This window comes from Eulemur rufifrons, chromosome 20 (genome assembly GCF_041146395.1).
Source record: "Eulemur rufifrons isolate Redbay chromosome 20, OSU_ERuf_1, whole genome shotgun sequence".
Lineage (NCBI taxonomy): Eukaryota > Metazoa > Chordata > Mammalia > Primates > Lemuridae > Eulemur > Eulemur rufifrons.
In genome coordinates, this window is record NC_091002.1 from 3,426,433 (window position 1) to 3,566,902 (window position 140,470).

Sequence of the window (140,470 nt, forward strand, 5' to 3'; positions counted from 1 at the left end):
TAATCAGATCTTTGTATGGTTTATTTATTATTGTTTGCTATTTTAATGTTATTGTGGACATTTATTATTTTCTCTTACCAGAAAAGCATCTCCCCCTTAAGGGGAAGCTTCCCCTTCCCCACTTTAACCATGGGGGTGCCACCAATCTAAGTACTCCCCCGTAGAGTAGACATGAGAACCACAGGAATGAGGTCCTCGTCCCTCCGTGGCCGGGAGGTGTGGCAGCAGGCAGTGTGCTGAGCCCCTCTCCAGGACCCGTCCTCACCCACAGTTTGCACCTGTGCTTAGAAGAAACGTTTCCCTGGGACAGCCCACATCCAGTGACTGGTCTGTGCAGGGGAATAAAAGCCAGGCTTATTTGCAGCTGGGACAGTTCAGAAGCGCCACCTGAGAGCTCTCCTCAGGGTCAGCTGAGACTTGTGACTGTCTTAAGAGTTCCACCGCCCCCACCCACCCCTGCCTCCTTCACTACCCACCCCTAGGTAAGCCCAGAGCCTCCCCACTAAACTCCCCACGGTCAAACACCCATCTCCCAGTCTGTTTCCCCAGGAGCCCACATCCATGACAACTGGCCCCAGGGTGCTTTGGAAGAACCAACTCTGAAGTGGGTTTTGGAGTTGGACCATCCACTGGTGGACTGGCCTCAAGGTCCCTCCCAGGTGGGAGGAAGAATACAGGTAGTCCTGGAACACGGTAGCAGTACGATTGCTGAATTTTCACTAGCAAGGAACTGGGATGCCGTGCTAGTGGAAGGGAGTTTGCTGGCAGAAGCACTGTGTGTTTCTGGCTTTTGAGACAGAGGCAGAAATAGTGACTTCAGAAGTTTATGGCTCTTGCTTGGAGCTGTCAGTGCTTCGGAGGAAGACAGGGAAAAGCTGAGAGTGATCATCACCAGTGGAAGGCCAGGCGTGGAAGCCAGAATAACGATTCCTTATATTCTTGGCAGCACATAAACGTTCATCTTCCGCAGCTAGAGGCAGAAAAAAGTGAGAAGCGGCCCAGGACTTAGTTATCAGGAGCACAGCTGCAAGGAAGGCTGCGTCCCCAACCCAGGCAGGTCTACAAGGGCAAGCTTGGGGCCCTGAGAAAAGAGAGGTGGGATGTCTGGGTGGAGACACAATCACCAAATTGTGGTTCTCCAGGTTTCCCTGAACCCACGGGGCCTGCGGATGTGCCCTGTTCCTCTTTTAAAGGACAGCACTCCCTTCTTGCCTGAAGATGACACCATGGCCTTCAACTTGGAGACCATACAGGCTGCCCTCAGAATCCACTCCACAAACCATGCTGACTACCAGATTAATCACTGGGGTGAGGTCACAACAATGCCCAGCTGGGGACATGCTGGGTCAGCAAGGGAGGACCAGGACCGTACCCCGAAGGAGCTGTGGGCCCAGTCAGCACAGAGCAGAGGAGGCAGGAGCTCTTCCAACCACATCCAGCGTGGGAGGAATATAAGGTTGGAGCAGGAATGGTTTACTGAAATGGGAGCCCTCTTCAGCTGTGGACTGAATTACATCCCCCTGAAATTCATATATTGAAGCCTTAGTCCCCAGTGTGACCATATTTGGAGATAAGGCCTGTAAGGAAGTAATTAGAGTTAAATGAGACTGGGCGTGATGGTTCATGCCTATAATTCCAGCACTTTGGGAGGCTGAGGCAGGAGGACCATTTGAGGCCAAGAGTTCGAGGCTGCAGTGAGCTGTGATTGCTCCACTGCACTCTAGACTGGGCAACACAGCAAGACCCTGTCTCTAAAAATAATAATAATTAATTTTTTAAAAAAGGTTAAATGAGGTCATCCTAATCTGATAGGACTGAGGTCCTCATAAAAAGAGGAAGAGACACCAGAGATTGATATCTCTCTCTCTCTGTGCATGCACAGAGGAAAAGCCACGTGACATGTGAGAACACAGGGAGAAGACAGCCAACTACAAACCAAGGAGAGAGGCCTCACCAGAAACCAACCCTGCTGCTACCTTGATCTTGAACTTCCAGCCTCCAGAACTGTGAGAAAGTAATTGTCTGTTGTTGAAACCACTCAGTCTATGGTTTCTTATTATGGCAGCCCAAGCTAAGACATCAGTCATGCAGGATTTAACACCAGGAGACGGTGCTAACACTCTGCCAAGACAGCTCTTAAAGCCTGGAGAAACTGCTGACGCACGCTAAGCAAAGAAAAGATGTCAGAAACCATAGCACATGGCAGAAGGGATCAAAAGGTTCAGAGATGCCTGGTGCAGTGGCTCACACCTGTAATCCCAGCACTTTGGGAGGCTGAGGCAGGAGAATTGCTTGAGGCCAGGAGTTCAAGACCAGCCTGAGCGAGAGCAAGACCCAGTTTCTATAAATCTTAGCTGGGTGTGATAGCGCGTGCCTGTAGTCCCAGCTACTTGGGAGGCTGAGGGAGGAGGATCCCTTGAGCTCAGGCGTTTGAGGTTGCAGTGAGCTATGATGATGCCACTGCACTCTAGCCTGGGCAACAGAGCAAGACCTCATCTCAAAAAAAAAAAAAAAAAAAAATTCAGAGAAGTGGCCATGGGCTAGAGTGGCCAGAAAACCCACTGTGTGACAATGTTCCACAAGGGAGCCCAGAGGACATTCCATTGAACAAGCACCAACATCACCAAGTAGCGCAGAGATGGAGCTGCCATCCACAGGCAGGGCAGGTGGTAGGAGGCGCCATCACAGAGCTGGACTTCCTGGCCATGCTGGGAATCAGAGGGGTCAGAAATGAGGCTGGGAGCCTGCACACAGCCATCAGAAGCAAGGTCAGTGCAGTCATGATAATGAGCTCCAAGACCAGAAGGGCAGCAAGCTCCATGGTGAGGCATGGAGAGACATATTTTATCCCTAGGGGCGAAATAGACAGCTGACATGGGTGATACTCAGAAGAAACCAAGGATGGATAGGTTAGGAGGCTGAGGCAGCCACCCCAAAGGAAAGTCCCAGTCCCTTGCCCAGTCTCCAAATCCAAAACCCATCACTTGAAGGAGAGACCATGCTCTGGGAAGAAGGCCTCTGCCACGCCATGGCAAGGGCATGTGGCAATTCCCCCAGTGCTTCCCCAGCGTGACTAATGATCATTTACTCAGGTCACCAGACACTGGGGAAAGAATACTCAAGTATTTTGAGGAGTGTGGCTAAAAACAACAATAAACATTTATATCCCAAGTGCTCAGTGTCCGTAGGGGAAGAATTCCCAAGAGGCTTAGCTGTGCACTTGTGGCTCATGGTCCCTCATGAGGGTGCAGTCAAGACAGCTGCCCAGACGACTGGGGCTGGGCTGAGGGATGTGTTTCCAAGGCGCTCACTCCTGTGGTTGGCAAGGCAGTGCCGGCTGTTGGCTGGAGGCCTCAGTTCGTCTCTGTGTGGGCCCCTCCACAGACTGCTTGAGCATCCTTGTGACATAGCTGCTGGCTTCCTCCAGAGGCAGAGCCCCAAGAGACGGTGAAACACCAAATCCGGCCAAGGGACCCACTTCACGTCAAAGGAGGTGCAGTGGCAGGCACAGGACCATGGCGTCTATTGGTCCTAGTCTGTGCCATGCCACCCAGAGGTTGCTGGCCTGAGGAGGAATGGGACGGCTGTTGAAGTCTCAGCTACAGCACCAGCTTGGAGGTGCCAGCTGTGAGGCTGCAGCACCCCTCCAGGGTGCATATATACCCCAAGTCAATGACCAGGATATGGTGTCCCCAGTGGGTAAAATGCACAGGTCTAGGAGCCAAGGGAGAGAAGAAGGAATAGCCTAATTTACTACCACTTCCAGTGACTGACTTGGGGAATTTGTGCTTCCTGTCCACACAACTGCAGACTCTGCAGGTTCAGAGGTTCCGGTTTCCAAAGGGGAAATGTGTCCACCAAGCAACACCAGTCACGTTGGGCTGCTCATGTCCAGATGCCAGCAGGCAAGGAGAAGCGTCTCCAATCTAGCAGGGGTAATTGGCTGGACCATCGGAGGAGGTAGGGCTGCTGTCAGCCAATGGAAGCAGAGAAGACTCTGTTTGCCACCCACATGGGAGTCTCTCAGTACCCTTTGGCCCGATTAGGACAGTAAATAGTCAAGTGAGCAGCCATAGCTCAAGAACAACATGGTAACCAGGGGCTCAGCCCCACTGAGGATCTGAGGGTTCCCCACCAGGTGAGCTGTCTGGTCCATCACAGGTACTAGCTGCAAGTGAAAGGGACTTGATGGGGCAATAGCGCTGGGGCTTATGAGTATCAGCTTCATCGCTGAGACCAGCTCCAGCAAGAAGAGCTCGTGCAAAGGGCCTGGGGAAGGTACAAAGTGAAATATACACGGCCAGGATCTAGTGGGCTGGAGGGGAAATGCTGAGGTCCCACGTGTGGCGTAGTCAGAGGGGGACTGGAGCTGAAACAGCCAGGGCTGCATCTCTCTTCACGGGCACTCACGCTTCTCCATGTGGTCTGTCCCACGTGGGCTGCTTGGGCCTCCTCACAGTGTGGCAGGCTCAGGGCAGCTGAGCTGCTGACCTGGGGACTCAGAGATCCATGGATGAGTGCTCGGTGATGGCAAAAGCTGCCTTGCCTTCTCTGACTCAGCCTCAGCAGTCATGGAAGTCACACAGTGCCGCTTTCACTGCATTCTCTTGCGACAAGTGAGTCACAAGCCCACCCAGTTTTAATCGGAGGAGATACAGACCCCATCTCTCAATGGGAGGAATGCCAAGATCACATCCTAGGAGGAGCTTGTGGGGTGGGCAGTGTGAAGGCCATCTTTGGCAAATACGATACGTCTGCAGTCCCTAAGCCCCGGTCTGCGGACCGGCACCGGGCAGCGCCACGCCAGGAGCCAGGCCGCACAGCAGGAGGCCAGTGGGCAGTGAGCAAGCGAAGCCCCACCTGCACCCACAGCCGCTCCCCATTGCTCACATCACTGCCCGAGCCCCGTCCCCCCAGATCAGCGGGGGCATCAGACCCTCATAGGAGCATGAGCCACTGTAAGCTACACACGCGGGGCACAGGCTGCGCGTGCCTTGTGAGAATCTAACGCCTGATGACCTGAGGTGGGGCCGGGGCTGCGACATGGCCCCCGCCCCGTGGGTGGAAATCTGTCTTCCACAAAACCCATCCCTGGTGTAAAAAAGGTTGGAGGCCGCTGCAATGTGACACTGCTGTCAGATAACTCAGTGGCCTAACACAGTAACAGCTTATTCTCATGTGGAGAAGACATTAACCAATCTGTGAAGTTCCTCGTGGTTCCCTGTGGTCCTTCGGGGCCTCCATCAGGGGCTCTGGCCTCCGTGAGGTCCCCAGCCTGCCCTCCACGGGGCGAGGAAGAGAGAGGAGCGCAGCGTGGGGGGTTGTTCTGGCCAACCTGGAAGTGGGCACAGCCCTGCCACATCCCACGGGCTGACACTCCCGGATGCAGCAGGGGCTGTGACCCTAGAAGGCAGCGAGGACACAGGTGTCGGTGAGCGCTATCCACAACTGACCCGGGGGGCTGGCCGGAGGGGCAGGTAGACAGAAAGAGAACATGTTGTCAGGTTCCGTGCGCTGAGTGAGCGGGCGAGGTGGCCGGCAAGGTAACCAGCTCGCTCAGCTCAGAGCCACAGCTCCAGCCCCCGGGAAAATGCCAGTCAGGGGCCCAGCCATTTGGTTCTCGGGCAGTAAACCCCAAACCACGGACCCTGCTCTCTGGGGGAGGGGAGGTGGACGGGGTCCGCCCCAGGCCACACTCACACCGCACCCGGATGCACCAATGTGACCGCCGCCCCACCATGGGCAGCCGGAGACGAGACTGCTCGTCTCCACTTTCCGGGCATTCTCTCAGCCAATTCCCGGCTCCCCGCATCCTCCCCATTTGGCGTAGCTCAGAGTGAACTATCTTGCCCCATGTCACCGGCCGGTGACCCAGAAAGCTTCGGTCAGCCTTGTCTCTTCCACCAACTGTGCGCCCTCTGGCAAACACTGTCTCCGAAAGTCCGTTCCTCCTCCCCCGCACGGCCGGGCCCAGGTAAGGGAGGGCCCCCAGGAGCAGCCCCGGAGGCGGAGCCCCCCAGGCAGAGCGCCGTGCACTCCCTCCCGCTGGCGGGTCCCGGCTCTGGACCCACGGGGACAGACAGGAAACCGAAGCTGGGGGGTGGAGCGCCGCCCGGCGCAGCCAGAACCCGCCCCCCGCGCCCGCGCGCGCCGAGACCGCGGCCAATGGGCGCGTCCGGGCCCCGCCCCCACCCTGGGACCCGGAAGTCGCCCCGGCGCTGCGGAGCTGTTGCCTGCCTAGAGGGCCGACCCCGCTGTCGCCTGCCCAGAGCGCCGTCCCCGCCGGCCGCAGGGATGGGGCTGCTGCGCTGGCTGCCGCTGCTCCTGCGTCTGCTTGTGCTGCGACCGCCCGGGGCCCGGCCCGAGGGCCCCATTCGAGCCTTCGTGGTGCCCCATAGCCACATGGACGTGGGCTGGGTCTACACGGTGCAGGTGGGTGGCCGGCGACCCTCCACGCGCGCCCTCTGAAGCTGCAGCTTCCTTCTCCCTGCGGATCCGAGTGTGGCTTTGCCTCCCGGGTCGGATGCCAGCACAGAGGAGGGAGGTTCAGCCTGGATTGAAGACCGGACTCTGTTGAGGACTGGTTGAGTCTCTGACTTTGGGCTGCTCACTTCCTAACTCTGAACCTCAGTTTCCCCTTCTGTAGCAGTGCACTGATTGGATGGGCCCCTGCATTCCAGGCTGGAGAGAAGTGGGGACTCCAGTGTGGGGGCTGACATTGCCAGGGTAAGCCTGGAGCAGGAGGCGTGGACTGGCTTCAAAGCAGGGGGCCATCAGGTGCCAGATGGGAAGCAGGCTGGGGCTGGTCCCCTGCAGGGCAGGATGTGGGAGGCCAGTTCAGGATCCTTCATAACCCCGAGGACAGGATTTGGGGTTGGTCTTGTGGTCACCTTGTGGTTCTGCTCAGGACCTTGGGCAAGGGGCTTCATTCCCTGAGCCTCAGTTTCCCCATCTGTAAAGTGAGGACAGTAATCCCTACCATATATCCCGGGTGCCTGGCACTCCAGGAGTGGTAGATGTCAGATTCCTACCACAGACTGGGGCTGCTGGAGTCCTGAGAACTGGTTTGATCTGGGGTGGTGTGGCTGCCCAACCGGGCTCTTTTCCCCGCTGCCCAAGAGGAAGCCAATACATGAGACAGCAGGGTTTACAGCAGAGAAAGTTTATTCTGCATGGTGCTAAGTGGGGAGACAGGAGAAATTTCTCAAATTCGCCTCTCTGAGAATTTAGGAGACAAGAGTTTTTAAAGACAGTTTGTTGTAGGCAGTTGAGTCTGCTACTTGGCTGGGTTCGGTGTGGAACCATAGGGCTGTAGAAATTGTCTTCTTTGCTGACCAGGTTCTTGGGCCAGGGTCTCAGGACCAATTCAGTCAGTTCCTTGGTATGGGCGGCTGGTCTGGGTGGGTCAGCCGTTCCACTGGAGTGCGGGGCCTGGAAGATATCTCGGAAACTACCCCTGGGTTTCGAAAGGGAGATGTTATCTATGGAGAAAGCTAAGAATCTTTATGACCACCAGCTATGTGGCTCCAGAGTGGCGATTACAGAGAAGCAAACAGGGGGACAGTGGCCAATTATGATCATTATTTTTAGCTGGGCCTGGGCCTTATTTTTAGCCAGGCCCTTACCACCGTTCTTGCCTTGCACCCTGTTATTGATTTGTGTAAAGGGTGGGTTCAGTGGTGGACTGGGCCTCAGGGCAGCCCTGGAGCTCCCCAGATGGCCAGAAAGTGGGCTCCAAGGCTGCATTCTGAGCCCTCTTCTGCCCCTTGAATGTGAGGGGAGGGAGGACTCAAATTATTGTCATCTCTGTAAATGCTCAGTTGCCATCAGGCATGTGCCCCACACTGGCCAAGGCACACAGTGGGCAGTTGATTCCTACAACTCAGAAGGACACAGCATTGCCCCCACCTGGCCTCACCCCTCCCCAGCCATGCTGGTCTCCCTGCTTTTCCACCAACACCTCCAAGACCACTCCTGCCACAGGGCCTTTGCACTGGCTGTGCCCTGCCCCAAATGCTTTCCTCCTAGATATCTGCAGGGCTCAGTTACTTCAAAGTCACTTTCTTGGCGAGGCCTTCCCAGCAACCCTATCTAACCCACATTGCCTCCCCTCCCTTTAGGGTTTTATCCGTAGCACTTGTCATCATCTAAGAGTCCCTATATTTTACTTGTTGGCTTGTTGATCATGTTCCCCACTAGAACGTAAGCTCCACAGGGCAGGGGCTTCATCCATGTTGTTCACTGACCTGTCCTCGCCATGCCTGATGAGTAGGTGTCCCTGGATGTTTGTTGAATGAATGGTAAGAGTGCAAAAGGAAAATGAGGGAAAAGCCTCAGTTTCCTCTGGTTTCCAGAGCAGAAACAGCCTCTTTGAGCTCTTCTTTGAAATGAGGAAGGAAATACCTAAACAAATGAGCAAAAACCCCTCCGTGAGTATGGATGTAATGACCTTACAAAGGACATTACTGAATGAGTAGTGACATTTTAAAGAAGAGAAAGAGGCAGGAAGAGGGTTTGATGTCGGGTGTTAGGTCCAGTCCTGGGGTGCCTCTGGCAGGCTGTGGGAGGGTGTGGGGGAACCATCCGAGGATGAAGACAATAAGGGCATGGCGAAGTATGCCAGCCACAACCAGTCTCTAGAAGAGGAAACTGAGGCGCAGAAAGGGTCAGTGCCTTGCCCAAGGTCACTGAGGAATAACCCCCACACCTCCCGACTCCCTGCCCGGTGCTCCTAACCACATACTTAATGAGCACTGTCCGGGCACTGCTGTGTGCTGGGCCCTGAGTCTCCAGTGGAAGCCGCTGCACTCCGGCCCGCAGAGCTCTTGGCCTGGGGAAGGCAGGCGGCCGGACTCCGGAGACGGCCCAGGGAGCTCCTCCTCTCAGCGTCTGCTGCCCCATTCATTTCAGCCCAAGCAGGCCCCTTTGGGGTCCCTGGGACACACCCCCTCTCACCCTTGGGGCTTTCCTGTGCTGCCCCCACTTTGCCCCGTCAGGGTCCGGCCTGCTCACCCCTTCTGGGAAGCTGTCCCTAAGCCCTGGCCTGGCACATCCCTCTGCCCACACAGGGTGTCATTGTCTGAAAGCACAATCTCATCCAAGCAGGGAGAGCCCATGCTGTCCCCGTAGTTCCAGCCCTCACCGTATGTCTGGTGCAGAGCGGGCACCCATAGCCACTTTGTAGGTGAGCGGTGGGATGCTGAGGGAAGGGCCCTCCACCCTGTGCAGGTGTGCTCAGCGAGTGGCAGGGGCCGCGGGGACATCTGGGCTCCCTAGAGTCTTCTCCTTGGGACCAAGCCCTCTCAGAGCCCGCACTGGGGCTGGTATGATGGTGTCCCCTCCCCAGGAAAGCATGCGGGCCTATGCAGCCAATGTCTACACCTCCGTGGTGGAAGAGCTTTCCCGCGGTCAGCAGCGCCGGTTCATCGCAGTAGAGCAGGAGTTTTTCCGCCTGTGGTGGAACGGCGTCGCCTCAGACCAGCAGAAACACCAGGTAATGTAGTCACCAGGTGACACAGCTGGCCAGGGTGGCCCAGTGAAGATCCTGGCAGGAAACTCAACTGGGTGGTCTGGCCAGGGCCATGCCAGCATACCCCATGAGGCCGAAACCCCACTGGGCTGTTCACAGGACTAGTTTACATCAGGGTTTGTGATCAACCCAGTTCCCTGGACACAAGGATTTTTGTCTTTGTTCACTGCTGAATCCCCAGTTCCCAGGCAGTGCCCAGTGTGTAATAGGTGCTCATTTAACATTGTTGAGTGAATGACCTACAAATACAGTACCTTTAGAAAGTAAACCAAAAGTACAGTCTATACAGAGCTATTTGTGTACACATACTGAAATTTACAGTCAGGGTGCAATAGTGCTGACTGACTTTAAGTGGTTTAGAAAAAATATAGTACATGCATAGAGAAAAGGAAAATGTTAAGGTAGATAGGTCAAAAATGTTAATGATGCGTGAATCCACAGAAAGGATATATAGGAGCTCTTTGTGCTATTTCCTGCAACTTATTTATAAGTTTGAAATTATTTCAAAAGCAAATACATATACACACACACACACACACACACACACACACAGACATACAGACATATATATATATTTCAAATATCAGCCGTGGGCCACATGCTTTCTAGGTGGTGGGGACACAGTGTGGACCAGAACAGACAGTGTCCTGCCTCTGCGGAGTAAACAGGGTGAGGCGTTTCGGTGGAGGGCACGTGAGGCACAGTAGGCATGACTTGCAACCTGGCTCTCTTCTCTCTGCCCACCCGCGCCAAGGTCCGCCAGCTCCTGGACGAAGGACGTCTGGAGTTTGTCCTCGGAGGTCAAGTCATGCATGATGAGGCTGTGACCCACTTTGATGACCAGATCCTACAGCTCACAGGTTTGGCCACCCTGCCCTGCACTCAGGGTCCCTCAGGACCTCCAGTGGGACCGGGACTGGGTGTCTGAGCCCTCAAGGTCTGAGCTCTGGCTACCCACCCCCCCAGCAGATCTGGTAGTCCATTTTGTGTTGCTGTAAAAAATAGAAACAAAAAATTAGCTGGACATGATGGCAAGCTCCTGTAGTCCCAGCTACTCGAGAGGCTGAGGCAGGAGGATTGCTTGAGCCCAGGAGTCTGAGGTTGCTGTGAGCTAGGCTGACGCCACAACACTCTAGCCCAGGCAACAAAGTGAGAAACCACACTCTCTCTCAAAAAAAAAATAGAGAGAGACCATTTTGTGCGGCTGTAAAGGAATGCCTGAGACTGGGGAATTTATAAAGAAAAGAGCTATTTTGGCTCACAGTTCTGCAGGCTGTACAAGAAGCATGACACCAGCATTTGCTGCTTGTGAGGGTGTTGGGGAGCTCCAGTCAAGGCAGAAGGTCAAGGGGAGCAGGTGTCACAGGGCGAGGGAGGCAGTGAGGGAGGGAGGAGGTGGTGCGAGGCTGGTTTAAACAACCAGCTCTCCCTGAACTCACAGAGCAAGAACCCACCCAGTATTGCGGGAGGGCACCAAGCTGTTCATGCGGGGACATGCCCCTGTGACCCAACACCTTCCACCAGGCCCCACCTCCAGCCCTGGGGATGGAATTCCACCCTGAGATTTAGGGGGGACGAGTATCCAGACTATCAGCAGGGACTGTGGCCGGTGAAAACAGACGCGCTGGCACCATCTGCACGCCTGGCCGAGGGAGGTGAACACAGGGGTCGAGAGCATCGACTCTGGAGTCACATGGCCTGGCCATGGCCTGGCTGTGCCAGTTCCCACCCCTGTGTCCCTGGGCAAGGAAGGTAACCTCAGTTTCCTCATCAATAAAATGGGTCTGATGGTAACGCCTACTGCAGGGGGTTGCTGTGAGGATTCAATTGGAATAATTTGAATAATCCCTTTAGTAGGGTGTGTGGTTCTCTAGTAAATGCTCAGTAAACGTGGCCGGGCGCGGTGGCTCACGCCTGTAATCCTAGCACTCTGGGAGGCCGAGGTGGGCGGATCGTTTGAGCTCAGGAGTTCGAGACTAGCCTGAGCAAGAGGGAGACTCCGTCTCTACTAAAAATAGAAAGAAATTATATGGACAGCTAAAAATATATATAGAAAAAATTAGCCAGGCATGGTGGCGCATGCCTGTAGTCCCAGCTACTCGGGAGGCTGAGACAGGAGGATCGCTTGAGCTCAGGAGTTTGAGGTTGCTGTGAGCTAGGCTGACGCCACGGCACTCACTCTAGCCTGGGCAACAGAGTGAGACTCTGTCTCAAAAAAAAAAAAAAAAAAATGCTCAGTAAACTTTAGCTGCCCTCACCACTGCCACCACCGCCACCAACACCACAATGACCATCACCATTGTCACCACCATCATCACCGTTACCACCTCCACCACCACCGTCTCCCTCACCGCCGTCCCCACCATCCTCACCACCCCCACTCCCAGTGGCAGTGGGCACTCTGCTTGCTGTTTACCAAATGCTTTTCATGGGCAACACCCCACCCCATCCTAATGGCAGGCTGATGCGGAGGCACTGTGATTCTCAGTCCCATTTTGCAGATGTAGAAACTGAGACCCAAAGAAATGAAGTGACTCTCTCAAGGACAAATAACCAGAACTTGAGTCCAGGCCTGGTGACTGAAGCTCCAAGTCCCACGGTCACTTTGCGACAGCGTGGGCCCCAGTTTCCCTATTTGCAAGCCATCGAGGCGGGTGTGATGCTGTCTAAGGGTGTTTCTAGCACTCTCTCCTCTCCTCGTCTGTGGTCTGGAGTCTCCCCTGTCTCAGCTGCCCGCTGCTCTGTGCTCGCGCTGTCCCTGCTCAGTCCCTGCACTGTGCCCTGCCACGGAGGAGGCAGCGTTACAGACACACCCCTTTCTTCTCTGGCCCTCACATCCCTGTCTTCTGTGCACGGCCCCCACTGTGCCCCCTCCCTGCGTCCCCACACCGCAGGAGGGGTCCTGTTGCCGCAGGTGACAGGTGAGGGAAGCAAAGCTCAGAGAGGAGCTACTTTGCCCGCAGCCACCGTGCTGGGGTTCCCCGACTGCAAAGCCTGCGCTCCTCATCGCATTTCAAGCCTGAGCGCGGCGTTCCCACAGGCCTCGCAGCCCGGCCTCCCTCGCGGGCCTGCCGCCCTGCGCCCACAACGACAGCCCCTGTGCCCTTCCTCACGCCTATGCTTTCGTTCGTGGTGTTCCCTCGTGTTCTCTGCCCGCATCTTCAACCCACAGCTGAGTGCCCCCTCCAGGAAATGTCCTTTGGGGTCCCCACAGTTCCTTATGGCCTCCCCACCTCGCCCCTGGCAGGGACCCCTGTCCAACCCCTATTGGGATCCCCAGGGCTCGGCACAGGGCCTGGTCAGACAAGTGCTCGGTGGGCAAGGCAGGGCAGGGGGAGGGCGCTGAACTGTCCTGCTTCGGGGGTGCCCACAGCTGGGGCACCCTCGTCTCTGCTCTCAGCCCGCTGTGCCCTGCCCTGAACGCCCAAGTGCTGCCCCTGCAAGGCTGACCTGCGGCAGCTGGAAGCCCCAGGAAGTTGAGGTTCATTGCTTTGGGGCAGGAGGAGCCCCTGGAGACACTGGAGTGAGCGGATTCTGTGAGGCTCCATTTCCAAAACCGCCCCAATGCATGGGGCCCTCAGGGGACAGACCTTGGGTTCCTTGCACGATGACCGTCTTGCTTTAGGTACAAGACGTGAACTGATTTTCCTCAGCCCCCAGGGCAATCCTGTGGATGGATGACCTTCCAAATGCCCACTTGCAGAGGAGAAATTTGAGGTTCAAATGCTGTCAAAATGTGCCTGAGTCATGCCACCAGCTACGTGCTGGGTCCCAGATGTGCCCTGAGCCTGGCCTGGTCGGCAAGTTCCTTGTTAGCTAAGCCCCTTTCCCTTCTGTTGCCTCCTGGTTGCTCAGGACAGCCTGGTAGCAAGTGGTCCCGTTAACTGCCTGACTTTGTAGGTGAGGAAACTGAGGCACAGAGGTGTGCAAGGATGTGTGTGCAGTAAGTAGCACAGCTGGAGCTCAAACCAGGTCTACCTGGCCCCTGCTCTCTCTCCCATCCAAGTGCCAACCAGGCCCGACCCTGCTTAGCTTCCGAGATCAGACGAGATCGGGGCTCTCTCTCTCACTTGTAGTCCCTCGGGCAGGGGAAGAGGGTACATGTCAGACTCTCTGGCTGGCCTTTTCAAACCACACATCCCAGGTGTCCCCAGGGATTCTGGCTGTGAACAGTGCCCCGGGGCTGGGGTTTCTCAGGTGAGGGTGCTAGACCCCCTGCTGTGTCTGGGTCCCTTTGTCCTCTGTCTTGCCTCTGTGGAGTCCTGCGGCAAGGCAGGCCCTGGGCAGCAAAGGAAGAGGCCTGCAGTCGGGCATGGCCTCCGTGCTCAGCCCAAGGCAGCTTCCCAGGCAAGGTCTTTGGGTCGGGGCCACTAGGCCTCTGACCTTGTCCTGGGGTGGCAGGGTTCTGGGGCACCTCCTCTAGCAAGACCCTGCTGGCTGTCCCGGAGGCCCGGGGAGCACCAAGCCTGTGAGGGAGCTCACTGCTCTTGTCTTTCCCTCCTCCAGCTCCCATTCCTGGCAGTCACGCCAACAGCCACCTTAATTTTAGACATGACATTTCCAGTGAGGGGAAAAGCATTTGTTCCCAGCAGCTCAGTGACTGGGAAAAGCTGGGTGTGGGCAGCAGCCCAGGGGCGGCAGATTCCCCACTGGGATTCTCAGCAGAGGCCTGGAAGAGTGGCCGGTACCAGAGGGAAAGACCCCCTCACCCCCTTCCTGAGGGGGAGAGAGCCCAGCTTGGGCCTCGGAAGCACTGGGGCCCTATTGGCCCGAGCGGAGGAAGGGAAGTGTCCAGGTGGAGCGAAGGGGACACCTGGGCCTGTCCTGGGTGGCCACTGCTGTCCTGGTTATTCAAACCCAAGCTCTGGGCCATCCCCCCGGCCCCCTGTCCTCCCACTCTGCCAGTGATCCCTCTCGCCTGTGTCGTCAGACTCTCTTCAACCCTCCTCCGCGTCTCCGACCCCTCCCCAGCAGTGTTTAAAGCACACTTAACGTTATCCAAGCAGGAGGAAAGCAGGTCTCTCCAGCCTGGGCTGCAGCCGCACTTATTTCCCGGCTTCCTCTGCTTCCCTCAGCCCCTGCAGCCCGGCCTCTGCCCTGCACACACTGGCGAGCTACGTCTTGGCCTGGTCACTGCACTGGTTGGGATGCTGGCTCAGCGGCTTTAACAGAGACCACGTGACAGTGGCTCCCACAAGAGGGAAGGTTTTTTCTCTCTTGTGGAAATCTGCAGCCACTCTGGCGACTGGGTGGCTCCGCTCCACACGGTGATCCAGGGATCCAAGTTGCTTCTGTCTCGATGCTCTGCCATCCCCCACAGTGCTGCCTGTCTTCGTTGCTGGCAGGGTAGGGGGAGAGGGGGTGGGAGAGAGAGGCAGGCGGCCTCCTTGTGAAGGGTGGCGCAGAACCTGCCCACATCACTTCTGCTCACATTCCCACTGGCCAGAACCTGAGTCACATGGTCCCCTCTAACTGCTGGGAGGCTGGGGAATGTAGTCCAATATTTCGCTCACAGCCCATTGGCCAAAGTAGAGTCATGTCCCCTGTACTAGCTGCACAGGAAGCTGGGGGGATATAGTGTCTGGCTGGGAGGCCATGTGCCCTGCTAAAACCAAGAGGGAGGGTGTGGTTCTGTTACTATAATAAAAGAAAGGAGGGGATATCTACTGGGGGCCAATTAGCAGTTTCATTCGTTAGTCACCTGTAACTCTCAGGAGAGCTTTTTGCAGGAGGGCCAGAGCACCTGAGTAAAGTGACTTGAGTCTTGAGGACATTTACTGCTTACTTAACAAGCTGGGGATAGTTTGGGGACTGCTTTGGCAGCACCTTGATATCTGTGATTCTCATGGCCTTACCCTCATGGTCGTAATGTGGCTGCCATAGCTCCAGGCATCGTATTGCCATACAGCCACATTCAAGGCAGGAGAAAAGGGGAAATGGGCTTTCTTCCTACTTCTCTCTTTAATTAAGGTGGGAAATCTTCCTCTGAAACTGGCAGGCTTAACCCACACTTGTTATTGGCTATATCCATGGTCCATTCTGTTAGCAGATAAACTTAGGCACACTAAAATTTCAAAGAGTTTATTTGAGCAAACAGCGATTAATGAATCGGGAAGCACTAGAGCTCCACCAAGGGGCACGTGGGGGAAACTTTCACCAGGTACTGAGGAAGCAAGATGAAGAAAGCGTTTGGTTGGTTACAGTGAAAAGGCGCTAGTTAGCGGTTGGCTGACGGTTTCTGATTGGTTGAGCTTATGTGTTGTTTTCCTGTTTGCTGAGCTGGATCTCAGTTTGCTGTCTCAGCCCAGGGGTCGCCCCCTGATTAGTTAACACTGCCTCTAGCTGCCAGGCAGACCAAGACAGCGAACATCTGGCAGAAGGGAGTGAGCCTGCCAGGTCTGGCTTAGGTGGGCTGTGATTCATCCCTCGGGGCCGGGCATGACGCCCGCCAGACAGAGGGAGAATTCTGCGAGCGAGGAGAGGTCTGTGTGCCACGCTGGGTTGGCAGCCGTGGGCCTGCCCCCCGCGGCTGCCCCATCTGGTGAGGGGCGGTGCCCTCAGAGCTCACCTGCCCCTCAGCGTGGCGCTGTCAGCCACTCCCTCCTGCACCTGTCACAGTGCTGATCACGGCTGAACGTGCAGACATGCAGGCTCCAAAGCGTTGCCCCAATTCCTGGGCTCTGGGCTTGGAGGAATCACAAGCGTTGGCCTGTGTGACAGAGAGATGACAGACACCCAGCCAGTGCGCATGAAGATTTATCGTAAGGAGAGTTTAAGGGCACAGAGCGAAAGTACGTTTCCTACGGGGAAACGGGCCTGTCTCTCCGAGTGGAGGAGACGCTGTCTACTTCTAGGTTTCTCTTGTTATGTGCTTTGTGTTTAGGTAAAGTTAGTTATAATTATTGACAACTACAGCTCAGTGCTGTGGGGACTGAACTCTTTCCAGGTATGGACCTGACTTAAAGGTCGTGTTTCAGTTGGTCTTTCTAATACGTGTGTGGCCGGGCGAGTGCCGGGACCTGGCTGTTTGTGGTGTTTTGTTCTCTGACTGCTGGTCAGTGTGGCGTGGCCTAATTACCCCGTTTTCTAAGACTGAGATAACTCTTCCCTCTTTATATTTTTCTGCAACCGTTTCCTCCTTATTGTTCTTCTATAAATGTTTTCTCCTTTCTGTTTTTCTGGTTTCCATTGCCTCTCACTTGTTTTTCTGTCCCTAACACACCCTGGCCCCGGCACGCCCCTGTCCTCCGCCAGCCTCTGGCTGCTCCTGCTCCACCTCCTCTGCCTGCAGGGCCAGTGTTCCTGAGGACTCGGGGGCCACTCCCAGCCAGGCTCCCTGGGGGACCGTCAGTTACCTCCCCTGTGCGTCTGACCCCAGATCTTCCTCGGCCCCACCCGCGCCTCCCAGCAGCTCCCCCCTCCCTGTCTTGCACTTGCTTTGTGGTCTGATGGCTGCCCTGTCCCAGAATGCCGGTGTCGTCCTGGCCTCAGCCGGGGTCTGCAGGATGGGGGAGTTCATCAACGAAGGCAGTTTGCCTCTAGACCAGTTACTAGAGCTCCCTGAGTCTTGTTTTCCGACCTTAAAATGCAGATTATAACGCCTGTCTCTTAGGATGTTAAGAAGGTAATATTTGGGGGAAGGGCTTGGGGAATGTCAATCGAGGACCTGTGTAAGTCTGGGATGTCATTCCATTGCAGCACCGAGCCCAAGGTCTGGCTCACTGTGGTGCCGCTTAACTGATGACTGGCCGGGCGGTTTTGGCATAGAGCCCTTCGTGTTGGTGTCTACTGCCACGGAACAGGTTGCCCCGAACTCAGTGGCTTCCAACAACGAACGGTTCCCATCTGCAGTCCCTGTGGGTGAGCTCAGGAAGGGCTCAGCTGGGTGGTTCTGGCACAGAGTCTCTTGGGAAGTTGCCACCAGGGTGTCGGTGGGGCCACGTCACCTCAAGGCTAGACCGGGGCCAGCGGCTCTGCTTCCCCGCTCGTCACTGGCCGTGAGAGGAGGGCTCGGGTCCTCGCTGCGGTCCTCGCTGCGTGGCGGGTTGGGCAGCTTCCCGAGGGCGCGGCCCAGGGACAAAGCTGCGGTGCCCTTTGTCGCCTCGTCCCAGAGGTGCACACGGGCGCCGTGCCCTGCTGTGTTTGTCAGAAGTGAGGCCTGAGTCTAGCCGCCCTCCGGGCCCTAAGCCCCGCCTCTTGGAGAAGCAGCAGTAGTTTCTCGATGCATTTCTGAGCCACCACACCCTCAGATTTGAAGTTCACACTTAGCCTTTTAATGTCGTGATGCCTGAGAGCTCTATTGCGGCGTCAGGATCAGCGTCTTTTCCAAGTTCACACCAAGTCCGCACCTGTACACAGGCTGTGGCGCGGATGGCCTCGGGGCGCTATGCTCAGTGAAATAAGCCAGACACAAAGGACACGTGGTTGCACTTACGTGAGGTCCCTAGAGGAGTGGAATCCATAGAGACAGAGAGGAGAAAGGTGGGCGCAGGGGCTGGGGGAGGGAGGGGAGTTGGTGTTTCACAGGGACAGAGCTTCAGTTTGGGAAGGCGAGAAGGTTCTGGAGATGGATGGTGGTGATGGCTGTGCAACACTGTGAATGTAGTAACGCTACTGTATCAGTATGTGATCTGTATACTTAGAGATCATTAAGATGGTAAATTGTGTATTATATGTACTTTTCCACAATTAAACATTAAAAATTGAAACCTTCGCCTCTGCCAACCCATGTGGCCCTGCTTGGCCCAGTAGCTGGCAGTGTGGCCTGCCAGATGGGGGCAGCCTGGTGAGCATGAGCGGGGAGGCATGGGTCCCCTGCCAGGCACCAGCGGGGCGATGCTGTCTTTGCAGAAGGACACGGGTTTCTCTACGAGACATTTGGGATCCGGCCACAGTTCTCCTGGCACGTCGACCCGTTTGGTGCATCTGCCACGACCCCCACCCTCTTTGCGCTGGCGGGCTTCAATGCCCACCTCGTCTCCCGGATCGACTACAACCTGAAGGAGGCCAGGCAGGCGGCCCAGGTGAGTCGGGCTCCGCCCCTCCTTGCTGCAGCACGTCTCAGGGGGCCGCGGCTGTGTGCCGGGCGTTCTCGAGTCCTGGGCAGCTCCCTGGCCCACTGGGCTGCACCCCAGCCTTTGTTTTTGCTGCTTCCTCCCTGAGGAGTGCCCTGTCCCCTGCGCCTAGCTTCCCGCAGACCTGCAGGCCCAGCGTGGACGCCTCCAGCTTCGAGGCCCTTCCCCCTTCTGCCAGGCCTGTGGCCGGGCTACTAGAGCTCAGCCGCACTGGGCGGGCGGTGGCGGACCGACCCGGAACTGTTCAGCCGGGAGAGTGGTTAGCAGAGACATAATGACTCTTCAGGTGTGTGGCAGCTATTTCGAGATCTGCCTGGCGCCAGGTGGTACCCATCCCTCGTTTCACTTGCTGCCGTGTTCATCTGCTGGGGCTGCCGTGGCAACGCACCCCACACTGGGCGGCTTAAACAACAGAAATTTATCATTATCTCACTGTTCTTGGGGCTGGACGTCCAGAATCAAGACGTTGGCAGGGCCACGTCCCCTCTGAAAGTGTGAGGGAGGGATCTGCCCCAGGCCTCTCTCGCGGCCCGAGATGTCTGTCTTCTCCCTGAGTCTTCACACGGTCTGCCCTCTGCGTGTCGCCTGCAGTTTCCCTTTTCACAAGGACCCCGGTCCTGCTGCATCAGGGCCCGCCTTAATGACCTCATTTCCACTTGATTAACCTGTACCTTTACCTCTGTAAAGGCCGTGCTTCCAAATAAGGTCACATTCTGGGGTGCTAGGGGTTAGGAGTTCAACATAGCTTTTGTGGGGGCCACGATTCAACCCATAAGAGGTGGGTGGAGTCATAATTATCCCCATTTTACAGGTGAGGAAACTAAGGCCCAAAAACATAACAACTCTGTCCCGGATCATTCTGGGAAGAAGGTTCTGGAGAGTAGCTGTAGACCTGGCCAGAGGGAGTTGCACAAAGTGTATTTAGGCCCGAGGAGGGCAAGAGTGGTGTCATTTGCATTGTCAGTAGGAGCTCAGCAGCCTGCGCTGAACACTGAGCACACTTGCTTTGCCAGCCCCATCTCGCCTGCAGATGGCCCCATGAGCTGGGCAAGGCTGTCCCCATTTTCACGCAGAAACCAAATCACAGAGGCCTTAGGCACTTGTGTATGGTCCCAGAGCCAGTGAACTGGGATTCTATCCCCGCTTTGTATCCCTGAGCACTTTCCAAACATCAGAATAATTTTTTAAAAATAGACTGCACGCTTGGTGGGAGGTGATGAGTTCCCTGTGCCTGGGGGTATTCAAGCAGAGTTAGAATGAGCTTCTCTTAGAGGCCCTGACGGAGAGAAGCCTGCACTGAGAAATGGGTAGGGTGGATCAGCAGCTCCTTCTGGAAGGCAGATGCCACCGCATGTGACTTTGGGCACATGAGAAGAAGCAGCAGAGGGAGACCCTATCCTTGAACCACTGAGAAGAGGCAAGGTGGGGCTGGGGGCGGCAGAGCCGGGGTGGCCACACTGCCCCTCGGCCCTCACTCTGCTCCCTCTGGGTTTGCAGGAGCTGCAGTTCGTGTGGCAGGGGTCCCCGTCCCTGTCTGCACAGCAGCAGATCTTCACACACATCATGGACCAGTACAGCTACTGCACCCCATCCCACATCCCCTTCTCCAACAGGTGCGTCCTCCGCCGCCTGCCGCCCGCTCCGCCCTGCACGCCCCCGGGGCTCTGAGCACAGCAGGGCTTGCCCAGCCCGTGCCGCTCTTATGCAGTGTTTTGACAATAGCTCGCTGAGAATTTCCAGTAGAGTTTCACATTTTTAAGCCTCCCTGACAGAGTGGGTGGGGTTATTAACCCGATTTTATAGACGGGGAATCTGAGGCTCAGAGAGGGTACGTGATCAGCCTATGAATAAGGGAGGCAGGATTTAACCCCAGTTCCAGGTAACAGCAAAGTGCTCCTTGTCGTGGGTCCCTGTCCCAAGGCAGGAGGATTTAGAGGATGAGGCCTTTATGTCAGCATTCCCAGGAACCTCCCACCCTGGCCCTGGCAGGTCCCTTTCTGCTCTGGCCTCTGCTGCCCCCGTCTGCAAGGCAAGGAAAGTGAGCCCGCTGATTCCCGGAGCCTTGCAGCCACACGTCCGCCCCATCGGCCATGGCGTCCCCATCCCCGGGGCACTGTCAAGCTTCCCTGTGACACCCTCCAACTCTTCTAGTTTGATTTTCCCTCAACAGCGGTGGCCACCTGGCTCCCCGCCTCCACCCCCCGCCTGCCACTGGGCTTGGAGAGGGTGCCGGGTCTGGGGTGCCCTGGATGCAGGCGGGAGGCTGCCAACACAAATGCTGCCCCACTGGCCCCTGCTGTGGCCTGGCTTTGTTGGGGGGCTGGCACAAGGGTTTGTCCCCACCCTCCCTGTCCTCTCTGGGTCCTTGTCCTTATCAAGGATCACAATGAAGAAGGCAGGAGGAGTAGGGGGAGGGGTTACGGGATGAATCTGCTCGTCATTGTCTCGTGGGATCACCTCCTGTCCCCACCACCTCCTGTTTACCCCGACGGTGAGGGAGGGTCCTGGCCCTGAACAGTGCGAGGTAGGTGCACACACCACCTGACACGGGACAGGTGAGACCGCAGCAGTCTGCGCCTCCCATACACGCACAGCCCGAGGAGGATGGTGCCCTGTGCTGCACGCGCCCGTGGGGGCTGCCCGGGGTCAGGGTGGGCAGGCAGGGCGGGCCCGCAGTGACGAGAGGGCGGTGCCTTCTGGCTCCTGTGGAAGGATGTGACCGGCCTGTTGGAATGATGTCACCCGGCCGGCAGGGAGGCGAAGGCCGCCAGGCTGAGGGCCAGGTGGGGTGCTGGTCCGGCTGCGGGGGGAACACGCGGGCAAGGAGCCTCCCAGGGAGGGTTGGTGAAGACACGGTGGGGACTGGCAGAGCCCCCAGGCCAGGGTGAGAATCGAGCCCGAGTGCACGTTCCTAGCTGCTTTTCAGAGCACCTCAGAACCCTCCCTCACAGTAGCCCCATGAGGGAGACACTCTGAGTGCCCCACCTTCCAGACGGAGAAACTGAGGCACAGTAACCCACCCCCATCCCACGGCTGGCAAATGTGGCAGAGCCAGAGTTTGGTTCAGATCTCTGGCTTCAAAGCCTCCGTGTCATGGCAACAGCCACCAGCAGTCTCTCTGCAGCCGGAGAGCTCTGGGTTCAAATCCCGGCTCTGCCCTTTGTGCTGTGGGGCCTTGGGTGAGGTGCTCGGCCCCTCCTGGGGTAGGAAAGGAAGCAGCAGGGGCAGCTGGGGAGAACCTCAGAGGGCTTCGTTGACAGTCGCGGCCTCTGTGCGCCGGGCACTGTCCAGCGTCTGTCCGTGAACTGTTTTCATCCCATCCTCATAACAACCAGCCACACGTCTTCCCAACGAGGGGACCGAGGCCAGCGTGTCAGCAGTGGCAGAGCTGGGCGGCTGCCCAGGACCACAGGCTCCAGGTGACGTTCCCATGGGTGTCACCGAGGCTGCAGAGTGTGAGCGTGACAGCATTTCACTGGGGCTCTCTCGGCCCTCAGCTCACCCCTGGGATCAGCGCCATGCCAGGCCACGCGGGACCCACGGCAAAGGGAGAATCCATTCCTGTTGATCCTGTCTTTGCTTAAAACTCTGACATTTTGTTCATCGTGGGTTTTTTGCATTAACTCTGACTTTTTAAAGTATTGCACTAAAATATCATATATCTTGACTACTGAGATTTTGGGCACCTCCTTAAATTCTGTGCCCTAGGCCGGGGCCCCACTTGCCTCACCCTGTCCCCAGCCTGCCTGGGGTCCTGAGACCGTGGGTCTGATGGACACAGAGGTGGCCTGCATGAATGAGCAAATGAATCTCATCTGGTCCACTGCGGGGTCGTCGCGGGAGAGGAGAGTTCAGGCTCGAGTGAGATGATGTACGGAGGCCCTGGGCCAGTGAGTGCTGGTGCCGGGCCTAAGCCTGCCTGTCCGCAAAGCTCCGATCTCCCAGTAACCTTCTGCCCGCCCTCAGGTCAGGGTTCTACTGGAATGGTGTGGCCGTCTTCCCAGAGCCACCTGCGGATGGGGTGTACCCCAACATGAGTGAGCCCGTCACCCCAGCCAACATCGACCTCTATGCCGAGGCCCTGGTGGCGAACGTGAAGCAGCGGGCAGCCTGGTTCCGGACACCGCACGTGCTCTGGCCCTGGGTAAGGCGGGTCCCGGGCCCGGTGCCCTCAGCACAGCCCAGGGCCGCTGTGCAGTCCGCCCCTGCACCAGGGACCACCCGAGCCAGGCCAGGCGAGGCGGCCGTCCTCAGCCCGGCAGCTCTGTCCTCCCTTCCTGCAGGGCCCCGGGCCTGGCCCACTCAGCCTCTCCCGACGCGGGACGCACACGGCCCCTCCCGCCCAAGGGAGCGTCGGCCCATGCCTGCTTCTGCAGCTCCGGCCGGCCCCCCTCTTTCCCATCACGGCCTTTGGGGCCGAGGCCCGGTCAAGGCCTGGCCAGAGCCTGGCCCACAGCTCAGTCACCGCGTACTTTAGCACCTCCGAGCTCCAGTTCCTCAGCTGTGCGGCAGGGCGATGACAGTACCTGCCTCACAGGTTTGGTGAGAAGTGAGGGACAGTGTTCCCAGAGGCCAGTGCCTGACGTGTCATCGTCATGGCTATACTTTAGCGATTACCCGTTGCGTGCCGGGCACTGTTTATGGGATATATTTGTCTCACCAATCTAATTTGCACCTCGGGGCCTAGGAGACAGGCACTGCTGGTATCTCGTTTTGCAGCTGAGGGAACTGGGGCCCAGAGAGGTTAAGGAATTTTCCCGAGACCACACAGCTACTAAGCAGAGTGGCTTGGAAGGGGTGCAAGTTGTGTCCGACCCTGTCAGGAGGGCCTCACAGCTGTCTTCTTAACCCGTGACTGCCTTCTTTGAAGGTGAGTCATGGCTGTTAGCATTGTTATTAATTATTATGGTTTGGATAAGTAGCAACACGATGGGCTTTAAGAGGTGCCCAGGGCTTCAGCTATAGGAGCCAGTCTGGGGCCCTCGTTGGCCACCCTGGAGAGTGGGAGGGCGGCTGGGGGAGCCCAGGGCTCTGCTCCGGGGAGTACAGGCATTGCTCCGTGTCCGGCCCACAGGGGTGTGACAAGCAGTTCTTCAACGCTTCGGTGCAGTTTGCCAACATGGACCCGCTGCTGGACCACATCAACAGCCGCGCGGCCAAGCTCGGCGTCTCTGTGCAGTATGCCACGCTGGGCGACTACTTCCGCGCCCTGCACGCTCTCAATGCCACCTGGTGTATCCGAGACCACCACGACTTCCTGCCCTATTCCACAGGTACAAGCCTCGGATCTGGGGGTGCCAGGGAGGGTGCAGACCTTCTGCCCACCTCAGTGTCAGCTCCGCACTGCTCGCTGAGCCCAAGAGAGTGCCAGGCTTGCCCCACCTAGACGTCCTGGCTGCCACAGCACAGCCTCTCCCCAGTGCCCACGCGCTCAGTGTCTTCGCGTGTGCAGAGCCCCCTCTGGGAATACCCTCCCCCCACCTTCTCTTCCTGCACAGTCACACATACTCCTCCTCCAGGAAGCCCTCCAGACAACCACAACGCTAAGGCTGGGCCGGGTGCCTCCCTGTGTCCTGACGGCCCCAGGCTCCCTCTTACTGCACAGTCATTACCGAAGAGCCCTGTGTCCTTGGGCCAGGGCTGGGCTGGCTGCACTGCCTGAGGGTTAAAAGGGCCAGCCGTGGAGTGAGCCTCTGCGCCCTGGCCCTGTGTAGGTAACCAAACTGCCCTGCCTCAGAATGGGGACAGTGCGGGTGCTTCATCCATGGGGCTGTGTGCAAATTGGATGAGCCAGGAGAAGCTCTCAGCTGCTGCCCAGCGCAGAGCCCTGCAGACAAGGGGGCGTCTTAATCCTTTTTGTGTTGCCACAGCAGAGCCCCACAGGCCGGGCCATTTCTAAAGAAAAGAAGTTTATTTGGCTCACAGCCATGGAGGCTGGGAAGTCCAAAGTCGAAGGCCCACGTCGTGCAAAAGAACAAGCAAACAAGAGGGGGCCGAACGTGCTCTTGTAACACGCCGCTGGCAGAGCAGCCCACTCCGTGATGACAACACTAGTCCATTTGCGAGGTTACGGCCCTCATGACCTAGGCACCTCGTAACTACCCCACCCCTTAGTACCGTCACAATGGCAATTAAATTTGAACATGGGTCTTGGAGGGGACATTCAAACCACAGCTCCCCTTCCAAAGAGACAGCGCAGACGGACTCCAGCCGTAGGGCTCCTTCCAGCCCGACACGGCCCAGACTTGCCGGCGACCTGGGTTAGTCCTGCCCCTCTGGGGTCTCTGCGTCTGTGTGGTGACGAGTGGGGCTGCGTAGCTCTCAAGACCCTACCCAGTAGAGGTGTGGGGTGGACACCCGTGTGGGCGTGGTTGTGGTTGGGGTGGGCGTGGCTACACCCAGTGGGGGCGTGGCTACACCTAGTGAAGTTGAGGTGGGCGCGGTGTGGTTGCAGGGCAGGCTGTGGGGTCCCCCTGCCTGGCCACGGAGCTTGGCCGTACAGCCATGGAGGACCCTGTCGCTCTGACCCCACAGCCTGTGGCCTTTCCCCAGGGCCACAGGACCACCCCTCCTGGTCTGGCCCAGGTCCTACTGGGAAAGAACAGGGAATCAAGGTAAATCGAGGCACAGCCCAGACCTGGGAGGAGCGGGAAGGCAGAAACAGTAGGAAACCGTGAACCACCTTCTGAGCCACGGGAAGCCGCTCTCTGAGGGGCCCTGGTCCCATCCTCATCCTCTGTGTCTTGGGTCAGGACAGCGGCTACCTGGAGCTTCTCACCTCCTGCCTCTGTGGCCCTGGCTGCTCTGCTCTGCCAGAGCTGGGCTTAGTGGACTCCATGGAGGACATGTCAAGCTCACCGTCTGCCCTTGTCTCCCAGAACCGTTCCAGGCCTGGACGGGCTTCTACACATCCCGCAGTGCGCTCAAAGGGCTGGCACGGCGAGCCAGTGCCTTGTTGTATGCCGGGGAGTCCATGTTCACACGCTACATGTGGCCAGCCCCTCGAGGGCCTCTGGACCCAGCCTGGGCCCTGCAGCAGCTCCAGCAGCTCCGCTGGGCGGTCTCCGAGGTAACGCCACACTTCTCAGCCGCAGCAGCAGGCTTGGCTCCTCCCCAGCGGTGCACTTCCCCACCCTTGTCCTAGCAAATCCTCCCAGCCCTGGGACACCAGAAGCCCCACTTTACAGAGGGGAAAACTGAGGTCCTCTTTGGTCACAAGGCCAATGCATGGTGAAGCTGGGCCAAGGCCAAGGTCTGGTGGCCTTTAGCTGGTGGCCTTATTAGGCTCTGGAGCAGATTTTACCAAGAGGGATGAAGGACAAAGTGAAATGGCAGTCACTCTGGCAGGGCTGCCGGGATTCACAGCTCAGCTCAGCTGTGTGACCTCAGGCACATGATCTTCCCTCTCTGAACTCTGATTCCCTCCCCAGACAATGACAATGACACCCCCACAATTAAATGTGGTAATAACCTGCTTGGCATGGCAGCCACCACAAAGCAAGTTAAGTCTCCATCTCCACTCGACCCCACTGTACATAAGGGGAAACTGAGACCCGAGAAGTCCTATAACTTGTCGTCAGTCACCCATGCAAAACAGGGCCTCGCCGGCTGTGACATCTTTAGAGTCATCTGAAGGGAATTGCTGACAGAACACGTCACTGTGGTACAGGAGAAATGGGTGACTTTAAATTCCATCAGAGCAGGACGGGCCAAGTGGCTTCACCTGTGGAGCCTCAGTTTCCCCGTCTGTGGAGAGGAGACAGTTCCACCTCTGCCTCAGGGCAGAGTGTCAATGTCTTGAGTGGAGTGGAGCGTGCCCAGAACCTGCCCAGAATATACCTGCAATGTGCCAGCGGCACCTGTGGGAAGATTCGGTCCCAGAGCTGCAGGTGGGCCTTCCCAGGAGTCTGTTTTCTGCCTGAGAGGAGGACAAGGGCAGGGTTTCCACAAGGTCGAGAAAAGCTGGGCCAGTTCATCAGCCTCTCTTAGCTTCAGCAGCTGAGGGAGGGACCCCCGCCTTCTCCCCTGGCACCAGGTGACAGGGACCGAGAGCCAGCGCGTAGCAGGTACGGGCGCCTCCCAGCTGCCTCGTGGGGTCGGGTCCTGATCCTGTTCCTCCTTGCCTCTGGGGATGCCGCAGGTCCAGCACCACGATGCCATCACTGGGACCGAGTCCCCCAAGGTGAGAGACATGTATGAGGAGCACCTGGCCTCGGGGATGCTGGCCGTGCGCAAGCTCATGGCCTCCATCGTCCTGGACGGGCCCCAGCCAGGGGCAGGGCGCGCAGCCCCGGCGACTGACCCGGGTAAGCCAGGCTGCTGTGGGGAGGCTGTGGGTTCTTTCTGAAACAGGGTCAGAGGTGGGGACCTTGACAACCTGAGCTTCAGGGGGATGGCAAGAGCTCAGGCAAGTGGCTTCGGTCCTCTGAGCCTCGGTCCCCTCAGCCGTGAAATGAAGATGGGTCTCCTGTGCACAAGGCCCCCAGGTCCCCAACTTCTGGCTGTCCCCACTCTGGCCTGCCTGCTGCCCTAACAGTGTCTGGGCTGTGCCTTCCACCTGGCCTGCCGTCCCCTCCCCCTCTGTCTGTGTGTAATCCCGTCCGACCTGCAGACTCTGGAAGGCCCCCTGGGTGGGGACCTGTCCTCGGGGACACCAGTCTGGTGAGAGAGACAGTTGCAGAAAATGCTGCAACTTACTGCCGAGCGGGGACAGTTGAAGAGCTGTCATTCCCGTGAGATGCTCATGTTATTTTGACAAGACAGTCACCCAGCCGGTGTCTTCCAGTGAGCACACAAGGGCGGCCCTCCCCGCCCCCAGCAGGGAGCAGGTAGAGAAGGCGAGGAAAGGCGTTCCAGCGAGGGAACAGCCTGCGCAGAGGCAGGGAGGCTGGAAGTGTGTGCTGTGTTGAGGGATACGGGAGTTGTCAGACATGGCCAGGTCCACATTGCTGGGGCCTCGAATGCCGGGCTAGGAATTGCACTTGGCCCTACAGGTTCCAGAGAATTCTCTGGTGGCTCATGGTACCAAGCTCTCAAAGCTTTGGAGGCAGGCCTTAGAAGCTGGGTCACCTTGGGCAGGTGACTCTACTTTCCTGGACCTCAGCTTCCTCATCAGTGAAGTGGGCTGATGGGGGAGATGTGTGAGGAACTGCTGGAACCTTGACTTTTCAGAGGGAGCTCTGGAAGGCCGGGTCTTACTGCCTCAGTTTCCCTTGTACCGAGGGGTGCCCAGGGGTGTCGAGTGAGCCCAGTGGCAGCGAGCAAAGCCTGCTCTCCGTGTGCAGGTGCAGGGCCCGCAGGACACTTTGTCACAGTCTACAACCCGCTGGCCTGGACGGTTACCACCATCATCACCCTGACCGTTGGCTTCCCTGGAGTCAGCGTCACGGACGAGTTGGGCCACCCCGTGCCTGCACAGGTAGGGACGCCAGGCCGGCTAGAGGGGCACTTGCTATTTGCTGACACCTGCTCTGGGCGGGGCCCTGTACGCACGTGGTCTCTCCTGGCCCTGGGAGGGAGGCCTTGCCACCTCCGTTCTACAGGTGAGGAAACCAAGGCTCAGAGAGGCAAAGTGTTTTTTTTTCCCCACCGCCAACCAATTCTCCACTTCTCTGGCACCAACTGGGTGTCCCAAAGTCCAATTCAATCCTGCACTAAACTACCTGGATTGAGCACAAACCCCGCAAGTTAGGGGCTCAGTCCCGTAAGACCCCACACTTCAGATGCCGGCCACAAGTGGGGTTCCCAGGCTATCGCACTCCTGTCCAGGTGACCACAAATTCAAGGGTTCCCACAATCCCCCCAAATTGGATAATTCACCAGAATGACTCACAGAACTCAGGGAAACACTGTACTTACAGTGACAGTTTTCTTGTAAAGGGGACAACTCAGGAACAGCCACATGGAAGCGTCCCAACCCTCTAATCCCTGCTGGATCCCTCTCGGGCCCAGCCCCACCCTGAAGCTACCTAGTGCCCCACCAGGAGTCACCTCATCGTAAACTCAGGTGGGCTTGACAGGGGCTCCCTGTGCGTAGGAGACGCCCCTCTCACTCAGGGAGGTCCTGTGGTCTCAGGGGCTCTGTGCCAGGCACCGGAGACAAAGACCAAATATGTGTTTTCTTATGGTCCCCCACAAAATCCCTGAGGTCCCACAGCTGGGAGGGAGCAAACTCCCACCTTCCCAGCCACCACTGATCTGTCAAGGCCATAGTTAGAATCAAAGTGTGACAACACCTTGCCAGGGAGACCTCTCCGAGAGACATGTGTCCACTGAGGGCCAGTCAGGTCTGCCCGGGGGACTGACACTGGGCTTGGGGCATCCAGTGTGGCCAGCAGCAGAGGGGCATCTCTGTCATCGTCCTTGCCATCACCTTGAGGGCGTGGAGGCCTGCTGAGACTAAGGGACTGGTCTGAAGTCCCCAGCAAGTGAGAGGCTGCCCTGACCGTGAGCCTGACGCTTCCCTGCCACACACAGGCGGGCACCTTGCCCGTGCACTGACGTGCTGACACATGGGCGCTAAGGTCCTCACCCGTCTTCTCTGTTTGGGCTGCTATAACAAAGCACCAGGCCAGTGGCTGAAACAACAGACATGTATTTCTCCCAATTCTGGAGGCTAGAAGTCCAAGATCACGGTGCCAGCATGGTCAGGTTCCAGTGAGGGCCTCTTGCGGGTTGCCGTCATCCCGTTGTGCCCTTACGTGGTGGAAAGAGGGTGAGAGAGCTCTCTGGAGTCCCGTTTATAAGGGCACTAATCCCATTCTTGAGGGCTCCACCCTCATGACCTAATCACCTTCCCAAGCCCCACCTCCTAAGCGATGACACTTGGGATTAGGATTTCGGCATTTTGAGGGGGGACACAGACATGGAGTCCACTGCATTGCTCAAGCCAAGTGGGAGTTAGGAAGGTGGCGTTACGCCCCGTTCCCTGCTCCTGGGGCCTCCTACTGCCCTCACATCCCTGCAAAGCTCTCCTGCATGGGAAGCTTTCCTTGCGCCCCTTCCTCTGCGAGTGTTTATGGTCTAACACAAATCTCTTTCGCATGCGGCAAGGCATTCAAGCGTCTTAAAGGGGTGCTTTAATGGAGGTGCTGATGTCAGGGGGTGGTGCCCAGGCTGGCCGTGTCTGCACCACCCAGACATCCCTGGAGCCAGCACCGGCTCCAGAAGGCACCCTACATGTCACCCAGCCGACCCTTCCTTGGGGTGGTGGAGGATGGGCTGACATTACTCAGTCATTCAGCAAACACTCCCAGATGCCCAGTCTGGCCCAGCCCTGGGCTGGGTGCTGGGTCCCTGGACATGAGAGGCCCAGGCCTCATCCTAGGACACAGGTGTGGACAGCTGTGGTGTGTACTAATGACTTGGGAGCCAGGGTGGGGCCCCTTCGGAGACTAAGAATGAGGAGGAGCTTGTCTGCGAGGGCTGGGAGTGGGCTTGGGCAGACCCAGCACGGAGCCCCCTTCCCACCTAGACGCCATGCGCCTGCCCTGGGGCTCCCACTGTGTGTCCGGCCCTGTGCTAGGCACTGGGGACAGAATCCCTGCCATCAGGGGCTTGTACTCAGTGGGGAGACAGGCCGTAAACAAAGTGGAACAGCACAGACTGTGGTAGACGATGTGATCGGGATACGGGGCACCAATAGAGCAAGCTGCGGGGGCGGGGACACATTCTAACAGGTGGGCCAGTGGCATCGATGCAGGGCCGGGCAGGCGAGGAGCAAGTGTCTGCTGTATCTCGGGGATGGCCTAGGTTGGGGCGCGTGTGCAGCAGTCATGGGCTTGCTACTGGGGCCCCCAAAAGGCCTCCCACAGGGCATGGAAGCTGCACGCTGTAGCTGGAGGGCGTGGTGGGGCTCACTGGGCGGGCCCAGTGACCCCTCCCGACCTCCCCTCCCCAAATCAGATACCGCAGAGCTGGGCAGAAGCCGGGAGGGTTAACCTGAGAAAGTCCTTCCACGTGGGAACTAGAGGACCAGGGGATTGCTCCTCCTAAGAGAAGACCCTCCAGGTGGCGGGGACCGTGTGCCCACGGGCTCGCAGGCAGGAAGGCAGGAGTGTGGGGAAGGAGGCAGTGGTGATGCTGGAGCCTGAGGAGCTGAAGCAGTGGTGGCGGGAGGGGAGGCTGGGTCCCCACAGGCCCGTGTCACCCGTTGGAGCAGATGAGACTCTTGAAAAGCTCGCTCTGGTTGCTGCGATGGATGGATCGGTGCAGACGGGAGTGGACACAGGGACACCAGTGAGGACGCTGGGCAGCCGTCCAGGGAGGGTCCCCCACAAGAGGCCACAGGGAGGGGAGAGTGAGAGGCTCTGAGAGTCCTTGAGATGACCATGGTGGCCTCGGTGGGGGTGGGGTGGCTGCAGGGGAGCAGGTGTGGGTGGGAGGGTAGCTGGTGAGGTCAGCTGTGGACATCCAGGTGGAGGCATCGAGCAGGGCACTGTATTTGTGGGTCCCAGGTTCCCGGAGAGGTCAGAGGACTTGGGATTGGGAATTGGGAGGCATTACTTTTGTCTGGGGAGGGATGACTAAAGGAGCTGGGGGTATTCAGCCTGAATGAGAGAAGCCTTGGGCCCCCAGAGCCAGCCATCTTCAGGTGGCCAAAGGGTTCTCCCAGGATTGATGTGTCTTGTGGGGGTCCCAGAGGGCAAAGCCACAGCTGGGGAAAGGATGCAGGGAGCAGAACTCGGCTGCCTCAGGGAGTAGTGAGCGCCCCGTCCTAGGAGGTGTGCGAGCCAGGGCACTGAGGGGACTCAGGGGTCATCCAGCCCTGAAACCCACCCTTGGCTCCCATCCTGCTTCCCTTGCAGATCCAGAACTCGACGGAGACCCCATCGGCATACGTCCTGCATATCCTGGCCGCGATCCCGGGCCTCAGTTACCGGCACTATGGCATCAGGCCCACACCAGGGGCCCAGGAGGGCACCCGGGAGCCGGCCGCCACCATGGCCAGCACCCTGCGATTTGGCCGGAGGCTGAGGAGACATGCCAGCCATGGGGCCAGGCGCCTAGTGCCCGTGGTGAACGACTGCTACACTGTGCTGCTCGACCAGGACACCAACCTGATGCACAGCATCTGGGAGAGGTGAGGCGCAGCCTGGCACACGGGCCCCGGGGGTCTCAGTTGCTTACCTGCCCTGGGGAAGGACCAGAGGGTGGCGAAGCCACCGTGACCTTCCTGCCATCGTGATCTTTGATTCTTGGAGTGTGAGCGTAGCCCGTGCGGGAAAGGCTGCCTTATGCTTTTCCACTCCGGGGCTACTGATCCCTGGAAAAGGGGGCAATGAGGGACTCACCCTGGGAAGAAATATATTCCGTATTGTCTACTTTTTTAATTTAAACAAACATAAAATCTCTATGTGGTGACTAGTCATACTATCTTTAGAATAGGAAGGGACCCTCGAAATCATCTAGGCCCACCCTCCCACCTGTCCGTCCGGCAAGTCATCCGTTCATCCACGTATTCATTCGGCAGCTATTTGTGCAGAGAGGGCAGCTGACCTCCCAGGAAGGTCCTCCCAGCTGGTGTGGGGCCAACCCTGCCCCTCCTCAGGCCACCTCCAGGGCAGTTTTCATCGAGCCCAGCTGCCTGTGCCAGCGCGCCCACTGTGAGGTCCAACCCGAGAGGAGAGGCGAGAGGCGCATGTGGCAGACTTGGAGAGGACGGGAGCAGAACAAGAGGAGGGAGGGAAGGGGAGGCAGGGGGCGTTCACGTGGAGGGGAGTGTTCCCAGTGCTCAGCCCAAGGTCATGGTCAGCAGCTCTCTGCCACGGAGCCCCAGGGCTTCCCTCCTAATGGGACCCCGGTTGGGTCTGTCCTCACCATCCCACCAATGGCTCCTGGGGAAAGTGGGGAAGGGGGCGGCTGCCAAGGGGGGAGTCGGGCAGGGGAGCAGCAGGGAGGGCTGAGGCCCCGCATGGCTGGTGTGCACGGACACCAGCCCCAGGGCAGTTCACGTTGGGGGGAGTTCATTCTTCCTTATATAACAGCTTTATTGAGACACAATTCACATACCACACAGTACACCCATTTAAAGTGTGCAGTTGAGTGGTTTTTAGTGCAGTGACAGAGCTATATGACCATCACCACAATCAATTTCAGAACATTTTCATTACTCTCAAAAGGAACTTCATTTTCCCCTCCCCCACAGCCCCTGGCAGTCTTCATCTATTTCCGTCTCCGTGGATTTGCCTGTTCCTGGACATTTCGTATAAACAAAATCACACGCTATGTGGTCCTCTGGGGACTCACTTCTTTCACTGAGCACAAATCTGCCTGGTAGCCGGTGTCAGGACTTCGTGCCTGTTCGTGGCTGGGCGGCACTCCATTGCGTGGCTGTGCCCCTCTTTGTTCATACATTCTTTAGCCGGTGGATGCTGGGGAGCTGCCATCAGTGATGCTGGTGTGAACACCTGTGGGCGAGTTTTATGTAAACACACGTTTTCATGTCTCTTGGGTATACAGTGGGGCGTGGACTTCAACTAGATCGCAAGTTAACTCTGTTTAACCGTTTGAGGAACCGGCTGCACCGTTTCATGTCCCCACCAGCAGGTTACTCGGGTTCCGATGTCTTCACATCCTCACCCACAACGTGTCGATATCTTTTCTGTGACAGCCATTCTTGTGGGTGTGAAGTGGTGTGTCTCACGGTGGCTTTGGTTTGCGTTTCTCTGCTAACTAGTGACGTTGAGCGTCTCTTCATGCAGTCCCTGGCCACCTGAGCATCTTTGGTGGAATGTGTATTCAGATCCTTTGCCCGTTTTTAAACTGGGTTGTCTTTTTATTATTGCATCATAAGAGTTCTTTATGCATATTCCAGATACAAGCCCCTTATCACGTACACTATATGCAGGTCCTTCTTCCCGTTCTGTGGCTTTCTTTCCACTCTCTTCGTGGCCCTGGTGAAGCTGTGTAACAGGAAGCTCGGGACAGGGAGTCTGAGGCCGGAGGTGAAGGCCTTTCCTGCCAGACTAGTGAAAGTGATCCTTTTCTCTATGAGTAGGGCACTTCCTTCCCTGCCCCAGCCCCAATCCCACGGAAATTCCCCAAGTGGGTGCAGAGCCTGTCCACTTCTTCATCTTCTGCCGTGGCAAGGCCAGGCCCAGATACCAATACATCACTTGTGGCCAGGCGCTGTGGCTCAGGCCTGTAATCCCAGCACTTTGGGAGGTGGGAGGATCGCATGAAGCCAGGAGTCTGAGACCAGCCTGGGCAACATGGTGAGACCCCATCTCCACAAAAAATTTTAAAATTAGCTGGCGTGGTGGTGCACACCTGCGGTCCCAGCTACTGGAAAGGCTGAGGCCAGAAGATCACTTGAGCCCAGGAGTTGCAGGCTACCGTGAACTATGATCAAGCCACTGTACTCCAGCCTGGGCAACAGAGTGAGACTCTGCCCCCAAAATAAATAATTCATCACTGTGCACTTGGTTGGGCCCAAAATTGCATATTTAAAATTAAAATGCTCATCTGTCTACAAGGCTCTGACCGTTCCCACTCTTTCCCCCATCCTCTGTCGTAACTCAAACGTCCTCATATAAGGGCATGGGCAGAGTTTGGAGTAGGGGCTGAATCTGAGTGTTGATGCGCACACTTCTAGGTATCTGATCCTGGGCCGGTGACATCACCTCTCCCAGCCTGGTGTGCCTCAGCCTTGGGCTGGGTTAATAGTCCCCACCGGTGGGGATCAGAGATTTTTTTTTTCTGAGACAAGATCTTGTTCTGTCACTCAGGGTAGAGGGCAGTGGCATCATCATAGCTCACTGCAGCCTCGAACTCCTGGGCTCAGGCCATCCTCCCACCTCAGCCTCCTGAGAAGCTGGGACTACAGGCGCTTGCCACCACACCCAGCTAATTTTTAAGTTTTTTTGTAGAGACGCTGTGTTGCTCAGGCTGGGGGGTCAGAGAATTTAACTGGGTGCACAGGGTCAGGAAATTCTGGTGTCCTGCTGGGCAGCTCGGGTCAGCGTGACAAAAACTCATTCTTGGGCAGGTCTTCCTGGCAGACCGGGCTGGCCTCCAGGGTGAGCAGGTGTCACCTGTGCTGGCGGCAGGAGGTGCCTGGTGCAGCGGCTGTCCCCGCCCCCCTCTTGTGTGTGATCGCTCTGGGGCGGGATGGACTCTAAGCCACACTGGCTCTGGGTGGGGTCTCAAGCTTGTCCGTGAGCCTGGTTGTGCAGACTCGTGATGCTGCTCAGGCTCTGCAGAGGCTGCTAGCCCGGTTCCAGATCACAAGACGCTGTCTATGACGACAGTGACGTGTGCTCTTTCCTGCCTCTGCAGACAGAGTAACCGAACGGTGCGCATGACCCAGGAGTTCCTGGAGTACCACGTCAATGGCGATCTGAAACAGGGCCCCATTTCCAATAACTACATGTTCACACCCAAGGACGCCGCGGCGCCCGCCTGGGAGGCCGTGGAAATGGAGATCGTGGCGGGAAAGCTGGTGACCGAGATCCGGCAGTACTTCTACAGGTGCCTCGTCTGGGGTGGCCCTGGCAGCCAGGCACAGCCGGCGTGCGTGGGCAGGAGAATGCGGGAGTGAAGGTCCCTCTTCGCTCCTGGGCCGTGCTTGGCACGCGCTCGTTGTGCAGGGGAGGTGCCAGGAGAGGACCAGTTGCCCGGGGTCTGTGTGCTGGCTGCGTTTGCCTGTGCCTGCGTTTGCCTGTGCCTGCGTTTGCCTGTGCCTGCAGAGGTTGCTAGCCAGCTGCCAGGAGCCGGTCAGAGCAGGGGCAGAGACCCAGGGTCTCGCCCGCACGAGAGAGTCCTTGTGCTTCCACCAGCAGAGCAGCCGTGAGCCATCCGGCCTGGCAGGGCAGCTGGCTCTGTGCTGTCGGGGAACCAGGCCACCCGCATTGTACCCCTCAGTGTCCCGGGTGGGGCCTCTGTCCACGTGGCCCAGGAAGGCTTCCTGCCTGCCCACCCTGCATTCAGGAAGGAAGGACAGAGGGAAGGAAGCATCTAGAAGGCTCCTAGAGCTTTACTTACCAGTACCCTTTTCTCCTCCAGGAATGTGACCACCCGGGATTACACGTACGCAATCTACTCCCGGCTCACCCACGTGCCACAGGGCCATGATGGGGAGCTGCTCTGCCATCGGATAGAGCAGCAGTACCACGTGGGCCCCTTGGAGCTGAACCGAGAGGCTGTCCTGAGGACCAGCACTGATCTGAACAGCCGGCAGGTCCTCTACTCAGACAACAACGGCTACCAGATGCAGCGGAGGCCGTACCTGGCCTACTCGAACAACAGCATTGCTCGGGTATGCCCTGCGATGACCATGGCGCACCCCTGACGGGCTCTGCCCAGCCCTTTGAGCACCAGCTTGCAGCAGTAGAGGCCTCTGGAGAGAATTCTTTTAAAGCCCCCTTGCCCACGTGTCTGCCCTTTCAGGGGTCGAGAGCTCGGGCTCCGGGTCAGACTGGTGTCTGAATTCTGGTGCTGCCACATACGAGAGACCTTGGTTTGTACCTCGGTTTCCTCATCTGTAAGATGACTGCTTCATCAAAGGGTCAGACTGAGGGGTCATGAGATGATGGAGGTCAAGAGCTTAGCTGGGGCCTAGCCGCGTGGCAGCTGGGTTACACGGCAGGGGAGCAGTGAAGCCGGGATGTGAGTCCCGTGCTGGTCCCCACCCCATGCTGCAGCTGTGCCTGTGGGAGGGCTAGCTGGGGGGGGGGTGGGCAGAGGGTGACCCTGACCAAGTGGCCGGCCTACTTCACCCTTCGCTCCAACCACCGGCCTGGTGACGCTTGTGTCTGCAGAATTACTACCCCATGGTCCAGTCGGCCTTCGTGGAGGACGGCAGCAGCAGGCTCGTGCTGCTGTCGGAGCGGGCGCACGGCATCTCCAGCCAGGACAACGGGCAGGTGGAGGTAGGAGGAGGCGCAGTCTGTCCTGCCGCGGCCCCCTGTGGCCACCCGCACGCATGCTCCGGTGTGACGGGCCTCTCAGGAGCACTTTCCTGCAGGTCATGCTCCATCGGCGGCTGTGGAACAACTTCGACTGGGACCTGGGCTACAACCTCACGCTGAACGACACCTCAGTTGTCCACCCGGTACTCTGGCTTCTGCTGGGGCCCTGGTCGGTCACCACCGCTCTGCGCCAGAGGAGTGGGCTGGCGCTGCAGCACAGGCCCGTGGTGCTGTTCGGAGAGCTGGCCGGTAAAGGGACACCCTTTCAGAATACACGTCACCCCTGCCCCAGAGCAAGCCAGCCTGGCCCCAGTGGGTCTTGGGAGGGGCTCGTGCCCTCAGGAATCTGGGCAGCTTTGGGGCAGGAAGGGACCTCAGAGATCTCTGGTCCAAGCCCCTCATTTAACAGAAGGGCAAACTGAGGGAAAACAGTGGCTCCCTCGAGGTTATACAGCTAGTCCAAGCACAGAGCTGAGACTTACACCCACTTCTCCTCACTCCTCTTCCCTGCGTCTTCTCTTCTCCATTTGCTTCCCTGATATATCGTTTACTTTCTTAATATGACATTATTCACTATGTTACTTCAGGTCTGAAGGCTCAGCATTTGAAAACCTGGTTTTGTCTGAATCAGGTATGCTGTCTTCAGGTGAAGGCGCTTCTAGTCCATAGTCTAATCTGCAGGGTGAATGCTTTGCCTCCACTGAGGTTTCTATAGATGAACAACCATGTAGTCCTATATCTTTATTAAAATAGTGGACCATGAGAAACATTAAACAGTGATTACATTTAAAGGTATTTTGGAGCAACCTTTAAAGAATTAAAGATCCAGGTAAAATTTGGTGCCATTCTCACTAATCCATGAACTCTTCTTTTTCTACCCACTTGCAGAGGTTTTGATGAGAATGTGTTTTTAAGGTTCTCCCTGCTTTGGTCCTAGAGCCAGAACCCTCCCGGGCCGTTAGCAAGCGGCAGGCTGTCACTCACTCCTGCAACAGACATTTGCTGAGCGCCTGCAATGGCCACAGCTGCAGCGCAGGAGCGGCAGCCCGTCCTACAGGAGCTCTCATGGGCTGTCGGATGGGGAGGACGCAGTCACACAGAGCCAGGATTCAGGGTAGAGAGGGAGCCGTGCCATGGCAACGGCCTGGTGCTTTGTGGGTCTGGAGGAGTGTGAGACCACACGCCAGGAGGAGAGCAGCGATCAGGTCCCGGGTGTCAGTGAAGGTTCTTTGTGCGGAAGTAGCAGGAACAGGAGGGACTGCTAGTTGGGCAGAGCCTGGGGAAGCTCTGGAGTCTAAGGAGGAGCTGGACAAGAGGCCTGGGTGGGAGGCAGGCAGCTCCACGTATCTTGGGGACAGACATTCACGGCCATGTCTCCCAGGACTACCACTGAGCTACCTGCTGGGCACCTCAGTTCCCCGCCTCAGATTCCCGGGAGGGGCCATCTGATTGGCCTGGCAGGGTCGGGATCTGCTCCTGGATCGGTCAGTGGTTTCTTCCTGGCAGCTGGGCGCCTTTCCTGCAGAGCTAGATGTCAGCATGTCTGAGCAAGCGCCACGGCCGTTGTCAGCGCCGTCCCACCCGCCCTCACTCTGGTCTCTGTTGGTTGCAAGTGAGAGAAACCAGCTCGAACTCGCTGCACCCCAAGGAGAGTGTACCGTGAGGCCCACATCACCGAGCAGAGGGCAAGGGTGTAATTTGGCCTCAAGGACAGGAACCCTCTTGAGACTGTCCCTCTCCACCTCTCACCTGTGCTGCTCTCTGCTGCCATCCTTCTCCCCCTACCTGGCATGTGGCTGTGCGCAGCTCTGGGGCTGCTCTCAAAGAACAGTTCTGTCTCCCCCGCCCAAAAGGAACTGATACTCGGACTTTCAGTCTTGAGTACAGAAGTCCCAGGGAAGGATTCTGATTTGTCACACTGGGATCAGGTGGCCTGTGCCTGGATGCATCGGTGTGACCTGAGACATTGTGAGAATATGGTAGCTCCCCCTGAAAGTCCAGAGTTGGAAGGAGAGGGCACCGAGGTGCCTTCTGAGCAAAGAGACTGGTAGATGACAACACAAGGGGGAGCTGGCCCCCCAGACCTCAGGTGGAGATAGGGTTCTGCATCATGGACTTGCCGTGACCTTGAACAAGCGCTGCCCCTCCCTGGGCCTTATGCTCCCGCTCTCTAGTTTGAAGTGGCCAGAGGAGCTTCAGGGTCCTTCCGGCCTCAAACTCCACGATCTCAGCAGTGGGACACGCAGGAGGAAAGGCTTCCAGGTGAAGCACCACATGAGCAGAGGCGAGGAGGTGGCAGCCTGGGGCACTGGCACCAGCAGGTGCTTCAGGCTGACGCGGTGTAGGCTGCACTCGGGGGTGGGTGGGGGCGACTGGAAGGGGCAGGAGCACATAATGTGGAAGCTCTGTGTGCCAGGAGGAGGAGTGGAGCCCCCAAACCCTGTGCTCACTCTGTCCATCTGCCTTGCAGGGACTGCCCCGAACCGCCCAGGATCCCAGAAGCAAGAGGCCGTGACACTGCCCCCGAATCTTCACCTGCAGATCCTGAGCATCCCGGGCTGGAACTATAGCTCGAACCACACCGAGCACGTGCAGAATCTTCAGAAAGGTGAGGCAGGTGTGCGAGGGGCCCAGATTCACTCCTCCCTCAGCCAGGTCCCCGGGCCACCACCAAAGGGGGCTCACCTCAGAGTTGTCATGGCTCTGCAAGGTCACCCGGACCCCATCTGGCAAATGGGGACAGCGAGGCCCACAGAGAGTTGGTGAGTGACCAGAGTTGTTCTGCAAGCTAGGGACAAGGTGGGCCTGGACCCCAGCCCAGGACCAGCCCACTCCAGTCTCTGAATGGATCCACCCCACCCCCAACTCCAGACTGCTGTCCACATCCTGCCCAACCCTCAGGGTTGCACTCCCATCCTGCCTCCTCCAGGGAGACCTCCTGGAGCCCCCAACCCCCGAGTTCCTGCTTGTCCTCTGAGCTCAGGCAGCCTGACGGCTGGGAGCTCCCAGTCATTCACTCCACCAGTGTTTCCTGTTCTGGGCGCTGGGGAGTGAGCGGTGGCCAAGGTGGGCAAGGTCCCTGAGCTCTGTGAGCTCTCGGTAGAGGCGGAAACATCCAAGTCACCAGACTGCAGTGACCGTGATAAAATGAAGCCCCGAAGGGCATCAGAGAGGGGAGGAGGTGACACCTTCCAGGAGCTGACTTGTCCTGGGGCCACAGCCGCAGCTGTGCCTTACTGCCCCTTTATACTGTGAGCAGCTTGAAACAGGGTCTGACTGTGCCTCGGCCATCCTCCTGTCCCCAGGGCCTGGCACACATGAAAGACGGCTTAGTAAGAGTCTGCAGAGTTAAGAACAAGGAGGAGAAGGAAGACACATTAACCCCCAAGTCCTCAGCCAGTGCAGAAGCAAGACAGGATCAGCCCGAAAGGCCAAGCAACACCCTTATCCTGACAAAGATCATCTTGGAGGCTGCGGCCTAGTCCTGCAGCCAGGGTGGCTTCCTAGAGCTGAACCCCAGCGTTACCACCTCCCCCATCCCAGAGACACAGGGCGGGGCAGGCCCCCCCCTCACCCCCTCCCCCACCCCCGCCCCTGGCAGGCACAGAAGAGAGGGGCTGGGCCAAGCAGGCCTCCCAGATGCCCGGTTAGGAGAGTCAGGAGCCCACTTCCCTGCACACTCGCAACTGCCTTGGGAAGCTGGTCCCTTATCACCCTGCCGTACAGGCCAGGAGATGGGGCCTTCCCTGCCTCTGGAACTCGAACCCTTGACCGTGCACTAGGAGCAGGTAGAAGCCACTTTACAAACCTCTTAGCTTTTGTGGTCTTGGGCAGCCATTCCTGTGTGCCAGTCTGAAAGCCAGCAACCTCACGGCCCTGTGATGAACTCTTCAAAAATACTGGTGCCTCAGTTCTACCCCCCAGACAGTCTGATTCAGTTGCTTCGGGGCATAGCTGGGGTTTGGGAAACACTGATGTCAACCAGGCCTTGACCTTTCCGGGACCTTGAACTCCATACTTTCCTCTGAGCTTTGGTCTTCTCATCTGTGAAATGGGAGCACAGCAATGAGCCTTTCTGTGCGGGAAGGTGAGACGGACACGAGGTCATGTACACCACGTGGTGAACGAGACCACTGTGTCCGTCGGGGGTTATGCTGCAGTGACAAAGAGCCCCAAGCCTCCCTGTCCTAACAGTGTGAATTCGGTTTCCCCTACGCTAGTGTCCCGTGGGGGTCGTCAGGAAGGCTTTTTATCACCGTGGCTGCCAGGCGCCCCCAACGGAGGCTTTATTGCAACACGTGCTTCCTCAGTCACCAGAGTGGGAAAAAGCTTCTGTCGGGAAGTGACATATCACTTTGCATTGGCCACACGTGACTTCAAAGGGGGCAGGGAAGGAGAGACCTGGAGTATTTCAGGACAGGTTCAATCATGCCTGAGACTTACGGCGTGACTGATGGCGTCATGGTAGGGGGCCTTAAAGTCCGCTAGACCTGAGTGGGAATCCTCCCTCTGCAGTGCCCCAGCTGTGTGGCCTTGGGCAGGTGACTGCCTGTCTCTGAGCCTTGGTTTCCTTGTCTGTCACAAGGAGGTAGAGGAGTCAAGTGGTAAGTCACCAGGTATAGAGTGGGGACATTAGGGTTGGTTAATGCCACCTTCCTTCTGCCCCCAAAGGCCATCGCGGGGAGGCCCAGGCCGACCTCCACCGTGTCCTGCTGCGGCTCCACCACCTATATGAGGCCGGCGAGGACCCGGTCCTGTCTCAGCCGATGACAGTGGATCTGGAGGTAAACTGCCCACCCCCGTGCCAGCGCTGCCCCCAGACCCCCAGATCAGGTCTCCCTGGCAGGGCCCTACCTGAGAAATGGCCTCGGCAAAGAGACCCGTCAGGGCGTGTTCGCAAACGGATGCCCGGTGGGCCCTGGTGGGCTCAGGGGGACATACCTCCCACCGCCCACCCTGCCTCTTCATGTCTCCTGCGTGTGTCGAGTATTACGACAAGCCTGTGTTTATTTATTATTTATTCTTATTGTAAAACTTTTTAAACAACACAGATATCATCTGTGTAATAACAAAACAAACGCCTTTGAGGGTGACTTAGAGTCAGACAATCCAGCGTCCGCCTCCAGTCGCCTCCACCGGGCGTCTCGAGTGCCTCATGCCTCTGAGCCTCAGTTTCCTCACCTGTACAATGGGGGGAGATGAGAGTTCTTTGCCCCAAGGGCTGCTGAGAGGCCCTGTGCAAGGGTGCCTGGGGGCTCATCAAGTGTCAGTGCCCCACGTTGTCCTCAGAGCCCCCCCAGTCTCTCCCCAGCAGATCCCGCCTTGAGACGCCTCATTTCTTCCTCAATTCGCGTTCTTTCTGGGGGCTAGGAGCTCCTTATTTCATTTCCTGCTCACACACAGTGTCCGTAAGTCTCTGCATTTCTGCCTTGGGCCTTCTTCAACATGTGTCCTCAGAGGATCGAGAGAGGCCCTATGACCGCCCGCCGCACCCCCTTCCCCTCCTCCACAGCCTCCGCCATGGAGGGGCCGCCTCTCTCCCCACCAGTCCCCGGCCTGCCGTGGCCGCGCCGGCGTGCCAACAGGAGCAGAGAAGACAGTGTCGAATCTGCACGTTGGTCATCGGTGCTGCCTGTTTTACAGGAAGAAGCACTGAGGCCCCGAGAGGAGGGGATGGTCAGGGTGGACGTCACGGGTTTCTTCTCCACGTGGGCGGTGGTGGGGTGGTGGGGTGGTGGGGCGGAGACGCACGGCAGCCCGGAGTGTGTCTGGCTGCAAGTCGTAGAACACCTAACAGAAGTGCTTGTGTTGGCCGGGCGCGGTGGCTCACGCCTGTAATCCTAGCACTCTGGGAGGCCGAGGTGGGCGGATCATTTGAGCTCAGGAGTTCGAGACCAGCCTGAGCAAGAGCGAGACCCCACCTCTACTAAAAATAGAAAGAAATTATATGGACAGCTAAAAATATATATAGAAAAAATTAGCCGGGCATGGTGGTGCATGCCTGTAGTCCCAGCTACTCGGGAGGCTGAGGCAGGAGGATTGCTTGAGCCCAGGAGTTTGAGGTTGCTGTGAGCTAGGCTGACGCCACGGCACTCACTCTAGCCTGGGCAACAGAGTGAGACTCTGTCTCAAAAAAAAAAAAAAAAAAAAAAAAAGAAGTGCTTGTGTTTTCTCACCTGACGAGAGTGTCCGGTCATGGACCGGTGACCATCCTCCCACCCAGCTGTCATCAGCACGCTGGCTCTTTGTCCCATGTCCTTGTTTGTGGTCACTAGATGGCACAGGCCTCCCACATGAGCAAATGTAAAGGCAGAAGGGGGCCGGGCCGTAGCAGCAGAAGGGCCTTGCCCTGGAGCGGCTCTTTCCTCGTTTCAGCGCACAGAAGGTTCTCGAAGAGCCATCCCCACCCTCCCACTCTGCAGACTTTTCCAGGACTGTATGGGCCTCTGCCTCCCCTAGCTGCAAGGGAGGCTGGGACAAAGCTTACTGAGAAAGGGGGGATGGGATGACTCTGACTGGCTCCATCCTGGGCAGGGCACGGCACCACCTGTGCTTCCTGGGGGAGGGACGCAGCGTGGGCCAGCAGCTCAAAGGCCTCCTGGGCCGGCTGGCAAAGCACACGCTTCCCCAGCCTCAGTTTGCTCATCTGTAAAATTGGCAGCCAGTCCTGCCGTTGCTGCTGTGCTGTGAGAAGTAGGTGAAGGAGGTGTTGAGGCACCGGGGCAGGGTCTGGAGCCCTGAGGACACACAGTCCATGGCGTGGCTGCTGTTGTGGGTCTCTGCTTAGATCTGGGGCTTCGCTGGTGCAGCTTCCCACCTCTGCTCCATTCCTGCAGGCAGTACTGCGCGGGCTGGGGCCCGTGGTGGCAGTGGAGGAGCGCTCGCTTACAGGGACCTGGGACGTGAGCACACTGCGCCGCTGGAGCTGGGGGACGGAGACTGGCCACTGCAGAGGTTTGGGAGCCCCTGCTTTAGCCCCCGGCCCAGGATCCCAGCCAGGCCTAGGAGCTAGACAGACCTGGTTCAAATCCAGCCATCTGCCCCTTACACCTGTATGACCTTGAGTGGCTGCCTTCCCTCTCTGAATCTGCAGCCCTCCCAAATCTGCCAGTGGGCTAAGAAAGGCTTTGGCTCAGTCTCCACTTGCCAGAGCTCCACACAGCCTTGTGCACACATGCACACATAGACCACATGCCCTGCCAATGCCCTGGGTGAGAGCCCCATGCTCTTGAGGGGGCCCCGGGGGCCTCTGCCCGACTTGGCCCTGCTGACGTCAGCTGTTCCAAGCCTCACACTGCACACACCACTGTTAGCTCCTGCGCACCACAGGCAGCCTCGTGCCTCCCAGTCCTTGCCTGTGCTGTCACCTCTGCTGGAACGCCCTTGTCCTGTTCATTCTGGCCAGCTCCTGCCCACGCTTCCCTGGAGGCTTCCCCTGAGTCCCTGGCCAGGCCAAGTGCCTCCTCTGCTGCCTTGCCCAAGTGTTTCCTCTGTCCTGTGTGCCTCCTTTTTGCCCACTCCACATGGCGTAGTGCCCGGTACATGGTGGATGCTTGGTCTGTGATGGATGGATGGGCGGATGGAAGGAAGGAAGGAGGGAGGGAGGGAAGGAGGAAAGAAAGAAGGAAAGAAGGGGAAAGGAAGGAAGGATGGATGATGGATGGTTGCAAAGGGCTGGAGGGAAAGAAAGGAAGATGGAGGGGTGAGGGATGAGTGAACAGGCTTCCCTCCCAAGAGTGGAGCCCAACCCTAGGGCATGACCTCAGTGGAGCCCAGTGAGGCAAAGGGCAGGGTTCACCAGGTGCCTCAGTAAGAAAGCTCTTCGGTCTTGAGTCCAAAACCCTATGAGAAAATGAGGCCAGTGGGGCTGGGCCTAGGGGGTAGGGCAGAAACGCAAAAGGCCCACTTGCAGCAGGAGTCCTAGCAGGTGGGGGCAGCCAAGGGCCATGGTCACGGTGGGAGCCACAGCAGACTGTAGACAGGCAAGGTGTTGTGAGAGGGAGGCTGGGAGGAAGCTCCAAGGTGCAGTGCTGGACAGACCACCTCTGCCCCCAGGCTGCTCCACCTTTCCCTCGAGGTCGCCAGAAGGCCCCACCATCACCATCCACCCAAAGGAAATCCGGACGTTCTTCGTTCACTTCCGACAGCAGTGAGCCCTCAGCAGAGGCTGCTGGCCCCAAGGCTGCCCCAGGGACTCTGCGGAACAGAACAGACCCAGGACATGGAAGAGCAGTGCGGAGGGACCCAGGATGGGGAGTAAACTGCTAATCCAGCAGGCTAATGGCAGGAAATGATCACGTTTGGGGCTTTCTTTCTTATTTTTTTAAATAAAATGTACATTTTAAGATCCAGGTTCTTCCCCTCCTGCATTCGAGCCAGCCCTTTCCTCTTCTCTCACATAAATGATACTTTTCTCTCACATAAATGATTTGGTTTTGATTCATTTGGGTAAATACCAAGGAGTGTGATTGCTGTATCATACTGTAAGAGTATGATATAGTTTTGTAAGAAACCACCAAATGATCTTATGAATGGCTGTATAATTTTGCAATCCCCTTAGCAAGGAATGCGAGTTCCTGTTGATCCGCAGTCTCACCAGCGCTTGGTGTTTGCAGTGTTCGGGATTGTGAATATTCCAATAGGTGTTTAGTGGTGTCTCGTTGTTTGAGCCATGTATTTTTATCCATACCAAAAAAAATGATGAGCTAGCTGCCTCTGATATGTCAAGAAAGCCCAAAAGTTGCACTTTTACAAGAGCAAATGATGTAAAGAACCTGCGAAAGGTCTTCAAAAAAGATATGCTTTTGTTTCTCTTAATCTTTAACTCTGCCATATTCAAATCTGTGAGATGTGTCCCTTTGACTGGAAAACAGAAGCCAATCTTTGGCACTTAGGCAAGCTGGATTCCTGAAATGTTCAATGCTATTCTGGGACTGGTCAGTAGGCTAGGAAATTAACTTTTCCTTAAATTGTGTGTTGAGTGAATGTTAAAGCAAATTTACTAATGCATCCCAAGGGCCGCCCAGGGCGTTAGGGACACAGAGCTGAAAGCAACCGCCCTTAGTAGACAGGTGTAAGGCTGACGATTGACAATGCCTTTTCCACAAACTGGACTTTGGGTCTGCTGGGGCCTCAGGGTGAATCCGCCAGGCTTTGACCCTTGGGGAGATCGGTTGGTGAAAAGACACCCAGACACTTCTGACTGTCATCCAAGCAAGAGCGAACATTACACTTCAGGGCGGCGAGAGAGGGGTCGGGTGGCCCCACGTGAGAGGAAAGGGCTGAAAGTCACCCCAGGGATGTCACAGCCTTTGCTACACCGTTACTTAGGACCCTCCTGTCCTGGGGTAGGAGGACCTTGTTAACAATGTCAACTCCCGGACACGAGAAGCCCTCCGTGTGGGGGACACCCAGAAGAGATCACCCCGCAAAACCAGGGTAGAACAGAGGCGACGCACCCAGTGCAGGGAAAGCGAGAATGAGAGAGAACGTGCGCGCTCGTGCTCGTGAGTGCTGCGCGAGCGCGCCGCATCGCCCTTTACTGTCGTGCGCGCACCCGCGCCTCGCAGCCCGACCGTAAAGACGCTCGGCTGTGTCGTAAAAGGAGCCGCAACGCGCAGACCGCTGGTTGACGGCCGAGACTCCATTTTGTTCGCCGCCTCTGAGCTCGTAAGTCGTTTCTTTCCGTGGCTTCTGTGAGGAGAAAAGTTTAAAAAGGGTAAAAGTTTCAAAGAATATTCTGGAGTGGTGTTGCTAAACGTAGCGAGTGTCCATTTTGTCTCTCCAGCAGACGTAGCGCCCGCGCTTCCGAAGCAGCAGGAGAGGATGCGGCCCCTGGACATCGTCGAGCTGGCGGAGCCCGAGGAAGTGGAGGTGCTGGAGCCCGAGGAAGACTTCGAGCAGTTTCTGCTGCCCGTCATCAACGAGATGCGCGAGGACATCGCGTCGCTCACCCGCGAGCACGGGCGGGCGTACATGCGGAATCGGAGCAAGCTGTGGGAGATGGACAATATGCTCATCCAGATAAAGACGCAGGTGGAGGCCTCGGAGGAGAGCGCCCTGAATCACCTTCAGAACCCCGGCGATGCGGCCGAGGGCAGGCTGGCCAAGAGGTGCGAGAAGGCCGAGGAGAAGGCGAAGGAGATCGCGAAGATGGCAGAGATGCTGGTGGAGCTGGTGCGGCGGATAGAGAGGAGCGAGTCGTCCTGAGGCGGCGTCGCGGTAAGGGGCTCCCGCGAGCTGCGGGCGGGCTCGGCGGCTGCCGTGAACGCGACCGTTGAGAAAAAACGATTCCGTGGAAACTCACATGGGGCCGAAGGGGGGGAGCGTGCGAGCACGCCGAGTTTTTAGCTGGGGAGGTATCGGTGGGTGCCGTGTAAGTGGGTTTTTACGTTGGTGATTTGGAAAAAGGAGGTGGTGTTGGTTTTTGCTTGATAGCGTGTTTGGCTGTAGGCGAAGGGGACGATCTGTAGAACAGCCACAGGACAGCAAACCAAAGGTCGCTGAGGGAACAGAAACGGGCAGCCCCTGCCGTCCAGCAGGGAGGGACAAGCAGAGGGTTTCCAGAGGGCAGGCCAGGGGACCGTTCTGGATTTTGCTGGAAGACCGGATGAGTCCGGCGGCATCCTGCGTGCTTGAGCTGATGAGGTTCTGGGTGGTTCTCTCGGCGTTAACCTCTGGATGATGAAATTCTCCCGCTTGTGCTCTAGGTTCACAGCCAACGGATTTTGGTCGACTGATGGAGATTGGCTGACACCCTGGAGAAGCTGAAACCAGAGAGCCTTTTGTTTTCTCTTTTTTCCTCTGTCTGTACTCTGTCCTCACTCACACTACGTTTCTGCTATGGTCTGTGGTTGATGACCTCAATATGAGTTTTGACTGTTAAACGTTTTTGTTTGGAGAAGTAACTTTTGTTTGGAATAATGCTCTCACATACAGGAATTAGAGCCTAGATTGTAAGCTCTTGTAGCAGTCACACTTGTTCCCGGGCTTTGGTTGTTATTTCTAAATTTTGAGGTGCTTTGCTCTTTCTTGTGTGACCTGGTAGCTCCCTGGAACTTTGGGTCTGTGTGCGACACGTGAGACTCAAGAGTTGGAGTTCTCCGGCTCTGGAGGTGCTGAAGGGGCTGCATTGACTCTGGAAGACAACTCCATGCAGCAGCTGCTGAAGAAAGGACCAGACTTCACCTGGAAATGTGGATGGGGCTGATCTGGCGAGGCCCAGTGAATCCGGAGACGGGGTGGAGGATAGTATTGGCTGTATTTGGGGACTTTAATTTCTGTGTGAGACCAAAGGAGGAGAGACGTATTTTGTTCAAAATTTAAATTTTATGTGGTACACTATCTGATGTAATCTGTCTGGTGAGTTTATTTGGACAACTAACTCATCTTTATCTGACATGGAAGCTAGAATAGAGGACGAGATCTTGATATTCTGTACAAGTTGATGTAATACCCTGATGCATTTCAAGGGATTCTGGGCATAAAATGGAAGAGATGTTTGCAAAAGCCCTTGAGGGGATGGGGCGGAAAGCATGGAATCGTCTGCATTGGACCCTAAACTGGACTGGGAAGAGGCATCTTCAAGGTTCATACATTGTCCAGCTATAAGTTCATTTGAGTAGCAGACCTGACAAGTATTTGAGGTCAAAACCCTACCATGTTTAAAAAAAAAACAAACTTACCATGTTAATAAAGGTATTCATTTGCTTGAAAAGACAAAAGATCTAAAAAGTTATTAAGAAATGTTATTACTTTAAGATTGAAATCTGCTTTCCACTAGATTGTTCTCATTACCAAATGGGGGGTGAACAACTTATGGTTTCTCAGGCTCTCAGTAAGCCTCTAATCAAAGGGGAGCTTTATTTCTGTATGCTGTCATGGGAACCAGGTGAGGGAGAACGTATTTGGTTCTTAGTGTAGGAAGGAATTGCATGTAATCCTGTGATCCAGGCCCCTGCCCTCCAAGAGCCAGAGTACCCTCAGTCTTTCAAGTTAGAATGTTATATTCTAGTCCTTGCACTGGGAATATAGTGATAAAATAAAATTATAGTGGGGTGAGGAACCACCCCCCTTCCAGGAATGAAGCACTTAACTCCCCCTAGCTGCTAGAAGTGTGGCCGACTGAGGACTCGGTTGGCCCTCTTTGGGAAGTGCCTCTGCAAAAGAGAGCTGCTTTAGCCAAAGTTATGCCCCCTTTCTTGACTGGCCCATTTCCAGTGACTCATGGACTGGAGGTCTAGGGTCCCTATCCCTCTTACTATAATTTGGGACACCTTCAAAGGGCATCTGGGCTTCAGCGCTCCCTACGGGATCTGAAGCTCTTGTTAGGACTGCATCACTGCCCTGCTGCTTCTGCCTGATCTTGCTTGCCTTCCCTTCTACAAGCGTTAATCGCTAAAAAAAAAAAAAAAGTACGTGCGTATCTAGTTTTAATCTTAGAATCGGCATCCTGGGGAATCTAGTTGGTAGACAGAAATCTAAAACAGAAAATCATGTGTCAGCTGGGCACGGTGGCTCATGCCTATTAATCCTAGCACTTTGGGGGGCTGAGGCAGGAGGATTGCTTGGGGTCAGGAATTCAAGACCACCCTGAACAAGAGTGAGACCCCCTTTCTACAAAAAACAGGAAAGTTAGCTGGGTGTAGTGGCTTGCACCTGTAGTCCCAGTTATTTGGGAGGCTGAGGCAGGAGGATTACTCGAGCCCAGGAGTTTGAGATTGCAGTGAGCTATGATGATTCCACTGCACTCTAGTCTGGGTGGCAGAGCAAGACCCTGTCCAAAAAAAAAAAAAAATTAACATGTCACAAGCTCATAGAATGGATACCATGTCTTAGAAGAGCACTGAGGGGAAGATGGTCTAGGAAAGTTTCCAGAACAAGAAAGTGGTGAACTTGTCCTTGAAAGATGAGTATAGCTTCCAAAGTCAAGAAGAGAATGAGAGGCATGATAGGCACAGGAAACAGTGTAGAAAATGCTAGAGGGTCAGAGTTTTCTGTGTGAGTTTCACACAGAGTGGGGAGAAATGGGTAGAATGGAATTAAGAGCCAGAAAACAGCAACCACCAAAAAAGATATATTTGGTACGTTTGCCAAAACTAAGAAATTTAACATTGGTACAGTATTACTAACTAGACTACAGACTTTATTCCGATTTCAGCAATTCTCTACCAATGCCCTTTTTCTGTTACAGGATAACACATGCATTTTATCGGGTAGTTGAAATGGACAATATAAATGACAAAAAATTCAAAAGATACAAAAGGGATCCTTCCTCTCTCCCCAGCTTCCCAGTTCCCCTCCCAAGAGACCACCTTTACAAGTTTCTTGTATTTCCTTACAGATATTAACTATGTTTCAACATACATATAAAATTCTTCCCATCCTTTTTTTTTTTACATAAACGGTGTAGTACACTATATAATCTGTTAATGTCTTTACTTGTTTACCTGAAAAATACAGCTTGGAAGCCTTTCCCTATCTAAACATCTAAATCTGCGTTTTTTTTTTTTTTTTTTTTTTAGGCTGCATAGTGTTAATTGTACAGCTGATTCTTACACCAAAGTTTGAAAACTTGACTTAAATTCTTTCCATTAACTCCTTAGTTCCCCTTTCTTGTGATTCTCATCACAATTGCAGCGCAGCCATAATTCCCAGTTGCCCCAGCTCCTGAAGTTCTTCCTCCTGGCTTGCCAGCAATTGGAGGAGCAATCGAATCTGGCATCTTCTAAGCAAAGAATGTGATAAAGGTCCATTCTGAGAGTCTTACATGGCTACACACTCATTAATTGGCTGGAGTCTCCATAATTTTTTATTATTAATGTTCCATATATCTCTCATGAGCCCCAGGCACTCTGTCCCTTTCCTGGGTGTCCTCTAGAGGTCACAGAACACTGCAGAAAGCCCTGGTGGGGTTCTCAGATGGGTTCCTGACACTGTAGAGGCCACCTCAAGCTGGGACCTATCTTTGTTCAGTATTATGGTATTTCAGGTATGACAAGTGTCCTCATCGAAGTGCTATTACACAAGGAAGCAAGGCGATTGTGGGAGCACTGAGGTGTCACTTAACCTAACCTGGGAGGTGAGGAAAGGCATCCAGCAGGAGACAGACAAGGTACGTAACGGAAGTGCCCATGAGAGGTGCAGGCGAAGTATGGAGAATGTTCAAAAGCTGCTGGGCCCACACTGGGTCAGAACTGGGCTGAAGAGACCACAGAGTACTACAGAGGCTTCTGCATCTGGGTGTTTCATCAGCTGAGATGACCCCTTGGAAGAAAGCAAATCTAATTCTGATGGACATCATGGTAGAACTGGCAACAGCTGAGGACAGAATCAACACTCGGGGTGCAAAAAGCATTAACCAATGTCTGACCCCGGGGAGGGAGGACACTCCAAAATTCCTAATCCTGGGGAAGACAAACCTCAGAGCAGTGCCAGGCTGCCAGGGAGCTTAGGGGCAGGGGGACAGGAGACAGTGCCCAGTCATCTTGCTGCTGTTCTCGGTGACCTGGGCCTACACTGGCTTGTCTCCGAGGTTCTTTCCAGCCCTGGAATTCTGTATGACTTCTGGCAATAAAGCTTTTCAGGATGAAATGCTGTGAGGGTCATTAGTGCTGTTCACCAAGTAAATTCCAATTCTCTGCCTTCTAGGCACGTGGTAGTTTTGCCTTCCTGGCCCCTTGTGATTGGGTGGGCCATGAGACTAATTCTGGCCAGTGAGTTTCGAAGAAGAGCAATACCTGTCACATCCATGCCAGAACCTCCAAAGTGACACCCTCTGAGCTCTCTTCCCTCCGGCACAGAGACCAGCAACATTCAAGACAGTGGTTGATCATCCCCTGTGTTGCTTTGATGGCGTGGTTTCCCTGCCAATCCACGATGAGCATGTAGCACAAACAAAGAAGAACCTTGGTTGTCTTAAGCCACTGAAATTTGAGGATTGTTTGTTATGACATAGACCAGACTAAGATGACTGATACAGTGACTTTCATCCTTTCTTCCTTTCCTGGGGTTTTGATGAAAGGGTTGTCTCTCCGTCTAAGGCCTGTATCCTCATTTGTGATCATATCCCTCCCGATGCCCAGGGGCATTGTCCAGCAGATGATCTCTTGTCTCACTTTTTCACCTGTAGCTCTTCACTTTCCTCTGCCCTCTGATGACTTTGAGGTGAAAGAAAGCCCACCTTCAAATCCCTGGCCCTGGCCACCCTCCCCTTCCAGGCAGCAAATAAACATGCAGTGGGTTGAGTTTCCACCATTTCCAGAGATAAATGGGGGTTTGTGGCCAGATAAATCTAAACCCACCCAGGGCTTGCTTCAGTCACTGCCCAAAATATGTTAGACGCTACCCTCGTCAACTACATTTTCTTCTCCTCTGCTCCCCATGATGCTCTGTGGTACCTATTTCCTGATTTAGATCCCCATCCCGTCCTCCTGCCTTCAAACTCTCTACTCTAGGGTTCACAAAATCCTCCATCCTATCATTCCCAAACTATTAGTTCATTAAGTATAAAATGTCCGATTCCTTAAGTGCTAAGCTTGACAGTTGATATCTCTGACATTTTCACTTTGACACTTCTTATTTTATTTTTATTCTGAAGGTACATCCTCATTATTTCAAATGCTTGGTTATTGACTTGGGATTATCTTTCAAATTTTTTTTTAGAGCAACTTTTGGGAAACCACGGGTAAGTCAAAAATTCGTGTCATTTGGGAATAACACCAATTGGGTATCGGACAGAGGTGGGGGGTAGGGGGGAGGGGAATGGATGTATACCTACATGATGAGCGTGATGAACACTGTCTGGGGAATGGACATGCTTGAAGCTCTGACTCAGGGGGACGGGGGGCATGGGCAATATATATAACCTGAACTTTTGTACCCCCATAATAAGCTGAAAAAAAAAATTCGTGTCATTTTTTAATATGAGTTCCATCATGGAACCCATGCTTCGCAGGCAGCTCGAAATATCAGTGAAGTGTTTGGGAAGGATGTGGCTAATGAATGCACAATACGTCAATGGTTCCAGAAGTTCAGTTCTGGTGATTTTAATCTTGAAAATGAGCCATGTGGGAGACCAAAGTGGATAATGATGAGCTGAAAGCTGTAGTGGAAGCGAATCCATCTCAACCTACACGTGAATTAGCAGCAAGGTTTGACGTTACTATTCCAACAATATTGGACCATTTGAAACAAATCGGCAAGGTAAAGAAGCTGGACAGATGGGTACCGCATGAATTAAACAAGTGTCAGCAGAGAAATTGTCTCTAACCTTGCTTTTCTTTGCTGTCACAACATAAAGGCAAACCATTTCCTCACTGTATTGTGATGTGTGATGTGTGATGAAAAATGGATTCTTTTTGACAATTGCAAGTGTTCAGCACAATGGTTGGATAAAGATGAAGTGCCGAAACACAGTCCAAAACTGAATATTCATCAAAAAAAAAAAGAGCTAATGGTGTCTGTTTGGTGGTCCAGTGCTGGTATTATCCACGACAGCTTCATGAAACCTGGTCAACTGATTACAGTGGATGTCTACTGCAACTCATGAAATGATGAGGGTGCTTGTGATTAAGCACCCAAGAGTGGTCAGTGGGTACAGGCCAATCCTCTTGCAAAACCACATGTTGCAAAAAAACAACTCTGCTGAAACCATACAGGCTGGACTTGGAAACTCTCTGTCATCCACCATATTCACTAGACATTGCACCAACTGACTACCCCTTCTTCCAGGCTTTGGACCACTTCTTGCAAGGAAAAATATTCAATTCTCAACAGGCTATAGAAAATGCCTTTCATGATTTTATCGCCACTTGCTCTCCAGGCTTCTTCGCTGCTGGCATGAAGCGTTAAGATGGCAAAACTGTGTTGATGATTTATGTGCATACTTTGATTAATTGTACTGGTTCTTGTTTGAGATATAATGAACTAAACTTTTGATTTGAAATCGGAAATTTCATATTTAGTGACCTAATAATTCATATTACTCTTTGCTAACTCTTAACAGCTGCGACTGGACTTTTCTGCAGTCTTGGTGATGGTCCCTCACAGCACTAAACTGCTGCAGACACAGATGAAGGGGACAACTGGGTTCATTAGGGCTGTGTTTTTGCCAGGAAAAAAAAGGGGGGGTTAGGGTTTTGACAAAGACATTATTGCAACAATGGACTGTGTACTCTGAACAGATGAGTGGTGAGCAGGACAGCAACAGGAGAAAGTAGCTGGTAAAGTGAATTGAGGCCCCAGTGAAGTTAAAAAAAAATGTGTTAGTAGCTGTACTGGAAGTGTCACCTGCAAGGATGGGGATGTGGCAGAAAATACGAGGGCTTTCCAGTATTGTGGAGGTAGGGCAGTTTTGAGGTGACAACAAGTCACCCTGGGATGAGTGGCCAGGGGTGTGGAGGAGCTCCTTGGACATGGGGAGGCCCAGGAGTGAGACTGGTGGCTGTGTAGGCATGGAACTTGCCCAGGATGATGGCAGGACGTGGGGTGCAGGGGAAGGCCAGGAGCCAGGTGCCAATGTCTGCAGTGAACAATAGGACCCCAATGGGAGAGTCGCCTGGAGGATGACAAAGGTGAAGAGGGGGAACAGGCAGATGGCCAGTGAATGCTCCAAAGGAGTGCCACTTTGGATGAGAGGGAGGGCAAGGAATGATGTGGGCATGGCCAGGGGAGAACACTGACCCAACTCCTGACACTGGAGTGGCTTTCCCTTCACAGGCCTGAGGACAAAATGGCACTGTTCTCTGGGAACCATCAAGGGACAAGGTCGGGTAGGATGGGGCTTCTCCAAGAAGTCAGGTACATTCAGGCAATGGCTCACCAGATCCTACAGGCCCAGCCAGGAATGGGTGTGGGGGTGGAGAGGCCTGAACAGCATTATTGGAAACCAGCAAGAACAGCACCCTAGGCTGAGCTTGACTTGGTTCATCAGTGGGAGAAACAGCAGTGACAGGCTTGGTAAGTTTCATCCTGAATTTAGTCTGAGGGGGGATGGGCATGGCTTTGGCATGACCACCATGAAGAGCAGAAGATGTGGCAGCTGTAGGTTGTCATTCCACTATGCTTCCTGCAGTGGCTTTTTTGAAAGCGATCTGAGAAGCCACCGTTACTGGTCATTTGGGGCCTCACAGGGTTGACAACAGCATGGGTTCTGCGTCCCAAACTGAAACAGTTAAAAGAGACGGCTCCAGAAAAAGCCATCCGAGAGGGAGCCAGGATTGAGGCCCGAGCCTTTCTCAAGCATTTCCATTAAAGGTTTTTTTCCAGATAGTGGGCACTATCCAAGTGGGCAAAGACCAGATTACAACTGTCACCTTCCTTCGAAGCCACCTGTTCCACATGGATGAGTAGGGGAAGGACGGAGCCCAGAGTCCAGTAAATAAAAAACTAGAGACTTCACAAGATTTTTGGCTGTGATCACCTGCACTTTAGGACTCACTAAAAGTAAACAGGTAGCATCCTCAGGTTTTTAAGAAATTATATTGCCAAAGAGATTCCAAGCAGGGTCTGCTAAAACCCGGGGTTGTTCAGCCCCTGAGGGAGCCTGAGCTGGGTCACCTGCCCCAGCAGGAAGCAGGCTTCCGGTGCTGCAAAGCCCCCGGCAGGGGGCACTTTCCAAGCCATGTTTCATACGTGGCCTGGGAAGATGGTAAGGAAGAGCCTCCCTGAGTCAAAAGCCAGGGACCCAGAGGAAAGGAGCAAAGTAGTTCCTTCTAGAAAGAAAACCAGATGCTAAATGGGCTCACCTGGGAGTGTTTGCACTTTCTGCCTCTGTCACCCAGGCTGGAGTGAGGTGGCGTGATTACAGCTCACTGCAGCCTTGAAATCCTGGGCTCAAGCAACCCTCCCACCTCAGGTTCCTGAGTAGCTAGAAATGTAGGCAGGAGTCACCACACCTGGCTGATTTTTTTTTTTAATTTTTTGTAGAGATGGGGTATTGCTTATGTTGCCCAAGCTGGGGGGCAGTGGCATCATCGTAGCTCACCTGCAGCCTTCAACTCCTGGGCTCAAGTGATCCTCCTGCCTCAGCCTCCCAAGTAGCTGGGACTACAGGTGCATGTTACCACACCCAGCTAATTTTTTAAGTTTTTGTAGAGACAGAGTCTCCCTATGTTGCCCAGGCTAGTCTCAAACTCCTGGCCTTAAGCAATCCTCCTGCCTTGGCCTCCCAAAGCTCTGGGATTACAGGCCTGAGCCACAGCGGCCGGCCTGAATGGAAGTTTGATACAGTTGTCCCACACGGACTCCTTGCTGTGTGGACTTCTCCTTAGGGAAGCTCACAACGTGGCAACTGCTTCCTCCAGAGGGCATGATCCAGAGCGGGAATGCCCACGTGAAAGCCACAGTCTTTTTATAACACCCTCACTTCTGCTGTATTCTCTTTGTTAGGAGCAAATCCAGCCCTCACTCCAGGAGGGGAGAATTAAGCTCCATCTATGGAAGAGAGGAGGAGCAAAGAATTTGTGGACATATTTTTTTGAAAAACCACCACAACTATTGTCATTACATTCTAGTAATATTATGTTTTTGAGACATCACAGATTCAAAGGAACCTAAATTGCTAGCATTAATAATAGAGTTTCTATCCTAACATCTGAATTCTAGAGATTTAAAAAAGTACAAAAATAAAAATAATTTTAAAAATAGAGCTTCTAGAGTTTCAAGGTTTCTAGACAAAGAATCAATTCATAAACGTCATTAGTGTTTCTCTTTACCAGGAACAAAGAGGAAATATATTTTCTAAAAGGTATCATTTATAATAAAAATAAAAATTTAATGGGTATTTGTTTCCTAGGGATGCTGTAACAAACTGCTACAAACTAAGTGACTTAAAACAACAGAAATTTACTCTGAAGTCCAGTTCCGGAGTCCAGAAGTGTGAAGTCAAGGTGTCCGCAGGGCCACACACCCTCTGAGAGATCTAGGGAAGAATATTTCCTGGACTCTTCCTAGATCCTGGTGATTGCTGGCAATCCGTGGCATTCCTTGGCTTGTGGCTGCATCAGTCCAATCTGCCTCCATTGTCACGTGGCTTTCTTCCCCGTCCATCCGTGTCTTCACATGGCCTTCACATGAGGACACCAGTCATTGCATTTAGGGCCTGCTCTAACCCAGTGTAACTTCATCTTAACTAATTACATCTGCAAAGACCCTATTTTCAGTCAGGTCACATTGTGACCTTCTGGGTGGACATGAATTTTGGAGGGATGCTAGTCAATCCAGTACAAATGGTGACTTGGAAAATTTTAACATATGTTCAAAATTTTAATATATGGAAAACCTTTATGCATAAAATTATAAAACTAGATCGAAATTCATTAAAGTACAACTAAATAGATTGACAGAATTAGTATTTTACTTCTCCAAAGTGGTCGAGTGAGTCAATGCAATCCCAATAAAAATCTTATCAGGTGGGTCTGTTTTGATTGTTTTGGTTGAAGTTAAAAAGAAAACGAATTCAAAATTTAGATAGACAAGCAGAAGAGCTGGGACATTCCTAAAGGACCAGGTGGAGAGACTTGCCATTCTTTACCAAATATCTATGCTTATCATAAAGCCAGTAGTAATCAGTTCAATGTAGTCATGGCCCAGAGATACACAGAGACCAACAGAACAAAGTAGACAGCCCAGATCCAGACACGAGCAAATGCAGACTCAACACATGACAGATGTTACACTGCAGACCAGAAGGAAGAGATAAAATACTCAGTATGTAGGGCTAGGACAACTGGCTATATATGAGGGAAAAACTGCAGTTAGATACCTGCCTCAAACATCACAAAGATCATTTCCAGATGAATTAACCCACAAATATGAAAAACTAAACACTAAATATTTTAGAGACTATAAAGGAAAATATTTATAACTTCAGGGTAGGAAAGGATTTCTTAAAACAAGATAAAAAAAGAAACACAGCATAAAATAAAACTTGATACTTTGTTTTCATCAAAACTAAAATCTTAACATGAATGCTTATAGCGGCTCTATTCATGATATCGAGAAGGTAGAAACAACCCAAATGACGGCTATCAATGGATGAATGGATAACAAATTATGGAATATACATACAATAAAATATTATTCAACCATTGAAAGGAATGAGGTGCTGATACATGCTACAACTTGGATGAACCCCCAAAATATTATGCCAACGAAAACATACTGTATGATTCTTTTATTATAATGTTACGAACAGAAATGTATACATCCCAAAATTCATATGTTGAAGCCCTAAGCCCCAATGTGACTGTATTTGTAGACAGGTCCTTTAAAGAGATAACTGAGGTTACATGAGGTCATAGGGGTGGGGTCCCAATCCAATATGACCGGTGTTCTTATAAGAAGAGGAAGAGACACAGGGATGTACATGCACAGAGAAAAGGCCATCTTCAAGCCAAGGGAAGAGACCTCAGGAGAAACCAACTCTGCACCTTCATCTTGGACTTCTAGGCTCCATAACTGTAAGAAAATAAATTTTTGTTGTTTAAAACATCTAGTCTATGGTATTCTGTTATGGCAGCCTATCGGACTAACACATATGATATACCCAGATAGGTAAGTGCATAGAGACGGAAAGTAGATTCGTGGTTGCCGAGGGCCAAGAAAAGGTGAGCTATACAGTGATTACTAAATGAGTACTGAAAGGACAGTCTTGCTGATGGGCTAACAAGAAAATAAATTTCTAACTGGTAGCCACTTAGAGTAGCACAAACCCTGCCTCTAAGGTTGGTAACATGAATGTCTCTCCCACAGAGATGTTTACCTAGCAATTAAAAGCAGCTGAGCAAAACTAGGCCGGGCGCGGTGGCTCACGCCTGTAATCCTAGCACTCTGGGAGGCCGAGGCGGGTGGATCACTCGAAGTCAGGAGTTCGAGACCAGCCTGAGCAAGAGTGAGACCCCCCCGTCTCTACTAAAAATAGAAAGAAATTATATGGACAACTAAAATATATATATACAAAAAATTAGCCGGGCATGGTGGCACATGCCTGTAGTCCCAGCTACTCGGGAGGCTGAGGCAGGAGGATCGCTTGAGCCCAGGAGTTTGAGGTTGCTGTGAGCTAGGCTGAAGCCACGGCACTCACTCTAGCCCGGGCAACAGAGTGAGACTCTGTCTCAAAAAAAAAAAAATAAATAAAAAATAAATAAATAAAAATAAAAAGAAGCTGAGCAAAACTAAAGAAAGTATAAATCCTCATTAATATTTGCCAGAGCTGCTCAATTCACACTCCAAAAGGGAAGAAGTTTCTGGGAGAGGGCAGGAAAGGGTAGACTATCTAATAGATTGCCATCAAAAATTCACTGCCTGTAAAAAGGTTTTTTGAGTATTGTTTGAGCAGCCTTGAAAAGGTTCCTGAGCAGACAGTAGGGGCGCAACCTCCCTGCCCCAGCTCTCTGCCTCTAGTTCTAGCCAAGAAAACACAGATTTCAAGAACTCAGATAACCCAGCCTCATAGAAAAAGAAAAATAAATAAAGAATTCCCTGACATCTCACAGCCGCTTTTGTTATCAGTCTGCTGAAGCAGAGGGGTAAAAAGCCATTTTCGCCCTTTAAAAGTATCAAGCAACTTTCCCCTCCACCCAACATCTTTCCTCACTCTGTGTGTCGTGCCCCCCGCCATCTCTCTCTGGAAAATGAATAAACTTTTACTTCTGCAAATCCTAATCACTGTCTGAGAATTCTTTCTCCCCCCACATATGGACTTTTTTATGGGATGACAAAAATGTTTTGAAACTAGAGAGAGCTAGTGGTTGCACAACATTGCGAATACACTAAATATCACTTAATTGTATACTTTAAAGTGGTTAATTGTATGTTACATGAATTTTACCTCATTTTTATAAAAGCTAGAACAGTCAAATTCATATAGAAAGTGGAATAGTAATTGCCCGGGGCTGGCGGCAGGGGGCGGAGGGGGAGTAGGGAGTTAGTGTTTAATGGGGACAGAGCTTCAGTCTGGGAAGACGGAAAAATTCTGGAGTTGGAGGGTGGCGACGGCTGCACAACAATGTGACTGTGCACTGAACTGGACATTTAAATGGCTAAAATGATAAGTTGATGTTATGCATATTTTACCACAATAATTTTATTTTATTTTTTATTTTTTTTTTTGAGACAGAGTCTTGCTTTGTTGCCCGGGCTAGAGTGCCGTGGTGTCAGCCTCGCTCACAGCAACCTCAGATTCCTGGGCTTAAGCGATCCTACTGCCTCAGCCTCCCGAGTAGCTGGGACTACAGGCATGCGCCACCATGCCCGGCTAATTTTTTCTATATATTTTAAGTTGTCCAGCTAATTTCTTTCTATTTTTAGTAGAGACGGGGTCTCGCTTTTGCTCAGGCTGGTCTCGAACTCCTGACCTTGAGCGATCCACCCGCCTTGGCCTCCCAGAGTGCTAGGATTACAGGCATGAGCCACCACGCCCAGCCAAATTTTTGAGCTAAAATATTGTTTATCAAAGGAAACATAATCAAAATGAAAAGTTGAACCACACAATGTACTACCCTCTCAATTTTTCTATAAACCTAAAATTGTTCTAAAAAATAAAGTCCATTTTTTAGAAAAACAGTCAAGCCTCAATTGGGAGAAGATATTTGCAACAAACACCCTGGGGGAGGGGGGGAGAGAGAATCCAAAATGTATAAAAAGAAAGCCCTGAGGAGAACAAGGCAGGGGAAAGCTTTGAGGGTCTTGATCCACTTTCACCCACCCGGGGGCTCACCACCGACTTTCCGTTAACACTATGCAAATGTTCTCCAGACTAAGCTCCAAGTTTTCTACTGCCGCTGTAACAAGTTACCATAAACTTAGCGGCTCAAAACCACAAATTACAATTCTGAAGGTCAGAAGTCCAGGCTGGCTTAGCAGGTTTCCCTGCTCTGGGTCTCACAAGGCCAAAATCAAGGTGTTAACTGTCCGGTCTTAGCTGGCAGAACCCAGTGCCTTGTGGCTGCAGGACTGAAGTGCTGTCCCTTGCTGGTGGTCCGCTGGGAGCCAGCGTTAGCTCCCAGAGGCCTCTCTCTTGCTCTTGCACACAGCCACCTGCTGCTTCTGATATTTCGTTCTTCACTTTTAAGGGTTCAGTGATCAGACTGAGCCCATCTGGATAATCCAGGCTAATCTCCGTACTTTAAGACCCTTAACTTTAATTACCTCAGCAAAAGTCCCCTTTGCCACATAATGTGACGCATTCCTTATTACAAAACATGCTATGTCATTTATAACATAATCATAGGTTCCAGAGATTAGGACGTGGACACCCATGGGGGCCATTCTGCCCACCACACCTCCCAAGAGGTAAGGGCACCCAACACCGCTAGGCATAGGTGGTGACACTGAGGCTGAGAGAGCCATCTCAGGCTGTCATCTGATTCGTCCAAAGTCTCCGGCCGGCAGCTTGGGAAGCTAATGTTCAAACGCTCCGACACTTTGCCGTCCACCGCCGCACAGGACAGTCTACTGAGAACTGTAGCAACACCACTCACACCTGCCCGGGGCTTTAGCAAGTACTGAGTCCTCTCGATGACAGTGACAGGTCTTCAGATCCGGACCGCCGGCTCCATTCGACCACTGGAAAACTGAGTCTTAAACCTGTGGCCCTTGCGCAGGCAGGGTCCCCCGAGCGTTGCGGCGGGCGAGTCTGTGGGCCCTCGGGAGGAACGTGAACGTCTCCACCTTCCCCGCCCCGATCGCACCGAGCCCCTGCTGGGGGGCCGGCCCGCGAGATGTGGGGACACGGACCCTACCCTCCAACAGCTCTCCCGGGGAGGCCGCCGTCTGGTAACGGCCGTGCCTCCGCACACCTCCCCGCCCGCCCGCTCAGCGCCGGGCCGGCCGACGCCCCCCGTGGGCTCCCCGGCGAGGCGGAGAAGGGGTGAGGGGCAGCCAGCATTCGGTGGAACCGTCCGCTTCTGCTGTGGAAAAATCTTGCAACTCGATGTTAAAACCCAGGCTCTGGACATCCCTCCGTGCGTCGGTCCCCGCCTGAAGACCCGACCTCAGAGCCCCGGCGATCGAGATGCTGCGGTGAACGGGCAGGAGCGCGCGCCTGCGACTGCGACTGCGCCTGCGCGGTCCGGGAGCTCTCCTGAGACCCCGCCCCCGGCGCGCGCGTGGCCATAGAAGGGCGAGGCCGAAAAGAGGTCCGGGTCTGTCGCGAAAGGGGCTGCAAAGAAGCCGAGCGCTGGTTGACGGCTGGGCGGCCATTTTGGGTGTGGCCTTCTCGGTTTTAGGGAGAGAAGTTTTAGAGTGTAAAGTTTTATTAAGACAAAAAAAAAAAAAAAACCAAGCCTCAGGAACCTATCGCTGGTGGCTGCCCGACCCCCGCCGAGCTCAGCCCCGCCCAGGCACGCGCTGCTGGTCGCCGCCCCGACGCGGGCCCCCAGGGCGGGAGAGGCGGCACGATGCAGCCCGAGGATGCCGGCGAGGCGCGGGAGCCCGGGGAGGACCTGGGCGGTCTCCGGAGCCCCACGCTCCGCTTGGGCCTCGAGGACCTCGCCGCCCTCAAGCGCGAGCACGTGCGGGCGCGCGGCAGGGCCCGCAGGAAGCTGATGGAGATCGAGAGCCTGCTGGACGAGATCAGGAGCGAGGTGGAGGCCTCGGAGGAGAGCGCCGTGGATCCCGCGCGCGCTGCGCGGGCGGAGGAGAGAGTGGTGAAGCTGTGCACCAAGGTGGAGAAGAAAGCCATGGAGGTGGCGCGCATGGGCAGGAGGATCGTGGAGCTGCACCGGCAGATCGACGGCTGCGAGTGTTATTGAGAGGCGGGAGCCGGCGGGCCTCCCCGGGGCTGGATGGCTGAGAGCAGTCAGTAATGCTCCTTTTCTTTGTCTTTTTTATTTTTCTTTTTTGAAACGAAGTCTCTCTATGTTGCCCAGGCTGGTCTCCAACTTCTGGAGAGTCCTCAGCCTCCTGAGCAGCTGAGATTACAGGTGCACGCCACCATGCCTGGCTTATGTGAAAGAAAATGAAGATCTGGGACCACCCCAACTCCTTATGCTAAGCCAAGAGGCTGTCATGCAACACCCCCTTCTGAAGAAAAGCTGTTACCAACACGCATTAGCCAGACCCACGTGGAAAAGTAAAAGGCCTCGGGAATCTGCAAGGACTGTCCCCACTGATCATTGATACTTAAATTCTTTGCCCGCCTCCAATAAGCAAGGACATGCCAATCATAGTTTTAGGTCTGCAGTCTAAGTTTTGCTCCTAAAACTAACATCTGTTCAGTTCCACACTGATAATGTTGATTGCAAGCTTATTTTCCCAGGTACAGAATAGGGACAAGCGAGATCTGTCATTCCTCCACCCCCCCCCCACGTATAGCTGCATAATTTGTTGCTGCCCAACCAGGTTCATTTGCCTGCTGCCCAGGAGGAAGCCAATACACTGAGACAGCAGGGTTTACAGTAGAAAAAGTTTAATTCCCCATAGCATTAACCGGCGAGATGGGAGGAATTTTTCAAATCCGCCTCCTTGAGAATTTGGAAGACAGGATTTTTAAGGATGGTTTGGCAGGCAAATGATTAGGCATTAGGTTTGCTAACTGGATGGGTTGGGGGCGGAACCATCAGTCCCTTGGTATGGGCCATGGGCCTGGGTGGGTCAACCAATCTAGTGGCATGCAGAACCAGGTTCTTGGTGAGGGGTCACAAGACCAGTTGAGTCAGTTCCTTGGTATGGGCCACAGGTCTGAGTCAGCCAATCCACTGGAATGTGGGACCTGGAAGATATCTCAGAAACTACCCCTAGGTTTCGAAAGGGAGATGTTATCTATGGAGAAAGCTAAGAATCTTTATGACCACCAGCTGTGTGGCTCCAGAGTGGCAGACGGGGACAGTGGCTATGGCTAGCTATTTTAGCTGGGCGTGTGCCTTATTTTTAGCCAGGCCCTCACCACAGTTCTTCCCTTGCACCCCGTTATTAACTTGTAAGGGCAGTTTCAAATTGATTCCTCTTTAACTCCCTTTTTCTCTTCAAACATTGACCTTATGTAAAATGTAGATTTCCTGGGCCTTGCAAGATGTAACCATTTGCCTCACTGCCCACCGTCCTCCTTTTTCTTACGCTCTTTGCCTTGTAAACACTGAGTTCCCAAATTCCTCTTTGGAAAAAAGTCACAGATCCCTCTGTGGCTTGAGTTTTTCCCGGGCATATCCTCAAATTTGGGCTTCAAAAATCTCCATTAACTGAGATCTTTGCCTCAGTCAGTTATTTGGGGTTGTCACTTAATTTTGCCCTTTTTACATTGGTAATTAGAGAAAAATTTTATTTCTTAAATAAAATTTAGAAGGCATTAGTAGTATAACAGTAAAGGGTGTAGAGTTCCATATCATTTAAGGGGGTTAAACCAAAGAGAACTCTAGGCCATAGAGCCAAATACCAGGAAAGGAGTAAAATTTAAATGTGAAACAGAGTTATTGAGTATTTCTAAATTTTTTTTTTTTTTAGAGAGAGGATTGTGCTGTGTTGCCCAGGTTGGCTGAATATTTCTAAATTTTACTACGAGTTTGGAGCATTTCACTTGAACCTTTCTGTTAGAGGTGACATTCTGCTTGTGGATTTGTGCTTTTCACCCCAGGATAGTGGCTTCTGATTTGCAGGTGTCAAAGATAAGGAAAACTGGACACTAGTTCACAACAGATTTAATTCAGTAATGACTACTGCAATAAGGAAGAGACCCCAGTGTGAACTGAACTCAGCTGTGTCAAAGCAAAAGGCAGGAGACTTTTTCAAGGTTGGGGTATGCTGGGGAAAGGTGCTGAAGGGGAAAGGTGGGGTTTGATCCACCTGTCTAGGCCATCTGGACTTGCTAGTTAGTGCTTATCCAGAAGAGAAATAAACCTCTCCTATCTTTATGACAGAAGTGGTGCAAGTTGGAGCAAGTAGGCCCTTATTCTCCCACAGGGACTGGGAGCAAGAATGAGAGTTATCTCTTTGCATGTTTGCGTTTCAGGGAGCCAGCTCTCAGATCTGTAAGGAGGCACCATGGGAGTTGTACATGTCAAAGGGCAGAGAAAGGACTTGTAATTGCAAGCTTTCTAAAGTAACTGCTCTTGAAGAGGGCCCAGGGGCCTATCTCCCTATCATCAGGTTCATTTTAGCTGGAACAAACAGTAGATTTTCCTGGAAAGCTGAGCTTTCCCAGGCAGGCACTTTAAGTGGGCCTGGGGTTATCCTGGGAAGGCAGCCTCAAGCCACTAGAAGCCGTGCCAGAGTTGGGACCAAGTCCTATATGGTGAGCATTCATTGTGGTTCTCACAATCAACCTCTTGATTATAAATTCCTTCCAGCTGTGTGTGACGTTCACCAGCAGACTTCCATCAACTGACATCCTGGAAAAGGTGAAAACTGAGAATCTTTTGTTTTCACCTTTCTGTTTTTCTGTACATGTCTTTCCATGCATAACACTAAGTCCCTAATGAGCCAGGCACAGTGGCTCATGCCTGTAATCCTAGCACTCTGGGGGGCCGAGGCAAGAGGATTGCTTGAGGTTGGGAGTTCCAGACCAGCCTGAGCAAGAGCGAGAACCCCGTCTCTACTAAAAATAGAAAAAATTAGCTGAGCAACTAAAAATAGAAACAAAAAATTAACTGGGCGTGGTGGTGAGTGCCGGTAGTCCCAGCTACTTGGGAGGCTGAGGCAGGAGGATCCCTTGAGCCCCGGAGTTTGAGGTTGCCATGAGCTAGGCTGATGCCATGGCACTCTAGCCCAGGCAACAGAGTGAGACTCTGTCTCAAAAAACAACAACAAAAAAAAGTCCCTTTTGTGTGGATATGGATTGCCATTATATCCCGTTCTGGAAAGAATTTTTTTTTTTTTTGAGATAGAGTCTCACTTTGTTGCCCGGGCTAGAGTGAGTGCCGTGGCGTCAGCCTAGCTCACAGCAACCTCAAACTCCTGGGCTTAAGCGATCCTACCGCCTCAGCCTCCCGAGTAGCTGGGACTACAGGCATGTGCCACCATGCCCGGCTAATTTTTTGTATATATATTTTTTAGTTGGCCAGATAATTTCTTTCTATTTTTAGTAGAGACGGGAGTCTCGCTCTTGCTCAGGCTGGTCTTGAACTCCTGACCTCGAGTGATCCACCCGCCTCGGCCTCCCAGAGTGCTAGGATTACAGGCGTGAGCCACTGCACCCGGCCTGGAAAGAATTTTTGTTTGTGAAAGACTCTCAAGGAAATTGGAGTCTAGATTATAAATTGACAAGATGGTCATACTTTATATTCCTGGGATTTCTCAATGTTTTTACATCTTGCTGCTTCTGTGCATTTTGCTGTGTCATGTGGAACCTAATCACTGCTGGAAACTTTGGGACAAGCAAGACACTGTGTCAGTTTTCAAACAGGAGTTCGTTGAAGGAGCTCCACCTGTTCCATTGAAAGATGCCCCTGGGAAACGGGGCTGGAATATGGTTTTGTATGCAGTTTGTAACTTTCATGTTTCTGTGAGAACAAATGAGATTTTTCCACTGAAACTAAGTGTTATTTGATGCACATTGGGTAATTTCCCAGGTGAGTTTAGACAACCTAACTAAGTCTAATTGACTTGAAACTTTGACTTTGACTTGAAACCTAAATATAGTTGACTTCGTATATCTTGTTTGTGGTTTGATTTAGGGCTCAGCATCATGACAATCTCTCACACCTTTCAGACCCTTCTGGGCATAAGAGGAGAGAAGTCTGCAGAGGGCCTGGATGCCCGGGAAGGAATCGTGGAGCTGGCTGCTGTGGGCCTTCTTCCCAGGCCACGGGTTACCTGGTGACACCCACTGGAATGGCAGACCTGACAGAGACCCGAGGTTAAAACACCATCTGTAATTGTTGCTTGATAATTGTAAGACCTAAAAACCCATATATTACATATGTTTATCCGGATAAACCAACGCCCTTAAACTTTGCCAGGAAAAAGACAATAAAGCATGTTTCTCAGGATTGTAGTTTCTGCCTCATTGTCATTGTCATCAAATGTGGTAAACTGTGGCTGAAATTGGGAAGGACAGGGAATCCCCAGGTACTGAAAGAGGTTAGGCTGAGGAGTATGTGGGCACGGTTCAGGCTGTAAGCACCCATCACGAGCGTTGGCTGCACCACGTGCCCCAGCCCTGGAGGGGGAATACAGAGACCAGACCTGGAGGTGAAGAGAGAAAATAATTAATTGGAAGCGCGCCCAGTGTCACACTTGCAGGTAGCACTAACTCTATCGAGGGTGTTCTACATGCCAGGTGTTGCTCTGAAATAAAATAGTAAAGGGGAGAACTTTCAGAAAACATGTACAAATATGTCATGTGGTGACATATTCTGTGGGTAATAAAATGCACAATGCTTGTAGGCGCGGAAGATGCAGGATGCTGGGGGAGGTGAGGGTACTGTGGCCCAGGCTGCGACTGAATCTGAGATCCACTACGGACTGTGTAATCTTTAGCAAGTCTCTTCACCTCACTTGATCCCGTCTATAAAATATATATGCTTAGGGTACCTACTTCATAGGGATATGGTGAGAATTAAATGGATCGATACTATGTGAAGCTCTTACAACAGTGCCTGATACACTGCAATGTATTTATCTTTGGTTTTAATTTTTTATTTCAAAATATTAAGGGAGTGAAATGTTTTTGTTACATGGATAGCACTATAATGCTTTAGTCAGGGCTATAAGTTTGCCCATCACCTGAATATTGTTCATTGTACCTGTTGTGTAGGTTTTTACCCCTCCCCGACCCCCTTCTTGATTTCCAGCGGGTTGTGTTTTTTTTTTTTTTTTTTTTTGAGAGAGAGAGAGTCTCACTCTGTCGCCCCAGGTAGAGTGCAGTGTTGTCATCATAGCTCACTGCAACTTCAAACTCCTGGGCTCAAGCCATCCTCCTGCCTCAGCCTCCGCCCAGCTAATTTTTTCTATTTTTAGTAGAGATGGGGGTCTCACTCTTGCTCAAGCTGATCTCTAACTCCTGAGCTCAAGGGATCCTCCTACCTCGGCCTCCCAGAGTGCTACAATTACAGGTCTGAGCCACCAGTCTGGCCAATTTCTAACTATTTTTACTTCTTTCTGTGCCCATATGTGCCCATCAATTAGTTCCAAATTATTAGAGAGTACGTGTGGTGTTTGTTTTTCCATACTTGAGATACTTCACTTAGGATAATGGTTTCCAGTTCCATCCAGATTGCTGCAAAAGACACTAATTCATTCCTTTTTATGGCTGAGTAGTACTCCATGGGGGGGGTGTGTGTGTGTGTATATATATATATACACACGCGCACACACACCACATTTTGTTAATCCACTCATGAACTAATGGGCACTTGGGTTGATTCCACATCTTTGCAATTGTGAATTGTGCTGCAATAAACATTTGAGTGTAGATGTCTTTTTTGATAAAATGACTTATTTTCCTTTGGGTAGATACCCAGTAGTGGGATTGCTGGATCAATAAGTGCAATTTAAGTACAATTTGTTATTGGAAATAGAATGTGAGAAAAAAGACCCACCAATGACTTTAAGGTTTTTAGCCTTGGAAACTGTATATGTTGCGTTGTTTGGAAACATGAAGGGTGAGGAGGGTGTCAGCTGTGCAGGGGGTGCAGACATCTGGGAGGCTTTTCAGGACAGGTGTTTCTTGACATGGGTTCTTGAAGGATGCACATGATCACTCAAGGCAGAGACGACTGGGAAGGATATTCTAGGCATGGGGAACAGCATGAGAAAAGGCCGGGGGTTCAGAGTTGGTGTGTGAGTTTCTGCAGTGGGCACGAGTCTGGCAGGTTGGATCATAAGCCATGAAACTACACTTATTTGTAATGGCTACTCCCGTGCCTGTTCCCCAGAATGCTTGCTTCCACTTCCTTTGTCTGTAAAATTCTTTAATAAAAAGTTATATGAGCACAGAAAGTAGGATCAATGGAAGGGCTTTGATCAGGGAAATAGTATATTCACATTTATGTAGCCTTTGGGGTAGCAGCTTTATGGGATTGACTTCTATTAGATCAGGGGTGAGCAAACTTTTTCTGTAAAGGGCCAGATGACAAATGTCTTAGGCTTTTGGACCATCTGGTCTCTGCCATAACTCTGCCATTGTATTTAATAGCTTGAAAGCAGCCATAGATGTTACATTTAAAAATGGGCCTGGCTGCATTTTCAATAGAACTGCACGATAACAGGAGATGAATGGATTTGGTCCATGGGGTGGGCCACAGTCTGCCGATCCCTAGATAGACTTCTGTCACAGCAAGGCATCCTCCGAGATGTCATTTAGCTAGCAGGAGAGTTGTTAGTGAGTGCTGTGGGGCCACACCTGTGGGAGGTGGGGAAAGAAGCAGGATGGGGTGAGGAAGCCGCCCAGCCGTGGTGGAGAATCAGTGGAAGCCTTAGTTGACTCTCCAGGGAGCGCTGAAGACCCCGTGGAGGCATCCTGTAAGATGGCCTCAGCAATCCCTCCCACCTGCTGACCAGAATTCTGCAGAAGCGATGGGGCGTTGTGGCTCCCATGTTGGGTACCCTCTCTCCCTCTCGGGATTGCCCACCCCAGGGGAAGCTGACCCCACGCTGTAGAGCAATCCTGTCTAAAGGCCTCCTGCCTGGCAACAACCGCAAGAGTGGTTTTGGGAAAGAGATCTCCCCTCACCGTCCCAGCTGAATCTTCAGCTGAGACTGCAGTAGCTCAGCCAACAGCCTGACAGCAATCTCATGAGAGACCTTGAGCCAGAGGCACCTGGCTGAGCCATGCGCAGCTCCCTGGCTTAGAAACCGTAAGATAATAAATGTCCGTTGTTTTAAGCTGCTAAGTTTTGTGGAAATTTATTATGCAGCAATAGATACCTAAGACAGGTTCAATGGCCCTTCAGAGCTCTCCCCTAGTGGGGCTGAGAGGACGGGGCTTTATCTGCGTGGATCAATGCTTGAATGCAGGTGCCTCAGGAAGGAAGATCTCTGAAGGTGACTGCCAGCTTGGGGCCAACTCAGCACCTGGGACAATAAGACCTTTAATCCTGAAGGGCAATCTGAGCCATGTGTCCTCCACAACTGCCAACTTTATGAAGCTCTAGACTGTCCCCTGCTCAAGTTCACCAAGGTTTGTAGATACCTCCAGAGCAAAGGCTGTCTTGAGTGCACACATCCTTGGAATACCTGCTTTTTCTTTTTCATTTTTGGCCTCTAAGGATTCCGTACTTCCCCCACCCGCTCAGCAATGCATTTAAACAGATCTTTATCTCGACATTTTATTCACTGCTACAGTAGTTTTCAAGGGGAGAGTTTTCTGCTTTAATCTCCAGAGATGAGAATACCTTGAATTAAAATCTGCTTTACTGCCCACAAATGGAAATGAGCAGACTTTGGAAACAGGCCCTGACAGGTGGGATCCTTCATAGGAGAAGAGCCCCCTGCTCTGGGGCCCTTTGCGTCTCCTTCCAACTCTTGGGCTCCAGGAATCCGCCAAAGCTGGCTGCAGTTACGGTAGTGCAGAGAATAGACCGGTAATAACGGCCGGGTGCGGTGGCTGCGCCTGTAATCCCGGGACTCAGGGAAGCCGAGGCTGGAGGATACCGGGAGCCCAGGAGGTGGAGACCAGCCTGGGCAACCTGGCGAGATCTCGGCTCTACACAAAATTTATTTAAAAATTAGCCGGGCATGGCGCGCACCTAGAGTCCCAGCTACTCGGGAGGCTGAAGCAGGAGGGCCGCTTGAGCCCAGGAGTTCCAGGCTGCAGTGAGCTGTGATCGCGTCATCGCGGTCCACCCTAGGGGACCAGAAGAAACGGGGAGTTTCCTGGCCGTCTGCAAGAAGGAAGGGGGTGTGTCCTGGCCTTAGGCACATTGCAGGGATGAGAGGATGAGCCAGCAGGTTGCGGTCCTGCCCGGCGAAGACGCAGCGGGAGGGGCGGTGGGCGGAGGGCTGCCCGGAGGCGGCGGCGGAGCGCCCCAGGGAGGCGGGGCAGGCGCCGCGCGGCCGCGGGAGGGCGGACTCGGACTCTGCCCCAACCGCTTCGACGCGGGCCGCAGGCGGGGCTGCGCGCAGGCCGGCGGGCGCGTGGGCGGCGGGGCGCGGCTACCCGCGGTCCCCTGGGGCCAGGGCTGCCCTGCGTCCCGCGCCCTCCCGCCTCTCGTCTGCCCCGAGCGGGCCGCCTCGCTGCCCTCGGCGCCGTCGCCTCCTGCCCGGCCTGGCCGCTCGCTGCCCGGCGGCGGTGGGGCGCGCCCGGGGCTGCGGGGCCGGACCTAGCCCTGGGCCCGCGTCCTGGACGCAGCCCCGGCCCTCCACCCCTGCCCGCACCGCCTCGCTGTGCCCGAAAGCCAGCTCCCCTAACGGGGGCCTGGTCGGAGCACCAGTCCCCGCCCTCCGCGACACTCCCGCGACACTCCCGCGACACTCCCCTCACACCCACACGGACACACTCACGCCCCCTCACACAACACCCCCTCACACACGCTCACATGTACGTAGACACACACGTACATAGAGACTCCCCTCACACACACACACACACACAACACTCACCCTCACACACACGTACATAGACACACGTACATACAACATTCACCCTCACACCCGTACATACTCCCCTTCACACACTCACATAGACAACACTCACCCACACACGTACAGCCCCACCCTCATACATACAATGCACCCTCACACACACGTACATAGACACGCTCACATACACTCACACATAACACCCTCACACACTCTCATGTACATACACATACAACACCCACACAGACACACACGTAACACTCTCACACTCACACACACACTCTCTCACCCTCACACACACATATACACTCACACAACACTCTCACCCTCATATACACACATATATGTACACACACTGTCACATACACGCTCACAGGCACTCATGCTCACACACATACATGCACTCTCACATACGTATACACGCACACTCATACGCACATACATATATTCACTCACACTCACATATGCACTTGCACACGCACACACACACACACACACACACACGGTCTCCTCCTGGGCCTATTTCCCATTATCAGCAGTGCTTTGATGACCGTCCAGAAGCCCCAGCACACTTGACTGCCACACAACTCAACAATCCCAGGCAATTCGCCTGCCCCGGGAGTCCCCAGGTGTCACTCCTGAGGGCTAGGCAGCGGGTGGGGAAGTGCAGCCGGTCACCACTGGCAGCCCGTCTGTGTGCTGACCCTCCACAGGCCCCAGGATGCTGCGAACCTGCTCTTCCCTGAGTCCATCCAGGAGGGGCCTGCGGAATTCCCTTCTCTGTTGGTCACCCAGATTTGCTGCCACCTGGGCTCCTTGTCCCTTCTCACCTGGGCTCTTCCTTCAGGTCTCTCTCATGAAGTTGAAATAAGGTGGTGACTGCAGTCACGTCCATAATTGTACTGTGGCCCTTTTTTGGAAATACAGCCTGCCACACAACAGTTTTTACTGCCCCACCCACCTAGCAGTGGACATGGAAACCACCTTCGTCATCGTGGCCATGGAGGCGACTCGCCCTCCAGCTGCTCCCTCTTGATGATGCTTGCTGCCTTTGGCTAGGGCCCAGAATTCTGTCAGGCCCAGAATCTACAGTTTTCAGAGAAATAAATAATAAATTTTTTATATTCCTAGACTACTTACGTAATGTGGGTTAAGTGATAAACAGTGTGGTTTGACCAGTTATGATGTATAAAAAGTGTTCAATGGAGAGCATCTGGAACTTACCCAGATTTTCTAAATTAATTCTGACAGAAATAAATTCCATTTTGTATGTCTTTACACTGCTGGTTGTGTAAAAGAGCTCCCCTGTGTCATAATTAAGCACTTAACAGAAGACTTTTGCCAAATAGGTTTTAAGTTCACAGATGTGGATGGCAGATGGTCAGCATGAACTGCCTGGTGTTGGAAAGGTGACATCAAGAACTTTGTTCCTTTTGCCCTCGTTACCTCTGTCCAGCTCCACTCTCCTCAGGGTCTGACGTAGCATACGGCTGTCGACAGCAAAACAATCTTGCTTGTAAAGTGTACAGGTTACTCGTGAACATCACAAAAATGCATGGAGTGATTATATTAAAAGTGACTATAATGATGGTGCTGTGACATCCAGAAAAACAGGACACAGAAGAAACAGGGTGTGGGATACGAAAGAGGGGAAGGAGGATATAGAACAGATTTTGGACATACAAAAGCGGGTAAATACCTTTACTGAAGAAGATACTTCAGGTCAAAGTTTCTAAAGAGAAAATCCAGAACGTCTGGCTATTTAGGTGAGATTCCTTCACCTGAGACAGAGACATAAAAACACGGAGGAAAGGAGTTTGGCATTTTAATATATCCGGGACTATAATCTCCCCTAAGTGCATCAGTTGGCCTTTACTGCATAAGCCACCCTAAATCTCAGTGGCAACAACAAACATTCCTCATGGTTTGCAGCTTGGCTGGGAGCTGGAGGGTCCGAGCTGGGCTTAGGAATGGTCTGGGGGCTGCCCAGTCTAGGCTGGACCTGCCGGGGCAACACGGTTCCATGTTTCTCTCATATCCTCCTGAGGCCAGTGGGGTAACCCAGCCTGTCCTTCTCACAGCAAAGGCAGAGACAGAGGAAAGAGCCACCTGTATTAGCCTGTTTGACACCTGTGCTTGTGTCCTATCCGTGAACCTCTCATTGGCCAAAGCAAGACACAAGGTGAAGGACGTGGATGCAGGAAGGGGTGGGGAATGGGTCCTTTATACAATCTACCACAATTTGTCCCCATCGCCCCAATTATTCATGTAAAATGTGTCCACCCCCATCCAAAGACCCCACACACACACACACACACAAAACTTTCTTCCAATCATGGCCTCAAGCAAGAACCCAGGACCTGTGATCCATGTCAGTTCTAAATACAGCTTTTTCTCAGTCCAGAAGCCTGTGAGCTTTTAAAAAAGACAAGTTATTGCCCACATAGTCCTGACATACAGTGGTGAGACAGGGTAAGGTTAAGGCACGTTTGTAATGGGAGGATGGGAAAATAGCAGTCCCAGAGCAGATCTGAGGCTGTGTGTGGCAAATATTGCCAGGGTCCTCTGCTTTAAGGGTAGGGAATATTGCCTGATTAGGCTTGCTTCTGCAATCTAGAAGTGGTCTAGTAGTGCAGGGTTGGCAAACGTTTTCTGTAAAAATCTACATAGTAAAGATTTTAGGTTTTGTGGGCCACATACAGTCTCTGTCAGATATTCCTGTTCCTTTAAAATGTGAAAACCATTCCTAGCTCAGAGGTTGTAGTTCCCAAGCCCTGCCCTGCCCACTATTCTGCACTTTTATCTGTGCTCTGACATGTTCTTCCTTGTCCATCACACTCTGTGACCACTTCAGGAAAGGACATTGAAAAATGTACCAGTTTTGGCTCCTAAGCCTGCCTTCTGCCGGTGGGAAGTTGGGAATCTAGACGTCTTCACCTTTTGAGTAGTCTCTGTCTCTTTTTGCCCAGGCTGGCAGCATTTTTGCTAATATGGCTACCTCAAAAATTTTGTGGGTTTCCATGTATTTTATTCTATTCCATCCATACCGAAAGCCAGACCATTCTTTTTGAGATTTGTTTAGGTCTCTAGACTCAATTTCTGCTACATTAGTCACATTTGGCTGCCATGAGATGAGCTCACGCTGTTAGGAGTCCCTGGAGCCTATGGAGGGCAGGATTTCAAGATGGCGCCCCATGGTCCCAGCTCTCCAGTGCCACTACTGTCCTTATGCTACATTATACTGCAAAAGGGAGGGTATTTGGGGGCAGGCACTTAATCTAATCACAAGAGTCCTGTCTTAGTCTGTTCAGGCTGCTACAACAAAATATAAACTGGGTGGCTCACAAACAACAGAAATGTTTCTCTGAGATCTGAAGGCTGAGAGTACAAGATCAAGGTGCTGGCAGATTTAATGTCTGGTGAGGACCCACTTCAAATTCAGAAAAGGACATCTTTTCCCCGTGTCCTCTCATTGTAGAAGGGGCAAGGGAGCTCTCTGGGGCCTCCATTATAAGGACACTAAGCCCTCATGACCTAATGACCTCCCAAAGAGCACACCTCCTAATATCATCACCGTGGGTATCAGTTTGCAACATATGAATATTGGGGGCACTCAAACATTTAAACCATAGCAAGCCGCTTAAAAGCAGAGTTTTCTCTGGCTGGAAGCAAAAAGGGATGTCAGAGAAATGTGAAGGATGAGAAGGATTCGACATGCTGTTGCTGGCTTTGAAGTTGGACAGGGCCATGTGCAAGGACTGGAAAGTGGCCTACAGAAGTGGAAAGTGACCCCTGGAATGAGCAAGGACAGTCTCCTCATATTTTCTGCTGTAGGTACACAGAGTAAACAAGCCTAGACACGATGACATGTAGTAGATGCTTAATAACTATCTGCTGGGGCCAGGCTCACGCCTTAGGAGAGTCTAACAGTGCCCTTTTGATTTGGTTGTTTATGATTTAGAATGTTAAGTACTCCGAGCAGTGCTGGGGACATGTAAGCGAGTCCAAGCTCATACCACTTGCCACATGACAGCCACTAAATTGAGAGACAAGGTGTTGGGGCGAGGAAAGTGACTTTTATTCAGGAAGCCAGCAAACCAAGAGGATAGCAGACTAACGTCCTAAAGAAGCATCTTACTTAGTAAGAACCTTAGGCCCTTTTTTATATTAAGGGAAGGGGGGTGTGGGGACAGGGTGCAGGAGGTAACCCACTACCAAAAACATCTGGGCATTATTAAGGGTGCAAGGAGGTTGTGAAACCTCTTTGTTCTTGATCAGTTAACTTTGGGTGAAGTAGGTCAACTCACAATGTTCATATAAATCTTTAACACAGCATTGTTACCTCTGTGTGTGTACTTTCCTTATCTCCCTAGGAGTTAGTTTTGGGAGACAGATGGTTATCTTTTTTCTAGAGTTGAACTAAAAACTAAATTCTTCTTTTAATTAGCTGGCCAACATGCAGAACTAAGCAGAAGTGAACTAAAAATATTAATCGCCCTCCTGCGGACTAAATGGAACCCATCTTGGCCAACGAGACTCCTCCCCAACCCCCCAAAAAACTCTTAAAGCTGAGCTGCTGGCCATGACGAAAAGGGAGATCAAATAAGCCTGGCTATGCCCTGTCCCTTTGGGAGTTATTTTTTATTAATAATCAGATAAAAATCATTAACAAGCTTAAGGCCATGTAAGACAAAGGTTAAACCACACCTGCACATCATCAATTTACTTAACAGATGACTTGAGTCTTGGTGGATGTCCAGTATATGTCTGGTGGCTTGTCTCTGATTAACAGACTTCCTTATCTTAAAATATTCCAAGCCTTTAGACAAAGCTTCATTTCTTGAACCAACTATAAATTAAAGAACGTTTAAACCCACCTATAACCTGTAAGCCCCCACTTGGAGATGGCCCTGCCTTTTCAGGCCAAACCAATGCATGCCTTTCACGTATTGACTTACAATTTTACATGTAATTCCTGTCTCCCTACCAAACTGTAACCCCGCAGCAAGACCACTTACTCAAGGCTTCTTGACCACTTACTCAAGGCACTTGACATATACGACTCAGAATAAACCTCTTCAAATTATTTCACAGAGTTTGGGGTCCTTTCTGTTGACACTTTTTAACCTGAAGAATATTATCACAGCAGTCATAAGCAAAATGGAGCTAGTCACGTTAAGCCTCCCTACCACTGTTACAGACAGAGCCATCAGGGTAAGCTAATTTATTAAACGTACGGAGGTCAACTTTAACACCCCAACAGTGTTAGGACCCCATCCCTGGAAGCCCTCCGGGAGCCCGGCGTAGCACAGACCGGGCGGGGACGTGGGTGTGCGCATGCGTGGGGTGCATGACAGTGCGCGTGCGCGGCCGCCGAGGCGGGCGCCCCAAACTCTGTTCCCACCGGCTCCGGCTGTAAATGAGCGCCGGCGTGTCGTAAAAAGGCCGCAAGTAGCCGCGCTCGGGCTGGCGGGCTGCGAGCCCATTTTGGACACCGTCTTCACTGCGAAAAGTTCCAGGGACCTGTTGCTGGTAGTGTCGCTAGTGGCAGCCTGGCCCCCTCCGAGCTCAGCCCCGCCCAGGCACACGCTGCTAGTCGCCGCCCCGACGCGGGCCCCCAGGGCGGGAGAGGCGGCACGATGCAGCCCGAGGACGCCGGCGAGGCGCGGGAGCCCGGGGAGGACCTGGGCGGTCTCCGGAGCCCCACGCTCCGCTTGGGCCTCGAGGACCTCGCCGCTCTCAAGCGCGAGCACGTGCGGGCGCGCGGCAGGGCCCGCAGGAAGCTGATGGAGATCGAGAGCCTGCTGGACGAGATCAGGAGCGAGGTGGAGGCCTCGGAGGAGAGCGCCGTGGATCCCGCGCGCGCTGCGCGGGCGGAGGAGAGAGTGGTGAAGCTGTGCACCAAGGTGGAGAAGAAAGCCATGGAGGTGGCGCGCATGGGCAGGAGGATCGTGGAGCTGCACCGGCAGATCGACGGCTGCGAGTGTTATTGAGAGGCGGGAGCCGGCGGGCCTCCCCGGGGCTGGATGGCTGAGAGCAGTCAGTAATGCTCCGAATCGAAGGCATCAGCGCTGAGCGTGCGGAGGCGGGGGGAAGTCTGGGCAGAAGGGAGCGCAGAACCCTGCCAAGCTCTTCGCATAGATAGTTTCACTGTTTCTACGTTGGTGATTAGAAGAAAATAATTTGATATGTTGTTGGGAAAAGTAAAGACCACTCATAATAAAGTATTGGCAGGGTGTAGACCTGCTCATTCACTAGGAGGAGGGATAAAGTGTGAAACAGAAGTACATATTAGAAACGTGTGAATATTGTTAAGAGATCGGAGCACTTCGGATGACCCTACTGCAGGTGGTAGCATTGTGCACGGGCGGATGAGAATATGAGAATCTTAGACTCAGAATTTTATGTTGTGATGATAAATTTCCCCCATATATACTTCAGGTTGCTGACTGACAGACTCGGTTCAGCTAATGAGGAGGCCTGGCTGCTTGGACAGGCTGAAACCAAGAGTCTTTCGTTCTGTTTCCCCTATTTTTCTGTCTGCATTTTCACATTAAGCACTAAATTTCCAGTACCATCCTGGTGCATGACTTAGATAGTCAGATGCGTTGATTAATAGGTGCATTCAGTTTGGCAATGACAGGTTTTAATTAAATGCTCTTACATAAAGGAATATGGCCTAGAATGTAAGCTGCTACATGGTCATATTTGTTACTGTGATAATATGGTACTTTTAAAGTTTGGAAGTATACCCTTGTGCTTTGCTGTTTTTTTATGCTTCCTGGAATTTGAGGACTCTGAGGACACTGGAGGTTAGATAGAGTCCTGCAAGTGAGAAAACACTACTTGGCTGCAGCTGCCAAAGCAAGAACCCAAACACCAATCAAGTTGTGGATGTAACTACTTTGAATAAGATTGAGAAAGCCCAGAGGCCATCGTCTGGGCGTCCACAGAGGTATATGAATTTTGGGACCTCTGCAGTCCAGATCAAAGGAGAGCTGTTTTTCTTTCCTTTTTTCTTTTTTTCTTTTTTCCAGAAATGTAATTTTTCTGTCATGTTAACTGAACACATCATGTAACCTGTCGGATGTGCAACCTAGAATTGGGATGAGTTCTAGGTACATGTATTTGCTGATTTGGGGGTAAACTTCTTTTTTTGTAATACAGTCTCTGGCCATGAATGCATGTGACCTCTTCAGGGGCCAGGATATGCTGGGGAAGGTCTTGGGGTCCCCAAACCGATAGGAGGCACCTTCCAGGTTTAGATAATGTCCATTCTAGGTCATCAGAGCCCAGGCCTCACAGAGATTGAGGTCAGAGTTCTAACGTGTTATTATAAAGTTCATTTACCTATAAAAACAAATGCTGAAAGCCAATTTTTAGAATCTGTGTGCAAATGACTGAAGCCATTGACTTGACCAGGAAAAGATAAGGTAAATAAACTTTTCAGAATGAAAATTTCTCCTTGATTGTGGTCATTGTGAAATAGAGGTGAGTTGCTTCTGCTTTTGGAGGTGTTCAAAGCCTGTAGCCCTGAGGGAGGTTTGCTCTGAAGGAGGGGGGAAAAGAAACCAGATCTCAGAGCAGAAAGGGCCATGTCGAGTCATGTGGTCTGGCCCCAGCCTTTAGAGAGCTGACATTCTTTCAGTCACTTAGCATTCACTGTGACCACAGAGCTCCAGACTGTGCTGGGCACCAGGAATTTCTCAGACAATCCTCGCGGAGTTGAGACAGGTCTGTAAACATAATTACCGTGCAGTGCCCCCAGTGCTGGTCTTTGATGTGATAAATTGAGCGCCCTCAGATGCTGAGGCTGCATCTGTGAACAAAGTATACCGTTGGGTCCGATATTCACAGGATGCTTAGAACAGTGTCTGGCCATGGCAAGTATCCATTAAATAAGTAAATAATTCCCCGATGAGGGAAGCAGAAAGAAATTGTATTTATCAATCAGATAGTGGTAAGTTGTGTGGGAAAAAAAACAAGGCATTGGGGGATAGGATGTGGGGGGCAGGGGTTGCTGTTTCATTTCCTTTTTTTTTTTTTTTTTTGTTTGAGACAGTCTCACTCTGTTGCCTGGGCTAGAATGCTGTGGTGTCAGCCCAGCTCACAGCAACCTCAAACTCCTGGTCTCAAGCGATCCTCCTGCCTCAGCCTCCCGGGTAGCTGAGACTACAGGCATGTGCCACCATGCCCGGCTAATTTTTTCTATATATATTTTTAGCTGTCCGTATAATTTCTTTCTAGTTTTAGTAGAGATGGGGTCTCGCTCTTGCTCAGGCTGGTCTTGAACTCGTGAGCTCAAATGATCCACCTGCCTCGGCCTCCCAGAGTGCTAGGATTACAGGCCTGAGCCACCGCGCCCAGCCAGGGGTTGCTGTTTTGTTTGGATGGTTGGATGATACGTCTGACGTGGCGTTTGGGTAAGGACCAGCATGGGGAATGTACACGAGCATCTAGGGAAAGGGTCTTCCGGGCAGGTGCAACAACCAGGTGAAGAAGTGAAGGCATCACGAGACCGCAGTGTAAGGAGAGAGTGGTGGATGTGGAGGTCAGATGGGCAGTTGCTGTCACTGCAGTGACATGGGAAGCCGGTGGAGGGTTTCCAGCAGAGGAGTGGCAGGAGTGACCCTCTGCGAAGAGGCAGCAGTTACTGCGTTGAGACCTGACAGTGAGTGGGAGGCAGCCGTGGTGGCGGTGTGGACTGCACTGGGAAGGCGCTGCGGCCACTGTGGGTGTGAGGCTTCAGTGACGCTCTGTGGCTCCCCACCCGAGCACCCATTTAGGGAGGCTGTACCATCTGTCAACCAAACTGGGCCCCTTTTGAAAGTGAAAGGTGGCCCTATTAAACTAAATTAGTGTGGGACTGCAGATGTGAACGAGGACTGTCCAGGCAAAGACGTGGATGCCTGTGTTTGTACTGTGTGTGGTGGGGGGACTGAGGAGGACATCACCTGAGCACCGGGGAGCTTGGGAAAGCTTTTCAGACCTAGTGACTCTTGCTCTGGGCTGGGAGCCTGAGCACAACTATGCAAACAGCGCCCCAGGCACAGGGAACACAAAAAAACGGGTGAGGGGTCCAGAGGGGCCCTGAGCCCAGCAGCAGGTAGAAATGTGGGTGATGGAGAGGGTGTGTGGAGGGAATGGGAGGCAGTGAGGAAGGTAGGAGGCACGACTGTGGAGGTCTTCACGTGACTTTGAAGGGTTTGAACCTGAGTCTGTGTGTCCACCTGGAGTCTGTGCTCTGGAGGGTAGAAGCGGGGGGTTGCCTCAGAGTGCTGTAGAGTTCCTGGTGCCAAAGGATGTCTAGGTGCATTCTGAATGGTCAACTTATTTGAATGTTTGATGGGAATTATTTTCAATTTTTAAAATGAAATACCAATGCCCAAAGAAGTCACACCCTGTGGCTGCTTCTGACCCTGCCCCCTGGAACGGTGGTGTTTAAACTAAGTGCATCGGAACCCCTGGAGTCTTGTTAAATGTAGAGTCTGATCCTATAGTTAAGAACCTGGGCCAGGTGTGGTGGCTCACACCTGTAATCCTAGCACTTGGGAGGCCAAGGCAGGTGGATCGTTTGAGCTCAGGTGTTCAAAACCAGCCTGAGCAAGAGTGAGACCCCCGTCTCTACTAAAAAAATAGAAAGAAATTAGCTGGACAACTAAAAAGATTTAGAAAAAATGAGCTGGGCATGGTGGCGCATGCCTGTAGTCCCAGCTACTCGGGAGGCTGAGGCAGGAGGATCGCTTGAGCCCAGGAGTTTGAGGCTGCTGTGAGCTAGGCTGACGCCACGGCACTCTAGCCTGGGCAACAGAGTGAGACTCTGTCTCAAAAAAAAAAAAAAAAAAGAAGCTGGCATTCCACGTTCCAACAAGCCCCCTGGCAATGCCTACATTGCTGGTCAAGGTACCACACTTTGAGTATCAGGGTCCTCTGAGGTTAAGGGTTGTTTGAGAACCTTTGAGAAGCAGAGTAATAGGAAGCCGTGGAAAGGTTTGGGCAGGTCAACAGTTTCACCTTTGCGGTTTAGGAAAACTGATGTGTGGTTGTGTAAAATGGCTGGGGCAACAGTGTGAAGTTGGAAGCATCACTGCTGTAATTGTGCAGAAAGGACATGAGGACTTGACCTGCCTCTGTTGCCTTAGCGCCCTTTGTCTCCTTGCAAAGTCTGTCAGTGTTACAATCGCAGCCACCAGCTTCAGGTCCCCCCCCCCACCGCACCCTCAAGTCCATACTCTGTTTATCAGCATCGGAAGGGTGTGTCTTGTGCCATGGCTTAACCAGTGACTAATGCCTAGGAGCTATTGTGGACAGCTGGCTGAGGACTGAGGTCAGCATCCCCTCTCTAGAGGCCCCAACCCTCCCCCGGGTCCCTTTCCTGGCTGTGCCCAGAGGCCAGACCTCGGGTGATTGTGCAGCAGGAGCACAAGGAGAAGGGCAGGGGCGGGGGATTCACTGCGAGTCCCCATCTTGGAGTTTGGCGGCTCTGTTAAGGCAGGCATGCTTTCAGTTAAAAGAAATACATTTTTTAGGCCGGGCGCAGTGGCTCACACCTGTAATCCTAGCACTCTGGGAGGCCGAGGTGGGTGGATCGCTCAAGGTCAGGAGTTCGAGACCAGCCTGAGCAAGAGTGAGACCCCATCTCTACTAAAAATAGAAAGAAATTATCTGGCCAACTAAAATATATATAGAAAAAATTAGCCGGGCATGGTGGCGCATGCCTGTAGTCCCAGCTACTCGGGAGGCTGAGGCAGTAGGATTGCTTAAGCCCAGGAGTTTGAGGTTGCTGTGAGCTAGGCTGACGCCACGGCACTCACTCTAGCCTGGGCACCAAAGCGAGACTCTGTCTCAAAAAAAAAAAAAAAGAAATACATTTTTTAAAAAATGATCATTGGGATTGTTACATTTGCTTTCAGCAAATTCACAAAGAGGAAATCAATCTCTAGGATGTGAGTAGGATGAAATAGGTCAAATTCTAAGACCACTCAAAGGGGCCTAAAAGGAAACATCATGAATTGACCTTCTTTCTTTTGTTACCTCAAGCTGAAGTCCTAAAGCTCCCGGCCAACATCAGGACATTGGGTACGTAAAAATGAAAAACAAAGTCTGTATTACAAGAATCCACTTGGGATTAGGTACTTAGCATACAGGGGTCATTTTGTTATCCTCGTTGTTTAGGTGAGAGAACTTGAACCGGGGGAAAACCCTCAGAAGTGTCCCCAGGAGAGTTCAACTGATGCCAGAGCTCTTTCCATGACATCAGTGGCTCCCATTGTGCCATCTACCTCTTCTCTCCCGGCAGCCAAGTCTCCGGCGGTTTTCTAAAGGACTGTTCGAAATGCTGGCCACTGTGGGGAGGGCTGCAGCAGCAGGCGCAGGCCTGAGTTTCTGGCCTCGTAGGTGTCCCATGACTGAGCCTGTGTAGACTGGGGAGGGGTGAGGCACCCCTCGGCCGAGTGAGACAAGGGGCCTGTATGCAGGCGTCCGCCCTCCACTCGTGTCCCGCATTCCAGATGTCTTCTGGACACCAGCTAATTGCACAGGATGGATTCACTTATTTGTTCAACAAATGTTTTGCCAGCAATGTACGAGGCCCTTAGGACACCAGGGCAGTTCACAGAGCTTCCACTCTAGTGGGTGAGATGCCGGTTTAGCAGCTGCTCCCCATTGGGTGAGAAGTGCTGAGAGTGAGGAAAGGGCTGGGGGCTGGGAGTAGGGAAGGCTCTTTCCCAAAGGGATCACAGACATGTTACGTGATTGAAGGCGTGTGGGGAGGTGGGCAAGGGGAAGGGCGTGTAGAGGTTCCAATCTGGCCCCCATCCTCTCAGCAGAGAACTGCCTAAAATGCTATTGAGATACTGCACTGTGTTTCTTCAGCTAGGCTGACCCCTTGGATGAAGGCAGTTTGGATCTTGGGTGCCGTGAGGGTAACAGCTAATCTCATGAACTTTGCATCTTGGGAACCAAGGGCAGTGTCTGGTGTCTGAGTCCAGAGGATGGGCAGACGCTCAGGCAGGTAGAGCTCCTGGCTCTGCTGAAGGTACACCGGACAGTGGGTGGCACACCAGGCATGGCTTCAGTCTGCAGGACTCAGTTCCACCCCTGGCTCTGCTGCTCACTCACCCTGGGGCCTTAGGTAAGTGACTGTCTCTTTTTGGGCCACCATAAAATAATAGGTTTGCACTGTCTTATCTCCAAGTTTCCTTGGAACCTTGACATTCTATTTGACTTGGATTCACGTAAAGTATCCAGCCACCTCTTGGACAATTTTAGCCTTGCCCCTTGAGGCAGCACTTTGGGGACAGGTGACAGGCACTTTCAAAGTATTGGAATTTAATTCTAGTACAGTCACACTAGCACTTCCAAATAGGTCCTGTATTTGGACTCAGAGTCTCATTAGCCAACAGAAGATCCCTGGGTTCCAGAGATACCCTGAGACCTTCTCTCCAATTGGAAAACAGTTGCCAGACAAATGAAATTGATCTTTGATCTTCCCCTGCCATGGTCATCTGGTAATATGCATGACATAACTCTCAGGTAGTCAAAGGCATCCTGAACTTGGGTCAGATGATACCCATCAGTCTTATCATTTATTCAGCGTCATGCAAATCGGACACGTTTTTCCATGTTTCTTAACTCCCACAGTCATAGTTGCACATATACTTCAAGACTCAGAGAAGAATGAATGAAAATTTCTTTGATGTGGTCCTTTAAGTCATCCCTGTCTGACAAAGCAATCCTGTTACCTGCTGGAGCTGTCAGCCACCCAGAGGAGCTTGCTAAACTCACCCACTCCAATAGATTTGCCAATTTCTCCTAGTAGGTCTGTCCATTTCTTATTTAGACAGTTTGAAGCTATATGATTAAGTACACACAAGTTGTTTGTTTGTTTGTTTGTTTGTTTGTTTGTTGAGACAGAGTCTCACTCTGTTGCCCAGGCTAGAGTGAGTGCCGTGGCGTCAGCCTAGCTCACAGCAACCTCAAACTCCTGAGCTCAAGGGATCCTCCTGTCTCAGCCTCCCGAGTAGCTGGGACTACAGGCATGTGCCACCATGCCCGGCTAATTTTTTCTATATATATTTTTAGCTGTCCATATAATTTCTTTCTATTTTTAGTAGAGATGGGGGTCTCGCTCTTGCTCAGGCTGGTCTCGAACTCCTGAGCTCAAACGATCCGCCCACCCCGGCCTCCCAGAGTGCTAAGATTACAGGCGTGAGCCACCGCGCCCGGCCCACAAGTTTAGAAATGTACTTTCTTCCTGTTACATTGAAACTGTTATTATATAGTGACCGTCTGTCTCTAGTAATATGTTTTACATTAAAGTCTGTTTTGTCTGCTTGTAATATAAGCTATCCCAGCTTTCTTTTGGTTGGTTCTTTTTGCCTGGTAATCATTTACCATTACTTTATTTTCAGTCTTTCTGTGTGTTCCTTGTAAATTACATGCAGCTGGATTTTGTTTGGTTTAGTGTTTTTATCCAGGTCAAAAATCTTTGTCTTTTAACATGAGAATTTAATTGTTTTACATTTATCATAATTACTAATATATTTGGCTTTATTTTACCTTCTTATTTTGACCTCTTATGCTTTTTCCATTTTCTTTTATTCTTCCTCTCTTGCCTTATTATGGATGAATAGAGTTTCTTTGTTTTCCTCTCTACTAGTTAAAAGTAACATACTCTTTTTCTATTGCTTTAATTATATTACCCTCAAAATTTTAACATGCATAATTATCTTACCAAAATTCATTATTATTTTTTTTTTTTTTCAGAGACAGGGTCTCGCTCTATTGCCCAGGCTGGAGTGCCGTGTTATGATCATAGCTCACTGTAACCTTCATCTCCTGGGCTCAAACAATCTTTCCACCTCAGCTTCCCAAAGTGCCGGGATAACAGGTGTGAGCCACTGTGCCTAGCCAAAATTTAATATCTTTACCCTCCTAAAATACACAAGGATCTAAACATTTCTTATATGCTAATGGTTTTTCTTAACCTGGTACATTAGAAATCAGTATCATTTAATCCATTTTAATTGACATTTACCTTTTTATTTATCATTTTCTTTCTTGCATCTAGTCTGAGATCATTTGCCTTCACCCTGAAATTCATATTTTGGAACTACCTTTTGTGAGAAGCAATGATGGTGATCTTCTTCTGTGTTGTTTGCCCTCTCTTGGAAGACACTTTTGCTGGATATATAATTTTAGTTTGACAAGTATTTTCTCTTTGTACATTTAAGATACTATCTCACTAACTTCTGGCATCCATTGTTGAGCATTCAGCCATCAGTCCAATGTTTGGCCCTTAGAACGGAGTCTAAGTCTGGACCGCAGACCACAGCGTGTGTAGCCTGCAGGCTTCTGCAGTCTCCGCGGTGCTGCTCCCTGACCGCGACAAGCACATGATGGCCTCAGGGCTTTTGCCATGTGAGTGCTCTCACGGGACACTCCACTGAGGCTAAAAGGTGGGGAAACTGGAGAGAGAAAACGTGGAGCACCGTTGGAGGAGGTCTGTTGTGATGTGGGGCAGAGAAATGGGGTAACTGTGGGAGTAGCTCAAGGGAGAGTTTCTTTCTTTGCTTGACGGTGTGTGGTGTGGAGAGACACACCTACTGATGGGACTGACCTGGTGCAGCAGGACAGATGGGGCAGCAGGTGGCCCCTCCAGGTCTGTGTGCCAGGTCCGCCTCTCTCTTCACCCTGCAGAGCTCAAAGTGGCTCCGCCTGCCCTGGTGGTCAGTCAGTGAGCATAGCCCCCACCCCTCACCCCCAGTTTTCTCTGAAGCCGGAAGCCAGAGGGGCACCAGCACTGACGTTCCATTTCTAGAACATTTCCTTTGGGAGCATTCCAACCACAGCCCAAATGCCCTCTCCCAGCCCCCAGCCCCCTTCCTGCTTTTCCCCAAGGGTCCTGAACTCCCAGTGCTGGGGCACCCCAGCGTAGGTTTCCCCACACAGCTTGTCCCGCAGTTCAGCCCTGCCCAGGCTGGATGCTGTCCTATCCCACCAACCCCTCCTTGGCCCCTCGGGTCCCTCTCCCTCCTGGAACAATCCAATTCATTCTAAGGTTATGCATTGGATGATTATGGGTTTGAGCCCTGATCCATGGGCCCTTTCCCCCAGGGTCTCCCTGGGAGGTGGCCTGGAAAGTTTACACAGAAGCAGGAGGCACAGCATGGCTTCCCCCAGTGGTGCTGGTGCGTAGGTGTGAGGCGTCACCCACTGGCTGTCCCCCAGCCCAGCCCCAGCCCCCACGCAGACATCTGCTGACAGTCGAGAGGCCTGGCCACCATTCAACAGTCTGTCCCAGTGCTGCCCGGCAGGCGTGCCTGCACGCGGAGGTGTGCAGGCAGGTGCAGTTCATAACCAAAGGAAGGTCACACTGTGTCTTAGTCGCACTCACAGAGACCTAGGTTTGCACATCTGTGATCTGTTCTCGCCCCTCCTCCCACGCAAGGGCAGCCCTGGTGACAGCTACGATCTTGCCCCCATGCTCAGAACGGCAGCAGTCCTCTCCAGCTTCTTCCGAGGCGCCCGTGGAGGGAGGTGGGTGAGGACTCAGAACCCTTACCCGTGCCCTGTCTGGGAGCCGCCTGGGAGCGGCCTTGGGGGAGGGCGTTTCACGAGCTGCCTATGCTCCATGAGGTCCACCTGGAGGACTCACCCGCATGTCCATTTCACCAAGGGAAGGAACCAGCCTCTTCAGGGACCAGTCAGAGGAGGGCGTTTCCCAGCATTTTCACTATCTCCTTATGGTGCTGCCAGCCCAGCCCTCCCGGGATGCCCAGGCACTGTGGCTGGAGGAGGGGAGCGCCTGCTAGGGAACATGTCCCCAGCTGCCATCCAGAGCACCTCAGAGTCTTTGGTGGGGGCTGGGGGGCGGTGCTGGAGCAGGGAGGCTGGACGGCTCTTCCCACATCCCGGGTCCGGCCCCGGTGCCGGTGGGAGGAATAAATAAATTCCATTTGTGCCTTCTGCATCTATGACCTGTGTGACCCTGGGAGAAGCACCAGACCTTTCTGAACCTCACTGTCCCCATCCATAAAATGGGCATGGCAGTCCCTGCCTGTGTTCCTCCCAGCACTGCTGGGGGTACTGACTGTATTAGGGACGGAAAAACAGGCGAGAGGTAATGGAATGAGAGGGGCAGAAAAACAAGAAGGAGGAAACAGTTAAAGAAAAACAGTAAGAAGGAAATAGTTACAGTAGAATAACCAGGAGAAACAGTTATTTCAGTCTTAAGGAATGGGGTGATTAAACCATGGAACAGTGACCACCAATCAGAAAATAGAAAAACCCATCAACAGTGACTTTCCCCATCACACATATAGGAGAAAGGAATGACTGGAACATAACCTTTAAGTTACGTCCACACCTGGAAAAATTCAGTCCCCAAATCCCGTGACATACAGTTTTAAGTAATTATAATTGGCCTTTACATCCAAAGAAACTACTAGCATGTAAAGGAAGTAATTCCAGACTTAATTAGGCTCTTCACTGGCCGAGACAGACCCGTTTCCCCTTAGGAAACGTCTTTCGCTTTGCACCCTTAGACTTCCCTTACGATAATTCCTCACGCCCACCTGCTGTCTGTCGTCTCTCTCCCTCCTGCGGGCCAAGGCTGTGATTCCTCCAAGCCCGGAGCCCAAGAACTGGGGCAACACTTCAAAGTCCAGCTTTGGACTGAACAGGACCGTGACAATTAGAGAAAACTTTGCCCTAGACCAGGGATCAAAATTCTTCTTTAAGGAGGCGGACAGTCGATGCCATGAAGTCTCTGCCACGGCTACTCAGCCTCAGCAAGTGCAGTGATGCAATTCACCCCATTGGCACAGCAGTGGAGAAAGAAACACTTGAAGGTCTCCTTAGGTACAGAAACAGCATTTCATGTGGTCCAGCGCACACCACCCCTCGCCGAACTTCGCACAGTGGCACTAGGTGGATAAAGGGAACCACGTAAAGCCCACAGCAAACGTTCTCCTTGAGCTGGAGGACAGTGGGGCCATGTCACCTGGCATGACAGAAGGCCAAGGTGCTGCGTCCGGAGCGCAAGTGTGGGATGGGAGCAGGGGACAGATCCTGTCTGGTGCTTGGTTGGTTTTTTTTTTTCTTTTTCTTGAGACAGAGTCTCACTGTGTCACCCGGGCTAGAGTGCTGTGGCGTCAGCCTAGCTCACAGCAACCTCAAACTCCTGGGCTCAAGCGATCCTCCTGCCTCAGCCTCCCGAGTAGCTGGGACTACAGGCATGCACCACCATGCCTGGCTAATTTTTTTTTTCTATATATTTTTAGTTGTCTAGCTAATTTCTTTCTATTTTTTTGGTAGAGACAGGGTCTCGCTCTTGCTCAGGCTGGTCTCGAACTCCTGTGCTCAAACGATCCTCCCGCCTCGGCCTCCCAGAGTGCTAGGATTACAGGCGTGAGCCATTGTGCCCGGCCCTTGGTTGGTTTTAAACAAACCTTTATTTACACCATGCACCTGGGGAGATGCCAGCCAGCGATCCTCCTCAGCTGGTTGCAGAGCGCACCACAGGCTGTTGGTGGCAGAGTTGGGCAGGATGCTGCCCTCGCCTGGACCCGAACCTCAGGCTCCCCTTGCCCAGCTCTGCCGACACCACTCCAGGCTCCAGGAAAGGGCTCCTGCCCTGGGCTCTGGGCACCGGGGTGGGCTGGACCCACCCAGCCTTTGCAGAGCTCCCGGGCACTGGCGGGGCGCGTGCGCAGTGCTGGTGGAGAGGGGGCCGTCGCCGGGGACCAGGGGGAGAAGGGCGAGGCAGCCCCCGGGAGGGCTCGGCGGGAAGAGCAGGCTGCAGAGTGGAGGGGCCGGCGGCGGCGGCCCCCACGGGCCTGGAAGGGAAGGAGGCGCGCATACCCTCACCTCCACACACACCAGCACTGACTCCCAGCAGCTGCCGCGTGAGAATGTTCTGGAAGGAATCACAGCAATTGTTAGTAGTTCTCCCAGGCTGGGGGCCGAGGGCAGGGTTTTCAGTGTCTTCAGGTGCCTTCTACTCTTTCCGGAATCGTCTCAACCTGCTCAGGAGCCACGTTGTTTACTGAATTGTTAAAGTCAACAAGAGTCGTCTTGTTTACTGAATTGTTAAAGTCAACAAGAGTCGTCTCGGCAGGAAGCTCAGGCTCCGTTTCTTTTTATTCTTCACGTTTCCCAGTATTTAAAAACCTAATAAAAGTCATAATATAAATACTTTTAGATAAGGATTAAAGGTAAAATATTTAACCGTCTTCAGAACATTCAGGCTCCTTGGCTCGTCTCATTGGTGATTCGGTGGACAGGAGGACAGGGTGGGGCGCTCAGCAGCCAGGTCTGTCCACACGCCCTCGGGGACAAGCACCGAGGGGGCCACCGTTGCTGGAGGTGAGGAAAAACGTCCTGTGCGCTTTCTTCAGGGTCTTCCCAGCGCTCCCGAGAGGCAGGTGTGAGCCTCACTCTGTGTGGACACGGGACACGGGACAGAGGTAACAAGGTGGTGTCCCCTCCAGGCCTCACGCTCCGGAACCAACTGCTGCTCTCCTGGTGAGCACGGAGACCGTGCCGCCCTCTCCGAGTGGGCAGGGCTGCCCCTGGGGTGCCGCACCCCCCAGGCCAACCTAGGGAACAGGACACGTGGGTTCTGTGTGGGCCCCCGACCCAAGCCAGCTCCACCAGCCCAGCTGTCCTGCGGGCAGATGTGCAGCCCCCGGCGCCCGTGTCCTCCTGAGGTGGGTGAGGGGGCAGAGGCCTCACCTGCTCCTCCCCGTTCCTCCCCGGCTGCCGGTGCCACGGGCGGCTGGGTCGGCCTGGACAGGTCGCCACAGCACCTCCTCCGGGCCAGCCTGCTGCCAGGCAGGGGAGTGGCAGGGGCTCGGCTGTCCCGCTGTAGCAGGGAAGGGCACCCAATGAGGGCGGATTGTCTGATTTCCAAGTCAGGAATCCAGTTTGGGAGGATGAGATCTTATTTTTGAACATCAGTAACTTATTTTAACACTGTGTTAGCCAATCAAATCTATCTGTGGGCCACGTTCAGTCCAGTGGCTGCTGTAGTAAGGTTCTCCAGAGAACCAGAACGTTACCTGCAACAGAGAGATGATTTACGCAGTTGGCCCACACGATTGTTGGAGCTGCAAGTCCAAATCTGCAAAGCAGGCTGGAGACTCGGGAAAGAGCTGATGTTACTGTCTTGAGCCCAAAGTCCGCAGGCTGGAAGCAGGCAGGCTTTCTATGTGGCAGTCTTGAGGCAGAATTCCTTCCGGAAACCTTCGTCTTTTAAGGCCTTCAACTGATTGGATGAGGCCCACCCACATTATGGGAGGTAATCTGCTTTATTCAAAATACACAGATTTAAATATTAATTACACCTAAAAATATCTTCACAGCAACATCTAGGCTAGAGGTTGAACAAACAACTGGGTCCAATAGCCTAACCCAGTGGACGCAGGATATTAACCCTCACAGCTACCAGCAGGCAGCCTCTGGGCCAAACTCTGCCTATTCTCACGACAGCCCATGGGAGGCAGGAGATACTTCATCCCATTCTACAGATGAGAAAACTGGGCTCAGAGAGGCCCTCAGCCAGTCCATGGAAGAGGCAGACTCAAACCCAGCCTGTCTGCCCCAGGCCTGGGATCTGCCACTGCACACCGGAGGGTCAGCCCTGGCGGGGCTGGGAGGTTTTCTGCGAGGGTGGAGGCAGCAAATGCGGGATGTGCCAACCTAGGCTTCACGGAGACTTCAGCTCAGGGCCCAGCCCCCTCCCGCCGTCTCTCGGCTCCTCCTCTACGCTCTCAAACTGGCCCTCCCTGGGCACCCAGGACCGGCTTCTGCAGGGCGGGGCCCCCACCACATGGCCGCTGTTGGGGTCGGAGCGCTGTCCTGCCAGGAGCTGGCTGAGTGGAGACCCCCACGTATTCACCACAGGGTCCTGTTTCTCTTGACAATCCTCGTGAGTTTCTTGGTCCAAACAGAAATGTTAAAAAAATCCTGGGTGTTCTAGTGCGCGGAGCGTGCATCGCGCACGCCAAGGAGTGTGGGCAGCTCAGCTTGAGAACGTGAGCCCTAGAGGTAACCTCATCTGAACCCCTCATTTTACAGATGAGGAAAGGGGTCCTGGAGTGGGGAGGGGAGTCCCCCAGGGTCATTCAGTGAGTCGGTGGCCTGGGGGGGCCGAGGCCAGGCAGGCCGCAGGCTCCTCACCCCAAGCCACGTGCCCCGCACCAGGCAGCCCTGTGCCCACAGGCAGGACCCAGGTTCTGCCACCACTTGGACACTTCCTGAGACCTCCTTGTGCTTCTGCTTAAAATGAAGGTCACCGGTAAGAATTCATGCTAGTGCCTGGAGGATCTGCCCAGGGAAGACATTTGAAGGACATTAACACGTTACTTTGGAGTCAGGCCTGGGTTTGAACACGTGAAAGGTGTTCTGAGGCCCCTTGGCTTCAAGGCAGAGCACTCACTGCCTCCAGCCTCGGCCTTGGGCTCAGTCACCCTCAAACTGTTATGGGTTTCCCCATACCCCATCACTTGGATGTCTTTTTTTTTAATTTTGAAATTCACATATTTTTATAGTCATATTGAGGGATAATTTACATACCATAAAACCCACCCATTGTCAGGGTGTAACACAATGCTTTTAAGTAAACATATAGACTGTGGAACCATCCCCCGAACCCAGTGTTCAACTGTTCCCAACACCCAGCGTGCCCTGGGGCCACTGACAGTTCGCTCCCACACCCACCCCAGGTCACACAACCGCAGATCTGGCCTCTAATTTGTCTTCTTGGAGCATTTCATACGAATGGAACTTTTGGACTGTTTTGGAACACTATCTTCTTGTCTTTCTAACTCTTCCTTAGTTCAGAAAATTTAAAATCACTACCGATTCTTATGAGCATAGGGAAGAAAGGCACTGACTTGGTGAAAGGCCCTTGAATTAAGAGCAGGGTCACCTGCAATCTTAACTCACAAAAGAAATCACCTCAACAAAGATGTATTAAGGTGTGGTCTTGAGGCAGCCTTTGGGCGAGCAGAGGGTAGGAACAGCAGGCCTCTCCCCAAATCTGGGGCTGCGGGACATGGAACTCGGGCCCAAAATGGTGGTTGGGAGTCACTGTCCAACCTGCCGCATCTTCTTTGAGAAGTGGACGCTTTTTTCCTGTCCCGGCCCTGTGCCAGCGTTTAACATTTCACTGCCATCCCCAGAGCTGCTCCACACTCAACTCAGCTCACAGAGGCCCAGGAGTGCAGACCTCCAGCTCTAGGAAACACCCACATTCCTTACCCCACTCCCCGACCGCCCTGCCAGCCTCAGCTGCATCCTTGGAACTTCTGCCACCGCCCCTGCCATGGTCTCTCCCAACTCGTCCTTTGCACAGGCTCCTCCCTGTGCTGGGAGCACCCTCCCTCTGTCTAGCCAGTGGTTCTCACACTGGGGCGCCCATCAGAACCACCTAGAAGGCCTCGGCAGCTCGTCTCCAAGCCTCCCCTGCAGCTGGGAGCCCTGCCCCAGGTCTCTCACTTGGGGGGATTCTGACACTGCTGGTCTGGTGAGCACACTCGGAAAACCACTCATCTAAATAAACCCCTGGCTGGACGTGGTGGCTCACGCCTGTCATCCCAGCACTCTGGGAGGCTGTGGTGGGAGGATCACTTGAGCCTGGGGGTTCAAAACCAGCCTTGGCAACATAGTGAGACGCCATCTCTAAAAAATATATATTTTTTTTAATTAGCTAGGCATGGGGACATGGACCTGTGGTCCTAGCTAGTGAGGAGGCTGAGCCAGGAGGATCGCTTGAGCCCAGGAGTTGGAGGTTGCAGTGAGCTGTGATTGTGCCACTGCACTCCAACCTGGGTGACAGAGCAAGACCATGTCTCAAAATAAATAAATGAATAAGGCCCTTTGTGCAGTTAACACCTGCTCCTTCAAGTCTCACCTGAAGCCCACCTCCTCTGGGAAGCCCCCCTGACCTCCCTGGATGGGTTTGTCCCCTTTGGGGTTCCCACAGGCCTCTGGCATGCCACTGTCATGCTGCACTGTCATTGTCTGCTGCTTCTCAGTGTCCTAGACTGGACTGGCAGCTCCTTGAGGAACAGGATGAGCCAGACGCAGCACCAGGGCGCCTGGCACGGAGAAGGCAGCTGGGAACGGAGGGACGGAGCCAAGAGCGCCTGAGCGCCGCTGGGCTCCCGACACCCCCAGGCGCTCCGCGAGCTCTGCTGCAGTCCGTTCTGCATCGTGTGCACCTCTTGGTCTCCCTGTCTCTTGGGGTAACGGTTATTATCACCAGGTCACAGGAGTAATAATGCTAATCCTCTAACAGGTCACGGAACTTGTCCAAGGTGCCACGGAGCAAATAAAGGACAGAGCCGGGGACCAAACTGAAGTCAACCTACGTCTTTCTACAATGTCAGGCTGTTCACCGTCAAGCAACTGGGTGGCAAAACCGAGCTCTGCACCAGTGTACTGGGTTGAGCAGTGTCCCCTGAAAATTTGTGTCCTTCCCAGAACCTCAGAATGTGACCTTATTTGGAAATAGGGTCGTTGCAAATGTAGTAAGATGGGTTGTGCTGGAGTAGGGTGGGCCAATTCATCATGGCTGGTGTCCTGAGACACGGAGACACACAGAGGGAGGGTGGCCACGTGACAACAGAGGCAAGCATTAGAGCGATGCAGCGGCAAGCCCAGAATGCCGAAGATGGTGGCAGCCACCAGAGCTGGGAGAGAAGCAAGGGACAGACTCTCCCTCTGAGGCCCCAAGAAGAAACGAGCCTGACAACGCCTGGATTTCAGGCTCCAGAACTGTGAGGGAATAAATTTCTGTTGTTTTCAGCCACCCAGTTTGTGGCACTTTGTCACAGCAGCCCCTAAGAAACATGCACAAGCAGCTGGGACGCTCTCAGTCACGAGCAACAAGAGTCTGTCACAGCCTCACCCCCGTGGCTGCAGCACAGCTGCTGCTTCTCGGGAGGTCACCTCCAGGCTCAGGAAGGACGAAGGCAGCCGGGCTCCCGGCCTTCTCTTTGCGTTCAGCCTGGCGGGCCTTGTGTAGCCCCCGGCGTGCGTCTGCCCGGGCCTGTGGTGTGGCCCCCTAGCTGCAAGGGAGTCTGGGAGACCGCACCACTCAGCTCTCCAGCCTGGAGAAAAAGGTCTGTAAGTGGCCACCCCTGGGTCTCAGGGCCTGTCACAGGTGAGACATGGCCCTTGCCCTCACAGCCACGCGGTGCATAGCCCCTGGCACTCGTTCAGCTGGTTCTTGAGAAACTCATTTCCTCCACTCTCTCGCCCTCCTCCCTCATCAAATATTTGTCTGAGACATTATCAAGGGGAAAACTGGTTTGACCCAGGAACTGTTCGTGCATCAACATGCAGGTGGGCAGGCGTGAAGGGGCCCAGGCCTGTTGACCTGCCTCCTTGCTCTGAGCCTCGGTTTCCCCTTCTGCAAAGTGTGGAGGTTGCATCAGAGGGTAATGAGGCCCCTCCTCTCCCTCTACTTCCCTGCTCCCTGCTGAGGCCGCCACCAGCTCCTAGGGCTTCTGGGGAAGGGGCCACGGGAAGCCTGCCTGGAGTGGCAGCAGGTGCCTCACCAGCCTCCCACACCAGCTGCCGAGTGGGCCGTAAAATGGCAGGTCTGACCCTGTGTCTCCAGGCTGAAAACCCCCCAGACGGTTGATCTTGCACCTGGGAAGCTCTGGGCCCAGCCAGCCCTGGAAGTGGGCTGGTCTGTGTGGGTGGGGTCACCACAGAGCCAGCTCTTACTTGCCCAGGGTCCCTGACACGTGGCTGGGGTCACATCTGCGTGGGCCCCAGCACGCGGCCTGCAGTGCCTTTCCCAGTGGTGCCCCTCACCCCTCCAGCCCACCCCAACTTCTCATTTCCCCAGAGTGACGGTTCTTTGTGCCTCTGTTCCTTTGCTGTCCCATGTCCCACAGCACTGTCTCCTCCAGGCCTAGCTCCCTCCCCACACCCACTCCACCCTCCAGAGCTGTTCATGGCCCAGGTCCCTCCAGCCCGCCAGCATGCACCCCGTCTTCCTCCCAGCTTCCCTGCTTCTCCCTCCTCTGTGCGTGCAGCACCCCTCGCTGGCTGGGGAACCCCCAACACCAGGGCCCAAGTCTTGCTTATGTGCATCTCGCGGCCCAGCGCAGGGCCTGGATGGCTCAGGCCGACCTGCTGCACCCACGTGGCTTGGCCTGTGCTCTGCGCTGGGCCTGGGGCCGCGTCTGCTGAGCATGGACGTCCTTCTCAGAGCAACTCATCTGACCCAGACTCCAGAGGACAGAAGAGCCACTTCCAGAGGTGCTCCCACGACATGTCGTGTCCAGGGCAGGCTGGGCTGGCCAAGGCTTGCCTGCCCCATCGCACACCTTATGGTTTTCCTGAAACCTCCTGACCCCACTGGAAATGCTTCCTGCCTCCCCATTGTAAGGCTGGTGGCGGGCACCCCTCCCCTCCCTAATGGAAAAAGAAGAAGCCCATGAGACCTGCCAAGGACAATGCCTGCAGGGCCCAGCTGAATTAAAGGAGGACCACACCTGGATGGTTACCCTGATAAGAGTCTCGGTTCCTGGAGTCCACACATACCACCGGCCCCTCCTGTTTCTCAATACCCGCCCTAAAACTGCAAGGGACAATTCCTTGCTCTCCCCACCATAAATCTTCCTGCCAAAGAAACCCCTACCCCCAGCCCTAAAAACATATATGAACCCACTCAGACTTCTGGGCGATGCGACTTCCCGGGTCTCTCTCTCTCTCTCCCGGAACCCAAAAATCTCACCTGGGTCCCTCTCTTGGGACTCGTTACCCCCACCCGGGAGCACCCCAATAAAGCCTCTTTACTTATCCCTATCAACTCTGCTCGTCTTTCTTTCTCTGTCGCCGGCCACTCCAAAAAACCTTACATTTGGTGCCGAAACCCGGGAGGGTGCTTTGACTTGCGGCTGTGCCGCCCCTCCCGTGGACTCTGGTCTTAAAACCTTACACCCATCCCCCTGGTTTAGGGTGGCCTGGGCCTCCCTGGGGGGATGACCTTGGCCCCCTTTGTCTTTAAGGGGGGGGTCCTCTTTGCTGAGGTTAATATGCAGGAAACCTGCAATTCAAGTTCCTCTTCTGGCCAGCACCCAGATGGCTGGAGGAACCGGTGCTGGAGCCTGGGAGGGGCCAGGAGCTCCAGGGGGAGCCTGGGGCCTCCTAAGGGCAGGGCCCCAGGTGACGGCCAAGGCCCTGCCTTCTCTATCCTGCTGCCCACAGGCCCACCCTCTGTCCTGGGTGGGGACACCAGTTGTTAGATGATTGCAGGGCAGCTGAAACTGGGGCTGTTTTTGCTGAGGGAAGAAGAGCTTTTCTTTCCCAAATCAGCCTTGTTCCAAGCGTCCATCCCATCCTGGAGCCGGCAGGAGCCATTCAGTCCCAGCTCCGAGTGCCATGAGCCCCGGGAACATGACAGAATCCACCCAGATCCTGCAGCCCCCTGCACCGCTGCTTTGTGCTTCATGTCAGCCCAGGACCCCACAGCGTCTCACTGCTCAAAGGAGACCCTGGCACCAGCAGCCCAGAGTGCCCAAGCCTGGAAGGTGGGAAGAAAAATAACCCCAACCTGGTCAGAGACAGAAAGAAAGTTTTTTGCACGAAGAGTTCACATTCTCCTTTTGGGAAGAAACTGGTATTCTAGCTCAATGCAATTGCGGCCAATTTTTGATCAGAATGAAGACCCGGTCTGGGGATCAGCCTCCCCCAACGAGGAGCCGGCGGCTGGGTCAGGTGCTCTGTGATCTCCAGCCAGGCATTCCTTCCTTTTGCGTTCACGCCAACAATGAACAGCTAACCACTTCGATTTCAAAACTTTCCCTCTGGCTTCCCCTGCCCTCCTATCTGTGGTCCCTCACTCTCCCCCGAGGCTTCCTCAAGGCGGGTCATAGAAACCAGAACCCCTTTTCCCCAAAGCCAGCCATAAAACTAAAAATATTTCCCAACTCCCCCTCCTTTCTGTGTAAAAACTGGCCATAAAGAAATTCTCTGACCTATCTTGTGTGACCTAGGTCGTAAGACCCCCATTCCAGAGGGGCCTATCCCACAGCCAGCAGGAAGGATGCTGCCCAGAGAGGCCGAGGGGACCCAGCCAGGCAGGCCCTGCTGGCTCCCCCAGTCCCTCAGCATCAGGTCACAGCCTTTAGTCCAATCACATTTCTACAAGGCTGTCCACACTTTGCTGAACTTAAACATAAAAATGGGCAGTTTCCTGTGTATCTTTGGGTCTTCAGTCTGAGGCTGCCGTGCTACATGAAACTGATTAAACACATTTGTTGTGTCCTTTCTGCTCTTAATCTGCCTTTTGTCCACTGATTTTCAGTGAACCTTCGGAGGGCGACGGGGAAGCTTTCCCTTGGCGCCTACAGGACAGGAGCGAGTGGGACTGAGGTGTGCGCAGGTCTCTGAACAGCCCAGGGTGTTGTGGGGAGGGGGCGACAGGAGCACAGCCGTGCTCACCCGCACTCACAGGCACTCTGGTGCCCGCCGAGTGCCGTGCCGCACACTCCGGTATCTGCACGGAGGAGCCGCTCAGTCGCCACTCACTCCGCACACTCCCCAGGCACCCACTTTCCCAGCGGGGGCAGGGATGGTGACACCACTGTGACTCAGTGATGAGCCTCAGAAACAGGTAAGCACAGCAAAGCCAGGGTGGCCCGAGGTGGCCCATGCGCCGGGCCTGGCCGGAGGAAAGATTCCGGAGAGGAAGGCACAGTAATCCATTGCACCACAACCGAGGGTTGCAGTGTGGGGAGGGGCAGGGTTTGCTCTCTGTTCCAGCCCTGTTTGTCCCTCCCTCTGTGTCAACATGAGGCCGGCCTCATAAAGCACCAAGAGGCCTCCGGTGGGACATTTCCCTGGCCACAGCAGCCTTGGGAGGAAGGCGGGCCCACACCCAGCACCATGGCTGAACTGGAGATGGCCATAGGCATGATCATCGACGTCTTTGCCCGGTACGCAGGCGGCGAGGGCAACGCGCAGACCCTGACCAAGGGGGAGCTGAAGGCGCTGATGGAGAAGGAGCTCCCCGGCTTCCTGGAGGTGAGCGCCAGGCCAGGCCAGCAGGGAGGTGGGGGAGGCAGAGGGACAGCCACTGCGGCGGAGCAGGGCAGATCCTGCAAGGCCCTGGCAGCCTGGCCAACATATGGACCTGCCACCCCAAGAAGGGGACACCTGAGCCCTCTGAGCTGCCAGGGGACGTGGTCAGTGTGATCCTGAAGCCCGGAGCTGAGCCTGCTAGGCATGTGGCCGGGATTCTCTGCCCGCAGGGGCCGGGTGGGAGAGTGGGACTCGATCCTGAGTGGTGAGTGGGGACGGACGGAATGGCACGGCCGTGTGCTGGGCGCTTGCTGCTGTCCCTCCCCCGGGCTGCCGGCCACAGCACCCCTGCTCCACTGCCTACCTGCCTGCCTTCCGCCCAGTCCCAGGCCTTGTCGCCTGGTATTACTGGGACTGACAGGGAATGAGGACAGGAGGAGGCCCCGGCCTGGGGCCTGTCTGCCCAGAGCTGCAGCCTCCTGTGGGCTCCTGCATCAGGCCGCGGCCTCAGGGAAGGCCCTCAAGGCCTGGCCAGGCGGCCTGGGCCCTCGACTTCTCCGCTCCCTGCCTCCCCTCTCTGTGTCACCTCTCCCCTCCTTCCCTGTCCCTTCCCTCCCCTCCCCACTTGGCCCCCCAGCGTCTGCCCACCGTCCTCGGAGGGCTTTACCTATACTGGCGCTCACAGCTGGAAATGCGAGCATCACTTCAAAGACACTAAACACTTTTGCACATTGTGTTTCTATTTTCTAAATGTGAACGCAGTGAAGACATCTTTTCAAAATAAAGTTCTACTTGTGGTAGAAAATGTGAAAATCTAGAAACGCGGAGGGAAGAAATCCCCCTGGACTCTCCCTCTCCCTCCCAGCTTCTTCCCCGTGCAAAAGTGATGTGAAATCCTAATTTATATGCAATTTAACTTCTTTTTGAACTTAACATCACAGCATAAATTCTCAAACCCTGACACTCATTGAACACACACCCCCATGCTGGGAACTTGTGCCGGGGTCACGGGGTGTTCTGATAATGATCAATGATCAAAGTTTGAAAATTTAAAGCGTGGGGATTTTGGCCCAAGATGTTCCCCTGGGGAGGGCCAGGGGCAGGTGTCCAGGGAACACACTTTGAGAATGGTGGCTAAGCCAGGGATTCCCTAACTTGGGTTACATCAGTGTCTCGGGGGGGCTGAGTAAGCAGAAGGCTCAGGTGTCTGCGTCCCGGCCCAGCCCTCCCTCCAGATGAGGACAGTCAGAGAGCACCGTCTGCCGGAGCGCGGGGACTGGGCTGGCCTCGTGGCCTGTCTTCTCCATGCCCAGCTCAGCGCCTGGCACAGGTGGGGCTTCATAAATACCATGCCACCATCCGGCCACAGACTTCATGAGCATCCCTTGGAATGGCCACAGGTATTCCGACGCAGACATAAACTCTTTGTTTACTATTGAAGTCGTACTTTCCCCCTTACTTTTGTTATTACAAATTATGCTATAATTAACGGGGCTCTCTCTGTGAGATAATCCAATTTAACTGTTTTCTCCACCTGACACACAGCTCTCCGGCCAGGGCTGGGTCGCCAGCGCCCCCTGCTGCTGATGCTCAGCTCTGCATACTGGTTGTCCTTGGTCCCTTGCCGAGGACCGTGCATCTGCCACTGGTCACATGAGCAGGCTCTCAGAGATGCCTGCCGGCCTGGCCTTGTCAAAGAAGACCTGCGACCTTGGGCTCTGAGCCAGGGTCCCTGAGCAGAGAGGACAGGCCCTCTGTGGGCCCTCCACACGTGGGTCTCAACCTCAGCTTTCCCTGTCCCCATGTGACCTTGAGCCAGGTCACTTGGGCCCTCGGGGATTATAGTCTCCATCTGTAACACAGCCACGCCTCCTCCTTGCCTGGTGGCTGTGAGGTCACCGGCTGTGTAAAGCAGCTAGCTCAGTGCACAAAGAACAGAGTATTGAGTGGACGCATTTCCTGGGAATAACTACCATTTTAAAGCACAATTATAAATTCAAAGCCTATCCCCTTCAAAAAATATTAATAAAATAAAACTCCCTCCTGCATAGCACAACACAATTGAAATTTGGCCTAAAAACATTACAAGTTACTTCTTGTCATGCCACATAGCTTAGGACAGCTCCCTTCTTAAAGCCCTCGAGTTCTTTCCAGGGACACCACGTGTCTGGTACGCACAGCCAGCCCTAGCACTGAGCCTGAGGGACCGACAGCAAACACACCCGGGTGCCTTCCCTGTGCCCCACAGCAGCGCTTGGCTGAAGCCAAGGGCCTGCCCAGGTGCAACCACTGTTGACCCCAGGCCTGTCCCTCCTCTAGACTGGGAAGGACAAGGATGCCGTGGACAAAATGCTCAAGGACTTGGACGCCAACGGAGATGCTGAGGTGGACTTCAGTGAGTTCATGATGTTTGTGGCTGCGCTCACATGTGCCTGTCACAAGTTCTTCGAGGCAGGATGCGCATGATACCCCAGAGATCCAGATTCCAGACGGAGGCGCGGCAGGACCTGGAAGCGGGCCCCTGGCTTCCAGAAAGTCCTTGTTGGCGATTACTGCCCTAGGCTGAGCCTGCTGATGTCCCTGTGATTAATAAATACTTGTGAAATGATCCTGGTCTCAGAGAAACCAGTTATTTCCTTGAAACGTCATGTCTCCTCTGCACAAAAAATAGTTCACTAATTAAATTTGTCATTTATTTACTCATTGCCTGCCTGGTGTAGAGTTGGAGATGGTGGACAGGTCAGTTGGTAAGAATCCATTCATTGGCCATTTCCTGAGTGCCCACCTGTGCCAGCCCTTGACTGAGGCACAGTATGGCCACTCTGTCCTGGACCCGAGGGGGGTTTGGGACACGAATCCGTGCATTCAGTCACTAGCTGCTCATTGAACCCAGGACCCCCCCCATCTCTCCAAACATGATGTTTTTGCAAGTAACATATTTTAATGATACAATACCATTTTTGCCGAAAGACCATAAAATGCAGTAACAAGCCAGCTGTGGTGGCTCACACCTATAATCCTAGTACTCTGGGAGGCCAAGGCTGGAGCAATGCTTCAGCTCAGGAGTTTGAGACTAGCCTGAGCAAGAGCAAGACACCGTCTCTACTAAAAATAGAAAAATTAGCTGGCCGCAGTGGTGTGTGCCTGTAGTCCCAGCTACTCAAGGGGCTGAGGCAGGAGGATCTCTTGAGCCCAGGAGTTTGAGGTTGCAGTGAGCTATCATGATGCCACTGCACTCTACCTGGGGTGACAGAGGTTACCCCAGTTTTGAGACTCTGTCTCAAAAAAAGAAAACCCACAATAACAGACAAAAACACATTACAAGTCAGGATTAGAGTCACCAGTGAACAACTGCTCACATGCCCCAGGTGTACAGTTTTATGACACTAGCTTCAGGAAGCACCCACAGTGACTCAGGTGAGGTCTTGGATATCAAGTTCGTAATTGGATCTGGTTTTAGGACTCCTATCATTTTTGAATACCCAGGATTTGAAGCCTCTTCTTATGTTTGAAGACGTTTTCACTACAGAAGAAATGGGTATACCTTAGAGGTGGACACAGCGATGTGAGGCACTGAGGCAACTGCACACTGAAATAAAGGGCAAAGAGTAAGTTAATAATGGGGAAACCAAAAGGATGAACCAGGGTGGAATCTTTTTTTCCTTTTTCTCTCTGCTTAGCAAATTAGTCACCAACGTTTGAATGAAAAATCACCCAGCTTATTAGTTTTGGGGGAAGGCAAAGCCTACAGAAGCTGCTGCAAATGCCAGAGCCCTCACTTTCTGGCCTCACTCATAGGCTCAGAGCTGGGGTGCAAGCATCTCACCTGGGCTCCCCCAGACTCTGTTCTCACCCAGACTTGGAATTGGACAACTGACACAAAGAGGTGGGGACCTGCAAAACCTCTTTCGGGTTTTGCACCAGGGTCGTAAGAGCTGCAACTCGTATAATTGCACCTATGCTCTCTCTGACTCTTAAAGAGACATCTTTGGTAAACCTATCACCCAGAGTGGATTTCTGTGCTTAGCAACTAGGAACTCAGACTACAGGAGTAGGAAAATGCAGCATGCCGCTGCCTTCAAACGTCCTGCCTGGGGTTTCTCTGGCCCTGATCATTCCCGCCCTCTCTGCATGGAGACAGCAGGGCCTGTCCCTCATCAGTCTCTATTTTCATCCCACAGGACGGACTCCACGGCTGCCCTGGGGAATCCTTTTCACCTCATCTTGGCTCCTTCCTCTGCTCCAACTGGGAGAGTACATCTGTGTTGGAATGTAATCCAACTCCTGTGGTCCCCCACTGTCCTATTTCTGTTCAGGGTCCTCTGAGCAGGAGGCAGACAACCCGTTCCTCTGAGAAGAAGTCCACAGTCACCTCTCTAGAGTTCATACCTCCCTGGCAGGCACCTGGCATCTAGGTCCTTATGGAGCAAAAGCTATGCCCAAATAGCATTTTGTAATGGCTGCAAGGAATTCATTGGAATGAGGATACCATCATTGTTAAAGATGCAGTTTTTGCTATTTTTGTTTTTTAAAAGTATGCTACAATTAATATGTTCATGCATAAAGCTTTAAGTTCAGATGATTTTTCAAAAATGGATTCCATTTTTTTTTTTTTTTCCCTGAGACAGAGTCTCGCTCTGTTGCCCAGGCTAGAGTGCCATAGCATCAGCCCAGCTCACAGCAACCTCCAACTCCTCGGCTCAAGCACTCCTTCTGCCTCAGCCTCCCGAGTAGCTGGGACTACAGGCATGTGCCACCATGCCCAGCTAATTTCTTCTATATAGACTTTTAGTTGTCTGGATAATTTCTTTCTATTTTTAGTAGAGACAGGGTCTCGTTCTTGCTCAGGCTGGTCTCGAACTCCTGACCTTGAGCAATCCTCCCGCCTCGGCCTCCCAGAGTGCTAGGATTACAGGCGTGAGCCACCACGCCCGGCCTGGATTCCATTTTTGACCTAGGATTACTAGATCAAGGAATATTTTTTTTATTGTGGTATCTTAACATAATATGTACCATCTTAGCCATTTCCAAGTGTACAGTTCAGTAGTGTTAAGTATATTCACATTGTTGTGCAACCAATCCCCAGAACCCTTTCCATCTTGTAAAACTGAAACTCTGTCTCCACTAAGCACTAACTCCCCATGGCCTCCCGGAGCCCCTGGCAGCCACCATTCTACTTTCTGTTTCTATGAATTTGACTCTAGTTATTAATACATCATATGAATGGAATAATACAGCCTTTTGGGACTGGCTTATTTCACTCAGCACGATGCCCTCAAGCTTCATCCATGGCGTAGCACGTGACAGAATGTCCTTCCTTTTCCAGGCTGAATGATACTCCATTGTGTGCACGCAGCTCACTGACTTACCCATTCATCTGTGAATGGACCTTGCATTGCCACCAGAATATTTTTGAAACAAAATATTTAACCCAAGTCAAGCGTTCTCCACTGTCCTGCCTGGAAAAACGAGCGGCAGCAGCCACTTCCCAGTTGAACCCACCGGCTTTATTTGTGATTTGCCAGCAGGACAGGCGGCCGCGTGAAACGGAGGCTCTCCTGGCCCCTGGGCTATCGCCAGCGCCACCTGCTGCTGCTTTGCAGAATTGCTCCTTGGGCTAAGCCCTGTCCCTACCTAATGCCAGCGCATTTCCACCACCTCCAGGTCAGGGGCCTTGGGTAATGGACCTGCCCTGGCCTACCTAACTGCTCCATAAGCACAGCAGTTCTGAATTAAATTTTGACACTCACAGAAATCACAAACTTATAGAAAAGTTAGAAGTACAGTACAAAGAACTTTATTTTTCTGAATGACTTAAGAATAAGCTGATCCACCACCCCTGGAATACATTAGTGTGCATGTCCTACAAACAAGAACATTTTCCTGTGTAACCACAATGCGAGGCAACCAATGAAGTCAGAAAATTAACACCAATACGTTACTACCATCTAATCTTAAGCCCCATTCAAGTTTGCCAATTGTTCTATTAATGTCTTTTATAAAGCAAATGGACCATTTTTTATAGCAAAAAAGCATCATTGTTGCATTTAGTTAGCATATCTCTTTGGTGTTCTTATTCAGGTGTAGTTCCTCATTCTTAGACTTTCATGACCTTGACACTTCTGAACAGTACAAGCTGCTATTTTGTAGAGCTTCCTTCAGTTTAAATTTGTCTGAGGTCTCCTCACGATTTAGTCCAGTTTATGTATCCTTGGCAAGAATATCCAGGAAGTGATGCAGTTTTCTACTCATCGCATCATATCAGACAGCACACAATTTCAATTTGTCCCGTTACTGATCATGTTTACTTTGACCACTTGATTAACATGGTGTTTGAAGAAATCACCCATACCAGAACTGGGGCAAGGAAAGTACAAGATGTATCTAGAACATCTTGCTGTGACACAAAGCAAGGGTGTGTTCAAAGAACAACTGGGATATGTCAAAAGGACACAGAAGCCAGCTTGAATGGGCTCCCACTGCTCAAATCAAAGGCTTATCCACTATGGAGTTATGCTTTTCACTTTTGTAATTAGTAAGTATTTTATAGAGAGGAACTTTGAAACTATGCAAATATTCTGTTCCTCAGCGAACATTTAATTTCTTCATGTTTTCATATTTATGTGAACTCCTGCTTCCCCATATTATTCAGTGGGTTGTAATCCCCTGCTTATCTGTTATTTGTTCTGATGCTCACGCTGCCCCTGATCTGATTAATGGAAGCCCATTTAAGCTGGTTCCTGTGTCCTTTGACATGCTTTCAACACTCCTTTGCTTTCTGTCACAGCAAGATGTTCCAGATACATCTTGCACTTTCTTGCCCTAAGCTCTCGAATTGGCCATTTCTCCAAGCTGCCCTAGTTCCTTTTAGTGGAAAATCGTATTCGTAAGCCAAGATCTGAGAGCTACATGTACTCATTGTTACTGGGGTGTCACTGCTCCCAGCTCCTCAATAGACAGAACTAGAGAATATTTGTACATATATACATAAGTTTAGATACACACACCTGTAGTTCTATATCTATCATATATACAAACACCACAAGTTCACATGGATGCCTCCATTTTCAACCCAATACCACAGGGTCCATTCTAGTTTTCTGTTTACATTCCTCTCCCTCTGCCGGCATCAACTCTCCTGCAGAAACCTCTTCCCTGCTCAGGCTCTGAAGCCCATACCAGTCCGCCCCCTGCAGAGACATCCCCCTTGCCTCTCAGGCTGAGTCATCTGCAGGACTGGCCTGCTCTGTGGATGCTCTCCTCTCCCTGCTCAAGCTATGCAGCTTGTCCCCATGTGTGGGTGCTCTCGTCATCCTACTTGGGCCCTGACTCCCCAGAGTCTCCCCTGGGGACTCCCTTCTCGCTCTGCCTGGGCTCTGATTTCCCAGGCTGGATTCCCCTCCCCATAACCCATCCCCACATGGATGTACTCCTCACACTGCTGAAAGTTGGACTGTCCACACTGGGACGACTCCCCCACCCCCAGACATCCTCTTCACCTTGCTCAGAGGGCTCTGACCCCATGCCAGGCTGTTCCCCTGTGGGGATGCCCTCTCCACCCTGCATGGGCTCCGAGCCCTGATCTGGGCACCATGGCTTCACCAGGACACCTATACCATCGTGTGTGTGTGCGTGTGCATGTGTTTACAGTCAATCCGCATTATTCATGGATTTTATATTTGCAAATTCATGTACTTGCTAAAATTTATTTGCAACCCCAGAATCAATACTCTCAGTGCTTTCCTGGTCATTAGCAGCTATGTGCAGGGCAGCAAAACATTTTATTTGTCTGACGTGTACATTCCCAGTTGAGATCGAACTTCTTGTTTCAGTTCTCATGCTGTTAAAAAGTGTCCCTTTCGGCTGGGCAATGTGGCTCACGCCTGTAATCCTAGCACTCTGGGAGGCCGAGGTGGAAGGATCACTTGAGCTCAGGAGTTGGAGATCAGCCTGAGCAAGAGTGAGACCCTGTCTTTACCAAAAATAGAAAAAATTAGCCGGGTGTGGTGGCGCATGCCTGTAGTCCCAGCTACTCAGAAGGCTAAGGCAGGAGGATGGCTAGAGCCCAGGAGTTTGAGGTTGCTGTGAGCTAGGCTGACGCCACGGCACTCACTCTAGCCCGGGCAACAAAGTGAGACTCTGTCTCAAAAAAAAAAAAAAAGTCCCTTTCACAGTCTACTCAGTGCTATGTTTTTCCCATTTTTGTGCTTTTTGCTGCTTAAAATGTCCCCCCAAGCCTAATGCTGAAGCACTGTCTAGTGTTCCTAAGCGCAAGAAGGTTGAGAAGTGCCTTATGAAGAAAATGTGTGTTAGATAAGCTTTGTTGAGGCCGGAGTTATAGTGCTGTATTGGCTTTGAGTTCAAAGTTAATGAATCAGCAATATATGTTAAATAAAGTGTCTTTAAACAGAAACACAAGGTCAAACAAGGTTATATATTGGTCAGTTGATGAAAATGTGGCCAAAGGCTGTTAGGAACCTAATCCTTTAATTTTCCTTAGGGGAAGTGAATCAGTGTTTACTAATTTAGTGTTTATGGTGACTTTATATAACTGCAAATAATGAGAACCAACTGTATAGAGATATAGACACACACACATTTTTAAGAAGTTGCAACCACCTAGCAAATTGCAACCCTGAACACACCTCAGTATCTACATTCTCTGTGGCTTCACCCAGAAAGTTAAGTAGTGTTTGGAGAAGTTGTATACTGAGGCTGCAGAGCCTGCTGTTCAGAGACAGCCAGACTTGGGTTGAAGTAGGTATTAGAAAGTTTGTAAAGAGGTGGGAGGAAGACAAGTCACAAGAGATGAAGTCTGGAACACTGAGGATGAAACTTTGGGAGAGGACCAGGGAAGAGGTTTAAATTTGTGGCAGCAACTGAGGAAAACCAGGATGAGACAGCTCTGGGAGACGGCAGAAATTCTTGAATATCTATGTACCACAGATGTAGAATAAATGAATGAATATCCTTAGCACTTATTTATCCTGCTAATTTTATATCTCCACCACTAGGATGAAGCTCCAGATGGCAGGACTTTTGCATTGTCTGTTCAGTGCTGTGTCTGCCAGTACCTAGAATAGAGCCTGGTCTATAGTAGGAGCTGAGTTAATATTGATGAATAAATAAAAAACATCTGTGGCAAAAGGAATTTTTTAAAGGATTTCAAGTGGGACTTGACATAACCCAATTCACTCTCCCTGATCTGTGAGGGAAGAGAACTGGAGTAAAACTGAAAGTGAAGAAGCCAGTTAGAAGACTGTCATACTAGACGCCCGGAGTAGGTGGAAGAAGGCATATGAATCCAAGGGGTGTTCTAGGCAGAACCAACCTGCTTTATCGACAGATGGGATGGGGAGGGGATTTCTGAGGAGGAAAATGTCAAGAATGACACTAAAGTGTCCCACTCAGTAACTTCAGTGATCTGCATTGGTAGCAGACACAACTAGGTTTAATTTCCATATCTAACTTGCACTCATTTGTTCAATGAATATTAGGCACCAACCATGCGTCAGGCAAGTGCTAGGAATTCAGCAGTGAATAAAATCCCTGCCCCCAAAGGGCTGACAGTCTACAGAGAGATGTCAGACAACACACATATGATCACGCCAAGTAGTGTGAAGAAAAGTCAAGGAGAGTAACAGGCGACAGCAGTGCTATGTCAAACAGGCTGTCGTGGGAAGGCCTTTCTGGTATGATAACATCTGAGTAGAGACTTGAAAAGTGGTATTTTGAGCCATGTGGATGTTAGATATTCAAAATGTTTTCAGAAAAAACTCTGTGATGTAGTGAAACAAAACGTTATTGAAGACTCAGTCATCACCAGCCAGCCAATACAAGTGAAGACCGAAGAATTTGCCAAGTCTTCTGGAAGAGAGTGTAGAATTTCAGATTTCAGAGGGGAGCTTGGGTGTGACTGACTCATACATGACAGACTAATGACTGTCAATGGATTGGACAGAAGCCAATCCAAATTTTCTAGCTGACTTTGAAGTTGTTTAAATTCCATGCACATACAATTCAATTAAGGAAAAATGTGTGAGCTAAGAAGAAAATGGACAAAACCCTGAATGCCTCTAAATTGTATTTGCATCACAGCATGGGTTAAGACAACTAGCCTGTCACAACAATGTTCTGCACAAGAGCTAAGGTTCAAAAATGATTCTGTAGACTCCTTAGGCACTGAACGTGAAGAAGGCTTAGAATCAAAACCTAGGATACTGAAGAAATGAAAGGCAACCCTGTGAATGAATATAATCTCTGGACAATTAATCAATGGGAAAATATATGTATACATAGTATGTATGCACACACATATATGTGTACGTCCAGGATTCAGCTTTTTCACCCCCAAAGCATGTTTTTAAATCAGTGAAGTAACTTGTAACTAACAGCTTCCCTAATCCAGATCCACAATATCCCAAGAGCAGCTACTCCTTTAGCAACCTCCTGGAATTAAGAGAACTTGGAGCAACTAACCTGCAACGTATGTAAACATGAATGAGAAATAAACCTTGGGTGCTGAAAGGCACTAAGACTTAGGGTAAACTGTTACAGTTTAGTTGACTGACACAGAAGGACACCAAGTCTTGGCCCCCGAAAAGCCTCGCTGGTCCTTCCCACTCATTCTGCTCCAGTTCAGCCCTCAATTCCCATCTGCCTTCTGCACCAGCCCCTATCTTCCCGCCTCCGCTGGAACTCCCATTAATCCATACCCTGCAGTCTTGAGTAACCTTTCTAAGCCACAGATGTGACTGTCGCTCCCCTGCTCACCAGAAAGTGTCAATGTCTCTCCAGCAGTACTTCTCGTTTCCACTGAGGAACCCAGAAAGACAGGAGCATGAATAAGGATTTTAGAAACCACAACACAGCCAGAAACAGCTTCTGTAAGTATGATTTTTCTGTGCTCAGGTACTTGATTTTAAAAATACCACTTTATACATTAATCCAAAACATGTACCTAAATTTGTTAGTATGATCACATATTTGTTCTTATCAAATTACATTTGGCAGTCTGGATATTGCACTATGCCTGCTCTCTGAGCATCCTGGAGCACTCTGTGAGACAACACTCACCGAAGTACAGGCTTACTAAGATGCATCAACTCCCTAACCAAGACCTCTGAGCTCTGCTCGCTGCTTTCACCTCGTCTCCCACAACTTCCCACTCCCACTCCTCCTTAAATTCCAGCGCATTGGCCATCTCCCCCGTACTAGAACTCACAATGCTCTTGCTCAGCTGTCCCCTGTGCCTCATAGACCTTCATCTGTTTCTACTTTGAAGGCCCAGTTAAGTCACTTGCTCGGAAAATCCTTCCCAAACTCCCCTGCACAGGGTTGACTGCTTCAAGGCTCCCCTACGATACTCAAGCACACCACATTGTAATTTCCTGTTTCCATTTCTGTCCCACACCTTTGCCCAATCCATGTCTTACCTTTATATTCCTAGCGCCATGGACAGGATATGAAGCCCATCGCATACCCACTGATCGACTAAACACACTTCAGCTGCCAAAAAGCTAAAAGCTGGCCTAAGGTTTGTTTCTCTTAAACACTGAGTGTTCTGTCAGCTCCTCCCCGTGGAACCTTCCACAAATAATTCTCTCTCATAGTTAAACGTTTGCCGAGAGTCTCACAAACTATAGGCAGTTCACTCTCATTTGCCAATGATGACACTCAAGGAATAACATCCACCTAAAAAAAATTTATTTATGATTCTTTTATTAACACACACAGGAGCTTTGGTCATTTAAACAAAAACTTTATTTAAAAAAAAAATAAGATTTCTTAGGTCTTTGTTTTTCAAGGCAAATGAACACGTTTGACTTTGACCTCAAACCTCTGTCAGGTCTGCCACCCTGATGAACTAGAAAAGGCTTTATGGGCCCTGATAATCCCTTTCCCTTTCTCCAGCCTCTCAAGGCCCTTTGTGGATGGTCTCCCTGAAGCCCCTGCAATGTGTGAGCGTATTACAATAGTGAAGTGTACTCATCATTCCCTGTTCAAACTTCCTTGTCACATACGGTCGGCCACACGGTCTAAATAAATTCACCCGACAGGTTACACGACATACATCAGACAATGTGCCACAAAACAGTTCTCCTCCTTCGTCTCACAGAATATGTGAGAACCATCTTCCATCCCCAACTGTCTTCTAGTTCTCCCAAACTTGATGCAAAGCAGTCTCATTCACGCACTCTTCCCCAGGTTCAACCGAGCACCACAGAGCCTCCCGCTGCACCTCTGAAGGTGGACGAGTCTGATCCCAAGTTGTCACATGCTCCAAAGTTCCAAAAAACAATCAGGTCACATAGGTACCAGCCAAATACAAAGGCCATGCACAATATTTCAAAATCGCAGCAAAGTCCCAAGAATAAACGTGACCACGTAAATAACTTTTGACTAAGCCCCATTTCTCTTACGAAAGTTATCTTTCTAGAAGCAAATACATTTGATGATCTAAATCCATATCAAGGTCATCAACCACTGACCCTCAGGGGGTAAAAAACATACAAAAGAGAAAACGGCAAGCTGTTTCAGTCTCCTCAAGGTGTCGGTCCACCCTTAGCAGTTGACCAGCGTCCATCAGCTGTGAACCTAAGGTACAACTGAGAGCAACTTACCATCAGGACACTGAATCTCACATTTCCATATCCTGACACTAAGAAATGGTAACCACCCACAAGAAGGCCCCTTCTTTCAGGGAAGATCCCCTGACATACCTGCTTTCCAGGAAAAACTGGAAATTGCCTCTGGCTTTACGCTTTTCTGTTCCTCTTTCCCTGCATTCTCACTCTCTCCCATTTTTCTCTGTGGCCTAGGTCTTCTTTGGTTCCCCCCAACTCCCTTGGCGCCTAGGCAGGTCTACCTCTGGCGACTGTCCTAGTAGAATTGACTTTTAGGGTCCACAAAAAACATACCTGAAGTTACCTTCACTTTTCTCTAATTACCACTGGGAAAGGGAGGTGCCACAGGAAAAGAGAATATACCAGCACCTAACGAAACCAGCGCGCAACGTGACCCCCACTTTGTTCCCAATGCCCAATTTCTGGGGCAATAAAATGGGGGATTTGCTCCTAGCATAGCACCCTTTTTACAAGAGGCTGTTCGACCGTGCTTATGGCAACCACCGAAAGTTCCACCCAGCTCCCGCTAGTTCATGACCTTCTGCGATATTCTCCTTCAAGACGACTCGCTTCTCTCTGTTCGCCAGACCAGCTCGACCAACATCTCTGCCATCTTCGCGATCTCCTTAGCTTTCTCCTCGGCCTTCTCACACAACCCCGACACTCTCTCGTCAGCGTCCCCATTTGGATGCCGGACGTGATTCGGGGGCCCCCTCGGAGGCCTCCACCTGGGTTTTTATTTGGATGAGCATATTGTCCATCTCCCACAACTTGCTCCCGGTCCTTAAGTACGCCCGCCCGTGCTCCCGCGTAAGAGACGCGCTGTCCTCCCGCATCTCGTTGATGAATGGAAGCGGAAACTGCTCGAAGTCTTCCTCCGGCTCCAGCACCTCCACGTCCTCTGCCGCTTCCACCTCGTCGATGTCCAGGGGCCACACCTCCTCCTGCCACTTCAGAACCGCGGAGTCGACGTTCTTACTCGCACGCCGTGAGGGCGGTGGATCAGCAGTTCCTGCTGGAGTCAAGGCGACCCACACTCTGTCAAAGGTGTTCCCGAGTTATCTTTAAATGTTTTCTTCCTTTTAATTTTAAGCCTCCCGCCTCAGAACTGCTGTGGAAACACCCCGTACACCGACAGCGGACCGCTGAATAAAATGCATTCGCCGCCGTCCACCCGCCCTCGGCGTGTTGCGGCCCTTTCACGACCTGGCCGGGCCCCTTTACGGTGACGCCTCCGGCAGGACCAGGGGGCGGACGCGCGCACGTAAATAGGCGTTGGGCGCGCGCACGCCCATCACCTCCCGCTTCTCGGTGACCCGCCCCGCTCGGTTCTCTATTCCGCCTTAGGAGGCAGAAGTGGTTTGTTGGCTGCAGGTTTGCTTTCCCTCCTCCTCGAGATCTTCCCTCCTAGGGGGCTTTTACTTTTATTTTTTTTATTTTTAAGTAAAAGCGCTCCTCCTTCCCCATTTTTGAATAGGACTGGCTGGCCTTCACATCATTTACTATCCAAGCATGCAGAAGCTCAGGTTAACTTGTATTCATTTAACTCTTAACGAGGAACCTACAAGCTAGGTGGAAATCTGGCTCAAAGTCGTGCGTGTGGGATGGAATTTGAACCCAGAGCAGTTTGGGTCCGCAGTCCCTGCTGCCACACATGCTTCCTTCTGGGACGGAGCTCTTCCCTCTGCGTTCCCCATGGCTCATTCGCACACTTTTGTTTTGGGGGGAGTTCCTCTTTCTGCCTTGAGTTCTGGTCAATAATTCTTGGTCTGTTTTCAGCAGACCAAGTCGCAGCTCCTCGAGGTAAAGGGCCATTTCTGTTTTGGTCCAATTCTCAGCCCTTTCCTGCAGCCTTCAAGCAGGGCCTTAGGGGATTCTTTAGAGAGAGATGTAATTCTTCCCTAATATGTTGGTCACCTGTATGTCCTCACCACCCACAGGGCCTGAAAATCACGTGGGCTCAGTAAGTGTGGCTTTGATAATCATTTAAGAAATATATTTTGATCACCAACTTCATACCATTATGGAATGGAGGAAGTCTATTTCTAGGCTTGGTTGCCCAGTGCCACCTTAGTAGTAATTTGCGTTTATCTGGGGGGATCCTGCTGTACAAGTGCCACACATCAGAGCTTCAGTTTTCCAGTCTGATAAATAAAAACCAGTGGTCCCAGCCTGAATATCTGTCAGTGGGAAAGGCAATCATGAGATGATGTGCATGAAAGAGTTTTGTAAACACCAAAGCAGTAGCAGATGTTCATCAAAAGACATCATTAAGAGAGAGAAAAGTCAAGCCACAGAGTGGGAGAAGATATTTTCAATACATATATCTGACAAAGGACTTATATCCAGAATATTTTGAGAACTACAGATCAATAAGAAAAAGACAACTCTCAACTTAAAATGGGCAAAAGACATAAGCTAGCACTTCACAAAAGACAATATTCAAATGGCCAATAAGTAAGTATATGAAAAGGTGCTCGAATTCATGATTCAACAGGGAAATGCAAATGAAAACCACAATGAGAAAACACTATATATCCACTGGAATCACTAAAATTTGACACACTGCCATGTGAGTTGTATTTAACTCATGCTAGTTTTGAGCCTGGGGCCTCATGAAGCATATTTTTTTTTTTTTTTTTTTGAGACAGAGTCTCACTCTGTTGCCCAGGCTAGAGTGAGTGCCGTGGCGTCAGCCTAGCTCACAGCAACCTCAAACTCCTGAGCTCAAGCGATCCTCCTGTCTCAGCCTCCCGAGTAGCTGGGACTACAGGCATGCACCACCATGCCCGGCTAATTTTTTCTATATATATTTTTAGCTGTCCATATAATTTCTTTCTATTTTTAGTAGAGGTGGGGTCTCGCTCTTGCTCAGGCTGGTCTCGAACTCCTGAGCTGAAACGATCCGCCCACCTCGGCCTCCCAGAGTGCTAGGATTACAGGCGTGAGCCACCGCGCCCGGCCTCATGAAGCATATGTAACTCACTCGTCTCTTTACCTTGAGCCCCATCAACTATTTTTCAAGTTGCATATAACTCAACACACAGAAAACAATAAAAAATAAATTTTTCATTAAATTAGGATCACTTTGTTTTAGAAGTTTTTATTCTATTTTTTGTAATAAAACACTGTGGCCCCAGGGAAAAAAATTTTTCTAGTGTGGCAGTCAATGTGTTAAAATACTGATGATACCAACTGTTGGGGAGGATGTGGAAACTCTCATACATTCTTGATAGTGTCTTAATCTGCTCAGGTTGGGTGGCTTAAACACAGAGATTTATTTTCTTACAGTTTTGCAGGCTAGAATCCATGATTATGGTGCCAGCACATTTGGTTTCTGGTGAGGTTAGGGCTCTACTCTTGGCTTGCTGACAGCTGCCTTCTCATTGCAGTCCTCACATGACCTCTTCTTTGTGCTTGTGCAGGGTGGTAGGGGGAGTGCTGTCTGTTGTCTCAGTAATTCAATTGACTCAGGGCCCCACCCTAATGACCTTATTTAACCTTACTTACTGCTTTACTTCAAATATGGTCACACTGAGGGTTTGGGCTTCAATGTATGAATTTTGAGGGACACATACCTTCAGATCACAGTGATGGGAATGTAAATTGGTACGATTTTGGAAAGCTGTTTGGCAGTATCTACTAAGACTAAACATATGCTAACCCTATGACCTGGCAGTTTGACACCTCAGTATATACTCAAGAGATTTTGAGCGCATCTGTCCACAAAAAGACATTTAAAGGAATAGTCATAGAAGCTTTATTATAATAGCCACAAAGTTAAAACTACCCAAATGTTCATCAGAGGAGAATAAATATATAAAACAAATAAATTGTAGTATAACCCTTCAATGGTATATTAGTTATGTAGTGCTGCATAACAAATTACCCCAAAATTTAGCAACTTCAAACATTTATTATCTTAGTCCATTTGGGCTGCTGTAACAAAATACCACAAAGCAGGTAGCTTATAAATAACAGAAACTTATTTCTCACACAGGTCTGGAGGCTGGGAAGTCCACAAGCAAAGTGCTGGCAGATTCTGTATCTGGTGAGGGCCCATTTACTGGTTTACAAATGGCACCTTCTTGCTGTGTCCTCACATAGTGGAAGGAACAGGGATCTTTCTTGTACGTCTTTTGTAAGGGCACTAGTCACATTCATGAGGACTCCACCTCCATGACCTAATCACCTCCCAAAGGCCCTATCTCCTGATACCATCACCTTGGGGATTAGGATTTCAACATATGAATTTTGGGGGTGAAACAAACATTCAGATCATAGCATTGTCTCATGTAGTATCAGCTTAGGATCTTTCATGAGGTCACAGCCAAAATATCACCGGGGGCTGCAGTCATTTCTGTGCTTGAATGGGGCTGGAGAATCCACTTCCAAGATGTCTTACTCATGTGGTTATTGGAAAGAGGCTGTTTTTCCCTAGATGTTGGTAAGAGACCTCATTTCCTTGCACTGTGTGTGCTTCTCTCCATAGGGCTGCTCACAACAAGGCAGCTGGTTTTCCCCAGAGCAAGTGATTGGAGATAACCTTTTATGAACTAATCCCCAAGTCACACACCGTCACTTTTCTCTTTTTCTATTTATTATGAGCAAGTCAGTAAGTCTAGTACATACTCAACAGGAGGGAATACACCAGAGTGTGAATACCTGGAGGTAGAAATCACAGGGGGTCATCTTGAAAGCTGGCTAGCAATCACAGTTTGCCCTTTGACTACCAATTATTCATGTTCTCTTAACATGCAAACCACACTCAAGCCCACCCAAGACTTCCAAAAGTTACCTTTTTTAAAAATCTCATGTAGTTTTATGTATTAGTATCTAATTATCTCATCAGCTTCAAGTCCAGAACTTTGTCTTCTAAATTAGGTCAGGTGTGGATGAGACTCCCTGGGTGTAGTTCCTTAAATCCAGCTCCTGGAGTATAATTCTTCTTGATCTGTAGACCTTTGAAACTAAAGAGACAAGTTATCTGCCCTCACACATCCAATATACAATGTGGGGCAGGCATAGGATAACCATTACAGACATTCCTGTTCAAAAAAATAGGGGATTGGCCGGGCGCGGTGGCTCACGCCTGTAATCCTAGCACTCTGGGAGGCCGAGGTGGGCGGATCGTTTCAGCTCAGGAGTTCGAGACCAGCCTGAGCAAGAGCGAGACCCCACCTCTACTAAAAAATAGAAAGAAATTATATGGACAGCTAAAAATATATATATACAAAAAATTAGCCGGGCATGGTGGCGCATGCCTGTAGTCCCAGCTACTCGGGAGGCTGAGACAGGAGGATCGCTTGAGCTCAGGAGTTTGAGGTTGCTGTGAGCTAGGCTGACGCCACGGCACTCACTCTAGCCTGGGCAACAGAGTGAGACTCTGTCTCAAAAAAAAAAAAAAAAAAAAAAATAGGGGATAAATGGGAAGTATGAATAGGTCACTGGTCCATAATAATTCTGCAATTCAGTCTCAAAGTCTAGGAATAATTCTCCATGACTCTCAGCTTCATTATCTGGACTCTTGGTTTCATGCTGAGTCATACTTTTCTTAGAAAGGTAGCATGTGTTTGCTGATGAGTCCTTTTCTCAGTCTGCTTCCTGCTTGTAGAAGTTTGAATGAGGGGGTCCAAAGGCCTTTTATTTCACACTGTCTCTGTCCCGTTGAGTCCAATCTGCAGAGTTTGTGCCAATATAATTATCTTTAAAACTTTGTAGGTCTCCGTTGAATCTCATTGGGGTTCAGGCCATTAGACAAAAGCCCATCTTTATGTTGGGCTTCTGCTGACAATGCTTAAGAACATGGCCTTAAGCTTCCTAGAGACCCTACTGTTCAATGGAGACATTCTGTGAGGCACATCATTAATCTCTCTAAGGAGCTGTTAGTCTGACTGAATGGTACTCTGAGGCACTATCTTTGTTTTTTCTGAGAGTTTTAAGGATTTTACAGACACACCTCAGCTTCGTCTTTGTTTTTGCTGGCAGTACCTGAGATTTGATATTTGCTTGGAAGATTTCTTAATTTTACATCATTTGCAGTATGAAGAAGCTAAGAACTTTCAAAATCATACAAAGTCATCAAGGTCCATCCCCTTTGTGTTCAACAAACCTTCCTTTTGCTTATCTCTTTGATTTACTATAAGCAGCAAAAAGAAATGAGGGACAGGAGACAGACATTCTTGGGTGCTGGACATGTTCAGTATGTTGATCTGGAAAGAGGTTACAGGGTTGTATGGATACGTAAAACGTCATCGATGTGCACACATAAGACATAACGCGCTTTATTGTATTCCTTTTATATCCTTTTTTTTTTTTTTTTTTTTTTAAGTTCTGAGTGTGAACGCGAGCGCGCCTGGACACCGGAAACAAAAGTGGGTGCGCGTGCACGCACACCGTCCCGCGGCCGCCGGAAGTAGGGGCTGGCGCGCCTGCGTGCGCGTGCACGCGAGCGCGCAAAGCCGGAAGGGGGCCTGCGCAGCCCGGGTGGCCGTGGGCCATGGAGGGTCGGTCGGCCGGGCTACCGCGCGAGGGGCCGGCGGAAGAGGGCGAGGCGCAGGGCGCCGCCTGGAGCGGGGACAGCGGTACGGTGTCCCAGAGCCACAGCAGCGCCTCGGGACCGTGGGAGGACGAGGGCGCGGAGGACGGCGCGCCGGTCCGGGACCTGCCGCTGCTGCGCCGCGCCGCCGCGGGCTACGCCGCCTGCCTGCTGCCCGGAGCCGGGGCGCGGCCCGAGGTCGAGGCCCTGGACTCTAGTCTCGAAGACCTGCTCACCAGAGTGGACGAGTTCGTGGGCATGCTGGACATGATTCGCGGCGACTCGTCGCACGTCGTCAGTGAGGGGGTGCCGCGTATTTTCGCGAAGGCGGCGGAGATGAGGCAGATCTACGGCAGGATCGACAAGCTGGAGGCCTTCGTGAGGATGATCGGCAACAGCGTGGCCAGGATGGAGGAACAAGTGACCAAAGCCGAAGCCGAGGTGGGGGCTTTCCCCAGGGCCTTCAAAAAACTCCTGCACACAATGAACGTGTCCTCTCTTTTTAACAAGTCGTCCCCCTCCAGGCTGCAACAAACGGGCTACGAACCCCCCGTCCTGTTTAGGACGGAAGACTACTTCCCTTGTTGCAGTGAAAAACCTCAGCTCTGAGTGGTCTCACCAGTCCTGCGAGAGGACCCCAGCTGGGATTCTTATCTCAAGCGTTAAGTTAATTAAAATCCTCTTAATAGGCATCTAGGATGTTGGAGCACGAAATTTTTAGTTTCCTTTCTGCAAACCCTGCTTCGTAGTGTATTCATTATTCCACATAGAATGTATAGATTTTGTATGTCTTCCGATTTTTTTTATTAATAGAGCCAGAGTCTCGCTGTGTTGCTCAGGCTGGTTTCCAACTCCTGGGCTGAAGTGATCCTCTGGCCTAAGCCTCCTGAGTAGCCGGGACTACGGGTGCACCCTACCCAGCCTGTCTTTCTGTTCTAACCTGAAAGCTGCTTGGTGAGGGTAAGGGGCAACAAAATGAATGAACTTACCTGTGCACTGTGGCCCAACTGTTATTTTTATGGATTTTACGACTCAACTAACAGTATTACCTTTTCGAGATTTATATTGTTTATATAATAAGAAAAACAAACCGTTAAAGCCGTGTTATTCAATCCTAATAGTCATTCAATTTTCTATGACCTACTTTTAGGGTAAATGGCACATTATTTAGCATCATATTAAACTTTACACAGCATGTATTGTAAACTGAAGGAAATTATACAAATTTTGAGAAAATATATTGAATTTTTGCAACTAACTCTAAGTTGTATTTGAAAGTATGACCTCACAGTCTTAGTTTGTGTCCATAGCAAACGTCTGTATATGGTTGCCAATGTTAGGTTTATAATGATAAAATTTTTTTTTTTTTTTTTTTTTTTTTGAAACAGATTCTGGCTCTGGCTCTGTTGCCCGGGCTAGAGTGAGTGCCATGGCGTCAGCCTAGCTCACAGCAACCTCAAACTCCTGGGCTCAAGCAATCCTCCTGCCTCAGCCTCCTGAGTAGCTGGGACTACAGGCATGCGCCACCATGCCTGGCTAATTTTTTCTATATATAAGTTTTAGTTGGCCAGATAGTTTCTTTCTATTTTTAGTAGAGTCGGGGTCTCGCTCTTGCTCAGGCTGGTCTCGAACTCCTGACCTCGAGCAATCCACCCCCCTCGGCCTCCCAGAGTGCTAGGATTACAGGCGTGAGCCACCTTGCCCGGCCATGATAAAAATTTTTAATTTTATTGGAAAAATTTTCCTTCTGAAAAAAACTTTATGTATTTCCTCTTCCGTTTGTTTGAAAACAGATATATTGCTCACATGATTTGAGTAGTAAGGTAAAAGTGGTTTAGGAGTACCTCCTTTAGAAGGCTGATGAGAAAAACTAACCATAGCTATTTCACAGCATTGTATGTTTCTTTTCCCTGGAAATGGACAGTCAAGTCATTTATGTGAGTATTGGGACTTTTTTCTTTCACCCTGACAACATGGAAGGTTTAATGGTCCCTTGCAGAGACAAAAAGCTTTGATCTAGATTTGAATCTGTTTTATGAGGGTCCTAGGTAATAGACTCCAAATAAACATACAGCTTAGGTTGCCTTTGTGTCATTGGTTTGTGTCATTACAGATCTTTGAGGTTGATAGAGGAGGTTCTCTCATTTAGCTGTGAATGAGGACTCTGGTAATCTAATCTCAAACAGCTTTTGTGCACATTTATGTTTTTTATTCAGGTGATTTGTTGATTACAAATTAAGGAACTCCTGAATTTAGAAGCTGAAAGAACAAGTAAATCTACATTTAATATTTAGCAGCTACTGGGTACTGCTATAAGTAATTAGTGTACTAAAGATATATTCACTGAATATGGAAATAGCTTCCTTACATATTTATTGCTAAAATGATTTTTTCACTTCATATTAAAAGGTAGGTAATTAAAGCAAATTATGAAAAGTTAGAATAATTTTAAAGCTGAAGTTTAATAATCTGCATAATAGAAACCTTAAATTCCAGAAAGCATAAGTCAACAAGTGTGCTATAAGGTAGAACTTTATGAATTAGGCATGTATAATACTTAGATGTTTATCTTTAAAAAGTAAATTGGGTTGAGAAAATTAAAAGTATAATAACCAGTAAGAGAATTATATTCAGCTTAACTGTTTTTAAAGCTAATTGCATAAAATTTTCTGGCAATCTAAAAAGTCCTGGTTCAAGTGTTAACATACATGAGTATATGTGCAGCTTATGTATAAGGGATCCTGGGTTCTGAAATCTTCCTACTCAATCTTTCTGAGATTTCTAAATAGAGATTTGTATAGTCTTGTTTGGAATGGGGAATTGAAGCTGGTTTGCATAATACAAGACATATTAGATGCAGGTCATGTGTCTCTCTCAAGAACAGGATGGGGGAGCCAAGGACACTCCTGCTCTCCTTGGTGCTGCGACCTTCAGACCTGGCTCCCTCCTCTTCCGCCCAATTCTGACCAGCTGGAGAATCAAGAGGGCCCTCTGGGTCTTGGAAAACTGGTCCTTCTACCTCTGCCTAAGTCAGTAACAAGTTGGGAGAGGGGCTCCCACCCCTGGAGCTATAGGGGAGGCCCAGATGTCATCCTGGGTGACCACTGCAGACCATCTCTGCTGCTGGGGTCTGAAACTCCCCCACTTCCTGGAAGTATAAATGGGGGTGGGGATAGGGTCTAATAGCTTGAGGGAGGCACCCCGCCAATCATGCTTGAGTCAATTAGCTTGTTCTTGGCTCCTACATAGGAGCACAGTGACCGAGGAGAGTTTCGGGAGTCCCCAGGACATCCATCCCCTCAGTGCAGAGGCAGTCTCTGGCATTCAGGAGTCAGCTGATGCACATACATTAAATTGGATACTCATGAGCCAGTGAGCACCTTGTGGCTTTTCCCCCAAGCCAGAACTTTGAGAAATAGGAGTCTTGGGCCACTTCAAGAGGACATACACTGGAATCAGCCTGGTGTGAACCTGCTACCTGATCTTGGGCAGGGGCCAGCAAAGTTCCTAAAGGGCCAGACAATATCTGTTTGAGAATTGTAGGCCTTATGGTTTCACCACTACTCACTACCCTTGTATTGCAAAAGCAGCAATAGACAATATATAAACAAATAGGCCCAGCTGTGTGCCAGTAAAACTTTATTTATAAAAACAGGCATTTCTTGAAACTTAAGAGACATCCTGGCAGGAAAAACATAATGGTCTGGAACTTAAACTTTTAAACTAGCTTGGCCAAACAGCCGTCAGAAGGGGCAGCATGGGAAGATGAAAAGTGTTAGTTCCTAAGGATTCTTTTCTTGCTGCTGAAAGTGAGTAAGGAGAAAGACAAGCTGAGGCTGCCAGGCAGGGAGTGCAGGTTTGCAGCCCTCCTTGAAAGTGAGACCAACAAGACACAAGCAAATGGTGTCCAGCTCGGATCATGTCTGCATCATCACCCCACTTCCTATACCAGAAACTTCTCGAGGACTCTCTAACAGCAGTATCTTCTAAGGACTTTGGCTTAGAATGACCGCTAGTTAATAGTAAGAGCTAACATCACCCCCACAAGATATTCCCAGTGCACCCCTCCATCCATCTCCATCCATCCCCATCCAGGCCACTGGCATCTCATCTGGGCCACTCAGCAGCCTCTTAAGTGGTCTTCTGCTTCCCCTTGCCCACCCCAAGCCATTCCCCACATAGTATACAACCGTCAAAGGGGTCTTCAAAAACCATAAATCAGATATATAGGGCTTTGCCTAAAGTTCTCATCAGCTCCTCCTTACACTGGAATAAAACCTGGATTCTGTCCTATGGCCTGCTGGGCCCCATAGGACCTGGCTCCTGCACCCCTGCTCGCTCCTCTCCAGCCTCCCCTTGATCCTGAAGATGCCCAGTGTGTCCCCTCCACGGTACTTATTACAATTGCAATAGTGTCTGTGTCATTATCTGATTACTGTGGGCCTCACCTCCACCAGGTATAAGAACTGGATGTTAGCTCCGTGGACTTGGCTGCATTCTCAGCAAGCAGGTAGTGTGTGCCTAGAACACTCAGGTATCTGCTGAATAAGTGACTGTCAGAATGGCTGAGTGAATGCACAGCTAGACAAAAATTAGGCACCCCGAAAGGAATGCAAGACAGGCAAATACAGGAATTTCAGCAAACCCCCAAGGGCTTGCCAGGAAAACCAAGTGCCACGGGTGGGCTGAGGACACAAAGAAGAACAAGACATGGTTCTCTCAGGAGCCGGACGGGCCAGTGGGTGACAAGCTCAAACGCCCAATCCTACTTGGTCCAACTCAAGGTTCCGGGACTGAACTTGTTTACCATATAAGCATTCCTGTGGACTCCTATTTCTTTTCCTTTTTTTTTTTTAAACAGAGTTTTGCTCTGTCACCTGGACTAGAGCACAGTGGCGTCATGGCTCACTGCAACTTACACTCCTGGACTCAAGCGATCCTCCCACCTTGGCTTCCTGGAGTGCTGGGATTACAGGGTGAGCCTCATGGCTGGCTGGGCCTAGTTCTTAATTGTTCCCCAAGGATGTTGATATAGAACTTCTAGAAGAAATACCTTTCTAAAAAGACTTTTACGTGCTAAGAGGTTAAAAAACATTTGTTTGAGAACATTTTCCAAAGTGATTGAAATCATTGGTCCCAATAATGGAGAATGACAGATTCTCCTTTATAATCTTCATTATCCCGGGAAGAGAGAGTCCCGGTGGGGGTCTGTGAAGGCGTGGATATAAATGAGGCATCCGAGGGCTCCTTGCTGTGGGCGCAGGCCAGTCTGGGGTGGCTGCAGGGACAGTCCTACCCCACCCGGGGGCGCGACAGGAGCGGGAAAGGCCTGAAAGCAGCTGATCCAGCTCCTGCCTTCAAAACATCCTCCAAAGGTCGCTGGACACCAGAGTAGCAGAGCCACAGATCCCGTCCGCCCTTGTGGAGCTCACAGTGTGCAGGCGGAGTGCGGATCCAGCTGGAGCCCAAGGCACAGTGGGCTGTCCGTGCATGGGGCTGGGAGAGGAGAAAGGGAGGATGGGAAGGGGGAGCGGGTACTCATTTGGGAGAGCCCTGTCTGGCCGGGACAGCAGACAGTTGCCGCGTCCCTCACCCCCATCCCGTTTGCTGTCCTCATTGCTCTGTCTCCTCTGGAAAGGAGCGTGATCGTTTATTTCCTTGTTTATCTGTGCCCCAACAAGGGCAAGGATCTTGGCCTTTTTCGGTTTTCCCCACCACAAGTCCATGGCACCCAGCACCACCTTGGCACAGGGCAGGCCCTTAAGACGTTCCTCTGAATGAATGAAGGGGACACTAGCGTGAGCAGGCACTGGCAGAGGAGCAGGGCGCGCCCCATGCCCACAGCTGCCCCCATCATTCAGTTCCTCACCTCCCCATGGGTGGGCCACAAGAGGGTCATCTTCTTCCCACCTGTCCCCTTCGCCCTCTCTCTCCAGAACTTGAGTCTTACTGTCCAGCTTGACAAGCGTCTGTCTCTTAATAGGCACATTCAGTGTCATTGGACGTATGTACATGCCTTCGTCACACCTGCTCTGTGCTCCTCTTTCCCTCCTTTCTTTCCAGTTGTCCCTGAGGTGGAAACAGCCCCAAATATCAGGTCACCTCCCCAGGCCTCTGTCCCTCCTGGGACCCTGGTCTAGTGGTTCTTCTTATCTTGGTAGACTTCCAGTGGCTTCAAGTAGAGGTTTCTTTTTATACCTAAAGAGACAGACTCTTACTTTATTTGTACATTTGTGCAAAATAATTTTGCTTTTTTTTTTTTGTTTGTTTGAATCTGAGACTTCTACTGGCAAAACAAGAAAAGCCATTTCAATGTTTTCTCAGATTAAAAAACAAGAGCAGGCCGGGCGCGGTGGCTCACGCCTGTAATCCTAGCACTCTGGGAGGCCGAGGTGGGCGGATCGTTTGAGCTCAGGAGTTCGAGACCAGCCTGAGCAAGAGCGAGACCCCATCTCTACTAAAAATAGAAAGAAATTATATAGACAGCTAAAAAAAATATAGAAAAAATTAGCCGGGCATGGTGGCACATGCCTGTAGTCCCAGCTACTCGGGAGGCTGAGACAAGAGGATCCCTTGAGCTCAGGAGTTTGAGGTTGCTGTGAGCTAGGCTGACGCCATGGCACTCACTCTAGCCCGGGCAACAGAGTGAGACTCTGTCTCAAAAAAATAAATAAATAAAAATAAAAAACAAGAGCAGACTACTTCCTCTCCCCTCCCCCTGCAAATATCGGTCAAAGTCTCTAGACTTGGAAGTGCTTTCTGGTAGAACTTTTTCATAGCATATTGCTTCCTGTTACACTATTAATTGAGATGAGAGCCAGCAGGACAGAGGTTGCTGGGGTGCGCGCGTGTGTGTTTGCCAGTGATGTGAGAATTAGGAGTAGTTTGGAAAATGTTGAGTTTCAACTGCCAGCACTATTATTGCTTTATAAAATTGTCCAGAAAGTCATTTAAGCTGGAAATGTAATTCTTATTTTTTGTACTGATTTTTTCCTGTTCCATCAGTTTGTATTCTTTTTCCTAAATTGTGGTGAAATACACATAACATAAATTTGCCACGTATAAATTCATACAGTATCTGTCTGACTTCACTTAGTGTAATGCCTTCAAGACTCAGCCATGTTGGAACATGTGTCAACGTCTCCTTCCTTTGGGAGGCTGAGCAATATTCCATAGTGTGCACCGCATTTGGTGTATCCATTCATCTGTCAGTGGCCGCTGGGCTGCTTCCACCTCTGGGCTGCTGTGGACACTGCGGCAGGGAGCGTGGGGATGGGCCTGTGCCACACCCAGGGCAGCGCTCTGGCAGGAGCCTGAGGTCTGGGGGTCTGGGCCCAGGCCAGGGGACTAATGGAGCGGCCGATGCTCTTCTTGCCCAGGTCTCCCCTCCCCTCCAGCCTCGCCTGCTGGCCTTTGGCTACACTTGACCTTCATGACTTTCCCTCCCATTGGGGTGAGTTACCTCCCAGCCGGCTTCTCAGCCTCATGCAAGGAGACCCTGGCAGGCAGCTCTACGGGCTCCAGACATAGCCCTGCTTGTCCGAGTCTCCTTCCTAATGTCTCCCCATCTCCTGCTCTGCCCAGTCCATGGGGAGGCAGCGAGAGGGGATGCTCTGTAGGGAGGGGCTGGTTCAGGCAGAATGAGGAGTTTAGACTTCACCCCAAGAGCACTGGGGGTGGCTGGGCCCAGGGCAAGCTGCGGGCAGGGAGAGAACTGTAGTTGGGCTGTTGGTCTGGACCCCCATTGACTTCAGGGCAGTAGGAACCTCTGGGGCCTTGACAGTCTCGACCGACAGGGAGGACAGAGTGGGCAAAGCCTTCCAAGACTCCCACTGTAAAGACTGTGGCCTTCTTCCTGGGGCCACAGGAGCCACTGGGGGACTCCTCTGGGAGTAACCCGGAGTGCAGTTACGCTCAGTGGTCACCCATTCACCCCAGGTCCACCCAGCAGGCAGCAGGCCAGTCTGCTCCACACACACCCCTGGTGACCTCAGAGATCTCTAAGGAGATCCCTGATGGGGAGGGGGCAGCAGATGACAGAGTGTGACCGTTGGGATACACGCTCACTACAAATGTGAGTTCACCTCTGCGCCTCGAACCTGCGAAGGTTCAGCCGTTTGTCCACGCATTCTGGGAGTGGGGAGTGGCCTGGCCGGCTCTGCCTGACGGTCAAGGCCGCGTGGGGGCGGCGCTCAGGCTTCCTGCTCCTGGACGTACCGCCTCTGGTCACTAGGGGGCAGAGTGCTGTGGCCAACCAGGGTCCCCGGAGCTGAGGCCCTGGAGTGAATTATTGCAGCTCTCTGGGCCTCAGTTTCCTCATCTGGAGCCTGTGTTGGGGACTCCATGAGCTCGCCAGACTAACAAAATCTCCTGAGTCCCTGCCAGCCCTGTGCTGGGCTCTGGAGGCACTGTGGGTGACAGATTGCTTCTTCCCAAATGACCACCATCCCTGATGCCCTCCCCACACCATGACTGACACTTCGCCCCACCCTCGGGTCTCCTTTCCATCTCCCCGTATCCGAGGATGCTCACCTGAGGGACGCCAGCCACCATGCTGTGAGGAAGCCCAAGCCAGCCGTGTGAAGGGACGGCATGGAGAGGCACTGAGCCCCCGCAGAGGCCGGCCGTCCCAGCCCTGGCCTTTGAGTCTCCCACCCAAGGCCCCAGACGTCCCCTCTGTGTCCTACCAAATTCCTGACCCACAGAATCTGTGAGCTTAATGCACTTGCCCCGTAGCCAAAGTACCAGGAGCACCTGCCCTACCCTAGCAAGGGGGCAGCGCAGGGTGAGATGGTGGAGCTGTCACTCTGCAATGCAAAGGGTCCTGTGGGTGGGGGGAGAGGCATGTGGGGCTGCAGAGCTCAGGATGCAGCACCCTTGGCCTGGGGGTCACCCGGGGATCAGCCTGGGGTGCAGCCTGGGGTCCAGGAAGCAGAGCCTTGGGGGAGGGGGCAGGAGTGACGGGGGCAGGTCCCAGGGCCTCGGCTTGGAGTCTGTCCCCAGGAAGGTCTTCAATAAGGGGAAAGACACAGGGGTGATGAGCAGGGAGGGGCAGGTGGACAGTGAGGGGCCCCATCACGGTTGGTGGATCTGCTGAGGGACTGCAAGCCAGGAGGCCCCTGGGGCTCTGCGCCTCATCGGGCCCTCAAAGTCACCATCCTGGCCCAGCCCCCAGAGGTGCTGGGCCATAGAGGAAATGCCCCCCTGAGGAGCAAGTGCCTTGCTCGAGTCACTGGCAGGGGACTCTGGGCCTGTTTCCCCACCAACTGCTGTGGGGGCCCGAACCAGGTCAAGTTTCTGGATGTGCCCTAGGGCAAGCAGGCGGCGCACACAGGCACACTCACACACACGCACATGCAGCACACACACCTATTACACCACATATCACACACACAGCCCGCATGCCACACATATCACCCCCACACTATACACACCGCGTGACACACATGCACACACACTATACATGTCACACACTCACCACACGTTACATGCACCACACACATACTACATACCATACACATTGCACACGTATGCACACCACACATGCCTCACACACACAACATATTTTACACACACCTCACACGCACACATGGTGGGGAAACGCATGGGCCTGGGGCACCGGCAGGCCTGGCTCCATCCCTGTTCCATATTCACCAGCCGTGAACTTGGCTGAGTCACTGGTGCTCTCTGACCCTCAGTTTCCTTATCTGCAGGATGGAGTCACTAAAGACACCCACTTCCTGGGATTGCTGGAGCACCATCGTGCTCGGGTGGCAAGGAGCACAGAGCTGTGCAGGGCGTCATTCACTGGCCACCACCTTTCATGGGACATGTAGAAGTTTGATTCTGTCCTGGGGAGGCAGGAGGGAAAGAAGCCCGGGGGGGGGGGGGGGCGGTGAATCCGCCATGAAAGACAAGCTACTGAAGGACTGTAAACTCAGACTGCCGCGTCTGTGCACAGGGACTGTGTGGGGCCGGCCTCACGAAGGTGGCAGCTGGCTGGGCTGGCGGGCGTCCTCCGTTTCAGGCCGTGCTGGGCCTCCCCGTAATAAAGACCTGTTTCTTCCCGGCTGCACTCTGGGCCCAACCACCACGGGCTCAATGAGCTATTCTGAGCTCCTGGCCTGCCCACCCGGGACACACTCGGGCCTTCTGTTTGCCCGAGCCATCCTGTGGCCCTGTCATAAAGCAGCCCTGTTCTCTCGCCACCGTGCAGCCGGGCCTCGGCCGCGGGGGAGGCCGCGCTTTGCTGGTTTCCAGGAAGACGCACCCACTGCGTGTGGCCAGAGACCAGGGCACCTCTTCATGGGCAGCCCCCTCAAATTAGCGGGCAATTTGCTTTGGGCAGACGCGGGCTGGGTGGCAGGCCGCTGCTCGCCCCGGGGAGTGAGCAGGCTTCCCTCTGAGACGCAAACTCGCCACCTCTGCTCAGCCCGGCCTTTGCACAGGCTGTTCCTATGCTCTTCCTGGGCTGCGTCCTCCTCCTCCTTCAAGCCAGGGCTAAGTTTTCTTGTCTCTTCCCCTGATGGGGATCTGCAGCCAAAGACCTCTCGCTCTGTCTCATTGCTCTGTTTGAGTTTTCCCATTTGTTTATCCTTTGTCTTGTTCCACTAGAGGATACGATGCCCCGGGTCAAGGAGGAATCTGTCTCGCTCATGCCATTCTCCAGAGCCGGCATAGTTCCTGGCTCAGAGAGGGCCACAATCACGAATTGTGAGATGAATGAATGAACTAACCACCCAATGAAGAAATAAATCTGTAAATCCATGAAGCAATGATTCAATGAATTGATTAATTAATGAGCCCAAGGACACCGGCAGGAGAGACTCTTTCGGCAGCAGCCCTTGCCTGTGCACTTTAATCATCTGATCTTCTCCACTCACCTCCAGCCTTCCAGGGCAGCGTTGGGGTCAGTTCCTCCCCAGGGTCCCCAGAACCCACCACCCCAGGCTTGGCACACACCGTTGCTCAATGGGTGCTGATTGAATGAATACGCCAGGGCCATTCACAGGATCTCTGATCAATTTTGGGGTCCCCCTGGCTTTGTCCTACTTCCAGACCTTTGCACCTGCTGTCTCCGGGCCTGGAATCTGAAGATCACCGTCCTTCCTCAGGTCTCAGCGGAACGTCTCCTTCCTGGGGTGGCTGCCTTGGCCACACTCTGGGCTGCTCCCCTGGCGTTCTCTGCCCAGCACCTGCAGGGTTCCTTCCTAGACCTCCTGGATGGAGTCTGTGACTGTTTGTCTATTTCCATTACAATTGGAGTGCCCTGGGGGCCAGGACCTGCCTGTCCTGCCTGCCCTGTGCCCTCAGTTCTCAGGACAGTGGGGGCTCAGAAGGGCCTGCTTAGTGAACGTTTCTTGTTAAGTAAACAAACGGGGGAAATAACAACCCCAGGAAGTTGATTTTGTCCATTTTACAGTGGAGGGCAGTGGGCCCAGATCAGACACATGGAACGCTGAGGTCGCAGTTTGTCAGAGACGCGCACTGGAATCCTTCCTCCACTCGATCATGCAGCAGGTTTTATCCAGTGCCTGCTGGAGGCAGAGATGGCCCTGGAGTGACACACAGCTGGGTGAGGGGGACAGGCAATAAAACATGCTGCGATGGAGAGAGGAACAGTGGCCAGGTGCAGAGGAGGCCACTGTTCCTCGGGAGACGTGGTCAGGGAAGGCTCCCTGGGGGAGGTGAGGCAGTCCCTGAGCTGAGTCCCAGGAAAGGATCTGCAGTTCAGCACAGGGTGGGAGCACACCAGCAGCACGAGTAAAGCATAGGCCTCTGAGGGGACAGGGAGCCGGCCTCCAGCACAGCAGGGTGGGTTTGGGTATGAGGCTTGGATTTGCACTGTACAGGCTGAAGACCAGGGCCAGTGGCAGGAGCCCAGGGGGACCAGTTTTATTTCAATATAAAGGGACATCTCCCAGAGGCAGAGCCATGTAGATAGAATGAACTTCTGGAGGAAGGAATGAGCTGTCTGTCCCTGGGGGTATGTAAGCTGTGATGCTGGAGAGGGGTGAAGTGTTGGCCTAGACAGGAAACATGTAAAATCCCTTCTGATCCAGAGAATCCATAGGTCTATCATTGAAAGCTGTCTCATGCAGAGGAGGTATTTATCAGATAATATCAACAAAATATAAATACAGATGTGCATAAATATGATCATTACAGTTTTTTAATGGAATGGGGAAAACCCTGTGTCATAAATTCCACTTTTGGAAAGTTATTCTAATGTAATCAACATGTGTGTATTCAGACATTTGGCTAAAATCACTGCAATGTTGTTTGTAACAGAGGGAAATTGGAAACAACTTGAATGTTCATTTATGTGTTTATTTTCTGTTTCCCCTCTGGACTGTGAGGTCCAAAAGAGTGGGACCTTATCTACCTCATTCACAGCTCTATCCTTCAGGCCAAGTGGGGAAAAGAGATACAATGTCCTTTTTTTTTTTTTTTTAAGTATAACTCCATTGATGAGAGAGAAAGGGGATGCCAGGGGAGAGGACAGGGAAGGACTGTTAACATGAAATGTTAACAGTGGTTTGTTCCTGGGTGATGGAATGAAAGATAATTTTTGTTTTGTTCTTTATGTTATACTATATTTTCCATACTATCTATCATAAACACATTATTATGTCTGTAATGTGAAAAAAGATTAAGAAAAAATAGAATGACATCAGGGTAAAAAAAAGAAAAGAAAAAAACTGCTTTATTTGCTGAGCTCTAAGAATGGAGTTTTAAAGCCAAGGTGAATCATGTAAGACTTCTTTTTTTTTGAGACAGAGTCTCACTCTGGCGCCCGGGCTAGAGTGCCGTGGCTTCACCCTAGCTCACAGCAACCTCAAACTCCTGGGCTCAAGCAATCCTCCCACCTCAGGCTCCCGAGTAGCTGGGACTACAGGCATGCGCTACCATGGCCGGTTAAGTTTTTCTATATATTTTTAGTTGTCCAGCTAATTTCTTTCTATTTCTAGGAGAGACAGGGTCTCGCTCTTGCTCAGGCTGGTCTCCAACTCCTGAACTCAAGCGATCCTCCTGCCTCGGCCTCCCAGAGTGCTAGGATTACAGGCGTGAGCCACCGCGCCCTGCCTGAATCATGTAACACTTTATGTGACTGCTCCTAGTGGCATCTTCTTGCCATCTGGCTGGGATCACACAAGAGCAATCCAAGTGGTTTGGGGAAGAGAATAATTTCCTGTTTTGCAGTGGCCACCCCTGAAACAATGTTCCTCTGCCAAAGGTGTCTTTTAATGGCCTATTTTGGGTGTGGATTTGACATTTATCTGGGCCAACAAGTCATCAGTGCTGTTTGGGTACCCCAAAGCCACTTCTGCTCAAGGCAGATAACAAAACACTGATAACTCCACCAACAAGGAGTCTGCTTTTGACTTTGTCTTCCAGAACAAGCAAGCTCTCTCCATGTTCAGGGAGAAGATAGCTTGCTCAGCATTGTGCAAGATTGTGAGATGGCACTTTCCAATTCTTGAGGTTCCAAGGATCCTCCAGGTGGGGCTGGGATGGAAGACACCTGCTAGAAGTCACTGTTCACCATGTGTCTCCCTAGGGAAGTAGAGTGCTCCCAGCTGCCGGAGGTGTGCAAGCCACAGCCGGGCCAATCCTCGTCAGAAATGTAGGGGACTCGAGTGTAAGGTTCAGGGCGGTGGGCAGGACTCCTGTCTTCCTTAGGCCAGGTGAGAGAGGCGCAGCTCAGAGGAGTGAGGTGGTACACGCAGGGTCTCCAGCCCGCGGTTGGCAAATCCAGATGCTCCTCAGGGCTGGCCTGCCCCACAGTGTCCCCATTGCACTCATGATCAGGGTTTGTAGAAGATGCTAGGATCGCCTGGAGGAAGAAGGGGACTCCTTGGCTTGAGGAGGGCCAGGGAAGGCTTCCTAGAGGAAGTGCCCCTTAAGCCAGGGCTTAAAGGAGGTGTGAACATGGCGGGGGGGGGGGGGATGGGGAGCTCTCCCTCTGTGGTGCTACAATGACAGCACAGAATTTGCCAACCCTAGGTCCCTGCTCCCAGGGGCTCATGCCTGCGGTGCCCTCCCACAGGGCACAAACCCCGCTCCTCAGGTGCAGGGCGTTCTGAGGTCCGTGGAGCAAGAGGATCCCACTCCTAGGAGAAGGCCTGGTTCAAACCACAGCCCTGCCTCTTTCTGGCTGTGTGTTCTCAGGGCAATTACACAACCTCTCTGAAAAACTGTTGAGGGTAAACTTCACAGGACACATTCCCCCCTCAGATATGTTTGTTGAACTCCTACTATGCGCCAGGCACTGCTGTCGGCCCTGCGGAAAGAGCAGCGTGCCACTTTTGAGGACCTACTGTTCCAGTGAAGGACGAATAGTAAAGAGGCAGCCAGGCGTGCGGACGTGGGCGTGGCAGGAGCGTGGAACCCGCGGGCAGGGGAGGGTGCTGTTTCAGCCGGGTGGTCAGGGAGGCCTTCCTGAGAGGGGCGCCCTGCGGACGGCTGGGGAAGGGTATCAGGGACAGGTGGCCGTGCAGTACAGACCTCACCGGCCAGCCAACATCGGGCCATGATTGCTACTATCATCCCTGCAGCCTCTACTGAGCCCCACGTAGGACTGGCTCTTACCTCCCCGTAACAACCAGCCTTTACTCCCCAAAACCACCTGCTGCTTTCTTGACATCAAGCCCAAAAAACAAGTGCCCCATGACAATTCTTGCTTATACCTGAAGTGCTGGTGACCATAGGGCACCCTTAAAAGGACCCCTTTATCTCTCTCAGCTCTAAGGGACTGCCTCTGATTTCCCTCAACTTTGGGGACTTAGGGCCCTGTCTGATCCAGTGGCTTCTCATGGAAGTGACTTCCCAGAGAGCCAGTGCACCGGGTGGGGGCCAGCCCAGGAGGTCACCAGCCCTGCTGAGGCCTGCTCAGATCTCAGGGTGAGTGGCCCTGCCAGGTGACTCAGCTGTTCCTGCAGCTGGGTGTGGGCAGATGGCTGGATCTCTCCAGGGCAGCAGGGAGCGGCCTGAGAGGCACTGGCCGGGTTCTTATTTTTCCTTCGAAGCCTCCAGCCCCTGGCCCAGGGAGCAAGGCACACTTAGCCTGTTGAAAAACTGCCTCGTCCTTGGAGAAGCCTCGGTCACAGGCAACACCGGGATGCTCAGAACCAGTGGGATGTGGTCAGCCCAGCAATGCCTTCGCTGCACAGCCGGGGAAACTGAAGCCCAGTGTGGCCAGCCTGCCCAGGGTCAGGCAGCGTGGTGGGTGGAGCAGGCCTGTGCTCTTTGCTCTGGGCCCCCAGATCCCTCTGGAGAGACCCCACATTGCTCGGAACCGCATTGCTCCCGGGCAATGCCACGGGACTCCTTGGAGAAGGGGCCCCAAAACAACAACAGCCTGTTGAAGACTAGTGCACAGCGGGGGTGTGGGCCCCCAGATGGGCCTGGGGTCCAGTCCCGGCTCTGCCACCTCCTAAAAGTGGTCTCGGGCAGGTGGCTTACCCTCTCTGTGCCTCAGTTTCCCCTGTGGCAACCTGCTGGGATCTCTGGAGGGGTTCAGCGGGTCGCTGGTGGTGGAAGGCCATTGGGCTGAGTGCCGAGGGGTTCCTTCTGTGCTCACTGAACCTCGTGAGAGGTGGCCCGGAGCCCCGAAGAAGAGAACACCTCCCGCCTGCCCAGCCTGCGCTCCCGCACACGCGTACATGTGGACGGGAGACTCTAATGCACGTGGACAATTTGCTTCTCCTGAGAACAGGCTGGAGGTCAGGGGTCGGAGCAGTGTGAACTTGGGCTTTCTCTCTGTGAGGCTTCACCTGTGGAAGCCATTCATTCACACGGCAGGTGTTTGCGGAGTACTTGCTGTGTCTGCGGTACTGCCCTGGGGCCCAGAGACAGAGCCGTGACCACAGCAGACAAAATCCTGCCGTCACGGTCCTTGGTTCCCGTGGGGGGACAGTGAGTGGTGAGCTGAATGAGGTGAGGCACCAGCCAGGTAGGTTCCCGCGGGAGGAGCATTCCGGGCGGGGGGACAGCCCGTGCAAAGGCCGGAGGCAGGAGTGTCCCGGGGGCCGAGCAACAGCAGCTCCAGCGAACAGACGAGGGAGGGGACGAGGACTGGGGCCAGGACAGAGGACGTGTATGTGCAGGTGGGGACCGGGAGAGAGGGTTGGGCTTCCTCATCTGTGGCATCAGCCTGTTCTGTCCCCGGGCAGGAGAACTGCTCAGGCTCCGGGAGGTACAAAGATACCAGAGGGCAAAGAGGGAAATGAATCCCACCCGTTTGAAAAGTGCCGTGTTTTCGATGCTACTTCCTTGAGGTTCCACCTTGCCCCCTTGCCCACCCCACCCCACCCTGCTTGCTGCACAGTCAGCCTCAGAAGGCCATGGTCACAAATGGTCAGGGCAGGGCCCTCAGGGGCCACCAGGCTTGACACAAAGACCCAAGTCCTTAACCAGATGTCAGCACTGCTTACCCAGGCCTCTGTCACTGCCGTCCACCTTGCCCCTGTGCTTCCGCCCACCCCAAGCCTTCTCGAGAGCTGTCCCTCCATCTGGAACATGCTTCCCTTCACTCTCCACCTGCCAAGGTACCCGTCCGTCTGGTCTCCTAGGTGGCCATAAATGATAACTACTCGTTGGCTGAATGAATAAATTCACAGTTGTGTCTCCAGGGTCCTTAACTGATTCCAAGTATTGGCTGAGTACCTACCAAGAATCATTCCTCCTCAGGATTCTAAATAAGGAATCAGGAGACCAGCATCTTCGCTGTGTGACTTTGGGCAAGTCACTTCACCTGTCTGGCCTTCACAATCCAATCTTTCAAAGCTGGAAGGGATCTTAAAGTCCTTTAGTCTAAACCCTCACCTGGCCGGGCGCGGTGGCTCACGCCTGTAATCCTAGCACTCTGGTGAGGCCGAGGTGGGCGGATCGTTTGAGCTCAGAAGTTCGAGACCAGCCTGAGCAAGAGCGAGACCCCATCTCTACTAAAAATAGAAAGACATTATATGGACAGCTAAAAATATATATAGAAAAAAATTAGCCGGGTATGGTGGTGCATGCCTGTAGTCCCAGCTACTCGGGAGGCTGAGGCAGGAGGATCGCTTGAGCCCGGGAGTTTGAGGTTGCTGTGAGCTAGGCTGACGCCACGGCACTCACTCTAGCCTGGGCAACAGAGTGAGACTCTGTCTCAAAAAAAAAAAAAAAAAAAAAAACCCTCACCTGATGTATGTGACAACTGTGTTGCATCCCTGTCCAGCAGTGATCCAGTCTCTGCTTGCTCACCTCCAGAGAGGGAGCTCACTCCCTAACTCTCAAGAAGGTTCATTCTCAGGTATCCCCCAGAGTAAGTTGAGATCCTCCGGACTGTAAAGGGCTTAGGTATCAGCAGACCTGGTTCGGCTCACACTGCTAGTTCTATGACCTTGGGCATGCCACTTAACTTCTTGAGCCCAGTTTTACCATCTATAAAATGGGGATCATAATTGTTTTCTGTTAGAGTTATTTGAAGGATCAAGCTGGATGACAAGGATAAGGTGCCTGGCACACAGTAGACACTGGAGACATTTACGAGATGTGGAAAATAAGCTAAGGAGCTCCACTTCCTGATTGCTAAACTAGTTCCCGGGACCTAGACTCCTTGTGAGGTGGGGAGGGAGCTGGGGAAGCCTGGGTTGGCAGGCAGCAGCTTCCTAAGAGGGGACCTCATCATCGAGGTCAGAATGGTGTGAGAAAGAAAAATTAGATACATAAATAATAGACAAATATTTTGTTATTGTGGTAAGACACGCATGCCATGAAATTGACCATTTTAACCTGTTTGAAGGGTACAGTTCTGGGGCCATTCAGTGCATTCACACTGTTGTGCAGCCGCCATCGCCACTATCCATCGCAGAACTTTTTCGTCTTCCCCAATTCAATCTCTGTTCGCATTAAACCCTAACTCCCCCGCCCCCTCCCTGCTGGCCCCGACTCCCACCATCCTACTTTCTGTCTCTGTGAATTTGACTCTTCTAAGGACCCCATAGGAATGGAATCATGCAGTATTTGGCCTCTTGTGACTGGTGTATTTCACTTAGCATAACGTCTTCAAGGCTCATCTGATCTATGTTGTACCATGTGTCAGAATTTCCTTCCTTTTTTTTTTTTGAGACAGGGTCTCACTCTGTCACCGAGGCTGGAGTGCAGTGGCATGATCTCAGACTTACTGCAGTCTCAAACTTCTGGGCACAAGCAATCCTCCTGCCTCAGCCTCCTGAGTAGCTGGGTCTACAGGCACCTGCCGCCACGCCTGTCTAATTAAAAACATTTTTTTGTAGAGATGGGATCTCACCATGTTGCCCAGGCTGGTCCCAAACTCCTGGCCTCAAGCGATCCTCCCTCCTCAGCTTCCCAGAGTGTGAGGTTACAGGCGTGAGCCACTGCCCTGCCCCCACCCCCACCAGAATTCCTTCCTTTTCAAAGCTGAGTAATATTCTGTTGTACAGATATACCACATTTTCTTTGTCCACTCATCTGTCAGTGGGCATCTGGGTCTCCACCTCTTGATCAGTGTGCACAGTGCTGCTGTGGACATAGTGTGCAAACATCCGTCTGAGTCCCTGTTTTCAATTCCTTTGGGTATGTATAGCCAGAAGTGGAATTGCTGGATCATATGGGAATTATGTTTAATTTTTTGAGGAACTGCCATACTTTCCACAGTAGCTGTACCATGCTATGTTGCCACCAGCAATGCACAAGAGTTTCAATTTCTCTGCATCTTCACCAGCACTAATTATTTTCTGTGTTTGTTTGTTTTTATAGCAGCCCTCCTAATTGTTCTGAAGCACTATCTCTTGCGATTTTGATTTGCATTTCCCTAATGATTAGTGATGTTGAGCATCTTTTCATGTGCTTAATTGGCCATTTGCATATCTTTTTTGGAGAAACGTCTATTCAAGTCCTTTGTCCATTTTGTAATTGAGTTGTTTGTTTTCTTGTGTTGAGTTGCTGCAGTTCTTTATATGTTCTGGATATGAATCTCTTAATCAGATATGGGGTTTGCATTTATTTTTTCCCATTCCATGATTGCCTTTCCACTCTGTGGACAGTGTCCTTTGAAGCACAAAAGTTTTTAATTTTAATGAAATTCAGTTTATCTATTTGCTCTTTTGTTGCCTATGCTTTGGTGTCACAGCCAAGAAATCACTCCCAAATCCAATGTCATGAATCTTTTCTCTGTTTTCTTCTAAGAGATTTATAGTTTTAGCTCATACATTTAGGTCTTTGATCCATTCTGAGTAATTTTTGTATATGGTATAAGGTAAGGGTCCAGTTTCACTCTTTTGCATGTGGATGTCCAGTTTTCCCAACACCATTTGTTAAAGACACTGTCCTTTCCCCATTGGATGGTCTTGGCACATTGTTGAAAATCATTAACCATATTTATTTGTTTGTTTTTTTCTTTTTTTGAGACAGAGTCTCGCTCTGTTGCCCGGGCTAGAGTGCCATGGCATCAGGCTCACAGCAACCTCAAACTCCTGGGCTTAAGCAATCCTTCTGCCTCAGCCTCCCGAGTAGTTGGGACTACAGGCATGCGCCACTATGCCCGGCTAATTTTTTTCTATATATATAATTTTAGCTGTCCAGATAATTTCTTTTTATTTTTAGTAGAGACGGGGTCTCGCTCTTCCTCAGGCTGGTCTCGAACTCCTGACCTCAAGGGATCCTCCCATCTTGGCCTCCCAGAGTGCTAGGATTACAGGTGTGAGCCACCGCGCCCGGCCCGTATTTATTTGTTGACGTATATGTCTGTCTTTTTTATGCCAGTACCACACTACTTTGGTAACTGTAGCCTTGCAGTAAATTTTGAAATCTATAAGTGTTATAATCTAGCTTCGTTCTTTTTCAAGATTGTTTTTGCTATTTGGGTCCTTTGAGATTCCATATGAATTTTAGGATGGATTTTTCTATTCCTACAAAAAATGTCATTAGTAGTTTGGTAGGGATTGCATTGAACCTGCAGATCACCTTGAGTAGTATTGACATCTTACCAATATTAAATATAAAATTTTTAAATGACATTTAGTCATGAAAGTGCTGTGGAAAACAGTTTGGAATTTCCTTAAAAAGTAAGTATAGGCCGGGCACGGTGGCTCACGCCTGTAATCCTAGCACTCTGGGAGGCCGAGACGGGAGGATCCCTCGAGGTCAGGAGTTCGAGACCGGCCTGAGCAAGAGCGAGACCCCTGTCTCTACTAAAAAATAGAAAGAAATGATTTGGACAGCTAAAAATATATATAGAAAAAAATTAGCCAGGTATGGTGGCGCATGCCTGTAGTCCCAGCTACTCGGGAGGCTGAGGCAGTAGGATTGCTTAAGCCCAGGAGTTTGAGGTTGCTGTGAGCTAGGCTGACGCCACGGCACTCACTCTAGTCCGGGCAACAGAGCGAGACTCTGTCTCAGGAAAAAAAAAAAAAAAAAAGGAAGTATAGAATTACCACATGATCCAGAAATTCCACTCCTAGGTATATACCCAAAAGAACTGAAAGTAGGGATTCAAACAGTGTTCAGCATTATTCACAAAAGCCAAAAGATGTAAACAATCCGTGTTCATCAACAAATGAACGTATAAACAAAAGGTACTGTATCCATACAGTGAAATATTATTCATTCATAAAAAGGAATAAACTTCTGACGCATGCTACAACATGGCTGCACCTTGAAGACATTATGCTAAGTGAAATAATCCAGACACAAAAAGACAAATATTGTATTTCTCCAACTATATAAGGTCCCTGGAATAGACAGATTCATAGAGACAGAAAATAAAATAGAGGTTACCAGGGAGAAGGAAGGAATGGGGAGTTATTGTTCAACGGGTATAGAATTTCTGTTTGGGATGACGAAAAAAAGTTCTGGAAATAGATATTGGTAATGGTTGCACAACATTGTGAATGTGCTTAATGCCACTAAACACAACACTTAAAAATGGTTAAAATGGTAAATTTTACACTACATAACATAAACATATATTTTCCCACAATACAAAATGTTTTAAAAAGTGATATTTATTCCCTGATTACCAATGGCATGCATTTTCATACAAGGCAATTTGGAAATACAGAAAAACACATAGAAGAAAATGTTTTAAAATCACTCCTGACAGACTATTGAGGTGCAGGGAAAAGATACAAAATGCAAATAGGAGTCGGATCTGTGGGCAGCAGTCTGGGTTTTCTGCAGTTCCCCCGGGACATCGACAGACTGGCTTCCCCGAGGCTTCCCCAGCTGTGTGTGCTGACTCTGCTGTCTGAGGGTCGTGCGTCCCCAGCCCCGACTGCGGGTGAGCACATGCCTGCGAGGCCGCCTGGCGTCTTCAGCCTACAACCCGCCTGGGCGCACTTCCTTCTGCTGCCCTACCTGGGGTCTTCTATGCTCCCTAAGAGTTTGGTGGGGTCACCTGTGATTCTAAGACTGTATTTTGCAAAGGTGAAGCCCTAGGGTTTGTTCTACTGTTGTTGTTCTACTTGTTTATCTACTTATACCAGCAATCAACATTCTTTTGAATGTTGAATTCTTTTGAATGTTCTAGTAACATTTTACTGTACTTTCCAGTTTTACGTCAAAAGAATGTTGATTGCTAGTTGTTTTCACACCTACAAAATTATGAAGGCAAATTCTGCAAAATGACTCTTAAATAGAACATTAACATTATTCATACTCTTACCTGGTAAACCCATTTACAGGAACTTATCCAGGGGAAACATTTCACTCACATCATCATTACAACAGCAAAATCCTGTCCATCAGGAGGGTATGACTGTCCATTTGATGGATGCATTTGCATACGTCTGTGAGCAAGGTGTGCGGTGTTAAAGCTGTGAGATATTATGAAGCAGGTAAAGGACAGGATGAATGACGAAGTCAGGGCACAGAAGTATTCACGTGGGATGTTTATCTTTTTATTATTTTATCTATTTCTTTTTTTTTTTTTTTTTTGAGACAGAGTCTCACTCTGTTGCCCAGGCTAGAGTGCCGTGGCGTCAGCCTAGCTCACAGCAACCTCAAACTCCTGGACTCAAGCAATCCTACTGCCTCAGCCTCCCCAGTATCTGGGACCACAAGCACCACCACACCCGGCTAATTTTTCCATTTTTAGTAGAGACGGGGGTCTCACTCTTGTTCAGGCTGGTTTTGAACTCCTGACTTCAAGCAATCCTCCCGCCTCGGCCTCCGAGAGTACTGGGATTACAGGCGTGAGCCACCACGCCCTGCTGTGTGTGATGTTTAAACTCCATAAAAGATCCACAGCAATGAAATGTTTTCAAATAATTTTTAACAGTAAGAAAGAATTCAGTTCATGATTTTCAGTGAAAAAGATTATGAAACTGTATATGAAATTGCTGCAATATTGTGTATGATATAATTATGAAAAATATAATCATGAAAAAACAAAGACTGGAAGGAAATACACCAGCGCAATAATGGCTGTCTTTAAGTTGTAGCATAATGAGTCATTTTTCTTTTTTTTCCTCTTTACCTCCTTTTCTTTACATCTTTACTATAATGAGTCTATACAATTCTTAGGGGGAAAAAGGAAAAAGGTTTATTTTTTATGCTTAGGCAAATTAAAACTTCATCAAAATGTAAGTACCAGTAGTGCTAGGGTGAGAATAGAGGTGGTTTTTTTCTTTCTTTTCTTGTGGTTAAATTTTTTGTTTGTTTTATTGTATTACTGTTATAATAAACACTATGTGCTTGTCATTTTTAACCCATTGAATTGTGCCATTTTTCTTGTCACCTTCCCTCTATCCCAATGCCAACCCCTGTTTCCAGATGACTGGGATGTAAACTTAGCTGGGGACAACAGTATACAGTTGACAACTGTCCTTTCTTGTTATTCTGGGTCAGCAGCAGGAACAAGGCACACAGGTGAGGCCAGCAGGATCATCTAGCGAGCAGGCCTGACCACCCCACGCCTGGGTGACTCGGCAGCTCCAGTTCCGGGAGCTCAGGCCCTCGGGCCCACGCCTCCTCCCCATCTCCCCCTGCACAGAGCCCCCCTGGGTGAGAAGGAGCAGAGCCAGGAAACGTGCTGAGGACACACACGGGCTGGGATCACCTGCTTCCCCACCTAGATCAGGTTCCTGAAAACACCTTGGCCATGAAAACCTGGATTAAACGTGAACGCACCATCACAGCTACACAAGCTCAATAGCTCGGCAGCCCTGTGGTCCCCAGACCAGGGGAGAGGAAAAGAGCTGTGGGACAATTTAGAGTTGCTAACTCTTTTTTTTCCCTCCCAAAGACATTTTGTTAAAAACTTTCATCTAGAGTTACCACCATTTCTT

General features: G+C 51.9%; 6 protein-coding genes across 10 annotated transcripts; 5 read left to right on the forward strand and 1 right to left on the reverse strand.

Moving 5' to 3' along the window:
- The first annotated feature begins 3,980 nt into the window (after positions 1-3,980).
- MAN2B2 (mannosidase alpha class 2B member 2) lies at positions 3,981-44,909 on the forward strand. 4 transcript variants are annotated; one of them, XM_069496652.1, is made up of 19 exons: positions 3,981-4,138; positions 9,347-9,493; positions 10,284-10,389; positions 18,380-18,552; positions 20,101-20,216; positions 22,570-22,747; positions 23,678-23,876; positions 25,482-25,672; positions 26,744-26,909; positions 27,888-28,021; positions 31,410-31,684; positions 34,882-35,073; positions 35,608-35,860; positions 36,363-36,473; positions 36,569-36,761; positions 38,983-39,120; positions 41,184-41,296; positions 43,349-43,466; positions 44,568-44,909. In XM_069496652.1, the coding sequence occupies exons 2-19, from the start codon at positions 9,353-9,355 to the stop codon at positions 44,663-44,665; spliced, it is 2,895 nt and encodes a 964-aa protein (XP_069352753.1). In that variant the 5' UTR covers positions 3,981-4,138; positions 9,347-9,352; the 3' UTR covers positions 44,666-44,909. The 4 variants fall into 4 exon arrangements, with proteins under 4 accessions (XP_069352753.1, XP_069352751.1, XP_069352752.1 ...); XM_069496650.1 differs by lacking the exon at positions 3,981-4,138 and adding an exon at positions 6,210-6,432; XM_069496651.1 differs by lacking the exon at positions 3,981-4,138 and adding an exon at positions 6,210-6,432 and having other exon boundaries at positions 27,894-28,021.
- A 1,248-nt stretch (positions 44,910-46,157) lies between these two features.
- On the forward strand, positions 46,158-48,239 carry LOC138400571 (MORF4 family-associated protein 1). Of its 2 annotated transcripts, none has more exons than XM_069495529.1 (2): positions 46,158-46,740; positions 47,222-48,239. In XM_069495529.1, exon 1 carries the CDS (start codon positions 46,338-46,340, stop codon positions 46,719-46,721), a length of 384 nt encoding a protein of 127 aa, XP_069351630.1. In that variant the 5' UTR covers positions 46,158-46,337; the 3' UTR covers positions 46,722-46,740; positions 47,222-48,239. The 2 variants fall into 2 exon arrangements, with proteins under 2 accessions (XP_069351630.1, XP_069351629.1); XM_069495528.1 differs by having other exon boundaries at positions 46,192-46,733; positions 47,222-48,238.
- A 13,673-nt stretch (positions 48,240-61,912) lies between these two features.
- MRFAP1L2 (Morf4 family associated protein 1 like 2) lies at positions 61,913-62,266 on the forward strand. Its single transcript, XM_069496622.1, has one exon. The coding sequence runs from the start codon at positions 61,913-61,915 to the stop codon at positions 62,264-62,266; it is 354 nt and encodes a 117-aa protein (XP_069352723.1).
- A 35,614-nt stretch (positions 62,267-97,880) lies between these two features.
- S100P (S100 calcium binding protein P) lies at positions 97,881-100,481 on the forward strand. The gene is made up of 2 exons (XM_069496406.1): positions 97,881-98,018; positions 100,335-100,481. Exons 1-2 carry the CDS (start codon positions 97,881-97,883, stop codon positions 100,479-100,481), a joined length of 285 nt encoding a protein of 94 aa, XP_069352507.1.
- A 9,316-nt stretch (positions 100,482-109,797) lies between these two features.
- On the reverse strand, positions 109,798-111,699 carry MRFAP1L1 (Morf4 family associated protein 1 like 1; the record flags this gene model as incomplete). Its single annotated transcript, XM_069496407.1, is given in 2 exon segments — positions 109,798-111,345; positions 111,347-111,699. Coding segments are annotated over 2 exon segments (501 nt in total), but the record flags the coding sequence as incomplete, so codon positions are not given.
- A 5,423-nt stretch (positions 111,700-117,122) lies between these two features.
- BLOC1S4 (biogenesis of lysosomal organelles complex 1 subunit 4) lies at positions 117,123-119,224 on the forward strand. The gene has a single exon (XM_069495891.1). The coding sequence runs from the start codon at positions 117,141-117,143 to the stop codon at positions 117,786-117,788; it is 648 nt and encodes a 215-aa protein (XP_069351992.1). The 5' UTR covers positions 117,123-117,140; the 3' UTR covers positions 117,789-119,224.
- Positions 119,225-140,470: the final 21,246 nt, after the last annotated feature.

What these genes read in the sequence shown, in the direction of transcription:
- MAN2B2 (XM_069496650.1), top strand. Translation starts at nt 6,295, where the DNA reads ATGGGGCTGCTGCGCTGGCTGCCGCTGCTCCTGCGTCTGCTTGTGCTG. An exon ending in CAGACCAGCAGAAACACCAG is followed by an intron (nt 9,494 to 10,283) that starts GTAATGTAGTCA and finishes ACCCGCGCCAAG; the next exon opens with GTCCGCCAGCTCCTGGACGA. An exon ending in GCCACCCCGTGCCTGCACAG is followed by an intron (nt 28,022 to 31,409) that starts GTAGGGACGCCA and finishes CTTCCCTTGCAG; the next exon opens with ATCCAGAACTCGACGGAGAC.
- LOC138400571 (XM_069495529.1), top strand. Translation starts at nt 46,338, where the DNA reads ATGCGGCCCCTGGACATCGTCGAGCTGGCGGAGCCCGAGGAAGTGGAG.
- MRFAP1L2 (XM_069496622.1), top strand. Translation starts at nt 61,913, where the DNA reads ATGCAGCCCGAGGATGCCGGCGAGGCGCGGGAGCCCGGGGAGGACCTG.
- S100P (XM_069496406.1), top strand. Translation starts at nt 97,881, where the DNA reads ATGGCTGAACTGGAGATGGCCATAGGCATGATCATCGACGTCTTTGCC. An exon ending in AGCTCCCCGGCTTCCTGGAG is followed by an intron (nt 98,019 to 100,334) that starts GTGAGCGCCAGG and finishes TCCCTCCTCTAG; the next exon opens with ACTGGGAAGGACAAGGATGC.
- BLOC1S4 (XM_069495891.1), top strand. Translation starts at nt 117,141, where the DNA reads ATGGAGGGTCGGTCGGCCGGGCTACCGCGCGAGGGGCCGGCGGAAGAG.